We start from the raw sequence: 144,179 nt of genomic DNA on the forward strand, positions 1-144,179 counted from the left end.
TGTTAGAACACTGAGCCTGATTCCATTTCAGCCAGATACTTTATATTCTGCTCAAATTCAGTCCGTCTCAGATATTTACTGAGAATAACATTAAATTAACACCAGGTTGGGGGTGAAGGGTTTAGCCTTACTGACCCATACAATAACTGGTCTTGAGAACACTAGGAACACTGTTGATTCTGTACCCCTTATACTCACTGAAAGAAACCAACATTTCCAGGGAAGTCAAGACCAATTTGTCTTGCCCGATGCTTAGAACAAGGAATTACAAAAGGACAGTTTAGAATATACTCCACCTTCCTGGGTCATGTGTTGCTGTCATCAAAGAAAAAATTATTTTTTTCCTCTTTTGGAGGAGAGGGGGTGAACAGGTGGTGGTTGTTTACCTGAATACAGAATAGACTAGTATGAATAAAATAGAATGAAAAGATGGTTGAGAAAATACATAAATAGAAAAGTCTGAGCTGGAAGTTTCTGGTCCCTTTCTTTCTGGTCAGCCCGTACTTTGGTCCTAATGTATATGGCAGTGTCCCAAAATGCTTAGTCTACATGCATCAGGATTATGTGCATGTTCCATCTAGAGCACTTAGAGCAAAATTTTTCTTCAAAGAATTTTACCTTTAGGTTGAAAAGAAATATGTTCCTTGTAACATGGTATAGAAAAATATTCCACAAATGGGACTTCCCTGGTGGTGCAGTGGTTACAAATCCACCTGCCAATGCAGGGGACACGGGTTCGAGCCCTGGTCCAGAAAGATCCCACATGCTGCGGAACAACTAAGGTCGTGCACCACAACTACTGAGCCTGCGCTCTAGAGCCCACGAGCCACAACTACTGAGCCCAGGTGCCACAACTACTGAAGCCCATGCGCCTAGAGCCCGTGCTCCACAACAAGAGAAGCCACCGCAGTGAGAAGTCCGCACATCACAAGGAAGAGTAGCCCCCGCTCGCCACAACTAGAGAAAGCCTGCGCACAGCAACAAAGACCCAATGCAGCCAAAAATAAATATATAAAATAAATTTATTTAAAAAAAATTCCACAAAATAAATCTGATCATCAGTGGAATAAAATTTCTGTGCTGCTTATTATATGCCAAGGGCTATTCTAAGTACTGTAAACAAAGGTAAACAAATACAACCTTTGGACCAGAAACCAGGTTCTTCAAACGACACTTGAAAACCTGAGATCCTTTAGGTATCCCATAAAATGTGTTTCTTTAACCCAAATTTCACAAAAAGGCAAAAATAATCATATTCAATCTGAGTAATTTAACCATGAGAAAAGTGCCCAACACAGAGAAGGTTATACCTAAATATTTGTTGAGTGAATAAAAGACACAGGAGATGAACTGCTACAGCTGGCCAAGACTAGAGCAAGAATAATGATCAGAAATGTACAGGTTAAAGAATTTCTCTAGTCAAAAAAAAAAAAAAAAAAAAAGCTAGATATTTTTAAATGTCTGAATGTTTGTTTCGCGGGGTTAGAAGGCAACATAAGGAGAAGTGGTTCAGTACCTTGGATAGCTCCAGGAAGGCACAGTTTTCTCAAGTCCCAGATCTACTTAGTTGCTGGTGTCTTCCAGCTGGAATTTCCTTGTTAAAGGGCTCTGTCATTTTTAAGCCAGATTCATGCCCCATAAAAACAGAGTAGACTCCTCAACCCCATCCTCACCCCGAAACACATGGAACAAATACGCACACAGAGAAGTCTAGCCTGTTCGTTAAAAAGAGTATCTTCTGTCCTGACCAGGGAATAAACCTGTCACTTTAGAAAACTGATCCAGGAAGTCTTACCTCTTGCTGTGTGACAGCTGATCCTGAGACGGCTCACTGCCCAGATCTAGCGTAAGGGTTTGCCCACGGGATCGATAAAGTAGCTATCTTCTAGTTGAAATAAAACGTATTACCAAACCATAATTCAGTGTTATAAACTCAAATCAATAAATCTCCTTCTGAAGAAGACTCTACCGGAAGCATAGTACCTTTCCCTAACATTCACATAAGTGAAGCAACTTACCCATGAGCTATGACTACAAAGTCATGGTAATGATTATAAAGTAACAAGAACTGTAAAGTAAAATGACACCATTTCATATCTCAAAACTATACAGAGCTGAAGTAAAATACTGACAAACAAAAAAGAGCCTCGTCTTTACTATTCTACTTATTTTGCTTACCTACTGAGTTCCTAAATCTTTGCTTGTTACTATACTGTAGCAGTCATCTTACGGTTGGACATTTATTTGCACAGTTTCTCCCATACTAGATTGCAAATTTCTTGATAGGAGGGATCATGTATCATTCACCATGGCCAATGGTATCCTGGACACAGTAAATGTTCAATAACTGTTTATTGAATTAAACTGAGTTGAAGTAACTCATCTCTGGTTTATGAAACTTCTGTTTTCATAGCGATACGAGTGGGAGCTATCCCAGGACACAATCATGTCACCGTAGAGAAAAAGGAAGAGTTGTTGGTTCTTACAGTAAACGTAACAAAGAGATTTGGGGCATCTGGAAATATTTACCCCATAAAGAATCCTATGAGAGAAAGTAATACAAACCATACCTTCCTTTCTGCTGGGAAATCACAGAAGATTCTATTTATGTTGTATTTTTAAATCCCCAAAGACTGTATTATGAGGGAGAGGAATATAAAAACAATTGAACCCTTGAGGAAAACACAGGTCAAAAGAGATTCCTTTTAAAGAAAGAAAAAGGAGGCAGGGAAGAAAACAAAGGGGGAGAGGAGGAGGGAGGGAGGGAAGGAGAAAGGACGAAAAGAAAGATGACGCTGTTAAAAGTGGTGCTGGAGAGTAATGAAAGTTACGTCTAGACAGATGGTGAGAAGGTTAGGAAAAGCAGCACCACCCAAAAACTGTACAAGTAGAAGATAAGCTTATTCTTGTTGGTCCGTGGATTATATTACACGGAATAGAGGAATGGTGGGTATGTATGTTGGTTCGTTTGTTTGAAGATTACTTGTTGGGCAAATGCTTCCAGGAAATGCTTTGGGAGAGTTCACTTAGATATCTTGCAACAGACGCTCAACTTCAATAATCTCAAAAACTGCCCAAGTTTTCCAAGGTAAATCCACACATTGTATGCTCAGTCTCACCAAATTCATGTACGCTGTCAATTTTTATTCTTACGTAAAATTTATCTTACATGAAATTATCAAGTGTTTTAAATAGTTATTAAGAGTTTGGAGCACTCATGTTAGAAAATTAAGTGTTACCAAGTGAGGCTCCTTTTTTTTTTTTTTTTTTTTTTTTTGAGGCCCCTTTTTAATTCAGGACGTTTTCCATTTTACTGGGAATCAATTCTGTCTGGTGTTTCTAATCCAGCATGTTAAAAATTCATCCTACAAGGCCTCTGATCTTGTTTAAACACTAAAATTTCACAGTACAGATCCAAATTTCCATAAAAGTGACTCTGCTAGTTTCATTGTCCCCTCCATCTGCAAAGAATAGATTTTTCTTGTCTACCTCAAGAACACCTAATCCTTACATTTTAAGAAACAGTACTTGAGTGCTTTTACTGCCAAAAGTCTCATTGTAATATAGCTAGAATATTCCCCTGTGAGTACTAGTTAGTGCTATTGCTTGTTCACACATGCTTTTTTAATTTCAAATATGATTAGTTATAGGCAAGTCACTGAATATTTAAATTTGGTACAGATAGGTTTTCAAACTACCTGTGAACAGAAGCCTGTAAATTAGAGGGAGTGTGGGAATATGAAATCTGAGCAGAGCTGTTTAAAATCTGGCTGTTGTACGTTATGCTCCCTTCTTGACCTGTGACACCTGCTTTCTGCAGAACCAGAAGTCTGTGTCTCCTGTGGCTTAGGTTTTAGACCGGGGTGAGGGTTGTAACAGCCTCACCATAATGTTTGGCATGTTCCAGACTCCCCTGTGGTTGAGAATATGCATAAGTTGAGACGGAGCTGGGAACAGCAGAATCTTCAAAGCCGAGAGAGAAGTCCAGAGACCACAGGGAGACCTCAATGCCCATTACAGGCTTAAAGAAACTAAAAATAAAACTCTAGAATAGTATTGACTTGCTAAAACCCAAAATGAACATAAGTATTAAATTTTTACTAAACTGTAAATCAAACCTTAACAAAAACCTAAGTCATCAGTTTAAAAGGAAACCAAACTGTTGTAATTCTAAACCCAGAGGCAGTAGTGCGGTGTGAGATAAAATGCGTGAGACCAAAAATTGGCAAGTTCTGGATTCTTTTTCCTATTCTGTTTCTTCTGAAATGTACCACCGAGCATATCACTTAACCCTCCTAGACCCTGGATTTCCATTTTTTCATCTGTAAAACAAAGAATCTGGACTAGAAAAGAACTAAACTTGCTTCCAGAAATAAACAGGCATTTCATTCCATTTGAACTCAAATCTGACTTGCACTTGAACAGTTCTAAAAAGAGAGAACACTTTGTGTCTTTTATAAATGTGTTATAAGTTTCCGAAGTTAAACTCTAGTTCCTTATGAGGGTAATATGCATTTTTCTTTCAAAACAATTCCAGATGATGGGAGTGAGGACAAAGGCCTGAATAAGTGAAAATATATATATATGAATCTATGTGTGGGTATATGTATCTCCAGTTCCAGAGTATAGTCTCATTTTCTTCCAAAATCCTGCAAAGTTATAGAAAGTAGAGCATAAGGGCCAACATAGCGGCTCCTGGCTTGAGGTATGTCTCCTTCACCACTCCTCTGAGTAAACCAAGGAGCCAGAACATGTCAGCAGCAAGAGAAAGCTTCCTGCAACATCATACAAGAAAAGGCCCATATCAGAGTCTAAAACTAGGCTGCCAAGAATTGCACTTAAGTTGTCGGAACCACAAAGGACAAGGTATCTGCCGCTCCTCTCCTACTGTATTCCATGGTCTTATAATGAGGGACAAAACTACAGCCAGCCTGTACTCAGAGCTGTGGTCCTGCCCTGGCAGCTTGAAATCCTAGTCAGACAGGCCACATGATGCTAATGTAGAAGTCTAAAACATTTAGCAGCGTCAGAAATGAAAAACAGCTCAAGAAAACCCAATGAGGGTCCAAGCACTGAGAATGATGTATTTCCTAATGACCAAATCCAAGTTTGGTCCACTGAGACACAGGCCGTCTCTTAGAGTGAAATACCTTAGACAACATTAATATTGCGAGTGATGGTTGTTAAAAAGCAAGGCAGAAGAAATATTCAAGGTTTAATCTCAAGGAACATGTGTAAACCATAGCTTTGAGAGGAGGTGGCAAACATATAGGTGACTTCCCCGTTCTGTTTATATAGCAAACAGTCCTCATCAATAACATTAGTCTTTTCTATAGTACCTGGCTCTCAGTTCCACAGTCTTTCTCAACAGCCAGGTCTTACTAATCAACCTGAATTGGCATGAGAAAGAAAACCTATTTACCCCTTTTCCTATAGGAGAAAAGAGCCCTGTGTGTGGAGAACTGTGAAGCCGTGTTAGTCCTTTGGGCTTCACCATTAACCAGTTAGACAAGTCACTTTGTAATTCAAGGCCTCTCCACCCTTAAGAATGAAATTTCGAGCAGGGGTGGACTATCTCTAAGTTTCCTTTGTGTGTTCAAGCCTCATATACTTATAATCTTAAGCGACGGGGAGTATCTATGACGACCGAAAAAAGCATGACTATCCCATAACGCAAAGAAATAAAGTTACTCATTGAAGTTATCAATTATCGTTATTTTTTTTCCTCCTGAAGAGCTGCAGATACTAATTATAAGATTCTTTGTCCAACAGTGGTTATTTAAGCCAGGAAATATATTCTAAGCCAACTCCTTCACAGATGAGGAATTAGATTTTCAGAAAGGTTAACTGATTTGCAAAACGTCATGCCAGTAAATCTGAATACCCAGATTATGATTATCAACACCAAGGTTATTAGCACAATTATTAGTTTTTGTGGCGTTTACAGAGTGATTTCCAAACTGCAAACCCAAATCTATTGACAAGCCAGTACCTTTCCTCCATCATGGTCTCGTTTGTGGTGATTTCTTTGTACCTGAATACATTTAAGGTGCCTACATTCTTTCGATTCCTTCTGATTCCTTTTGATTCCTTATTCATTGAGCACATTGTACTCATCCATTCATACCTGCAATTTGCCAGTTTCCCAATTTAGCATCTCTGAAATATTTACTAGTGGGGAGTATACTTCTTTACCGCATCATAACTATGCTAAATAAGACCTTACCTGACACAAGCCCTGTGGAACCCAAAGGGCAACCATTTACTGCTACCTTTTTGTCTATTGTCTTTTACCTGCATGTAGTTGCTGTTTATGCTTCCTTGAGAGGAAATTATTTAACTCCCTAAAAAATCATCATGATACGGCATAAAATGATCTTAATACGTCACTGTGTCTGTTGTCTAAGCTTGAATCCAATTTTCAAGTGCTTTATGTTGATTTGATTAGCAAGAAGAGGCATTTCAGGTTGTACATGAAATAAATGAACATAAATTCACCAAGTGACCATATTCCCGTGGGAGCAAAAGGAGGCATGGTATTTAGCATAAATGAGTGTAAGTGGTGAGTTAGATAAGCAGTCAGGAGACCCGAATTCCATCCTCAACTTTCACACTAAAGGTACAAACTTGCACAACTTTCCTCACTTCCTTGAGCCCCAACCAAAAGTGAGGGAGTTCAACTCGCTTTTCTAAGATTAGATTCATATCTATCATTTTATGACTACCATGGGCAGCCCCGAATACCCCCTCCTCTGCATGTACGGCAGCTCTTCTGGGCAGTTATCTAATACTTCACGTGGCAGCGTACACCAGCCACTGCGCTGTGCTTCGCCAGGATGGCCCACCGCCAGACCGGCAGGCCACAGCCTCCGGCCCTATGACGAATCCCAAGCATCCCAGGGCAGCAGTCAGTAGCAGCCTGCTTCAACAACACCTAAGAAAACAAAACTTCTCATCTTCACCTTCAGTCTTTACTACACGCGACAAATTTAAGACCTTAATGGCTACTTTTTCCTCCAGTGTAAAGTGCCAGGCCAGCTGGCTCTAGAATACTTCATAAAGCATGCAAAAAGCCCCAATTCCATAGGCATGTATCACTGCACTAAGAAGGGACCTTGGAGAGTTTTAATATTAAAAACTGAGACCCAGAGAATGGAGATGTTAGGACTAGAAGCAAGCGTTCTTGATTCCAAGCCGGTGTGCTCCCAAGGGGAATTTATCAAAGTACAGAGAGAATTCACAACTTCTTACTTCAGTGGATTTTGGTGGGTGTTTCTGTAACACATCATGCAATCTAGTGTTTTCTTTACATTCATGGTGAAAATTTTAGAAGTCTCCACATCTTGATTGTTATAGTGAAGCAGTACAGTAATGAGACAAAGGATTTGTTCTAGAGCTAAAATCACGTCTCCTTCACTTATATTTGGCCAAGTTAACTTCTTTGCACTTCTTTTCGTCGTATGAAAAATGGCATTTAAAATGCTTTCAAATTATTTTTGGAAGTTAAAGACAGATAGCTAATGTAGCATTAGTAGTGCTGTGCCTTCACACATTCCTTAATGGATTCAAAAGACATATGTTGTCTGAGAGTCACAACAAATCTTACAAATTAAAGTTATCTCTTCAACGTGGCCTGATACCCCAGTTGGTCCTTGGGCTAACATCCTAAGATGCACTAGTGATCTTGAGGACATTTCCTGCAATGGTCCTGACTGATACTGTTCTTTGTTTCCAGGACTCTTAGAACCACGCTGCATGGAAATATGACTGGGGATTTGAGAAGATACTTTGTTTTTTAAAAACAAGTTTAGGGGCTTCCCTGGTGGCGCAGTGGTTGAGAATCTGCCTGCCAATGCAGGGGACACGGGTTCGAGCCCTGGTCTGAGAAGATCCCACATGCCGCGGAGCGACTAGGCCCATGAGCCACAACTACTGAGCCTGCGCGTCTGGAGCCTGTGCTCCGCAACAAGAGAGGCCGCGACAGTGAGAGGCCCGCGCACCGCGAGGAAGAGTGGCCCCCGCTTGCCACAACTGGAGAAAGCCCTCGCACAGAAACGAAGACCCAACACAGCCATAAATAAATTAATTAATTAATTAATTTTAAAAAAATTAACTATAAAAAAAATAAAAGTAAAAAAAAAAGTTTAAATAAACCTAAGTAATGGAAATAAAAGAAAGTTCTTATTTTTTTTTTTAATCTCAAGATGGTACAGGAGAGGCTTCAAATGTACCACTTCCTGGTAATGTAGAAATAATTTCTGAGACCATTAATCTCAACACAGCAATTTAAACCGACACACGTGTGCATGCATTGTAAAAACAAATATCAGCTGCAAGAAGTACTATTCAATGTAGGATTGGACTATTTTTCAAATGTGTCTTAAAGCCCCGCCTCTACAGGAAGCTTTTCCCAGTTTAAACGTACTCGACTGTCCCCAGCTTTTAGTCCACAACAGGAAGCAAGCTGCATCTATCACATTTGCAGAGGTATTTTCATTTGCAAAGTTGCAACATTATGGAGCTAAAAGGAACCTTTAAGACCACCCATTGCAAACTTTTCATTTTAGAGAGGAGAAACTGGAGCCTGCGAGGTTATATAGTTTTTTTTTGCTAAAAATAGAAAAGCAAAAAAGAAGCTGAGACTAGGCTAGAACAGAATGCACATCACTAGGTAGGTAATCTGGCCCAGTGCTCTTCCCAGGAGTCATGGGATCCATGAGATCCGACTTTACACTATACAGCAGGCAGAGTTAGTTAGCAAGACTCAGGCTCGGAACAAATCACTCTGCCTTTGCCTACACCTATTCTAAATGAATTCCTCATATCTGTCAAGGATTTGTCTTACTTTCGTAAAATTAGAGTAGCTTTTTAAATGTTTCTTTCTTTCACGACTTTTTAAAAAACATTGTTCAATTGCACTCTGTCCCAAGGGTTCGTAAGTGCTAAAAAACAATCGTTTCAGACAGATTATACATTGTTCTTCTCTTCTCCATTGCTAAAGATATTCGTAAAGCATGCTTTTCCCAATAGCTTGGGCTCTAATTTCTATAAGTAGTCTACCTAACCAAGATCCACAGAAGGAAAAATGTGTGATAGCTCTATGTCACCCTGATAAGATATTGACAGTTTTGTTTCCACCTACAGATCCCTGAAAATGTTCTCCTAGGAACTAGCCCAACTATTAAAAGGGTACCACGGAAAAATCAGTTTAGGGGTATTGGGGTCAAGCCAGGGAAGAGGACCAGTATTTTTGTTGCTGTGTCAAACCAGAGAAGTAAAATTCTCATTTCAGATCAGTGTGGAATAACCCTGGAATTAGGTCATGATGCTGGCATTGGAGAAACAGTTTCCTCAGTGGAATCTCTTAAAAGATCCATAGAAATATGCTTTTGATGCACTTTGAGCTTATAATTATTGTCAAAACAAAGTTAAGTAACGGCTGATGGTAGGTTCTACATGCATTAATCACACATAAACAATGTAAAGTCTTCTTTACAAATTCTAGGCAAGCTAAATAGTTGTAAAATAAACATTTAAAGTACTTCAAGGAACCTTACAGGAATTCCATTATCTTGTTGTCATTGTTGTTTTTAAAGCTATAACTCATGATTTATCATTCTTTAATACTGCATATAGTAAGTTTCAACCCCTAGTCAATGAATCCTGTATTTTGGTCAATAAGCAACTATTCTGAGAGCACTGCTTAGATTCTGCACATAAAAACTAGTATTCCATATATACTAGAGTGAAATACACTTAATAATGATAATGATGATGATAATACAAACTAATGTTTACAGAAGGCTTACTAGAAATCAGACGTATGTATGACTTATTTCATGTAACAACCCCATTTTACAGGTAAGAAACTGAGGTTAAAAAGAGGTTACATAACTCGCTCAAGATTACACAACAAGAAAGTAGCAGATCCAAGCTGTCCTTTCAAGTCCACGTGATTCCAAAATGCCTGTTCTTAAACTACTACTCCATATTTCCCACAATTTAATCTTCCACCAATGACTTCTGTGAAAATATTACTGTAATTCATCATCAAGGACAATCATCATCATTGTGGAGATCTTCAGAATCACTGGATGTAGGGGAGTAGGAATGGTGGACTGATAAATAAACCAAGGGTTGTGGCATCATGTTTTCACAAAGATAACATATCTGTAATAAAAATATGGGAGAAAATTCTGCTCAAGAATAGCATTTCATAGTGAAAACACTGTAGATTCAAAATCTTAATACAACACAAAATAGCATGCCTGGCATCTTCCTAGACGACTAGATATATATTAAATGAAGAGGGCTTTCAGCATCAGCTGAGCCATCTGAGCCATTTTTCAAAGTAGAATCATCCATTGAATCTGACTCAAAATAATGAATACAGTCTCACACTGATTCTCTCTTTTGTTACCTTCCCGAATCTAAATTATAGTTGTGAGGAGCATGTGAGCAGATATGGCAAAAAGTGAAACAAACAAGTCTAAGAGAAAAATCACAAATTAATCAACTGCAGTTGGAGTTACATATATTTTCAATTAAGTGTACATTTATTGTACAGTTTGATGCTATTGCCTATTAATGTTAGGTTTCTATTGAAAACCTTGCTTTCTAAAAGCAAGAGGTAAAAAATAATCTAAACACTCAACAATGGGGGTCGGTAAAAAAATACAGAACATCCATATCTTAATGTAGCCATTAAAAATCATACTAAAATAATACGATGGAAAATTTTCAAATAATACAAACAACAAAACTGTTAAAAATTATATGATCCAAATTCTGCATGTGTGCCAAAAGGCACCAGAAAAATGTCTTAATGTGTATAGCTCAAAATGTTAATGGAGGTCTCATCTACTGGTAGGAGGATGTTTCCCTGTCTCTCTCTCCCCCTACCCCCTTGCTTTCGTCATTTCTTCCTTTTACCAATTTTCATAGTCTACAACTATGCTGTAAGTATATTTTACTCGGTTAGTAAACTATATTAATGCAGGATAGAAGAGTACGAGTTTTGCAGTCTATCTGGATCTAAAAACTGACTATCACTAACTTGGTAAGTTACTTAAAATCTCTAAGTTTCACTTAGGAGGAGGATATGTTTCCACATAGCAGATCCATTGTGAGAATTACATGAATTAACATATGTAAAGTGATTAAAAGAATGCCTGGCACAAGATCGGGACTCAGAACATGCTAGCTATTGCAGTTGCTACTGCTGCTGCTTATTTTATTACTGGAGAATATTCAGCCAACCAATGGCTCCGCTGTAAAAACACAAGACATTCATATTTTAATCAAGATACAATGTTATTAAAAACATATGACTTCCCAGATGAGAGCAGTACATATGTAACACTAGTATATCTGCCAAACATTGAGTTTAAATGGACTATTCTGTGGTTACGAAAATAAATTTGACAATTCTTAGCAATATTAGAATTTTTAAAATGAGTATTGTTACTTATCTGTTTTTCCTCTTCCATCATATATCTATAGATGACCCTTTGTGGACTTCTCTAGGTCCACTTTTCACTCATTCTTTTCTTAGACACAACAAGATGATTTGGGGATTAGGTAAGCAGTTACAGGACAACAGAAATCTGACACCAGGCATGTGGTACATGCAAAGTCCATACAACCCAATAATGTCTACAAGCAAAGGGATAAGAACTTTACCAGGACCAAGATAATCAACATTTGAAGGTCTACCATCACCTCAACAGGAAGTCTAAGCCTAGGTCACTTATTTGGCATCAGTAAGGGTGATCAAACCCATCTTCGAAAATGCAATGGACTTCTTTCCTGGTGTGATAAGAAAACATTCACATCATAATTTTTTTTTCCTTACTACTAGAATAGAAGCCTCTGTGATACTAAACTTCCCTTCATCAAGCCAGGGCCTAACCCAAACATATGTAGTTAGAGCATATACTTTTCCTTGATTATGTCTCTTAAGCAAAAATAAAACAATTCCTTTCAGAAAGTAAGGAGCAAGCCTTACTCATTTGTCTCCCTCCTCCTGCCTCAACCCCAAACTCCCAATCATCATGGATGTTCCCTGGCATACAGCAGGCTCTTTTAGGTTAATATTTTCTGAATGAATGAAGCCTTCTGATTTCTCAAAATATGCAGAAATATAAGAACATGCAAACATGTGCTTCATAGTGATAAACCTTGAAGTGGTATTTCTTCCCATCTGAAATATTAGCTCCTGACCTAGTCCTAAAAGAATGACTGGAGTGAGAGGTGAGGTGGCCCTGAAGCAGGAGACAGATGGCCCCCAGGCTGAACAGCTGGAGTCTGTCCCCTCTGGACAGATACTCCAAGATGAAGAAGAGGAGGAGCTGAATCCTGCCCAGATAAGAAACCACCCATTTCTCATTCTCAAGGTCAAGGACACCTTCCTGACTTGTCACATACGCAGAAAGGCTCCTTGGAGGTCAAAAAGGGAGTGATGTCAACCTAGCCATAGGCCTCTTCGCTGGAATCCATCTTGGCTAAGAGATGCACGTGCGCACATTAGAGGACCCTGGGACAAACCAAATAATGGACACAGAACCAGGCAAAGCAAGATGACTGGCCAAAGGAAACCCAGAAGAAACACCCCATATAAGTGATTTAAACTACTACGAGCACGTGACTCTCTGAGTCTGCCCATGTGTCTATCCACAAGTACTCCTTTTCCTCCTAATAAACACTTTACTTGTTTTACTACTTTCCATGTCTTTGTAGGAATTCATTTCTACAAAGCCAGCGAGCCAAGGGCCTTGTCACCGCCACTGGTCCCTGGTGGTCTAGTGTCTGGGATTCAGCACTCTCACTGCCGCGGCATGACTTCAATCTCTGGCCAGGGAACCGAAATCCTGCTTCAAGCCGCTACAGGCCGAGGCCACCCGAGATCAGCCTGACCAGGTCTCACAGTTTGTGGCCAAGCAGGAAACTACCCAGAGGTGTCCAGGTCTGCACTCTGTGTACCTTGCAATTCTACTTCCCAAAATAGAATTCTTAAGGTCATTTCTTCAAATATGTGATTAACTGGATTAATCCAGTTAATTAATCCAGTTAATTAATATGCAAACTGGATTTTTTTATGTTTAAGTTAGATTAAAATACGTAACTCAAGATTGTTTTAACCACACACAGAAAGTAATTTTCAATTTAATGATGTCAATGAATTTAAACCAAATGAAATGATAGGGATTTGAAAACAAATTTGAAAAGAATAAGGCACATCACAAATATTGCTGATCTCTTTCAAACTCAGTTTTGCATTTGAGAAACTGTATCTTAATGAACAGTCAGTAGAGGCAATCAGTTCTAATATACAGTTGACCCTCGAGCAACCCGGCAGTTAGTCCATGTATAATTCACAGCCGGCCCTGTATCCAGGGGTCCTCCACATCCAGGGATTCCATCAACCACAGACTCTGTAGTACTATAGTATTTACTACTGGAAGATATCCTTGTATAAATGAACCCGCATACTTCAAACCCATGTTGTTCAAGGATCAACTGTAGTACCTCCTTTAATCTCCATGACACTAAAACAACACAGCTGTCTTCTGAACTCTCTATCTGCTCCTTCTCCATCTGCTTCACAAGTTGGCCTTTCTTTTCTGAACCTGGACTTGGGCATGGCACAGGGGGGTCTTCACGGTTCCATGTTCAGTCTTCTGTCCTGTACGTTGACATCTCTTGCTCAGCAAACATCCATCCTCTGGCCAATACTTCAACTGTCAATCCTTGGAAGGCAACTCCCATATCCAGACCTGGAGCCCTGTGTGGACTCCTGAGCTACAATCCCTCATCTCCATTTGCCCACCGTACGTTCACTTGAATGTCCTACCATCACTCTCAACTTAAAAATGCTGAACACCAAATGCCCCACATTTGCTCCATCACCTTTTTAATACAGCTTTCACCATTTTCATTAGGCTCAAAAAGTCCCTGATAAACCTTCTTGTGAACTTAACACAGTGCCATTTTGGAACCTGAATGAACGGAATCCCTGTTTTCAATAAGGAATGAGCAGTCAAAGGAGATACGAGTGAGGGGAAAATGCAATAAAGACAAAGATAGCTTACATTTATCTGACTTTCGCAATCTTGGGGGCTTCCTTGTGGAAGGAAGATGATGACTGCCCAACCACTTTGAACATCTGCCTACGTTTCGGAATTTTCACACATTGTGAATTTCACACAGCAGTTGAAGCCAGAAACTTCAGAGACTACCTTACTCCCGGGCACCAAACCAGGGAGAACCAGTTTTTTGGCTGGAGCATTTAGGGAAGCATTTGGTTATTCAGTTTTGGGAGGCAGATCCCTGGCATGACAGGTGCTGGGAAGCCATATGATCAGAGACAAGTCCTGGGTGTGGCTGTGTAGCCCCAGAAACAGGTTCTCCAGCAACTATCCCAGAGACTCTGGAGGCTAATACCTGTTGATACACTCTTTTGCTTGTTAAACTAGCCTGTGCATATTCTGTTATTTGCAACTAAAAGCCCTGTACAAGACACACATTAAAGTATTGAAATTCCACTAATTCTCAGAAGCACAAATTGAATATTAGGGAAAAGTGGTCCTTTTCTAAAACAACTGCATTTATACTCATCCTAATCCATTTTTGCACACCATAGTATTTTTGCCGTGCTACAAAGCCAGACAAAATCCTCACTTCCATGAAATGGTCATGATTCAGGGCTGAAGCTCATGTAAGTAAAACTTTTACCATAATTTCTTTAACAAAGAATATTTAATGTTTCTTCTGAAAATAATTTAGAATAGGTAATTGGCTGACAGTAAGTTTATAAAAATCTGTATTTTCTTTACTCATGAGAGTAAATTAAACCAAGAAGCCTTAAAATGTAGTCTGCCAAATAGATATCCCAAAGTCATCAGTCATCAGTGTGTTATAGTTCTGAGTACAGCTTAACAGTTAAGAGCAAGAGTTCTGGAATCAGAATATTCAAATCTGAATCCCAATTCTACCATTCAGTAATTCTGTCACCTTGAACAAGATAAATCACATATCTACACATCAGTTTCTTTATCTGCAAAACAAAAATAATTATAACACTTACTTCAAATAAGTTTTGTCAGTATTTCTTATACAGAAAATACATGGAAAGTGCTTAACACACTGGCTAGCATATATTAAGCACTCTCGGTTATTCACTATGATTATTAGTAGCATTATTAGCCGCTATGATGGCAACGATGTCATCACAATGCAAGGGTGTCTAGAATTGAACACATTTGACTAAGCACTGCTCTAGATGTTTATTTTGTAGAGCTATTTAATAGCTCAGTTCTTCCAAATGACTTCTCTTGTTCTTTCAGGGGATTATTACTTCTGAAACTAAATTGCCCACACTCCTCGGCTGAAAAGAGTACACCTGGGGGTAAGTTGGTTGACTGAAAAGCTATGTAGCTCTTGATGGGCTATTGTTTGCTTTCTATCAGAAAACAGCTTTTCTACACCAGTGCCCCTTCGAGGGTCTTCTGGCCTCAGATTAGGACAGGGAGCTACTGCAGTGGCATTTGTAGAGGGCCTCCGAGTTTCCAAACACTCACTTCTAGCCAATGTTTCCAGCTGGGGTCCATTTCCAGTGGCTAGGGAAAAACAAATATTTACCTTGGCATTGTTGGGTTCCAAGCATTTTGCAAATGATTTCACCTAATACTTCCCTGGGAAAATTATCATCTCTGGTAAATGTTAACTTAAAAAGTTGTTTGTTCAGTTAAAAAAAAGGGGGGGGGCAGTAAAAACACAATCTTGCAAAGTATTTGCAAACCTTCGTGTTGATTTTGTCACCATCACAGCAACGTGGTCATAACGGGTTCGGGATTGATATGTAAAGTTTAACACCAGCCAGAAATGATGGTTGTTCCCCTTGTTTGGAGTTGTCATCCCTTTGAGGAACTGATGAATGTTCTCTACTGTTTCCGCAGGAAAAGAAATCCCCATGTACCTATATGTACGTCTGCATACAGATCAACTATGTGTGGTTAACATCTTAAAGCTCTATAAATGAATGCCCAATAAATTCTCTGTTTATTGGCAGCCTATTAGTCAGAAATCTCTAAAAACAAGCACTTAGGTTTTTGCTAGAACAATACTGGCTCATAATAATGACCTTGGCTTTATGAACCCCTTGAAGCCCACGTACAGATGCTTCAGAGCCTTGTTACTCAAAGCACAATCCTTGCACCAGCAACAACAGCATCACATGGGAGCAAGCCTGTTAGATATGCAGAACCCCAGACCCCAACCCAGACCTGCTGAGTCAGGATTTGCATTTTAATAAGATACCTGGTTGATTCATATGCACACCAAATTTCGTGATGCACTTCTTTGAGTTCATGAACAATTGCTTAAGAACCTCTGATCTCCAAGATGCTTCCAATGCTTGAGTCACAAGGTAAGGGGAGTTCTAATGCTGTCTTCTAGAAGGCCCCAATGCAACATATATGAACAAATACAAATGAAGTGCTAATCATTTATTCATTTTTCAACAAATATTGATTGGGTATCCATTGTGGGCCAGGCATTGCTTTAGTCACGAAGCTCTATCCTCATTCTACAGGGAAAATACACATAATGAAGAAACATGGAAGTAAATAGGTAATCTGTCAGATGGTAATTAGTGCAACGAGGTAAAATAGGGGAGGCTGAAGGCTATAGGAAATGCTGGTGGGATGCCGTTTCTTAAAAATAGGGTGGCCAGGGAAGCCTCGTGGATAAGATGGCATCTGAGCAAAGACCTAAAAGAAGTGAGGGAGTGAGATCTATACTATTGGAAGGAAGAGCTTCCCAGCAGGAAGCTATTTGGTGCATCCAAAGATCAAGAAGAAGCCCAGCTTCCCCAGAGTAAAAAGGTTAGAGGGAGAAGGTGAGATCAGGGAGGTAGGATGAGGGTGGTCATGAAAGTTCTAATAATCACTGAGCACAAGTACCAGTTGCTGTAAAAACATTAGGAAAGAGACCACAGTGCTACAAATCTGGTTGGGTTCAGTGGAGGAGAGGACCGCCCCCTCTCTTCCACTCAGTTGGGCAAAGTCTCTCCTAGAGAAGGTGGGGTTTCAAAGGCTGTTTGAAATACGACTTACTCCCATCAGAAAGCAATTTATTCTTCTTTCCCTTTTTTTGGAATTTAGGCTTAAAATATAGTTGCTAAGTACGTCTGGCAAAAACCAGATTTTGTTTCAGAGGGTCTGGCACATACTTGGCAGGGAACACACTCAACTGGAATTAAATAATAATCTCATGACTGGCTATAATTCAGAACCGTATCTTGGCTACCTTTTTAGTCTTATGTTCATAATTATTCTTGACCACATTTCAACAGTACTCTAGCCATCTTGTCTGAACATCTGTTTCAGGAACTCTTCTGCCTTTGGCCAATGTGTACTCTCATTGCAGACAGCATGCCAGATGACCAGTGCCATCTCCTTAATACTGTACATCCACATCCTGTGTTTCTGAGTCTGTGCCAAGTTCCCGCTGGGAGACACAAGGTTTTGGTAACAAGGGACATGCGCTCCTCTCATTGCCACGTGTAAACCGTATGAAAGAAATAATGACTCTATTGCAAAAGAAGTCACGCCAGCAACTGTAAAGATCAGCCCAGCCTACAAATAATGGCTATCAATTTGTACAACCTTTGTACATGGGATAATCTAATCCATGTTAATCTCTCTCCGTTATGGCAATGAAGATGCTACAATCACTCCACACACAGAAAAGATTCACTCAAATTAATGTTCCTTGTCAGCTCTATCTTAAAATATTTCCTCTTCTTCATCCAGAATGGAGAATGAATAAATCTGTCTATGCTGAATAAGCCTCCCAAGGATTCTCCATCTAATCCAGCCAAAATGAAACAAGTCAAAAAAAGGCTAAATAAAAACAAGGATAATAAATGGATGCCATTATTCACTTACAGATATGTATAATCCACTTTAAGAAAATTAATTTGTAAGAAGAAAAACTGTAGGATTATTATTCACAGAAAGTTCCCTTTTCCCACTCAATTATTCGTACAATAGTGAAGCCAGATAGGAGCAACGGAGGTCATCATTTACACATGAGAAAATGGTGGGTAGAGGAGGCAAAAAGGCCTTGCTCAAAGATGCACTACTCTGTGGTGGCAGAGAAAATACCAGAATCAAGGTCCTTCATCTCCCAGACAGCCCACCACACCCCACTCCCCCGACCACACACACACCAGGACTGTCTACAGGGTTACAGTACAGAGACGCCCCTAACTTACTCTAATATTTGTTTACATATCATTAACTACTTGGGAGGGCAGGGTAAGGAACTATGAAATTCAGAGTTAAAATGGCAGGAACCACTGCTAATTGAAAATCAATCAGAAATGAAGTTTAAAACATCTCTGAAATTCTAATGCAAGTCAATGGGAAAATTGGATTCAATTTTTAAAAATTTAACCCTCATAACTCTCAGGAACATGTCCACTGTACCCACAAAAGGCACCCTTAGAATGTCAGTGAATAATTCCAAGAAACCACCCACTCCAACCGTTCCATACTTGACCAAGCTTAATTTTGCAGGTGGTTGCTGATACAGAGAATGGAAAATGTTACCACTCAAAATCCAACTTTGTAAAACCTTAAAACTTTTACAAAGACAACTGGCACAAAAACTGGCTTCACAACCACAACTGAAATAGTATGAAGGAACCGAGAGTGCCAAGAAGAAATAAACAAGCTAGCTAACCCAAATTCGTTTTTCTATGTGCAAACTTGGGTTCAACGAGTTTTGTCAACCAATAAATTATTTCTCAAGATGTGTCTGCACAAAGTACACGACAGGACCTCCATAACAAGATAACCATTTAAAAATCCCATCGATGGATCCCAGTAAATCCTCTGTTTATAATGACCCATTATCAGAACACTTTTTTAACTAGCATGACTGTGCTTTCCCAGGACATAGCAATGACCCTAGGATATTACAAGATTCCCAGGTGTCTACTTTTGTCTTTATCACTCTGGTGCTGGTGCATTTTCTTGGGTTCTGGTTGTTCATATCGGTATCCTCTCCAAAAAAAGATATATATATAGAGAGAGAGAGAGAGCACGCACTAGCAAGAATACTTTGTTCCCTGATGACCACACACAACACATTCCCTTTTCAGTGATCTGCTTGGTAGAATCTTACGTATGTTGAAAGATCCGTTCACAAACACAGCCCTCTCATTTTACAGACTAGAAAACTGAGATGTTTAATGACTTGCCCAAAGGCTATTACAGCTTATTCATGCAAATCCAGGCCAGAAACTCAGGTCTCCTGGCTCCTTATCAGCTGCTGTTTCCACTATGTCAAGCTACCTCTTCTGTGAGTCATCCCCCACTGCAGGGTAGAATCTTACTTTATCCTCCAAATCCAATTCAAATGGCCTACATTTTAACTCACCCGTAATTGCTAAATTGGACCAGAAGTTTAAAAGCAACTGCTTTTTCGATTACAGTGGAAATTTTGGCTCAATAACTATAAATGTCTTACAAGGTTGTACAAAATGCCAGCCTTTCCAGAATGATGTGTTTTGGGTTTGTTTTTTGTTTGTTTGTTTGTTTGTTTTACCGTTCTGGGCTATCTCTGAACAAGCATTTCCACTGTTGTTTGATACAGGGGAAAGCCTGCAGTCTAGCAGGAGAATGCTTCACCAGTTCAAGACTTTTGACTCTCATCTCAAACCTACGGCTTATTTAGGATTTTCAGGTAATGCCAGCACCCAGTAACAACCAATGTTTATTGAGTGGGGACCCCAAGCCGTCCTCACAGGATGTCCAAGGATGGCTTGGGGTCCTTAAAGGATGGACCCCAAGCCATCCTTTGCACACAGAGCATCTCATTTAATCTTCATCACAACCCTGAGAGGTGGCTACAGTGAACCCCACTCAACAGATGAGCAATCTGCAAAGATCAGAGGGTAGATAGAAAAGTCAACACTGGATTTTCTCTGCTTTGCTAAAATGTTCCTGAAGAGTATCAACAAGAAATAGCCCCCATTTTTCAGCAGAGCATGCATTCTTCAGGCCCTGTCCTTTTCCAGGATCTAAAGCAAAAACAGTAAGTGGAAGATAATGATAAAGCTAAGAAGCAGAATACTTCAGTTACCTATGTCTGCTAAATCAACCTCCAACCCAAAGAGCTAGAATCTTGTTTCCTCAGCCCCAGCTATTCCAAAGCACAGCAAAGCAACTTCTGCACATTCTGTTTTTAGGATAGTGAAACTAGGCCTTCTGCATACTCCCCAGAAAGCAATCGTTTCCCCACGGAAAAATGAAGTTCGTAATAGTAGTGCTCAGGGCTGTTGAGAGGATTAAATCGGTTACTGCAAGTAAAGCCCTTGAACGATGCCACATAGTAAATTCTCTGCAAATATCAGCTACTACTCTCATTACTATCCCTATCTTTAGAAAACTGACCAGTCAGGCAGCAACGCATTTCTTTATCTTGGGATGATCATTCAGCTTAATAGCAATTATTTAGCCGTGACGAGGTGTAGAGATCTACAACAGGAAGTGAGGAAGCAGTAGTAAAGGGGGAAACAGATCCACTCCTAGTCCTGCAGGGCAACTCACTTGAGGGAAAGAAGACAGCAGCAGATGAGAGCGAGAACAACGAGTAACGCACATTTCCATGCACGGTTATGTCTAGTGAATGGTGTGCTGGTGGTGACCAGAGAGAGACCAAGCGACTTCACAGAGACAGCAGGATCCCCCTGGGCCAGAGGAGGGCTGTGCCCTCAGAGACAGCAAGGGCGACAGCACTGCAGACAAACAGAGGGGCAGTGCAAAGACTCAGCGGTGGTGCTGGACGATGCAAGAAGAGCGCGTGCATTTCTGGGAACACGAATAAGTACTTTGTGAACCACAAAAGTGCTGAAGTTTTAGATGTTATGACTTCCACCATGCATGGCTCTGACAAAGTTTTAACCAATCCAGCATTCACAACCCTTCATAGGACCAAGGCCTGCATGAATCTCTCTCCTGGAGTTTCACCCCTTGGAGCAACAGGGCCTGGATGTTTGGGGATACAGGCTGGTGGGGCCTCACCTCCATCACAAGGCACCTGGGATCCAGACTACCTGAGCTGGGGCTCTGCTCTACCATCGACGGACTCTGTGACCTTGGGCGTCTACCCTCTGGGTCTCAGGGTTTCCTCATCTGTAAGACGGAGCTAATAATAGCTATTTTCCTAATAGGGTTGTTGTGACGACTCAATAAATTAACAGATGAACAGTTCTTGGAAGGGTACCCGGCACCTCATAAGTATTATATTAGTGTTTACATCATCTTAATGACTATTATATGTATGCTGTTCTGTCTTGCTCTAGCTCTGATTATTTTGCCTGAGACCAGACATCCAGTGGGCAAACCTTTAATACTGCATCCACCTGGCAGGACTCCAGGGATTTAGAAGTGGTTTCATAACAGAAATGAAACAGAAGTGGGGTATTGGGCTTTGACCTAAAAAAAATGGGCCTGACCAGAACAAGGGGAGGAGGGAGACAGCTTCTTCGTTTCTTCCCATGCTCTAATGTTCACTCAAGCAGGGAAGCTAGTATTTTTTTTTCCCCATCCTTCCCAGCACAGAGGCCTCGGCATCCAAATGCAAGTAGTGCACACTTGGTGGCCTCCCACAGAAGCCACAGAACCCACAGGACTCTTCTCAGATTGCAGACAAGATCCCCCAGGTGGGAATTAGGAGGCATAAGGACATCTGTTGTTCCATTTATCCATTTTTCATTTTGCATGGACACAGCCCAGTGGTTCTCAAACTCACGGCCTACAACCCTCCAAGGGCTTCAGCCAGCCCCTGGAGCTCCACATCACCCTGTCACAAAAAGATAAAACCAATAAGGAAAAAAAAAAAAAAAGAACCCCTGAGTTTCTAGTCCATTTTACAGGCAGTGCCCACAAACAGCTGTGTGGAGTCAGACCGAGGGAATGTTTGTGGGTCGCCCACTCTGTGGCAGGCTTTATCTACTGCTTCTTTTAGTTCTAATAACCTAGGGAAAAGCTGGCATCGGACACATTTTAAAACACGCAGACTAAAGCTTAGCAAGTTGAAGAGAGATGCTTCGTATTCCAATAAATGGCAACTTGATAAGGTTTAGACTTGACATCAGGCATATCTGACCCTCAATGTAACTCCTTTCTCGGTTCGCTCATTTAAACAAATACTCATCACAAACCTACTCTGGGTCAGATGTCATTATAGGCATGGGGATACAGCAAGAAAAGGACCATGTCTCTGATCTCAAGGAGTTTATGTTCTAGAAAGGAAGAAAGGAAATAAACCAAGAAATATAACATGATCCCAGGTGACTACGAGTCAGGAAGAAAAATAAAGCACGATTGGGGATAGAGAGTGACTAGAGTGAGGGACCAGGGAAGGCCTCTCTGGGGAGTAGCATTTGAGAAGATGCTTAAAGGAAGTGAGAGAGTCAGTCAGGTAAAGCTCTGTGGGAAAGGGGTGTGGCCAGCAGAGGTACCAGCAAGTGCAAAGGCCCTGAGACATGTCCAAAGAAAAGTAAGAAAGCCAGTACGATTAGAATGAATCAAGAAAAGGAGACAGTAGTAGGTAGGACATGACTTCGAAGAGGCTGATGCAGGCCCGATCACACTGAGCTCTGCTAGGCCATGGGAAGGCTGCATTTGTATTGCATCTGATTGTAAGAGAAAAACCAATGGAGGGTTTTGCAATGAGAATTATATTTTTGAAGAAATTATATTTTTAGAAGATCATTCTGGCTGCTTTGCGGAGAGCTGACTATAGGGGGACAAGAGTCAATGCAGGGTGCTAGTCAGGAAGCCAATTCAGTAGTTTTGATGCGAGATTCTGACGGAAAGCACTAGGTTTGTAGCTGGACTCCTGCTGTATTTTGAAGGTGTCCTTCCTGCTATGGCATCAGGGTAGTCCTTAAGGAATTCTTTCGGGAGAATTCTTCTGAAACGCAGTTTGAGGAATGTTGACACCAAGACTCCTGAGACACTTTCAGTCTGTCACAGCCGTGACTTAAACACAATGTCATCACCCATGTGACAGTGTATCAAGCATGTAATCTACCAGCAGGACAGCAGTGAACATTAAGCCACACTGACAATGTCACTTTAACCTTTTTAAAAGGTGAAATGGCTCACTTTCCTTTTAGTCATCCATCAGCCAATTCCAGTTTTACCTTGCTACACAAATAGGTTCTGAAATTCTCAACTTTTAAAAGAGTCATAGGCTTCCCGCATTTCTGCATCATAGCAGTCAGCTCAGCCTGAACAAGGACACTGAGAGATGGACATATCACCTACGCAATCTGTGCCTTCTCTCAGACAAAACACTTTTTGAAGTACCCAAGTGCTGTCGTTACTACCTTTTTGCATATGAGAAGATTAAATTTTAAAGAGATTAAAAATATGTGGTTGAACAGCATCATCAGACTTACAATTTTGTGCTGCAAACCACAGGTGGCTTCTCGGTGCACCTGGAATGGACAGTGATATGACCCCCACATCTTGTCTAGAATCTCCCTTTGTCATCACAAAACTCCAGTCGGCTACATAGGCTTTTGTATTCACCTGATATTGGTGATGAGAAAGCAGAAAGCATCCTCATGATCGTGTAGGGAGTTAGAGGCAAATAAAGTACCGAATTCCAGATCTTCTGGTAAGAAGGGCTCGTTTGCTCAGACCAACCTAATTTCCAACCTGACACCTAGTTTCCCAGAGGATCAGAAAAACCCAAAGCAATTTTATTCCTTAAAAAAAAGTTACTATAAGAAAATAGAGGGACTTCCCTGGTGGCAAAGTGGTTAAGAATCTGCCTGCCAATGCAGGGGACACGGTTTCAAGCCCTGGTCCGGGAAGATCCCACATGCCGCGGAGCAACTAAGCCCGCGAGCCACAACTACTGAGGCCGTGTGCCACAACTACTGAAGCCCACGCACCTAGAGCCCATGCTCCGCAACAACAGAAGTCACCGCAGTGAGAAGCCCCCTCTCGCTGCAACTAGAGAAAACCCACGCACAGCAACGAAGACCCAACGCAGCCAACAATAAAAATAAATAAATAAAAGAAAATAGATACTATTAGCAGATGCAACAGTGGTTGAGAAAAACTCGAGAAACAATCCTGGGTTAACTCCTCAAACCCATGTTAAACTTGTCCCCAGAGGTAGACATATGTCCCTTCCATGAGTCAAATGCAATACAGGTCAAGCCCTTACTATGTAGAGTCCTGATGATGAAGAAATGGAGGAGGTGACTTTCCATGAGAGGCTAGATGAACAAACATAAACACATATCAGGAGCTCAAATGCGGAGGTGTAGAAACATGAACAGAAATACCTGAATCTTTACAGAAAACTTCTTAGGGAAGATAAAAGTTCAGCAGTTTTGAAAGAGGAAGGAGAAGATGGAAAATAGCTTTTCCCCATGTGAAGAGAAAGTAACCCAAGAAGAGTGAATTGTGGGTACCAAGACTCACAAACGGGGTTAACAACTCTATGTACTCAAGAAATTACATCAAATAATGAATCTGGAATTCATTACTTGATTGGAACATGATCTGGAAACCATGTGCTACAATCAAGAATAATTGCTTTGGGGCTTCCATGGTGGCGCAGTGGTTGAGAATCTGCCTGCCGATGCAGGGGACACGGGTTCGAGCCCTGGTCTGGGAAGATCCCACATGCCGTGGACCAACTAGGCCCGTGAGCCACAACTACTGAGCCTGCGCATCTGGAGCCTGTGCTCCGCAACAAGAGAGGCCGCGATAGTGAGAGGCCCGCGCACCGCGAGGAAGAGTGGCCCCCGCTTGCCGCAACTAGAGAAAGCCCTCGCACAGAAACGAAGACCCAACACAGCCAAAAATAAATAAATTAATTAATTAATTTAAAAAAAAAAAAAGAATAATTGCTTTGGGTTAACTATTTTGGACAGACTTGAGATGGGTACCATCCAATGTTAATACCCATAAATAAGCAGAGGAACTACTGAAACACACTAGCACCTGAATCAACGGAAATGTTCACACCCATTTTTGCACCGAGCTTGCATTTTTTCTGTCCAATACAGTGAGAAAGGAACCTTGGTGGAGGAAGGTCAAGTATAGGAGAAAGTCTAAGTGAGAAGCAAGAGGTTTGTTATCCACCCTCTGATACAAAGGGCTCTGGCAGCACCTAATAAAAGAAGTCAAAAACTGTAGCCATGGACCATTCTTTTAAGAACTTTGTGAGTTTTTTTTAGAATTTGGACATTCCTCCTATATTATAATGATAATTGCCTGTCTACTTCCCTAGAATTATTAGCATATTCTTGACATATACAAAAATGCGGGACCTTCCCTGGTGGTCCAATGGTTAAGACTCTGCGCTCCCAACGCAGAGAACCCGGGTTTGATCCCTGGGGTCAGGGCACTAGTTCCCGCATGCCGCAACAAAAGATCCCGCGTGCCACGCACGACAAAGACCTGGCGCAGCCAAACAAATAAATAAACAAAAATATTTTTAAAAAATGAATTGATATACATATTTTATTCAGCTAAAAACGAATCATCCTAGTGCTTATCCCACATGGAGTTAAGTCCTAAAAAAATACTGTCAGAATTCATATAATTGGGGAAAACAGTAAAAATGTAAACTCAGTAATTACAATTGGACAAAAAAGAAAACAAACCCCAATGTCCTTCAAGGAGTAAATGGATAAACTGTGTTATATGCATACAATACTTCAACAACTGAAACACACAACTTAGCATAATACCCTGAGATCCATCTAAGTGGAAAAAAGCCAATCTCAAATGGTTGCAAAGGTGTTATTCTATTTACGTAATATTCTTGAAATGACACAGTTTTAGTGACGGAGCTTCGTGGTTGATACGATTATAAAGCAGTAGCAGGAGGGAGTTTCTTTGGCATAACGGAAGAGCTCTGTATCCTGAACGTGGTGATGGTTAATGGGATAAAGTTCCACAGAACTATACACCCCTCCAAAGAAAAGAGTACCTGTAAAATCTAAAACTCTCTAGTTTAATTAATAGTATTTTATCAATGTCAGTTTCCTGGTTTTGACCACGGTGGTACGGTTCTGTAATTTGTTTTCACTGAGGGAAGCTGGGTAAAGGGTACATGGGAATGTTCTGGCATTTTTACAACACCTGAGTCAAAAATTATTTCAAAAAAACTTTTTTAAGTTTTCAAAAAATATAACCTCATTGATCCCCTTTCCTCAGGTCATTCCAGTATCACCTCCAAAAGTTGCAGAAATTTGACTTTTACCCAGATAAGTAACAGAACAGGAAGAATATTTTTGCTACAGATATTTTGAATTCAGGGTTGTTTTTTTTTTACTAGACTTCTAACTATAAATAATTTCCTACTGAGAGCTGTTTTAGCTAACAAATCTTTTTTGTGTGGACCTTTCTAACTTAAGGCACAGAGAGGCATCATGTAAAAGAGGCAACAAAATGTCCCCTGGAGTGCCAGGGACCTTACATGCACAAGCCCGACTTCCCTGCGAAGCCTCAAGGGCTGTTCTCTATTCCCAAGATGATTTCTCATGTTCCACTTTATTTTTAACCTTAACGCTCTAGAATACAGCCTGCCTTCCTCTCCTTTAAACAGATGCCAACAGCTTTTTCTTGGGGATTCTCTCTCCCCATCGCTCCTTAATGTGTCTGAATAAGGCACATCTCTGGAGCTTTGATGCCCTGGAAAGGAACATACCAGAGCTCTTCCCTAAGGGTTCGCTGCCTCTCACTAAAGATAAGTTATAAGGATACCAAGTACTTATAAATTTTTCAGTATGGTTGTCCTTGGCCTATTTTCTTATTTCCCTTTCTAAATAGCCATAAAACATTGATGCCTCTGAACTTTTTAATGGTGATCCCCATCCTCAGCTTTGTCATAGGAAAATCCGGTTATAAATCAGTTCACCACTGGTGCCCTTAGTAAGTAGTTTACAAATGAGGAGACCCCCACCTCTGTGCACCCCTACTTTGAGGGGCACTCGTCCTCAACATTGATGCCTCCTTTCCCTTAGCCTTCAATATGAGCTTTTGGCATATTCGATGACTTCTATTTCCTTAGCGCCTACTCTTGACTCTTTGCCTGATGCTGCCTTCCTTTTTTCTGACCCCAATGAAAAATCCTATCTCAGTGTGGGCAGCTATGGTGCTAACAGTTGACAAGCCGAAGAAAGTGGACAAGCTGTGGCAGAGACCTGGAAGCCATGCCCTCTTAAAGTGGCCTTCTGTTAATTCAGAACACGCGGCCGCATGGTTGATAAAAAACAGGTGATCATGCCACTCACTACCAAATGTAAAACAGATAGCTAGTGGGAAGCAGCCGCATAGCACAGGGAGATCAGCTCCATGCTTTGTGACCAGCTAGACGGGTGGGATAGGGAGGGTGGGAGGGAGGGAGCCGCAATAGGGAAGAGATATGGGAACATATGTATATGTATAACTGATTCACTTTGTTATAAAGCAGAAACTAACACACCATTGTAAAGCAATTATACTCCAATAAAGATGTTAAAAACAAAAACAAAAAAAACAGGTGATCAGCTTTAGCTAGAGCTGTCTGACAATGGGATAGGTGTCCTTGCAAGACCTTGAACTCTTTGCTTACGGAAAAGTTCAAGTTCAAGAAGTTAGACAGTATAGCTTTCTCCAGTGTCATTATAAACTGAACTCTCAGCTATGGACGGAGGCTTGACTGGACTTCCTCTAGGAATCATTCTACTCAGTTATAGGTGTAAGTTTATCTCTAAATCTAAATTTTTGATATTTCTTCCATATTACTTTCCAATTTGAGTTTGTTTTCCTTCTTTTGAAATTGAAGACCAGATCCTAACTACTAGACTGAATGCCTACTATCACATGGCCACCAAAAAACAGCGATTCAATCAAATGATTATCAACTCAAAACCATTCTGATGCTTCGCACATAACAGACACTCCATAAACATCTTGTGAAAAAATGTTGCGTGACTATACATTTCATACATCAAAAACTATTCCTGTAAGAAGAGCACGGCAACCATGGTAGAAAGGAAAAATTTCTGTAAATGAGTTTTAAGTACAATGACAGGTTTTTTCTGAACCAAAAACTGAGGCATGTACTGTAATAATGGAATGAAACATTTAAATTGAGATCACGCAAAAACTCAGGAATTATGGTTGCTGTTATTATAATATATTGTGTGTACTGCACACTGTGCTATGTATTATAATAGTATAACAAGAGCCATAAATATATATATACACACATACACATCCATAAGCTTAATTATATTCATTTAATTATATTAATATAATGAAATAAAATTTAATTAGTAATATTAATTACATAAACGTATATATTATGCATACATACACAGTTATATTTATACATATACACATATACATAACAATTATAGTAATATAATTACATAAACTTAATTGTATTTCAATATAACTACTACTGATTTATATATATAATCTCTGATGTAACTGATTTATATATCAATACATGCAACTCTGACTTACATATATACATATATACATAAAACATAAAATCTCAAGGTTCACATTACCAAGAACTTGCTTGTGAGTACACAATTCAGTTTCACAAGATCTGCTGATCTTTATAATCTCAGAAAACAAACTGGAAACATTTCTGAACATTATGGCCTTATCAGAAAAACCTTTTTGTCCTAGATCTCAACACTTCCACTGAAGAAATGGTTACCATTGGTTCCCAACCTTGATTGCATAATAGAATTACCTGGGAAGCTTAAACAAACTGATGCCTGGGTTCCACTCCCCAGAAATTCTCATTTCATTGGTCTGTGGTTTATTCTTTTTGTTTTTGGCTATAGTTTGAAAACCCACAGAATATGACTTCATCGCACAGCTTCAGAGATTATCAAATTTTGACAGTCTTGTTTCATCAAAGCCCCTGCTTTTGTTTTTTGCCTGGAGTATTTCTTTTTAACATTTTTATTGGAGTATAATTGCTTTACAATGGTGTGTTAGTTTCTGCTTTATAACAAAGTGAATCAGTTATACATATACATATATCCCCCATATCTCTTCCCTCTTGCGTCTCCCTCCCTATCCCACCCCTTCTAGCTGGTCACAGAGCACCGAGCTGATCTCCCTGTGCTATGCAGCTGCTTCCCACTAGCTATCTATTTTACATTTGGTAGTGTATATATGTCCATGCCACTCTCTCACTTTGTCTCAGCTTACCCTTCCCCCTCCCCGTGTCCTCAAGTCCATTCTCTAGTAGGTCTGCGTCTTTATTCCGGTCTTGCCCCTATTGCCTGGAGTATTTTAAAGACAATCCCACACATCATGTTAATTCATCCCCAAGTACTTCTGTTTGCAATTCTGATTTTTTTTTATATAACCACCAGGCTTAACAAAACTTTAAAGGCTTAAAAATTTTAAAAGCTCCTTAATATGATGTAATATCTATTCCCTATTCAAACTTCCCCAAATTGTTTCTAAGATATATTTTTAAATTTAGTCTGCTTGAATTATCATCAAAAAAGATTTACATGTTGCTTTTGGTTATCACTTGATTTTCTTTATTCTACAATAGTCCCTTCCTTTCCACCCCCATACCATAATTTAATCAATAATTCAGGGCATATTTCCTGTCTAGTTATGTCCTGTGGTGTCGTTTAACGTGTACCTCTATCCTCAGTTTTCCTTGAAAACCACCAGAAGCTCAATGAGATTCAGGTGCGATTTTTCGGGCATGCATGTTTCATTGAGCTGGTTACTTCCTGTTGTGACAGCGTGAGACTCACAATGTCTGATAGGTCCACTAGGTGGTGCTATTAAGACCAACCTCTTGGTTCAGGGTTTCCAGCCTGAACCTTCTGTTACAAAGTCCTCCATCAACAGTTCACCTAATGGTTTTAGCCAGTGATGATCACTGCCTAGGTTGAGGTGTTATTTTAAAAGTATCAGTCCTCAATACCAGCATCATCAGAAGCTCTCCAGGTGATCCTACCGTGTGGCCAGGGTTGAAAACCACTGGTTTTCACCTGAAAATGGCACCCTTGGAGAAATAATTTAGCTATCAGAAATGGGAAAAGCCACTTTAGGTACATGGAGCTGTGCACACCAGAATGAATATAGTCATTTAATTGTTTTTGCATTGGGAAAAAAAGGGTCACTCTTGCAGAAGAACTAATGTGTGTCCGAAACTCAATGGTACGGAATACACACAATCTGATGTGTAGGTGTCTGCCGGGCCTGCCCTGCCCTTCTACAGCTGATCCACACATAACATTCCTGCTGCCGCCCAAGCCTGATCCTTGATCAGCTCTACCCCAGTGGGAGAATTTAACAAAATGAAAAACTGTCCCTGTCTCTTACCCCTCATACCTTCCAGTGATTAGAACGTCAAAGAAAGTCACTCCACAGGAATGTACTTGCTCAACTCCCAGAGAAGTATTTCATCTTACTGTGGAGCTTTCTTAGAAGATCCCTCTGAGACCAGATCAACTTAAATAAAATGTAGTTTGTTCCCTACTGCCATCTTGCCCCTCCCCTCTTCCCTCTCCCCACTGGTAACCACTAGTTTGTTCTCCTTATCTGTGGGATTATATGAAATCATGTGTGTCAAACTGTTGAAAGTTGCAAGGCACTATAGAATTTTTTTTTAACGAAAATTAAAAGAGAAAAAATGTACTTTGAAAACCAACAATGTTGGTCACAAAAAAAAAAGTGACAGGCTTAAGAATGTGTCTTCCACATCTTCTCTCTTTCTGGAACCCAAAATCACTTAATCACTGCTCCTCCTCCCTCATCCCCAAGGCCAATCTCCCGGGACCCATCCTACTCCTTTCTCTAATGAAATTCATATTCTCTATACCTCATTCTTCATCATCTCTACAGTGTTCATCTGTTTGCCTGATCAAATGTATCAACTTACTAAACCGATCTGCTAATCCATGCACATGGGAAAGCTGTAAAGGGCCACTTCAGGGCAGGGTAACAACATGCATTTTAAGACAACCTTCCACAAACTAGAGCACTGTATTTGCTGACAAACGCCTTAGTGTTTTAGTTAGACAGCACAGTACAAGGGAAAATATTCTGAGATCATGATCTCTGAGTTTAATTCATTGTCTCTACCAGTTATTTTATTTGTGAAAGACATGATACCTCTCTGAGCCTCAATTTTCTCTCTTATTAAATAGCACATTTGGTTGAGACACAATTTAACTCTAAACTGTTATAATTTGATGAATGGTCAGTCCAAACCAGAGAGATGACTGCTATTACAGAAGGTCATGTAAGATGTATTTTCTTTAATAAGAATATGAGACACAGTACTCATAATGAGATGAGCTGCCACATCAGGTATTAAAGACACTTTCAAAAAAAAAACCTCAAGGGGCTTCCCTGGTGGCGCAGTGGTTGAGAATCTGCCTGCTAATGCAGGGGACACGGGTTCGAGCCCTGGTCTGGGAAGATCCCACATGCCGCAGAGCAACTAGGCCCGTGAGCCACAACTACTGAGCCTGCGCGTCTGGAGCCTGTGCTCCGCAACAAGAGAGGCCGCGACAGTGAGAGGCCTGCGCACAGCGATGAAGAGTGGCCCCCGCTTGCCACAACTAGAGAAAGCCCTCGCACAGAAACAAAGACCCAACACAGCCAAAAATAAATTAATTAATTAATTTAAAAAAAACCCTCAAAAGAAACGACTAGTAATTAAAAACTTATATAAATTATTTAAATATTCATAGGTGAAAGGACATGACGTCTGGGAATACTTTAAAATTTTTCAACAAAAAATATTATGAATGAGAGAATAGATGAAACAAAATTAGCAAAGTACCAAAAACTGTTAAAAGAGGATGGTGAATACTAATTTTTTCTAATTTTTGCATATTTGAAATATTTTATAATATGAAGTTTAAAAATCTCATACGATTGTAGCGATCTCCATCAGTCTAACTGTGGAATATATCCCATGGTTAGACACTGAAGCACAGTCCTCCATCTGGAGCTACTGAAGGTAGCTGGAGTCCAGAGGAAGTAAAACAGAAAGTCTATAGATAACTATGTGGATTCCAGGATATTCCATAAATGTTGAGTCTTCTCATGCCAGCGTCCTTCTCTTCACTGAGATACTATCTGTGCTCAGGAAAGGAGCTAATTCTACTGAAGAACACAAGTTCACTATCATTACCAGACAAGATCATCAAGGCTCTAAGTAAGAAGGAGAAATTGCACTTCAGTTTCCCAAAATGCAATATCTTGAAGAGTATTCTAACCCTCAAGGACTCCCATGAGAAAGCATAACAGGAAAAAAAGAAAAAGAAAAAGAAAGCATAATATGAGAATCTACGGTTAATATGTGTTGGGTCAGATTTTCCAGAAGTTTAAACTGCTCCCTAAGGACTCAGCACCAGTGGATCACTTATTCACTCTTTTGTCCCGTGAACAATGTTCAGCAAGTCACCACTGCAGTGGGCTAACACTCCAGTGTTAATGCTAATGGAAAATGCTCCAATCACTATCCAGAGTGCTTAAACGGTAAAGTAATTCAGCTGGTCACCATAGCAACTCAAGAGAAGGTGGATATTTTTCTACTCACCTGAAGGGCTTGGTAAACAAAATTATTCTAAACCGTGTGTTAACTGCAGGTCTGCTTCACTATAAGCACAGATATGCTCTTTTCAAGACTATAAATAAGCTAAATTAATACCTTATGCATGAGCAAAGTCAGCTACCTAAAGTGGTTATTAAAGTGAGTAATTTTGCAAGGTGCATTCATTTCAAGCACGGAAATTCCCACCAGCTTATTGAGATGAAGACATCAGATGGGGTAAAGAAGTAACTGTTTTTGCCTCCTCAGTTGCTTTCAATTTCTGATGCAGTGGGTTATCTGATGTGATAGAAATGTATTCCAGGAAGATACACTCCAGCCCTGCCATATCTTAAATATGATAGGGAAGATAAGGGTGGACCTCTGTTTTGTTTCAGTTGTTGTTATTGTTGTATTATTTTTTAATAAGAATTGGGGAATTTGGCCCACGTTGGACAAATATAGAAAATTTCTAAGTACAATAATTTGTATTTCAGCTTACACCACTTACTTATGAAGATTCCTTAAAGGCTTTCTTTTATTGCCACTTACCTTCATGAAATTGCACAAACATGAAGAATATAGGATATATCCAAAGTGGGGGAATGTTCAATGTTTTTTGTTAAACCAAGAGCATAAGTGAACAGAAATACAACACTGGGGCATTAAAAAAAAGCACAGAAAATCCGAAATTCCCATGGTACAAAAGCACAGGATTCTGGTTTCCTCAAAATGGGTGCTTGGTACCTAAACAATCCGCCACAAATTTTAACAAACTAATCAACAAAAAGTATTCACTGTTCGTTCTCGTAAAAGAAATCAACTAACTTTGATCAAATATTCTGTTCCTGGACTCTCTAAACCAAGCCAAAGCCTGCTATGAAGGCTACTGAAAATTTTTCTTTTCTCCATCTTAAGTCCAACTTAGAGCAAGCCCCTGAAATAAAAAGAAAGACCTGCTACTTTCTCCCTTTAGGATACAAATCTAATAAGTGTTTGAAAACATTTATGGAACAGTCCTTCTTGGTCCATGGAAACGAGAAATAAAACTTCCTGGTAGGATGTAAGTGCTCCATTGGGTATCAGATGACTGTTTAGAGCAAAGTATGATGCTTTCGCCAAAGGGAAGTAAGCACATATGAGATGTTATGTTCTACTCCAAGGTACAAAATGATAACAAGTGGTAATTTAATAACCAGTAATCCTCCCTTCAAATAAGAATTTATCTGAATTATTTAGTTAACTGAAAAACAAACTCAACTTGAGAAAGTCTAGAGTATTGCTCAAGGTAGAAAAATCATTAAAGGTAAACACAGAATTACTTGGGTTAATATGAAAAGCCTTTAGCAGGTTTCCATACTACTATTCCTTTCCCTCTGTTTTGCTTCTAGAATAAAGTTTCTCAGCATGGAGTGAGGGCAGCTACAAAGGGCTGCTGTGCCTCAGAGCGTGCTCCCAATTTAGTGTGGATCCAGCTTGTGGATGCAACAGGTAAACGGTCACAAAAACATAAGCCACATTGCCAAAATGCTGGGTTTCGGGAAAGTGATTTTTCCTAACTAAAATGAGGTCATAATATAAGAATGGCTTCCAGGATGCTCGCAAAACGTTCTACTTTTATTAATAGCATATACAAGTAAGAGCAATACCTGATCTTATAAAGGGAAATATTTTACTATTTCATCACTAAGTATGATGTCAGCCATAGATTTTCTTTTATAGATTCTCTTTATCAAATGAGGAACTTCCTTTATATTTCAGGTATGCTGAGAGATTTAATCATGAACCTATATTACAGTTTTTTCAAAAGTTTTTCAGTATCTCCTGAGGTGATAATATGATCTTTCTCCTCTGTTCTGTCAAATATGATAGACTGCACTGACTGATTTTCAGATATTGAACCAACCTTTCATTCCTTGGTAAAGACATGTTATTCTTTATACATATTGTTGGGTTCAATTCTCTAAAGTTTTATTAAGAATTGTTGTACCCATGCTCATAAGGTTACTGGTTTCTAATTTTATTTTCTTATATTGTCCTTTTCACTTCTTGGTATCAGGTAATACTAGCTTCATAAAATAAGTTGGGAAGTGTTCCCTCCTGTTATTTCCTTAAAGAAATTAAGATTGGTATCATTTTCTTTCTTAAAATTTTAGAGAATTAACTAGTGAAGTTATCTGGCCCAAGAATTTTCTCTGGGACAAAGTTTTGATAATAACTACAATATGTGATATCATCACTTCTATCCAGTATTGTAATTAGAAGTTCTAGCCAGAGCAATTAGCCAAGATAAAAAGTAAAGGCATTAAAAATTGTCAAAGAAGAAACAAAACTGTCTTTATTCACAAAGGATATAATTGTATACAAAGAAATTCCTAAGAAATGTACAAGGACCAACTAGCTCTAAATAAAATGAGATATATATTTATGGGTTGGAAAACTCAGTATTGTAAAGATATTAATTTTGCCTAAATTTGTCTAAAGAATCAAAGTGATTCCATCAAAATGTCAGCAGGCTTTGTGAAAACCTAATAAACTGATGTTAAAATTTATATGGGGATTTAAAGGACCTGAAATTGCTAAAACATCTTGAAAAAGAACAACAAGGTTGGAGAACTTAAACTATTTGATTTCTTGATTTAATTAAGAGTGTAGTATTGGCATAAGCATAGACAAATAAACCACAAAATAGAGATCCAGAAATAGACTACTGCTTACATGGACATTTGAATTTTTACAAAGACACAAACGCAATTCATTGGGTAGAGAATCAGGGACTTCCCTGGTGGCACAGTGGTTAAGAATCCACCTGCCAATGCAGGGGACACAGGTTCCAGCCCTGGTCCAGGAAGATCCCACACGCTGCGGAGCACCTAAGCCAGTGAGCCACAACTACTGAGCCCGCGTGCCATAACTACTGAAGCCTGCGCACCTAGAGCCCGTGCTCTGCAACAAGAGAAGCCACTGCAATGAGAAGCCCACACACCACAACAAAGAGCAGCCCCCGCTTGCTGCAACTAGAGAACGCCCACATGCAGCAATGAAGACCCAACACAGCCAAAAATAAATAAATAAATATTTTTAAAAAATGGGTAGAGAAACATTTTCACTAAACTAAATGTGCTTAGTGGACATCTGCATGGAGAAAAATTAATCTTGACCCATACCTCATAATATACATGAAAATTAACTAAAGACGTATTGCAAACCTAAATGTATGTTAAAACTTTAAAGATCCAAGAAGAAAACGTAGGAGATTATGTTCATAAACTCGGGGTAGGCAAAGACTTCTTAGACAGAATGCAAAAAGCACTACCCATAAAAGAAAATATTGATAAAATGGCATTCATCAATATTTAAAACTTCTGCTCTTCAATCAACAACCTTTAAGAAACTGAAAGGGCAAGCTACATTCTGGGAGAATATATTTGCAACACATATATTAGACTCACATCCACAGCACATAAAGAACTATGAATTAATAACAAGAAGACACACTAACAGAAAGTGCATGAAAGACCTGAATAGACACTTCATAAAAGAAGATATGAGTGGCCAATAAGCAGAGACAACGATGCTCAACATCATTAGGCATCAGAGAAATGCAAATTAAAACCACTATGAGTTACTACCACATCCCCTCTACTAAAAAGACTAATCGTATCAAATCATTGGCTAGGATACAGAACAGCTGGAACTCTCATTCACTGGGAAAGGGATATTGCAAAATGGTACAACCAGTGTAGAAAACTGGACACTTCTGATAAAGTTAAATATGCACATGGCTTAAGATCCAGCAATCCCATTCCTAAGTACTGTCCCAAGAGAAATTACAACAGAGGTTGACCAAAACAATTGAATATGAATGTTCACAGCATCTTCATTCATAATATTCCCAAACTGGAAACAACCCAATATCCATTGTGTGACACATCCATACTGTAGAACACAAAGAGAAATGAACCACTCATACACGCAACAATTTAGACTAATCTCAAGAGCATTATGTTGAGCTCAAGAATCTAGGCACAGGGGCTTCCCTGGTGGCACAGTGGTTGAGAATCTGCCTGCCAATGCAGGGGACACGGGTTCGAGCCCTGGTCTGGGAAGATCCCACATGCCGCGGAGCAACTAGGCCCGTGAGCCACAACTACTGAGCCTGCGCGTCTGGAGCCTGTGCTCCGCAACGAGAGAGGCCACGATAATGAGAGGTCCGCGCACCGTGATGAAGAGTGGCCCCCACTTGCAGCAACTAGAGAAAGCCCTCGCACAGAAACGAAGACCCAAAACAGCCATAAATAAATAAATAATTAAAATTTAAAAAAAAGAATCTAGGCACAAAACAGTACCTACTCTACGATTCCATTTATGTGAAATTCAAGACTAGGCAACACTAAGCGACAGTGACACGGATCAGTGGTTGCATCTAAGTGGGATACGAGGAAGAAGTGTGAGGGGCCGGAGGAATTTTCTGGAGTGATGGAATTGGTCTGTATCTTAATGGAGGGTGTGTTCACAAGTGTATACATCCGTCAAAACTTACTGAATAACTGTATTTTATTGTATGTAAATTATACCTGTAAATTATAGTGTCAAAAGAGCATGTGTTGGTAATATCTGATACTATCTCTTTTCTCCCCTAATTGACTCCCTCTTTCTCCCATACAGAGTCCTCCTACAGGACACAAACTGAGGGAAGGATGACTTAAAGTTTCTTCAATCCCTCTCTTCATGCAGAATTCCAAATTTGCTTTCTTGAGTCTTGCTATGGTATTTTTCTAGGCTGCTCATAGGAAATCCAGCGAAATTGTATATTATTCTCTTTTTTAAAATCATCCTCAGCATAAATGATCATTTTCGTTGTGAATGTAGCACAGTGGAATATAAGACAAATGTCCTGATTTAGCGGAGTTGTTTTTCTAGCCAATGTGACAAAACCTAAATTATTTGAAACAATAAGAGAATTGGGACTAAGATTTGTGAAAACCAAGAGTAACTCTGAACTGAATGATGAAAATACATTTCCACCCTCCTCCTATACCAGACTTAAAAGAGAGCTGCCAAAGAGAAGCTTAAGCAGTTTTTTTTTTTTCACTCTCCTTATCTTTAACTACCTTTTGGTAAAAAATACTAGCAAAACAGGCAGAAAGCACGTGAAAAAAGCAAGAGCAAATTTCCATTACTGAGACAGCCCGAAAATGATACCAAACCTAAAACATCTCAAGATATGTATGTCTCAGAGACATAGCTTTGTTCATTCCTTTTCTCTAAAAGAAGCACTACAAAAATCCAAATGATGCTTCATAACTTTGAAAATGCATGAGAACGGTGATATTTAATGGTGATCACACCTTTAGAATATGCCTGGCCCCCCTTCAAAGGTTCAGCAAATGCATTACTGAGATCCTGGCCCTACTGCAACCTCAGTGTTTGCTTACAGAAGATTGCGAAGATGATGAAACGGAACTATATTTACAAGCAAAGCCAAAAGAAAGCAGGGAGGCTGAGTGGGCTCCTCAAATCTATTAGGCATGACAGTTCTTCCCTCAGAAACTCTTAAGTATATGGGCATAAGCCAAATAGGTAACACATTTTTTTTAACATCTTTATTGGAGTATAATTGCTTTACAATGGTTAGTTTCTGCTTTATAACAAAGTGAATCAGTTATACATATACATATGTTCCCATATCTCTTCCCTCTTGCATCTCCCTCCCTCCCACCCTCCCTATCCCACCCCTCTAGGTGATCACAAAGCACAGAGCTGATCTCCCTGTGCCATGCGGCTGCTTCCCACTAGCTATCTATTTTACCTTTGGTAGTGTATATATGTCCATGCCACTCTCTCACTTTGTCACCTCTTACCCTTCCCCCTCCCCATATCCTCAAGTCCATTCTCTAGTAGGTCTGTGTCTTTATTCCCGTCTTGCCACTAGGTTCTTCATGACCTTTTTTTCCCCTCAGATTCCATATATATGTGTTAGCATACTGTATTTGTTTTTCTCTTTCTGACTTACTTCACTCTGTATGACAGATGTGGCACATATATACAATGGAATATTACTCAGCCATAAAAAGAAACGAAATTGAGTTATTTGTAGTGAGGTAGATGGAGTTAGAGTCTGTCATTTTGTTATTTTTGAAGCCGTAAGATTTTTGATTAATCCTCTGTTTCTAATAGATGCAAAGGGGAAATAAAATAGACCCTAAGGTAATGCAGAAGGGCCCAGATGTAGAGATGCTGTAAGGACAATGGACACTGATATTCTTTCATCTCAGTCTGGAAGGAGGCATGGTTGTCCTCAGGGAGTTTACTACCGCTCCCCGCACACGTATAGCTCGAAGCCCTCTACGCGGGTGGCCAGTGTCCATCAGTAACACGACTGGCACTCCTGGGTCAATAAGATCAGCTTGGGGAAAACAGGTGTGCCCAGGAGCTTGCTCGCTTCAATGGCCTCTTCCCTCTTTTTTCAGCACATTTCTGCCTTCCCTGCTTCCTCCTTCTCCTTTCCTGTTAAGAGACCTGCTTTCTACTCATCACCTGGGAAGACTCTCAATTTCACCAAGATACTGGGATACGGTCTTATGTGTGTGTCTTCAAAGATACTTGTATTTCTCGAGGACAATCAATAGTACGTTTGTAATGAATAAATGATATTAAAGACTGACACTCTTCGTATGAAATGTGAGACATGAACTGAGGCTTCAATTGCCTCATCAACATTGTAAACCTGGGCAAAGGCAGGGAGATGAAAATATTATGCCAGCAAGGAGCTTGAAGACTGTGCTATATAAACGATCATTTGCATGGATTTAGATTCTTAGCTATCCAAACAGAGGGCTATTTACAAATAAAGTGGTGATGTAAATAATTTAAGCTTTCCTCTTGAGTTGGCTTTGTCCTAACAGGTCTTTTTTTTTCTCCTCTTGGCCTTCCAAACCACCATGCATAGCCTTGATCCTAGAGGAAAATGTTCTCTTAGCATCAAATAAACAACTGAGATGACTCTTTTGGAACAAATGCATCAGGAATTGAGGAGCTAATGGTGATGATCTCTTCACATTTCAGGACTAGAGTTGGTAAGGTTGGGCAGGAGTAAGGTAGGAATTCCCTCTCTCTCTGAACAGCAGACTCCCCTGGGAGAAAGTGAATTCTCACCTCTGCAATGCAATGGAACCCCATGCCCCACATTCGGTATTTGGCCAGCTTTTCAAATGGACAGCCAGGTATATTGGCTAATTATACATAAACCCATAGGAAGCAGAGCAAAGGCTCATTAAGTCCCAGGCAAGGTTAAATAAAGTACTTCCTGAAAACAGTGAGGTTCAAGAAACATTATTCACCTGCTCGAAGAGTTTAACATGTAAGCGCAATCTGAACACTTGCCAGTCATTCATACAAGTAAGAGCAGCTACAATTCAGAATGAGTGACGTGTAAGTGGATGGATACAGCACAGCGAAGAGACTGTGGATCTGAATTCACGCTCAAACACCAGCTAGATGACCTTTAGCAAGTACGCTTCTCAGTGTCCAGTTTCTCAGCTATAATATATCTTCTTAGAGGGTGATGTGAGGTGATTAGCAGAAAGCTATATGGTGGGATGTCAAGACTGGGATTGCAGGTATAGACATCTTTATAAAAATCGGGGCTGCAGCTCAGGGCAGTTAAGAAAATCTATGGTTTAGATAAGGCCACGCAGGTCAGTCCTCCCTGCTGAGACTTTGGAGGAAGTGAGCTAATAACTAGCCTTTAGTTGGTCGAATTCCCAGAGCAGCCCAAATCTGTCCAGGGCAGGAGCCGGCGAAGTAGTTACAGGGAGTGAGGATGACCAGGCAGAGCATAAGGGCAGGAAGGACAGAACCAACCGGCAGCGCCTGCTGGCTTCACAGTGAGAGCTGACGCTCTAGGAAGGAGCCTCACCTTCTACCTAAACACCTTGTATGTGGACGGGGGGAAACCAAGTCAGTCAGCCCCGTATCGGCACAACAGCAGGTGTTCAACAAAGATAGTTAGAACCATTTTTAGGCAACTTTCCACTAAAAGGGCTACTTTTTTAAAAAATTTATTAATTAATTTATTTTTGGCTGGGTTGGGTCTTCGTTGCTGCACGCAGGCTTCTCATTACAGTGGCTTCTCTTTGCTGAGGAGCATGGGCTCTAGGCGCGCAGGTTTCAGTAGTTGTGGCTCGCGGGCTCTAGAGCGCAGGCTCAGTAGTTGTGGCTCATAGGCTTAGTTGCTCCGCGGCACGTGGGATCTTCCCGAGTCAGGGCTGGAACCCGTGTCCCCTGCATTGGCAGGCGGATTCTTAACCACTGCGCCACCAGGGAAGTCCCTAAAAGGGCTACTTTTATAACGACATTGCGCCTTCATTTTCCCAATCGAATAGATAAGAGCAACTTGTCCCTACAATTTTAGTACTTGTTACAGAGGCCCCTGAGAGCCTGTATGTGGAGTGGCTTCAGCCACTTGGAAGGAATGGATCAGAACACGGGCATACCTCAGAGATACCGCCACTTGGGTTCCAGACCATCGAAATAAAGTGAACACCACCATAAAATGAGACACGCATTTTTTGGTTTCCCAGTGCATATAAAAGTTATGCTTACACTATGCTGTAGTCTCTTAAGTATGCAAGACCATTGTCTTAAAAAAACAATGGATGTACCGTAATTAAAAAATACTTCATTGCTAAAATATGGTAACCATCATCTGAGCCTTCAGCAAGTAATGATCTTTTTGCCGGTGGGAGGGTCCTGCCTCAATGTCGATGGCTCCTGACTGATCAGGGAGGTGACTGATGAAGGCCGTGACAATTTCTTAAATAGACAGCGATGAAGTTTGTCCCACTGATTGACTCTTCCTTCCACAAACAACTTCTCCGGAGCAGGCAGTGCTGTTTTACAGCATTTTACCCACAGTAGAACTTCTTTCAAAATTGGAGTCAGTCCTCTCAAACCCTGCCACTAATTTTAATTAAGTTTTTTAAATATTCTAGATCCTTTGTTGTCATTTCCACAATCTTCATACAATCTTCACCAGAAGTTGATTCTATCTGAAGAAACTACTTTCCTTGCTCATCCATATGAAGCAACTCTTCATCCATTCAAGTTTTATTGAGAGATTGCAGCAATTCAGTCACATCTTCAGGCTCCACTTCCAATTCTAGTTCTCTTGCTATTTCCACCACATCTGTAGTTACTTCCTCCTCTGAAGCCTTGAACCCCTCAAAGTCATCCATGAGTGTTAGAATCAACTTTTTCCAGACTCAGTTTAACGTTGCTATTTGACCTCTTCCCATGAATCATGAATGTTCTTAATGGCATCTAGAATGGTTAATCTTTTCCAGGTTTTCAACTGACTTTGCCAAGATCCATCAGAAGAATCACTATCTATGGCGGCTATAGCCTTACAAAATGTATTTCTTAAATAATTAATGACTTTAAAGTCAAAATCACTCTTTGATCCACAGGCTACAGAGTAGATGTTATGTTACCAGGCATAAAAACAACATTAATGTCACTGTACATCTCCAGAGCTCATGGGTGACCAAGTGTACTGTCAATGAGCAATAATATTTTGAAAGGAGTCTTTTTTTCTGAGCAGTAGGTCTCAACAGTGGGCTTAAAATATTCAATAAACCATGTTGTAGAGATGTGATCCAGGCTTTGTTGTTCCATTTACATAGCACAAGCCAAGTAGACTTAGCATCATTCTTAAGGGCCCTAGGATTTTCAGAATGGTAAACGAGCACTGGCTTCAACTTCAAGTCACCAGCTGCATTAGTCCCTAACAAGAGAGTCAGCCTGTCCTTTGAAGCCAGACACTGGCTTCTCCTCTCTAGCTATGAAAGTCCTATTTGGCATCTCCTTCCAATATAAGACTGTTTCATCTACATTGCAAATCTGATGTTTAGTGTAGCCACCTTCATTAATTAGCTTAGCTAGATGTTCTAGATGACTTGCTGCAGCGTCTACATCAGCATTTGCTGCTTCACCTTGCACTTTTTATGTTGCGAAGATGGCTTCTTTCCTTAAACCTCAAGAACCAATCTCTGCCAGCTTCAGACTTCTCTTCTGCAGTCTCCTCACCTCTCTCAACCTTCACAGAATTGAAGAGCGTTAGGATCTTGCTCTGGATTAGGTTTTGGCTTAAAGAAGTGTTGTGGCTGGTTTGATCTTCTATCCAGACTACTCGAACTTTCTCCACATCAACAATAAGGCTGTTTTGCTTTCTTGTCATTTGTGTGTTCACCAGAGTATCACTTTTAATTTCCTTCAAGAATTTTTTTCTTTGTATTCACAACTTGGCTAACTATTTGGCACAAGAGGCCAGGCTTTTGGCCTGTCTCAGCTTTCTATCTCAGCTTTCTACATGCCTTCCTCATTAAGCTTAATTATATCTAGCTTTTGATTTACAGTGAGATGGGACTCTTCCTTTGCCTTCAACACTTAGAGGCCATTTTAAGATTTTCTACTGGCTTAATTTCAGTATTGTTGTGTCTCAGGGAATAGGGAGGGCCTAGGAGAGGGAGAGAAATGGGGGAACGGCCACCTGGTGGAAGTCAGAACACACGCAATATTTGTCGATTAAAGTTTGCTATCTTATATGTGCGTGGTTCATGCCTCAAAACAACTACAATAGTAACAGCAAAGATCACTGATCACAGATCACCATAACAAATATAATAATAATGAAAAGGTTTGAAATAGTGCAAGAATCACAAAAATGTGACAGAGACACAAAGTGAGCCAACACTGTTGGAAAAATGGTGCAGACAGACTTGCCTGATGCAGGATTGTCACAAACCTTCAGAATGTAAAAAAAACCCCAGTATCTTTAAGCACAATAAAGCAAAGCGTGATACAACAAGGTCTGCCTGTATAAGGGTTATCTTTCCAGGGATTAGGAGTGAGAACGTATCATGTGTCAACAGCATCCACAGTGATACCACAAGACTTCATCCTCAGAACCTTCCAGCACAAGGTAAAAGTATGTCATTAGCAGCAGTAGCAGGTTAACATCACTCAAAGAAATTTTAAGCCCTCTCAACTGCCTATTTTCACATTAGGAATGTTGCCTCTGCTACTTACAATAAGGCAGATGTTCATAGCATACTATAGATTTAACATCATTAAGTTGGTAGAGACAAAATAAAATAGGTACCGGAGGGATGTGTTTCATTTTAACCTCTCTTTGAAACAAGTATTCTCCAACCTTTGACATCACCAGAACCATGTGATGTATTAATAATTTAGATCCTAAGAATAACTAATAGGTGTTGATATTGCTGCAAAATCCTAAGGATAAAACCTTGAGACAGGGAGGTCAGAAGAGCAAACACAATTTTTTTAAAAATCCTGATGTACTAGAAAAAGTAGAGATAGAATAGTTTTTGAGTCTTTCTTTGCCTCTATTATATTTATGATAGTGATTGGCTCGATTTGGCAGTATAGATAATTAAAACGGCAGGGCCTGTCCAAGTGAGTACTGCAGTCTCCGCTGATATTTTATTGCATGATTCAGTTAATTTAATAACAGAAGACAAATCATGGCTCCTTAACTGACTCAAGTTACTTTTTTAAAAGAAGTAATTACATCTCAGAATTCCCCAGGCTCTCCTCTCGACAGTCCTGCAAGTTTCCCTCTAACTTTTTATAACCTTACAATCGAGACCAAAGATTTAACTTCAAAATAGCTGAGTACATATCAGGGGGGATAAGTGATATACTTCCTCACCTCTAGGGAGGTGATGGGCCTTCCAACAGCCCATGAAAATTCACAAAGTTTGTAAAAAAAAAAAAATATATATATATATATATATACTAAATCTACTTTTGAAAGTGGCTTGTTTATAAAAGAAAAATATCTGCATCAAGGAAGTAAAAAGAGCACTGAGATATAACATTTCCAATCCTAGGCTGTCACCACTGCCTGGGATCTTACAGATCTTCCCGTCAATTTCTCATCAGATACTCACCTTGGAAAATTTCCGAGATGAAGAGGATGAGGTTGAATAAATAAATTGCTCAGAGTCACAGAGCAAGTTAGTGACAAAGCCAATAAAATACAGTTCATGTGCCCACCAAATCAGCAGAGTGGCTTTCAATATTGTCCATTCTAATAATAATAACTATAATCATTTGATAAGGTGTTTACTGTTCTTTGCAAAGCCCTTAACATGTATTACGTCTTTACCCTCATAAGAATCTGTAAATAAAAATTATCGTGTCCTTAAAAACTCTAGAACTGAACTCCTGCTGCTCCAACTCTTCTAATCTGCTCCCTCGGCTTCTCCCAACCGCAGTCGCACCAGCATTCACTCGATGGCTCAAGCCAAAAACCCTGAAACCACCCTCGACTGACCTCTTCCTCTCATAGCCATGCTCAATCCACCAGCAAATCCCACCAGCTCTACCTTCAAAACAGACAAGGGAAAAGTGGTCAGATTTGAGATCTAAGTCCAAGGGACCAAATTCTCTAGCCTGCACTACACACATCTGGCATAGAGTAGATGTTGAATACACATCGGCCTCATGTTGACTGCACAGTCTCCTTGTTGGTCCCATCCTCCAGCCCTTCCATTCCTGCCTGCTTTCCAGTCTACCCTCTGCAGGGCCATCTGATCTGGAGTCCAGTGAAAGTGTGACAAAGAAGTCATGTCACCTCTTCACTCTAAAGTTCCCAATGCGTTCTCATCACATGTAGAATAAAATGTAAAACCTAATAACCTCACTCAACTCAGCGCCAGTCACTGGCCTTGCTCTTCTTCAAGCATCCGCAAGCATTCTCTTGCCTTCACTGTCTCTTCTCTCTGCCCAGAACATTCCTCCCTTCCTTCCTTCATCTTTCCTCCAGCCCTGACCTCCTGACCTACACTAACTGTCTCTCTCTCCTTCCATTCAAAGCTGAAAAGTTGTCTGCTCTTCTCTATATTCTTCACCTACCCTTATTCTTCAATCCCTTCCCATCTAGCTTCCACGCCTGAACTGACTCTTGCCAGGATGACACGTAACTTCCGGTTACTAAAAACCAATACGAATGTTTTCTTCCCCATCTCAGTTAATCTGTCACAGCATTTGACACCACTTAGCCCTCCCTGTATTTTGAAACATCAATCTCCTTGCCTTCTCCAAAGCACTCATCTTCTCGTTTCCCTCCTATCTGGTCCTTCGGTTCCTCCTTGTAGGCTCACTCTCCTAAATGTAGTTATTCATGTCACAGCTCTTCACCCTAGGTGTTCCCATCATGCCCATCCCCAAATGTGCACACCTAGATTTCTCTTCTGGAGTCCAGAGTCATACATATCCAACTGCCTTTGCACATTTCTAAGTTCCGTAGGTGGTAAATACATGTCAAAAATCAAGTACATGATCCATACCCCTAATCCAGCACTAATAAAAAACAAATGAACCAATTTTTAAGAGTCAGGTCTTCTTGGATGTTCCCCATCTCTATAAATGGCACCACTATCCATCTTATTATGCCAGGCAGAGCTCCGTGTCACCTTAAAACCCTCCTCTTCCTCACCTCCTCCTATCCTTCTATCAATGAATTCTATTAATTCTACCCTCATCCCCAAGCTATCTATGGATCTCCATCTTTACCTGAACCACCCCATCTAAACTACCACTGCATTTCACCCAGATGACTGAACTAAGTCTAATCTGTTTCAACTGGTTCGCCACACTACAACTATAATCTTGTACTGAAAAAGCACATCTGTTCACATTAAAGCCCTTGATGAAAGCTTCTCAGTAGCTTTCCATTACTTTTAGGTTGAAGCAAAATTCCTTCAAAGGGTCAGAAGAGCACTACCTGGTCTGGGTAGGGACTCACCATCCTCAGCCTCAGCTTATGTGGTCCTGACTGCTGCACTCCCTCCGTCATTCAGCCATTCTTCTCCTATTTTTCAGTTCCCTCCTACTGCAGATTCTTGGCAAATGCTGCTCCCTCCCCATCTTTACTGAAGTAACTCACACCATCTTTTAATTAATATCCCAGTGACCAATTCATTAAAGAATTGGTCACTGGGGGCTTCCCTGGTGGCGCAGTGGTTAAGAATCCTCCTGCCAATACAGGACACATGGGTTCGATCCCTGGTCCAGGAAGATCCCACACGTCACGGAGCAACTAAGCCCATGCGCCACAGCTACTGAGCCTGCGAGCCACAACTACTGAGCCCACCTGCCACAACTACTGAAGCCCGCACATGTACAGCCTGTGCTCCGCAACAAGAGAAGCCACCGCAATGAGAAGCCCATGTACTGCACCGCAATGAAGACCCGACACAGCTAAAAATAAATAAATAAAATAAATTTATTAAAAAAAAAAAGAATTGGTCACTGGGATATTCTTCCTTCACTCTTCCAACCCCCCATCTGGGATTTGTGGCTAATTACTTAATTTAAAATTTTACACACTTTTTTTTTCAAGTGTAACATTTATAGAGAACCAACTGGCTCAGGGTTGTAAAGAGGATTAAATTAAACTGTTTCTAAAATGTCTTGTCTATAGTTAGCATTGGACAAATACTATTTCCTTCTCTCTTGCAATTCTCCCTACCCCCATGATTGTATACAACCTGTAATACTGCTGCTGTAAACTATTCTTTGGGAATTGAAATAAAAAGAGAATGACCCTTTCTTTCCACCTCTATAAGAAAACAATTTGATTAGTAATTGGGAGGCCATAATTCTTCCATGAATTCTACTTCTGAATTATTATGCCAGTTTCTAGTAGAATTCATAAATTCCAGTGACCTGAGGTTCATATATTCAAATTGCTCCAAGAGGTATTGTCAAGTTATGTAAGCACTCAGGGAACAAGAGAAGGAGAGAACAGAAATACCACTAAACTAGAAGAAAGCTAGGAGAGGTCAAATCCCCACCTGCAAATATCACTGCATGATCAAGAAAAAACACACACTATTAGGCAATGCTCATTTAGTAGAGTAGCATTCATTTTGGCATAAAAATTTAGAGAGTCACTTGTGGTTTGTTGTGACAAGACCTGATCTATACAGCAGTTCATTCTTAATAAAACACCATTCTGAGTTTATTTACAGGTGAGGCCACCATCAGCATTCTAAGGATCTTAGGTTTCTCTACTGATCACTTCTACTTTTAAATGTACTTGAGGTTTATAATTTATTTTCTCATCATTTACTTCTTATATTTCACCTCTCTTTTACACATCAGCATCCTAGACAGAAAAGTAAAGAGTGTGGGTGTACATAACAGCGCTTGACATAAGATTTAGACGTTCAATCCTGCATTTGCGTATTTGTACTGCAAAAACATTCACACGCATGTGTGGTATCCTGTGATATAAAAATAATAATTGTTCCATTGAGAGCATGGTCTTCTTGCTTTCCCACAGAGCTCTCTCTGCTAGCACAGCCCGGTGTGGAAAAAATTCACCCGAGGTTAATCCAGGGGACACTGAGGATTGGATTAGGAAAATGGCTCCCCACTCCTACTAATTACCTGCTTTCTCCTTTTCCTGTAATCAGTTGATGTTCACGAGATGGAATGTCATGCTCTGGGGAGCTCTATTTGAAATCAAAGTAACCAGGGTCCTCTTCTACTCTCTGGATGGAAATTGTCTTTCAGGAAAGAAAACAGCTTCTCCTGGTGGAAGGTGGTAGTGAGAGAATGCAATCATCCATCCCATCTTCCAGAAAGAGACGAGCAGAAGTGAAGTGGAGAGGCTAAATGTCCCTAGGAGTAACCCCATTGAAAGCTCATTTATGTAGTGTTCATGTATTATGCAGAGGCATGAAAGTCAGGTCACTGCTGACTTGGCCTCCAAAAACGAACAGATTAAGAAATGTTGCTTGCAAAAGAATATAAGCAACCCCTAATTTGCAAGCACTAAATTATATCGGATATCTATTTATAATCCCCACCATGCATGCAGATGTATATTGCCTACACTTATCTTTGCCCTAAATCTTTTCTCCTTTTTCCAGCACCAGAGTCCTTGCTTTCACTGTGAAAAACAAAATAGAAAAACAAAACATGAACTTGTAAATAGAAAGTTCAAATTTTTAAAAAAAATTTTAAAGGATAAAAGTTGTGCAAAGCAAGAAAAGCTTAGTGGGCTCTCTCTAAGAACTCCATTGCAGGTGTTCTTTTTCAAATGACCACCCTCTATACTTCCTTAATCTTTTGCTTCATTTTCTTGTACTGCCTGGCATCCTACTAATTAAAGATATACTGGGAATGGCAAGTATCATTTTTGAAAATGGCGACACACCTAAGAGGATCAAGAATAAATCAGGCAATTTATTATGAATCAAGCTTGTTTTTAATTGAACATCACCTATTTTCTGGGTTATAAAACCAATACATTAGAAAACGGAGAAAACTATAATCACTTTAGAATCCCACCATCCCAATCTATATACATTTAATATTTGAGGTGTTTATTTCCTATTTTATATGCATTAGTTTCTAGGGGTGATATCAATGCTTTTATCTTGAATTTCCTCCTTAACATTTAAACTTATGCATTTTCCCCTATCATTAAGAGTCTTCATAAACATAGCTTTAATGGTTACATAACGCCCCATTGCATGCGTTTAGCATAGTTTACTTAACCATTCATCCAGTGTTGCACATTTAGGCTGTTTCCAATTTTTTATTATTGAAAAGAAAGCTGTGATTAACATCTTTATGCAAAAATCTTTGCATTTCAGAATATTGTTTTAGGATGGATTCTAGGAGGAATTACAGGGTCAGGAGGAGGGTTAGATGGCTTTCATTTTAACATGTACTTGAGGTAGGCTCACTGAAAGCTTGGGACTCTCTTAGGGACTGGACAGGCTAGAAGTACTGAAAATGGGGCAAAAAATAGCATGATAGTGAAAAAGAGGAGTGCCCAAATGTGAGAGAGAAAGGTGAAAAGATGCCAAAGATATACTTCACCTATTACACAAGTTTGCCTTGGGCTGGTCCCTGCATAAGATAAAAGGGCCTTTATTCTGTTTTCTCTTCATACAATCTCCTGCTTCCAGGATCTAGGTCTTGGGCTAAAAATGTGACTGCTCAAGGTCAGCTACAATATTACAAGTTAAAAAATAAAAATTTGTGTTGGCTTGTGTGGTTATACGCATTCCAAATTCAGAAGAAGGAACTAGAAACTAACTTAAGGAGACAATATGTGAAATGGTTAAAGGCACAGATTGCAGAGAGGGAGCGCACGGATGGGTTCAAACACTGGCTCCGTGACCTTAAACAAGATAGTAAGCTTCCCTATCCCTCAATTTCCTCACCTATGAAATGGGTACAATTAACAGTACTCAGAGTTGTTGTGAGGATTAAATGAGTTAATGATATCAAGTGTTTAGAATAGTGCCTGGCACACACTAGTGTGTGTAACAGCATTATAAAAATAGTTGTTATTATTATAAAGTTTGGAAAACAAGAAAAGCTGAGAGCAACCTTTTTAGAATGCAAAGAATGTTAAAAGAGAATGAACCAGAAGAGTAGGAAAGCAATTTCATTTCTTACAATAGTGTTAAATATGGTGGAAGGGTAGACTATTTTATGTGAGGTTTTGCAAAGAACAATAAAAATAGGGTGAAAGTTGACCTTGCCAAGTACTGCAGGGACATGACATTAAAGTCAGGACAATAAATTCAACAAAAAAGACTAGGTGATCTTTGTCTTGATTACCCACCAAAGTCAGTCATCTTTAGGCCTAAGAATATACCTGTAGTCAACATAGTAACTATACACCAGCAGCTGATAAGCCTGGGATATATCTGAACCCTAAATATCCAGACAACCTCGTGTCAAGAGTCCACATGTATTTGAAACAAGTTTATATTTCTGGGTTCCTCTTAAACAAAATAACCAGATATTCCAATGAGGCCAGTAATAATCCAGTTTACAGCTTGTGAAATGGAACCTGTAATTAAAGGTAATCAACATGGCCAAGATCACCCCCCAGAAATGCAGGCAAGGCGAAAAATCTCTCTGTGACTGCCGAGGCATCTCTATCTGGCAGAGGTATCTAAACTTCAGAGAAAAAAAAGAGTGGAAAAGATAGGAGAGAAGATTGTGTTTACACAGAACAGGTATCCTCAGGAAATGCTGGTTGATGGGGGGAAGACACTCTTGCTTGAACTAATCAAGGAACTGGAAAAGAATTTTCATCTCCAAACATGGCACGCCCCCCGAGACTGTGTGGTCCCTTACTCATCTGATGAGAGTGGTATAGTGCGCAGAGCAAGGACACAGACCCAGGTAGTGCTTGTCTGAAATCCACAGCATGGTGACAGCACTTTCCTCATTTCATCAGTCCTACTCGTCCAAGAGAATCATCTTAACCTAGTTCTTCTGATAAAACACCTGGAGGGGTAACGTCTCTCTACTTTGCATCACTCTCAACATTGAGCAGTGACTTGCATATGGCAGACACTCAATAAGAACTAACTGAACACTGCCTCTAATTCTGAACTCTTTGGTCTGCTTGACTAATTCCATCCCATTCATTCATTTTAATACATTTAATGAAGAAAATCAGGTTGCTCACCTATTCTCAGTGAAAAGCAAAAGCACAGCAGGTATGCCCAGGCTTTAGCCATTTCGGTGTTTTTCCCATGAAAGTGTGTACTGATTGCTTCTGGTTGGTGAACATGCATTTAAACATTATCCTAGGGCTGTTTTTGTACTCCCCAAACCAAAAAAGAAATCTCCTGCAGGATCTAACCAAGTTTACGCTGATTTGTCAAAGCACATAGAACACAGAATTTCAACTAAAATGATTACTGTCCAGAGAGGCGGCACACAGTACTCTTCTGTGATCACATTTCCAGACTAGCTATCTGTTGTAACTCCTGATGCTACATCAGTTGACGGAAATTTACCCTTCAAATAGTCTCCAGGTCCCAGGATGGTTTAATATCCCTCTCTCTCTTCTTTTGACTTCTTTTCCTTTATCTGGTAGTAGTAGTAGCAGTAATAATAACAAAGATACCATTTACTAAGTACCTACCATACGCTAAGTAAATACATGAGATCATTCCTGTGCACAGGCGGCATGAGATAAAGGTATTACCACAGAGTCTCAAATGATACATGAAGAAATGGAGACTCAGTAAGATCGATTCTCCAAAGGATCTCAACTAGTAAACAACAGAGCCAAGACTCCAGCCTGGACTCAAATTCAAGACCATGATGTTTCCATCATGTTAAAGAGTGTCACATTTTTGGTAAATCAGTCTGTTCTACTATCAGCTCAGGCTGAGCTTAGGAAATAGAAGAATGTCTCCTCTAAGTCCAACTATTACCTAAACGTGTCCAATATAATGGTTTATATAGGTTTGTAATTATATTTGCAAATCACATCACCCACAACTGAACTACGGAGTTTCATACCCTGCCACCGCCCCTCCTACATCCTGCCCTTCAGCATGCTAAGTATTTAAAGCACTTTGATTTCATCAGGTTTCCCCAAATCAAAGATGCTGGCTCAGGCTCTTCCCTGTATTGGGGGTAAAATCATGTCCATTGGTCTATTCATCCAGCTTTGCTCAATCACCAGCTGTTCAGAAACTTCCAAACATCTCTAACAGTCATCACATAAAATCATGATTGTATATTTAGCTTCTTCTTTCTCTTAAAAATAAACTACTCGGAGGTAGAGTTTTCTTATCTTCATTATTTCCTCCCTAATTTCTGGAAAAGTCTGATAAGTAATAACTGCAGATAACATTTATTCAATTCATCAAAAAATCAAGTTAGTTATGCTATAATCTGTTCCTCTTCTAACTGTAAAACCTCAAATTTATCTTTCAAACAATATGTTGTTTCAGGTTTCTTATTTTTAGAACTTAGAAAATTCCAGAGTATTTGCTAAGCCATGACATCACAGAGCCAGAAAGGGAGCCTGATTTAGAACACTACTCAATAAATAAAAGCACCTCAGTTCAGAATTTTTTGCTTTTATCTTTTGTCTTACAAAGGAAAGACCACGTAAAATACCAAAAAGACTGCTTAGATATTCACAGTGTGGAATGATAAAGTTGTGCAAAGCAAGGACCCAGTTCTGATATGTGTGAGTTTAGGTTAACACAGGACAACTGTGAGGACCACCTTACACAATATTCAAAATCCACGGGCTTGGAAGGGGTCCATGTAAGTGCGAGGCCCTGAAGTTAAATTTTATTAACTTCATGGTATGCGCTCACCTCTGGGGACAAAAGGAACAAAGATAAGTCCCCAGGAAATGGAGCTGACAGGAGCAAGCTGAAAGTAAACCTCTCTGCTATGCGGTTGGCTGCAGGATAGGGCTGTGCCCCTGTGATCCACTACACTAGTGAAGAGAGAAAAACCAGGAGAAGCCAAGAGATTAAGAATAGGCGGTCAGGATATTTTAGAGGAAGAAATAAATTCCACAAAATGTCTACGAAAGTGACTGGCCCAGTGTTTTACAAAGAAAAGACATCCAATTGTTTCTTGCCCCTACCCACAGACATTGGACTGGAGATGGAGGGTCTCCTCATTAGTTCTAGAACAGGGTCAGGACAAGGAACACAGAGCTGGCTGCACATTCTTCACGTCTGGGATGGAGCTCTGGGCAGACTCAATACCAACGGCGTTAAACAGCATCTGACGATACCTGCACAGGTGTATTATTCCACACTTGAATATCTGGCCTTTCTAGCCAGAGTCAGACCCATCAACACAAACCTGGGGTTAGCTACCACGAAATACCCACAGCTTAAAGGAATCTTGGCAAAATCTTTTAACAATTTCTAAAACGTAGCCTGTCTCCTCTATTGAGTTCACATGTTCACATTGTAAAGACCTAAGGGTTTGAGGCTATGTACGTAGCAGTCTTCTTTCCTATGCCTGCACTCCAAAACAAAGCCTTTTCCCAAGGCAGTTTTACAAAGCTTACATTGTTCCTATGAAAGCTTAAAGTTTAGAAATCATGTCAAGAATAATTCTCAGTGCTTTTGCTAACAATTTTATTATTCTGGGAAGATGAAAATCTACATAGTTTTTGTGTTGTACGTACAGAAAGTGCCTGCTGGGGGTTTAAATCAAGATTTCTCAACATGTTCAAGACGCAGACCCCTTAAATTCCCCCCATATTTACCCTATAAATTGTTATTTACAATAAAATGTATTTATTAAGCAATAAGTTTTCCTAGATGCACACATACACATGTAGCAAACAATAAATAGATAGGAAAAAACTACCACTTACAGCTTATATCACAATAATGACTAGTCTCCACACGCTAAGTTCCTATAATTTCAGCCGAACCCAAAGAAACTTGGCACCTAAGCTTGCTGTGATATTATTATTATTAACAACAACAGCAGCAGCAACTACTATGTAGCTCTTACTATGTGCAGGACTTAATGCATCATTAATTTAACTCTAGGACAGACGGCAGTCACACAATAGGCACAATTTGGGGCACTAGGAATACACAGCGTGGAACCAAGGAGAACAATCACACAGGAGACCCCACCCTCCAGCACGATATTATTATTATTATATAGTATTCCTGCCATGCACCAGTGAATGCCGTATGTCTCCCACTCTTCCCTTTTCCAAATGGGCATTTTTATTATAGTCACCCCATCCCTCTTTCCCCATTGTATATTGACGATGGGAGAAGATGTGGGAGGGAAACAGCTTCTTTTTAATTCAGAAGTTGCAAGATTATAAGGAGCCACATCCAATACTAATGGGGAGGACTGCCCATTACCTAGAGACACCGCTCCTATAGCTCAATGTCCTGATGGGATTTTGGATGGTCTCCCTTGGTGAATGGGTTCTATGTATAAGAGGAAGGAGTATATTGATATCTAAATAGATGATTTAACTAGATGGATAAAAGGCAGCAGGGACTGACGGGCTAGCTATTCATAAATGCTATCTCTTTCTCTTTTGCACACACAGCTAGGTGACCCTTGCCAGCCTCATTACCACTTAGGAGGGGCCATGGTACTGAGTTCTGGCCAATGGCACTAGGATAAAGTATAAGCCTTGCCCACGGGAATCTTCCACATAAGCAATGCCTCATGTTCTTTCTCCTCTCAGAGACCTGAAGCCACATGAAGATGGCAGACCCACCAGATGCAAGGCTCCAGGACACCTGAAATACCGCTTGATGATGAATGAGCTGCTGCCCATAGATATTCTCATCTTTCCCCTTGCTTGAGCATCTTACATCTCCTGTGTTACTCTACTAACACCAGGGAAAGGGCAGTACCTGTTACTGTAGCTAGCACTCACTTAACTAATACAAGGTATGACAGGGGAAGGTTCATCACACTGTAGAAAGAGAAGGAGAACCTAACCCAACATTAATAGGGAAGAAAGCATTTTCCATAGAAGGTGATACCTTTTACAGTGAAATTCCTCAAAAGAGCGGTCTACACTTGCTGGCTCCACATCATTCCCACTTTCCTCTTTTTATGTATTCTTTGGGGTTTTTTTTGCTTTATTTATTCAGCTTTCTGTCACCATGCTTACAAAATAATATATTGAAATTTATGTATAACTTAAAGAACAATCATGTTTCTACCATCATCAAATACGTTTCTACCATCACTCGGACTAAGAAATGGAAGCATCCAAGTATATGGGAAGATACCTAGCATGGCTGTCCCCAATCATATCCCCTTCCCTCCCTCCATGATTCTGAATCTGTTCTGACCATGATTCTGAATCTGTTTTAACCACTCTCTTGATATTCTCTTAAGTTTTACCACATGACTGCGTGCACGCACATTTGTTTTTTCCAGTTTTGTTTTTGTTTTTTGCATGACAATCATTCTAGGAACATTCTTGTACATGTTTCCTAGTGTACATATGCAGGAATTTCTCTACATATATATATATATATGTGTGTGTGTGTGTGTGTGTGTATATATATATATATATATATATATATATATATAGTATTACAAATCTGTAAACAGGTATATCTTCAAATTGTATAGCTTATGCCGAATTATCTCCAAAATGGATATATACTCCCAAAGCAGTGTTGCTTCTCACCCTGTCAAAATTATCATAATTTTATACTTCGGCTAATACTGAGTGAAGTAATACCTCAGGAAGGTTTTTTTTTTTCATCTTCCTGATTACTAACATTGAATTTTCCATGTTTATTGGCCAGTAGAATACATTTCCTGAACAATGTCGTAATCATTTTTGCATTTTGCTACTATGTTACACTTTGTTATTGATTTTTAGAAGTTCCTTTTTCATTCTGGATAGTAATCCTTTAGAGGTTAAATGTACTCCACATTTCTCCTTTTTCTTGTGGCTATCTTCTCAGTTGCTTTGAGTCTTTTCATTAAAAAAACTTAATAAACTTTATGTATTCAAAGGACGCCCTCTTCTTCTTTATGATTTACACTTTCGATACCTCGTTTCTCATTTCTGACCACACACACAAAAAAAGTGTCCATTCAGTGCTAAGCAGTCTTTCAGGTGTTTAAGAGAGAGCAACAAATAAAATAGACGAATTCTGACAGTCTAGTAGGGGAATCTAGAAACTACTAAGAAGAATCTATGACTTGTATACATAGAGAAGAAGGCTGCAGGTTCGTTCAGGGGCAAGGAGAGCAGACAGTGAGGACAAGGAGACGGTGGTAGCAGAAAGTGGAGGGTTTCAAGCATGGTAGGGGATGTCTTTTCTTAAGAAAGTGACCTCCGAACAGAGTTCTGATGGAATTGAGAAAGGGACCAAGTGGAAATCTGAGTCAACAACTTTCCAGGCCTACGGAGGAGAAAATGCAAAGCCCCTAAAGTGGGAGCATGCCTAGTGTGTTCTAGCAAAAGTAAATAGTACAGTTGGAGAAAAGTAGGCAAGGAAAGAGTAGGAAATTCCCCCAAACCTGACCCTCCCCCAGGCTTCCCCTGTCTGTAGAGGGAAAGTCTCCTCCTCCAGGTGGACAAGCCAAAATCTTTGAAGTCATCCTTGAAGCCTTTCTCTCACATCCTCCATCAACTGAAATCTGACCATTTTTCAATCCCTCCACTGCCATCACTGTAGCCCAAGTCCACATCAGGCAACTGAACTTGTGCAACAGCTTTCTCACTGGTCTCCCTATTTCCATGTTTGTCCCCCTAGTGTCTATTCCTCCCATAACAGCCTCAGTGTTGTTTAATTATACACTCAAAACACTTCACATCTCACTCAGAGTAACGTCCAGGTTCTTACCTTGACCTTCAAGATCTTCTACCAGACCTGGTGCTCATCAGTCCCCTGACCTCACCTACCATTCTCCCCATTACACTCACTAACCTCAGGGCCTTTGCTCGGCCTTTCCTTCCCTCCCTTCCTTCCCTCCCCCCTCCCTCTCTCACACACTCATATACACACACATTCCAAGTTACCCTCATGGAGAAAGAACAGTTATTTGCAAATTGACAACCATAGGAATTTTTTTTGTCAGCAATGAAAAAGGCCCCTGGTAATTTAAGCATTGTCTTTTCTTTCTCGTCTTTTTTTTTCTATTTAAAAATAGTAAGAATTATAGCAAACATCACTGAACCCACCTTTTAGCTCTGGTCTGAGTATCAACCAAGCAATTTTCCAATTATTGTAACACAAGACCACGGAAGTCTTACTTGATAAATCCCTATAGAAAGTCAAACCAGGATACTGTCCGCTACAGATGGAATTAAAATTGGCACTCCAAAATAAAATAAAATATATAAAACCAAAAATAACCTTAAGGCATATACTTTTCATAAAACTAAAGCATCTCAAGTACTTCCTTACTTCTCTCTTCAGTCCTGTGTGTGGGTTTGGTCTGCTCATCTAAACACCTTGATGGCTCAGTTAGTTAAGTTGGTTTGCATTGCCTAATACATAAAAGAATCGAGAGAACAGAAAACAAAACACTTAACAGGAAAGAGTCTCATTCTTTTCCCCCACATGGCAAATGATTTTAGCTGCAACAGCCTTAAACATTTATAGCTAGCTAAATATTTTATGAGATGCTACTAAAAAGGTTCCATCCATTTCTTAAGAATGATAGCCCGGTCACAGAGAGTCTCTTAGAAAGCCAGTGTCCAAGTCTTTGCATTCTGAATTGGAATTTTCATCGAAATGTTAAGGAAAGCTGAGTAACGACTCTGCCCTACCCAATCCCAAGTCTTTTATTCAAAATACTAGTTAGTTTCTCTTCTATCTTATAAAAGAACAAAATAGCTATAAAAAATAAAGTGCAAATTGAAAGAGAAAACACTCTCATGCAAGTGGCAATATTAGCATCGAAGAAGAGAAATTCTTATTCTTGGTAAACAGTGTACAATATTAACATTTAGATATTATGCTCCCCCAAATGTCATTGCCCCATTTTCCTACTATTCTAGGTCTGCATGAAATTATAAAATGGCTTTCTTGTACAATCTCCACAATGTTTTAGCACACAGCAGCATAGTAACATTATTAATATTTATGAACCCCAGAGAAATCAGTACAGCTTGGTTTTCAGAAAGGCCACCCTGCCTAGCCTTCCACCATCAAAAAAGTAATAAAATTACCTCTGAACAGCTTAGTGAAAGAACCTGAAAGAAAATATATGTAGATCAGAACAAGGGGAGGGAAACTGAAGCATAAAATATAAAGAAACGCCAGACCAAGAAGAACACATTAATCAGAATCACCTTTCAAAATTAGTGTTGCATTACAAACTCCAATGTGAGACAACGTGTTATGAATGAAAACACCTGGGTGGCCAAATAATTGGTTTGTAGGATGAAGAGTGACCGTGACAAATTCTACTGCCTTAGCAGACCTGGCTTTGTCCATTATTTGTAGAGAAAGGCTAAACGTAATTTCATGGAAGCAGAAAACTACTAGTAAAATTGGGAAGACTAACTTCTTTGCATATATGTTGAAAGGTATTAAACACAAACACACACACACACACACACACACACAGTTAGGGGTTAAGATGTGTCCCCAAAAGAGAAGTTGAGGTCCTAACCCCTAGGACCTCAGAATGTGACCTGACCTTATTTGGAAATGGGGTCATTGCAGATGTAATTAGTTAAGATGAGGTCATACTGAAGGACGCTGGATCCTTAATCCAATATAACTAAATTTCTTATAAAAAGAGCGGAATTTAAACACAGAGACAGAGACACACAGGGAGAACACCATGTGAGGATGAGGGCAGAGATTGGAGGGATGCATCTACAAGCCAAGGAACGCCAAGACTTGATGGCCACGACCAGAAGCTCGGGAGAGGGGAGCAAGGACTCCATCCAGAGTCTCAGAGGGAGCAGAGCCCTGATGACACCTTGATTTCAGATTCTAGCCTCCGGAACTGTGAAAGAATAAATTTTGGTTGTTTTAAGCCACCCAGTTTGTAGTCGTTTGTTACAGCAGCCTGAGAAGGTGAATACAGTTGACCCTTGAGCAATGTGGGTTTGAACTGCGAGGGTACACTTATATGCAGATTTTTTTTTTTTTTTTTTCCAGTAAATACATGCTACGGTCCTACAGGGACCACAGTTGTTGAACTCCTGGATTTGGAACCGCATATACAGAGGGCCAACTGTCAAGTAACACACAGATTTTTGACTGCACGTTGCAGCGGTGGGGAGTGGGCCTCACCTCTAGTCCCCCTATTGTTCAAGCATCAATTGTACGCGTGCGCACACACACACATGCATGCGCGCGCGCGCACGCACACACACACACACACACACACACACACACACACACACACACACACACACACACACACACACACACACACACACACACCAGGGAAAGACCTGGAAGGAGAGGCCTAGTAATAGGCATTTGTACATTATCATAGTTCAAAAATAAACCTAGCTATCTATGTCTGTGAGTCTGTTTCTGTTTTGTGAACAAGTTCATCTGTATCATTTTTTAGATTCCACATATAAGAGATATTACATGATATTTGTCTTTGTCTGACTTACTTCACTTAGTATGATCATCTCTAGGCCCATCCATGTTACTGCAAATGGCATGATTTCATTCTTTTTATGGCTGAGTGATATTCCATTGTATATATGTACACATCTTCTTTATCTACTCCTCTGTTGATGGACATTTAGGTTGCTTCCATGTCTTGGCTGTTGTGAATAGTGCTGCTATGAACATTGGGGTGCATGTATCTTTTACTCACAGACATAGAAAACAAACTCATGGTTATCAAAGGGAAAAGGTGGGGGGGATGGATAAATCAGGAATGTGGGAGTAACATGTACACGCTACTATATATAAAATAAACAACAAGGACCTACTGTATAGCACAGGGAACTATACTCAATATTTTGTAATAAACTATATGGGAAAAGAATCTGAAAAAGAATATATATATGATATATACATATAACTGAATCACTTTGCTGTATACCTGAAACTAACACAACATTGTAAATCAACTATACTTCAATAAAAAAAATTTTTTTAATTTAAAAATTTAAGAAATATAGAAACAAAAAAACCTAGTTTAAAAAAAAAATCAATGCATACTTTGGAGTAGTAAGTTATGGCTGGCTGAAATACCTTGAGTTTTAACATGAATATAAGTACAGCAAGGTATCATACACACATTAAATAGTGATAGATGCTTGGCTATTTAAGGAACCATGTTGGCTTGAAAATGAAGTCCAGCTCTTCCCCTTAAACTGCACAAGGAATAAAGCACCACAAAGACCTGATTCCCTCACCACCTCAGTTACTCTCATAAGAGGCCATTCAGTAATGAGATCAATTTCCTACACAAATATTTTCATCCCTCATTGCCATTATGAGATCTTTGGTTATAGACCTCATCCTCTTCCATCCCGATTCTGCAACAGCCTCTCTACTCATTTCCCCCCTTTCATATCCATCCTGCTCCCCACCACAGGGCAGTTACTCTCTAATTTAAAGCTAGGCAAGGCCCATATTTGCACACAGCTGTATTTCCTAAACTGTGTCCCATGGAACACTACTTCAGTGGGATGTTTATATATAGAAAGTTGAATAATATTCTTAAGTCAAAGAGGATTGAGAAATTCTAGCTTAAAAAAAAAAGTTCTTTACTGAAAGACTCAGTGTCTCTAATATACTAACATCTGTGGCAAATTTCCCAGGGCAAAGGATAATGAACAGTGTTTTCCAAACAATGAACCATGGAACCCTTTTAAATCAACTCTCAGGGGACTAGATTTCATAGAACAGACTTGAAGGGAGTATTTCCCCAAGGCATTAGAAGGTAATCTACAAATTGACTTAAATCACACAATCTTAATACCCAAGTTATTTACATTATTCTAAAAGAATGATTTAACATCAAAATTCTGATTGTTGTCCTATTATGTGATCTAGCCAAGAGAAAGAGACATTTTTATCATATATGGAAGATAATCTATCCCAAGAGAGACATGCTAGATAAGCCAGTAGTGCCAAGGATTCTGTCCCGGAAGTCGTTTATTCATTCATTTATCGTTCATTAGGCAAATATTTATTGTGTCCCTAGTAAATGTCAGGCCCCGCCCTCAGCTCTAGAAGTGCAATGGAGAGCACGGGAGACATAGTTCAACCTCTAGAGAGCACAGTCAGGTGGGTAATGCAGGCAAGTTAAAACAAAAAGAAATTACAATATAAGTACAATAATTGAGGAAAACAGGGTCCTATGTAATCACATAAGAGGAGGCACCTAACAGTCTTGTGTTAAGAGAAAATTCCTAGGAGAAGTGGCATCTGCACTGAGCTTGGAAGGATGAATGGGAAGGAACCAAGAAAAAAGTTGGGGAAAGTATCAAATCCCCTTTGCCCCATCCCACTTCCAAGCTCATAGAGACCCTAAAACTGGGATAAAAGCAAATTATACCTGCAGTTTCAAGTCTAATCAATTTATTATCTTTTCTAGAAGACTGCGAGGATTCTTTGGAACAGACCTAGCTTAGAGGGAAAGCGTTTTATAATCAATCAGTAATATGTGCCACAGGAGAAGGCAGAACCAAAACCATGTATTTATCCAACCTAAGTGTTTTCCATGTTATTCACAATGAGTCTAAGAGGTAAGGCTCTAAACCTAACCAAAACTAGGATTAGGGATTGTGTAACAGGGTGATATCGTGGGACAGGATTTAGTGTACGTATGACAAAGGGTGACTGCTGCCCATCTACCTGAGTCGTATTAATGAGAAATGGCCTGGTATTAAAAAATATACAACAAATATGTAAAGGGGATTACAAGTGTTTACTTCACATAGCGTATTGTTTTAAAACAAGAGGAGCCTTTGAAATTATCTAATTCAATCTACTATACTCAAGGAATCTGAGACTAGGCAAGTTAAGCACCCGCAAAGGGAAACATATCTAGGTAGCAGCAGATCTACACGGGAACTAAGCTTTCTTGGCTGCCTGTTCAAGGTTTGGTCTACTACCCCGTGACAGAAAATTAAAGATGAATCCTTTCAAAATATCATGAAGCAGCTACTACGTGGCAGTCACATAGTAGGTACTGGGGATATATTTAGGTATCGGGGATCAAAATCTCTCTACTAAGAAGGAGCTTAACAGGAGAGAGCAAGACGGGAAGTTGGGACTGCCGAGTGTGCCGCACCGGATTCTAGTTCATGAAGGGTAGTCAAGCCTTGCTGAGAAGGTGGCATTTGAACAGCAACCTACAGAAAGCAAGGGACTAAGCCACGCAGCTACGCAAAGGAAGCTCACTGCTGGCACAGGAAGCAACTAGCACAAGAGCCTTGAGGTACCTCAGGAAAGGCAAGGAGGTCCCGGTGTCTGGAGCAGAGTGAGCTGGGAAGAGTGGAAGGAAACGAGGCCAGAGGGTAACAAGAGACCAGATGATAAAGGGCATTATCGGTCATTCTAAGAACCTTGGGAATTGACACTGAGTGAGGTCGGCAGTCATTAGAAGGTTCAAGTAGGAGTTACATGATTTGACTGTGGTTTGAAAAGGCCAGTCTGGCTAATGAGTGTAGTGTGTAAAGGTGCATAAAGATCAGATATGAGGTTATTGTAGTAATTCGGGCAAAAGTTGGCGGGTGGTAGCAATTAAGGTGGTAAGAAGTAGTAAGAAATTCTGGAACTATCCAGCTAATTGGTTGTGAACTGGATGTGAGGTGTGAGAGAAGGAGACAAGTAGAAATGACCCCAAAGTTCTGATTCTGACCTATTGGGGAACTGGAGGTGCCATTTTGGGGGTTGAAGGATACTGGGTGGGAGACCAGTTCCTGCAAAATGCTAAGAAGTTACAGAAGTTAAAAAGATGATCATCTATACATGTTTGCAAATGGACAGATTTACATCATTTAATTGTAACTACAGGTTGTATTGCAAAGAACAAAAAGCAATCAACAGAAACAAAGCACCGGACATGGGCACGGGGAAGGGTGAGCTGGGACGAAGTGAGAGAGTGGCATGGACATATATATACTACCAAATGTAAAACAGATAGCTAGTGGGAAGCAGCTGCATAGCACAGGGAGATCAGCTCCGTGCTTTGTGACCACCTAGAGGGGTGGGATAGGGAGGGTGGGAGGGAGACACAAGAGGGAGGAGATATGGGGATGTATGTATATGCATAGCTGATTCACTTTGTTACAAAGCAGAAGCTAACACACCATTAAAAATAAAAAAAAGCACAAAGCATGATTATCTTGTTTCAACGGCTACAAAATACTGCACTGAGGTCCCATTTAGAGATGAAAGTATAACTCTCTTTGTTAACTGTTCACATGTGTAATCATATTGTCCAGATATAAAAATAGGAATGTATATTACTTCAAATTCTGACCATTTAATATCAAGAGAAGTCAGTGGGTTTTGTTGTTCTTGTTGTTATAAAGGTAAAGCGCTAATTTAAGTTTCAGTTGGCATAGTAAGTATAGCTTTCACCACCACTACATATGCCTCTCAAATAAATCTTTCTTTAGACTCCAAACCTGCAGACATACAATTTGTCATAAACCACTGTGGAGTCGAAAAACGTGTTTTAGGAGCAAGCAGCGGGTGTGTGGAGCATAGGGGTGGACAGAGCACATTGAATACTGTGAGTTTAAAGTCTATCTAAACCCTGTTGTCCTTCTACACCATTCTCAGTCCCTAGAAGTTGACTTGAAAAATTCCTCCACTAGAGTTTAGTAATAGGTTGGTTCAGTGCACTGTCTACAGAAGGCCATTACCAACTTGCTCAAGAAGCATTTAGCCTGTGTCCAAGTGTCCAGCACTGCATACATATGTGGTGGAGCTCTCCAGACCTCTGCCAACATCACACATCAGCTAACATTCATTGGATCCTTAGACAGAGCGATAATAAGGTTGGCCAGAAGCAGGAAAAAGGGAGAGTAATACAAAGAAATGGAAACCAGTGGATCAGGGAGGCTTACAATGAAAGAACAGAAGGGGAGGGTGTGTGTATCTAAGGCAGGATTCTTTCCTACATTGCAAGGTCAGTTCTGGTGCAGCACCTGTCAACGGACAATTTATCAGCCTCTATGATCCCAATGAAAGTGAGTAAATTTGCAGTAATAATCAGAGAAAACTGGACTGAATAGCATTCTGAATATGTGATCACTTTTTTAGCAGGTAAAGTTTTAGACTGAAGAAGACTCTATTAATTCCTAAGATTTATAATGCAGTTTAAAAACAGCGCTTCCATTTTTTAAAGAAATAACATCTATTATCTATTCTATAATCAAATCCTTTAAAATATAATATCAAAATGATTTCCTATAGGTCAGTCCTATGATTAAAAAAAACTTAAAGAGTTAAAATAATGGCAAAGATATTCACTATATCTCAAATGACCAAGGGAGGGTAGGATACTGACTCACTACTACCAGTAATCAATTCATTCTGTGACAGAATATAAGCTATGCTTCAGTATTTTAATTTTAAAATCTCTTGCTCCAGGAGCCAATCATCACATGTATGCTGAAATCCCTTTTCTCTTTCCTGCTGTCACTGAACACCTTTTCCTTTTGACATCTAGCTTCTGGGGAGTAACAGAATTTTCTTGTTTGAATTCTTCAAAAATGCTTAAATCCAAATAAGCCTACTCAATTTGGTCCGACAAGTCAGTCAACTGTTCGTGAGCTCCAGCACAAAATGGTAACCCCCAAGAGAAATTTCCATCTTTTTTCCATTTTATCTAAAATGATGGTTAAACGTGGGACACAGGTAGGGTTGGGGAAAGGTTAGAGAAACAGGAAATGATAGGTTCTCATTGTGTAAGAGGATCTTGAAGGTCACCTACCCCACATCCAATGACGCAAACAACTGATTCTGTAGCCTCTGCAGGAATGTATGTCTGAACAAGAAATTCATATCTGCCAAAGGCAGCCTGTTCTCTCTCAGGGGAGCTCTTATTATTTACAGGAGGGCTGACAGTGGGGTCAGGTGGGTTCACTCCTAGAAGCAGGACACAGGGACGAGTATGACAGGGTGGCAACTGGATTTGCCATGTACCAGACAAAGGCTTCACATCCATCTGTTGGCCATTAACTCTGCCCAAGAGAATAACCGTGCTTATCTAGAGATGGGAGGGGGAAGGAAGTGAGCAAGCGCTGCAACTCTTCAAAATCTTCCCAAGTGTCAGGAATCAAATGGTAAGTTAAGTCCAGTTTTCAGAGGCACATCTAGTTCACACCCAAAACCACAGTCTCGGGGCAAGAGCGTGGCCAGATTTCAAAAGTACACGTTCTCAGGATGCATCAGTCTTGTTCAAGGTTAGACGGGGCAGTGTTTCTACCTGCAGTCACTGGAATTCATAAAGATTCTTAGAGGATTTAAAGAAGTAGATTAAATAGAGGCAACTGATGTACCTATTCTCCATTCGTGTAGATTTCCAGAATCTGGGATGGTTGTTAGAACACAGGGTAACTAGGATAACTGGCCCAAGATCTGAGGTGCTGAAGCTGTATTATACCTACAGATTTGCCTCTGCCAATCTGATTAAATTTCAAGGAGTGAAGTATCTAAACCAGACTTAGAAGCAGGGGTTATATTAAAAACTGGCATGGCAAGGGTATCGGCCAATCACAGCAGGGTCAGCTGTGAACAACCAGTGTCCTGAAGCGAACGCACTGGACTTCGTCCTGGAGAGGAGTGAGAAAGGGCTCATGTGTGATTTTCTCTCCAACTGCCTCACCCTGCCCTCATCACCAAGGACAGTGCACTGGTTTTATGTAGGAAAACTTTCGATAACTTAAAAGTACTAGGAAGAAAACAACTGTTTTTACATGTGGTCTCTGTGTTTAGAGAAAAAGGCATGAAGAGCACGAGGAGCTAAATTACTGAGCAGCCACCGTGTGCCAGATGTCTGACTAAATCACACTGACTTCACAACAGTCCTACAATGGAGATGCCAGGTCATAAATGCGATGAAATTCCAGTTCAGACCTTCATTTTATCTACGGTTGCAACTGCATTTCAATTAAGAGCCTGAAAAGTTTCAAACTGCATTTTAGGTCAGAATTTCCATAAACATGTTTATGCTTTTCTCTCACTGGAAAATATGATGTTTATTTACTCTATGTAAATTAACTGCATTATGTTTTGCTTATTTTTCAAACTATACTCTTGAAAAATACTGTTGAAATTTTAAAATTATTTTAATATATTTAAAAAGTAGAGATCCTGTATGATTCAAATATTAATTTGTGTTTATGATTTGTATATTTACATCTCCCTGGGCATATGCTGTGCATATAAAAAATATATATCACACTTTTGGTTTTGGAAAATATATGTATTATGTAATTTTGTATCCTTTTTCATTTTACTTTATGGCATGGATTTTCCTATGTCATCAGTCTTTGAAAACACAATTTTAATAGCTTCACAGTATCTTCATGAGTTATTAAATCGTCATTGTTTAACCACTGCTCTTCAGTTGGACTGGTGGAATTTTCCTGGAAGTTTGGTATAAGAATAATGGTAAAACAAACAAACAAAAAAGAATAATGTTTCAGTAAACATCCTTTGAATATATGTCTTTGCTTTTATCTCTGGTATATTTTTAGGTATGATTTCTATATGAAATTTAGGTTTCATTTGCTAGACCACAATGTATGTAACATTAAAGTTTCATCATACATAGTCAGTTTACAGATATTTCTTTTGTCTGTTACATATTTAAAATATATTTTCCAGGTTTGTCACTTCACTTTTAAATTTATAATGACTTTTAAATATTACTACAAATTAAAACGTGTTACTAAATGTGCCTTAGCGAAGATTGTTTCATTGTTTCTTCATGTTTTTGTACAAATATTTCAAATTTTTCTTTTTTTTGGTATCTGGATTTCATGCTTGCTTTAAGAATCTTTCCTCTTTGCAAGTTTATAAAAAAAGTCTATATTTTCTTCTGAACTTTTATAGTTTTATTATGTGAATTTTTAATCCACCCACATTTTGTTTATCTTGGAAGATAGGAATCTAACTTTATTTCTAGCCAAATTTATAGCAAATTGCCTCAAGCCCATCTATTGACCGATCATTCCCCACTGATTTGAGATACCAGATTTATCAAATTCTAAATATACATATATGTGTATATAAATGCATATAAGTACAATCATCTATTACTACCTCGTCTATAATTATCATATAATTATCTAATGAGTCTCTCACAGTCTCAGAGACACAGTGAGTGGCCCTCATTAGACTTTCCAACTGTCATTACTGTCCCCAGTTTATCAAATGACAAAGACACATGGGTCCAAACTCTGATGTACTCCAGGCATTTGTCTGGAAGTACAGGGAGCATAAACTTCATTTCACTACCCCTCGACAATTATCAGAATCTTAAAGAAATGATAATTACTGGTATTTGCCTAAAGTCCATGGAGATCTCCATTCCTGGATAATCTGAAATCCAGTTTTGGATTAATCAGACCACAGGAATGTTGTTCCTGGACTGATTGCTTTTTCCTTCCAGTTAAATTGTTTCGACTGTACTTGCTCTCTGGCCTGAAATCATCTGACTACTCAAGAGATACTAAAAGATACGGCTTTTAAGACTTCCCGTTGCACCTTATACTCTATAGGGTCTCTTTCTGATAAAGGGAAAATACTCTGGCCTCACTTAGAGAAAGAATTAGGCTCCTCCAGGGTTAACTGGCTCGATTTTGCTTTAATACTGTGAACACTGAAATAACTATATTTTTCTCTTAGAGTTGGATATCAGAATATTTAGATACATTTGTGGCCCTTCAACAAATGAACAGAAACACGAACACTTTTTGTACTAACTTCACTACAAGCTCTTTCTTCATTTTCAAAACCTTACTTTCTGTTTGTCCTGATTTCCTTTTTATGGAATTTATTAGCATAGAGTTATTAGCATAAATTTCCTATTTATGCTAATCTTCTTACATGGTATGTATCAATATTATGGTAAAGTGCCTTAAATATACTTTAGAAAATGATGGGGCATAAATAAATACAAAAAAAAATCTCTAAGAAAAAACCTTTTTTTTCTGGACCTCAATGATCAGAAGTGAGGATTGGAAAAGACCAAATTTTCCAATCCTGTCTAAACTAGAGACCAGCAAAAAAAGCCTCCTTACATTCAGTGGTACATTTAGAGAAAAAAATCTGGCTCTAGGCACTTTTAAAAATTACCGGTTATTTTCTAAAGGTAAATTTTTGTGATGCTATTTTGTCTGATATCATCATGTCTTCTCTTTCCAAATTACACTCTTGTCTGTAAGTATTTGCCAAAGCAAATAAGACCTATATGTGAATGTGTATAATACATGTTACTTTCCAAAGGTAAAAAACATAATATACTTATTTTTAACATGACCTTCTTACAAAGCAGCAAAAAAATGGAAAAAGAACTTTGTTTCAAAATTTTAAATTCCTGCTTTCTATCCTAGTATTTACTCATGTCAGTGCTGTTATTCCCAACATTTACCTAAAATAGATGCTCAGCGCCAACTGCTTCAACACCATTCAGCATATGTATTTAAGTGTATAAATAAGTATATACACACAATTAAACCTTTACCACTTTACCAATGTTCCTTTTTTAAATGAAAACTTTATTACCTCAAAATAAATGCCCCAGAACCAGATGAACCCTAAAACCTCCTCCAATTCTGAGTCTCCATGGAATTTAGAAGTAAAACAAAATATTACCATCTCTCCTAGTTCCCTCTTGCTCACCAACAAATCCCAGTACGTTTTCTGAGACCTTGGAATATGCTAACAGGTTTTTAAGTAACTCATTTCTTTGTGACCCTAGGGTTCTACGAATTAAGGATCATAAATAAAATTCACTCACTGGAACTTCTGAAAAATTAGTCTAAAACAGTACACTGAGGTACTGGTGGTCCAGCAGTTAAGACTCCACGCTCCCAATGCAGGGGGCCCAGGTTCCATCCCTGGTCAGGCAACTAGATTCCACATGCCGCAACTAAAAGATCCCACGTGCCGCAACTAAGACCTGGCTCAGCCAAACAAATAAATTAAACAAATAAACATTTACCAAAAAAAGTACATTGACATTTACCTTTTAACTTTTTGATAACTTGGTGAGCAAGCCTAAAGACTGTGACTCATAACAGTAATTTTTATGAGGCATAAATGTAAATGGCCTAAGTTATAAACTTAGCTAGCATGAAGCAGTGAATCCCTTAACTAATTACAATAACGAATCCCCCAGTTTTCTCACACTGATGCACTTTTTTTTTTTGCTTGTCATCATATTCATATAATACTGCAGAAGTTCCCTGAAAATTACTAAAACTTGGGACAAAAGTGAAAAGCAAATATGATGTGATCAAAGAAATTAATATTTGGGGGTAGAAAGTAGGAATACTAATGACTTATAGGCTCCTCCAGGGTGTCAAGAATAATAGATGTTTTGGTTATACTTTGACGCATTTCATAGAGGAAAATATATGCTGTAATTGTAGTCATTCATTTGGAAGACTTGAGAGGGGAGCAGTACCTATCCATTGTCTCTTTTATTTGGCACTTCATACTTAGGGTTTAATTATCAGTAACTGGTTTGACTGTAGGAGAGCAGAGTATGATTTTTAAAGACTCTGGTTGCCTCATCACAGTATGATAAGAAATTAGAGGAAACATCTGTGAAGGGAAAGAAATCTAAATTGACTCAGATTTGGAAGCTGTCATCTACCAAATAAAAATAAGCAGCATGAATAGAACTTTTTTTGTGAACTAATGCTTTTTTAAAAATCTTTCAACTGGCACATACATAATTGCTATTTGAGCAATTATGCCTTAATTGTTTCTTTACATCTGCTTGCAACTAGGTGGTAAACTTGAAGGTAGGGAATATGTATTGGGTTGAACAAAATGTTCATCCGGTTAGTGAATACATTGTTCAATAAATTCTTGGAGAAAATGAAAAACGTTTTATTTTTACTTAAAACTGAACAAACTTTTTGGCCAAGCCAATATCTCTGTTTTTATTTCGAGTACTCGACACTCAGTACATGTTTCAGAAATAGATAAATGCTTGTTGCCTGCCCTGCAGTCCAAACACTTGTTCCCAGTAAGCCCTTAGACAAACGTTTTCCAATCATAAGTACCATCTGTTGTAGTGGATGCTGTCCTGTGCTGTCCGGAAACACCTCTGGGACTAAAATGCTCAGACTTTTGGCTACCGGGAGTGTTGACCATTGGTGATGCATAACTAGACCCTCTCTGGGAACTACTCTCAGTTGAGGACAGCTGCCTCACTCACGTTCCCACCCCCCATCCCTGGGGCAGCCTGCATCCAATGTTTGGTCGACGCAAAGGTACAAAGTCCTACTTTGCCTCATTTCAGGACAATTCGCACAGGCCACCTCAGCTCCAGGGCTCCTTAGGATCTATTGCAACTGCTCTGAAGTTCAGCTTTTCCTCCTCTCCAAGCACACTTCTCCCTCCCACTGGTATTATTCCCTAGAGAACTGCCCAATAAGCCTCCTACATAATACTATCTGCCTCAAATTCTGTGTCCTGGAACTTAAAAGACACCAGGGAAGGTTTATAAAAAATACAGATTTCCAAACCTCATTCTAGATCTACTAAAATCAAAAAGTTTTAAAACACGTAAATTTTTTAGTTTCGTAAGTTATATGTCAAAAGTTGTCCTTAAAATTTTTCTATTCCCAACAAAATAGCAGCCAGTACTTCTGCTTCTGATGAACTTTTAGGTCTCAAGACTAGTTGCTGTCTGGTTGTTGACCTTTTTAAAAAATCCATGTCTTCTGACACTTCTCAGCTAATGGCTTCTTTTAGTATCTCTCATCTAAACTGGGTACTTAAAAGTTTGTTATTTCTTGTATTTACTTAGGCAGACATCTATTAATAGGTGATTACAAAGCTGTGCCCTCCAATTTGTATGAACCAGACCTTTTTTTAAAGCAAATAATTCATCAGAAGCATTAGAAATGGAATTCAGGCTAGACAAACAGTGTTCTGTGACCTACCATGAAGGAGGATGCAGATTGCATTAAAGATTTAAATATTTAGTAATCCCTAAACCCTGTTTCAGACTTTGCCACTATTATCTTTCATATAAAGGCAATCAAATAGGTGTGATCATCAACGTTGCCATTTAGTGATTCTCCGTAGTAGTTGGTTCCCCTCTTTAAAAAAAAAGTTAGGGTGACCACGCTTTTCATCTGTCTGATAAGACATTTTATAAAACCATTCTGTGATGGAAATCTCTTCATTTCAAGTGTAATAACTGTATAAAGCACAAAGTCCAAGGGCACACTTTTGAAGATTGCAAAAATTCTTTAAAAGTAAACTTACTGGGCGAACAGTTGCAAACAAAAATATTATAATGAGCACACTTTTTTCCTTTAGCTGTTTTGATTTCAATAAGCTTTCCCTCCTTAGTCCCTTTCTATAATTTAAAGATTGGCTCTAGCATAGAACTAGCCAAAGATGAGCCTTTTCTCTTGAGGCTGGGAGTTTGTATGCCAAGTTCAGTCTGCTGTTCCTGGAAGAGTGCTGAGACGTTAGAACTTTGAAAAATGTGTTTCTGAACAGAAATGCCGACACCAGGTATCTGTACCAATTCGACTCTGTGAGTTGTGTAGGTGCAGTGTGCTACTTCCCCTGCATTACACATTCTGCCCAACTGTTATTTGCAGGCAAATAACACAGAAAATCATTTCTCCTATGTGAGTATTCTCCTATTTACCTGGGAATGTATGAAAAAACAAAACAAAACAAAAAACATGTTCCCATGTCTTCCATCTAAATGTCAATCATCCAAATGGCTTAATAAAGGCAGTCCCCCAAAACCACCACCATACCCTGATCCTTCCAAATTTGGAGCTGTTTTAGAGCTGGGCAATCACCTGGAGAAAGACTGGCAAACGGCAAACCCTGGGCCAAATCAACATGTTTTTATACAGCCTGCAGGTTAAGAGTGGTTTTTTGATTTTAAATGTAAATATAAATGGTTGGGAATCAAAAGAAGAATATTTCATGTCATATAAGTATTACATAAAATTCCATTTGTGTGTCCATAAAGTTGTATTAGAATACAGTCACACTAATTTGTTTGTGTGCTGTCTAGGGCTGCTTTCACACTGCAATGGCAGAGTTGAGTAATGGCGGCAGAGAACTCTGTCTTACAAAGCATGAAATATTTACTATCTGGCTCTTTACAGAAAACGTTTTCCAACCAGTGACCTAGAGCATCGCAATTTACAAGGCATATGCATCAAATTTAATCCTGTGAAGTGGAGGGTATTGTGTCTATTCCACAGAAAAAAAAAAAAAAAAGACTTTTCCAAGGTCATATAACCAGTATGAAGTAGAGTTACTCACATTCTTTCACTCCGTCAAAAAGTTTTTCTACAAATAAGTGTTGTAAGTGTTTAGTAACACTAATTAGTATTTGGTTTGTAAAAACGCTGTCATCCATTCATTTCAATACTGCAATCAAAAGTGATTTGCTTAAAACCTAGCACTTAAGAGTATTTTGGATGGTGAAGGGCCAAGATCAAACTCTTGGAAAGCACGTTTTGCCTAACAATATTAACCAACAGACTTGTCACTCAAAGGACAAATGGAAGTTTCTCCCTTCAGCTCCTCAGATACTATAAGGCTGTGGAGAATCCTGAACACGTCACCTTTCTCCCGGACGCCTTAATATTTCTCATGCAGATACAGCCCATCTTTCTGACAAGGTCAAACTCTTCTGAAATTGAGTTACTACAGCAATTTTATACGTTTGCTCTCAACATGCCATTGGCCTTGGCCTGAAGATATTACTCAAGCAGAAAAAACAAAGTTTCATCTTTTCCACTAAGTTTTCTCTCAACATTTTACACTTGAGTAGCTACAGAATTTATATGTTTAACCTTTATACCATTCCTCTATTTATATATATCAAGAGAGGATATATAATGATTATCAATTCATTTATTAAATGTGCTATAAATACAAGGAGTAGGTAAAGTTCTACTAAATATAATGACCCAGCAAATACTCGACTACAACCCAGGAAAAATGAGATTTAGCCCCTGCTTGACCAATAACTATGTGACTTTGGGAAAGTCCTTGAATCTTCCTAGGTTTGTTTCCTCAACTATATGGGCTATTCTTGTTTAAAATTGTCTCTACTTCTTAATATTTGATGAATGTTCATTGTATCCAAGTCTGTTTCGTCATCTCTAACTTAGAGATGAGACCTATGATACAGGTGGTTAATTAAAGTGAGAAAATGCACTTAAAGGACATGCACAGTGCTCCAATGAGGACGGTAATAGGGTTGTGTATGTAGATTGTTTCACCTGTGAAAAGCAGTTGAAGAAGAGAGGCTAGAGAGAGGAACCACACACAGAGTGAAAATGATGGTTCTTCTTTTTAAAGTTACACAAATCCATGGCAAACATTCTCTTGGTACCCAAGATTATTCTCACCCTGCTTCCATGAGGCAAGTAAGACCCAAGTCCTTGCCAGGGATACTCTCTCTCCTTCACTTCTCCTTGGCTAACACAGACCAAGAGGGTGAACTGTGGTCCTTTCAGGCTCAGAGTAATGAGAAAGGCACTCAGATGCACAACCGCTCTTCACAGTGAAAGATCCCAGCAGCGTGAAAGCTTAAAATATAAAATACACTCTCTTTCTATTACACCTTATTTTATAAACAAGGTGTTTCTAAGCAGTTTCACTAAAACAAGCCCTGCCTTGAGACTGAAATTTATAATCTCAAAGAGCATCAACATAAAGGTAATTTTATAATCTCAAAGGTAATCAATATAAGATTTCTCAATCATTGTGAATATTTTCATATTTCCATAGTTTTTTTAAAAAGAGCTTAACTACTGTTGAAATTTTTTCAACACTATGACTTTATATATCACAGTCGTCAAATTAGTTTACATTTAAATTGATCGATCACCCCTCCCCCCCACCCCATAGAGGGCTTAGAGCCATCACACTAACCTTTAAAAAGTTAACATTTCTTAACCAACAATAAAAAGAATAGGGATATACAGCAGAACCACCTGATATTTGAGCCAAGAGCTCTCTGGATCTTTTCTAATCTCTTTCCGTGAGGTCATGTAGTGATGGGTTACATCTTTTACTCTGTGTGTCTGGTTATTTTTCTGAATAATAGGAGCAACAAAATCCTATGTTCTTGGTAATATTCTAAGAATCAACATTTAAGGTTACAATTGCTTAAATTTGATACTCTCATCAAGATTTAAATGTAATTCAATGAGGCCAAGGCTTGAAAATACAGAAACTACTTCAGAACAATTAGAATATTTTTTCGGCTCATTTATCCATAATAGGCATTTGCAAGCAATACCACCATAGATTCTAGAGATGCTATGCCCACTATCAAGGGATAGTAAACTATTTCTAGAGGATGCTGAGTGCTGGGAAGGAGATGTGCCCATGTCTATGGGGTACAGATGAGAGGCATTCAAATTCAGCATTAGGGAGGTGACAATAATACCCAGGGTCGAAGAGCCAGTTGGAAATTAGTTATGTGAAGAGGCAGGGAGTAAAGAGAAACTTCAGGAGAGAGTAAGTGCACATGGAGAAGCACAGTGCTACACCCAGTCTAGGGCACTAAAACTAGTTAGTTGTGGTCTGACTATGCAGTATTTTGGGAAAGTGGCCAGAGTTGAAAATGCCAGGTCATGAAGAGCCATGGATGTCACACTAATGAGCTTGAACTTCAGCCCCGAAAGCTCTGGGAACCCAGGGGAGGGTTTTAAGCAGGAGAATGACTAATCAGCTTTGACATTAAGGAAGATGTAAAGAAAAGTGTGAAAAGATAGAGGGGTGAGTGGTGAAGGGGCAGAAACTTGAGGAAGGTGGACAACTTAGGAGTCTATTGCAGTAATGCAGATAATACTGTGAGTTCATGCAGGAGGAACTGTGGTGAGAAGGAAAGGGATGCAACAAGGAACGTTTAGTAAGATTTGGAGCTGTATCAGAAACAGACGGTGAGTGAGTGAAAATTTACAACAACTCCTGGATTTATGATCATTATAAAGGGAAGCATAGAAGATACATCATTGATGACATTATTTTTTTTAATTAATTAATTAATTTATTTTTTTTTTTTTGGCTGCGTTGGGTCTTTGTTGCTGCACGTGGGATTTCTCTAGTTGCAGCGAGCGGGGGCTACTCTTTGTTGTGGTACCTGGACTTCTCACTGCAGTGGTTTCTCTTGTTGTGGAGCACGGGCTCTAGGTGCATGGGCTTCAGGAGTTGTGGCACGTGGGCTTCAGGAGTTGTGGCTCATGGGCTCTAGAGCGCAGGCTCAGTAGTTGTGGCGCACAGGCTTAGTTGCTCCGCGGCATGTGGGATCTTCCCAGACCAGGGCTCGAACCCGTGTCCCCTGCATTGGCAGGTGGATTCTCAATCACTGCGCCACCAGGGAAGTCCGATGACATTATTTTTGACATTTATGACATATAAAGAATTTCACTTATAGGAAAGATTTGCTGAAATTAACTTTCAAAAGAAGTTCTGCAGGGCTTCCCTGGTGGCGCAGTGGTTGAGAATCTGCCTGCCAATGCAGGGGACACGGGTTCGAGCCCTGGTCTGGGAAGATCCCACATGCCACGGAGCAACTAGGCCCGTGAGCCACAATTACTGAGCCTGCGCGTCTGGAGTCTGTGCTCTGAAACAAGAGAGGCCGCGATAATGAGAGGCCTGCGCACCGCGATGAAGAGTGGCCCCCACTTGCCACAACTAGAGAAAGCCCTCACACAGAAACGAAGACCCAACACAGCCATAAATAAATAAATAAATAAAAATTAAAAACTTTAAAAAAAAAAAAAAAAAGAAGTTCTGCAGAGCAAGAATATTAGGCAATAAACACAGAAAGGACAGGGAGAGATGGAATTAAGACAAATTTTCACACATGCCCAAACAGAACAAACAGCATCAGGGGTTGTCGTAAAAGTGAGAAAAAAAGTAAGAAGGGAAATTCAGTGCTTGAATTTCAATGTTCCAACCAAAATAAAGAGGAGTGAAGAAAGGTCTAATACAGCTCCTGGAAAGAAAGACGTGAAATCTGCCAGAAGGAGAGGGTCAAGGGAACAGCATGACTTCATAAGAGGTGGTACTCTCACACAAGAGAATATTGCAAAGGATAAAAGAAAAAGGTGATAATTTTAAAAAATTACTTAATAGAAACCACCAGGATTTGACTACTTAAATGCACGTCTAAGGAGGAGGGCAGATAATTTAGGAATTACGCCTATATTTAGATCTAAAAGCTAGCAAAATGAAAAATGTTAACATGACTTTGTCAAAAGCAGCAGCCACTGTTCACACACGCATCACAGTATCCCGTGGAAAGAATAGCTTAGATCTAATGCTTTTAGGATAATAATCAAATTTGTAATTAGAAGACATTTTTATTCTCATACAAGTATGCAGAAACAAAGCCAGAAACCATTTTTCAAGGAAAAAAAAATTGGCAAAGTTTCCTGAACAGAAGCCCTACTTACACCAAATCTGCTACCGTTGGGTGCCAGACATCCACAGCAGGCACAGACGGTGGGGCTCCTATTGCCTGCTTCACAGATTGCTGTCTGGTTGCCATTTCTCATCATATGTGATTTGGTGGAGCAGAGAAAAGCCCCTGGCTTTCCCCTATCGGTCCTGCAGCCATAGCTCCATCCATCAACATAAACCTAACTGCCCACAAAGATTATCCCCAAGTATTGTCTCTGTTTACCCAGAAAGCATTCCTTTACTCCTATGCAAAGTTCAAGGAATAATTTAATTTACAAATTGTCGAGAAGCACAGACTAAGAGTGATGAGAAAACAAGCATCCTTAGCTGTCATCCTTGCATCTAACTTCCCTAAACTCTGCATCTCTCCTTCCTTCCTTGATATCCACCCTCCTTTCACTTCTTGAATTGAGGTAGAAGCCATTTTCATAGCACTGCCTTTATTTAAAAAAAAAAAAAAAAGAAAAAGGAGGAGGGGTTGGTAAAGGAGGTCATCAATTAATCATCCACACACCCACTCAAACATTTATACCAGGTACCAACTGTGTGTCAGGCATCCACCGTCACTAGCAATTGAAGAATTAGGCATGTTTGAAGGCTAGTAGGAGCATCTAATATGGAAAAACAGTTATAGCTTTAAAATACAGTTTTATAGATGCTATAATAGAAACATAAACAAGTGTTAAAGAAAAATCCAGAAGGAAAAAAGTAGAAATGTTGGTCTTTTGCTAAACATGTATTTTTTAAAAGCCCTTTCTTCTGTCACACTCACACAGAAACAAAGACATCTCAGATGGCCTTTTCATAATGCAATGTCTACCATCCCCACAACTTTTAATTTTGCACAAGATTTGAGTAAAGCGAAGCCAATACTGAGACCCTTTTTCTCCCACTAAATCAGGCTAAAAATCAGAACCTAAAAAATACTGCATTCACTTAAAAATCATAACCCCAGAGACTGGACATTCATATACACACCATACGGCAGTCTCTGCAGATAAATTTCCATTTATTCTCATCTTGACAAATGTCATGCAGGACTACGGTTCATCTTCAAGTGTTCATGCCCAAGAAGAAGGTGTGCCTTCTTCTATATCAATACTTACTTAAAATAAACCTCAATTTACCTTAAAATAGGAAAACGTAGTGAAAGCACTATAAAATGGACCGTTCTAAAAAGAAATTGTGGCAATTTCATACGTTCAAAAATCAGTATTTGGGAGTTCTAAGATATTAGAATTGACCAACAAAACATCACTCTCTCTCACCCCTAACTTCAAGACTTCATTATTTCTTTTCCATATCTCAATCCTGAGAACTTCTTTGGCAGTTACGAACATCTAAATGATAAAACAGATGGAAACACAGTTGTAGACCAAAAAAAGTAGAACTAGCAGTTACCTTCTATACCTAGTTTAATTTTCTGAGTACAGTTGGCCCTTGAACAACATGGGTTTGAACTGCATGGGAACACTTATATGCAGATTTTTTTTTTTTTTTCAATAAATACATGCTACAGTCTTACATGACTCTCAGGTTGATTGAAACCGTGGCTGCAGAACCACAGATACAGAGGAACCATATACAAGGAGGGCAAACCGTAAAGTTACAGGCAGATTTTTCAGCTGAGCATGTGTTGGGGACAGGGGAGGCCCTAACCCCAGCACTGTTCAAGGGTTAACTATTTCTCTCCTCACTCAAAATGATCCTTCAAAGTAAATGACAGTAAGATTAAAGAAGGTAAACAACCTGGTTTTAAGACACGAGAGACATTTTTATCTCCCCGATAGGAAAAGATCTAACATGTCAACCAAATAAGAATATTTAAAGAATATATGTCTGAAACACAGTCGCAGTAGACAGATACCTTTGACCAACTTTCAGATTTAGAGGGGAACATGGACCAGTAAAAATGAAATAGCCACCTACCAGATACTCAGAGGAAACAAACCAAACCAGGTTATCGACTGGTATGATAGATGTTTTAGCCAGATCACATTCACATACATATTTTTAAGACAACCGTGTGGGCATTAACCAAGGGCATTAGGTACCACTGATAGGAATATCCAAATGATATTCACACACACACACACACAAACGTGGCATTTTTTCCCCTAACAACTAGTGCTTTCTAAACTTAGTGCAGGATGTAACAAGAATCTACAACGAAAACAAATACTTTCAGTCCTCATATGCAAGTGTGTATGTGTGTATATAGAAACGAATATATACATGTAAAACACTAAAAAACTACGTATATCTAAGAAAATCTCACTGTAGAAATACGTTTCCTTGTTAGAGATAGTTTTGCTTTGGCTATTTCTCACTGACTCTCTTTTTCTTAATCTAACCATTCCAGAATATTCTGAATGTACATCACTTCAATAGGAAAAGTTTCAATTCTTGAAATTTAATGGCTCTCTATAAAAAGGGTTCCAGTTGGATATTTCTTAAGTTTGTTTCTTCACTGGCTTGATCTGTGAATGTCAAGATATAAAAACAATTAAACCACTGTGTACAAAGACTTTATCACAGAAAAAGGAGAGTTGGGAACAGAGCACAAATCCTGCTGCAAATATTCTGGGTTGACCTGGGAGAGCACAGTATATGTGGAGGGGAGTTTTCTGCTGTAAAGCATGAAGCAGCTTGGGCCTCTTACGGCTCTGGGTGACTGTGGGTGTATTAAAGGATTAGCGTAAGAAGCGTGCCTGACGCGGATGAAACCACATTTCCCGCACCAGACACTCCAGCTGCGCACACTATTTGAAGCAGGTACTGAGGAAAAGACAGGCTGGAGAATTCTCATTCCTAAAACATACATTGTTTTTCCATACCAAATGATAAAAAAAAGTAAATGCAAACACGATTTCAGATAAGAAACGCAGAACTAGAAGTTCCCTTCTCTAACAAGTTTAATTTTCTGAGTATTTCACTGTTTACAAAAAATTGATTCTGTGCAAATATCCATTAGACTAAAGAATGTAAACGATGTTGTTTTTAAGACACTGGAGAAATTTTTGCTTCTCTGATAGAAAAAGATTTAACATGTTAACAAACTGGAATGTAGAAAGATGTCTAAACGCACACACATATACACGCACACACACACACACACACACACACACACACGCAAGCAACTCAAAGAAGCATTCATCAGAGCATTGAGCACAGTAACCATGGAAATCTGTTTCCAAAGTTGTAATTCCCAGATAGCTAGTGGGAAGCAGCTGCATAGCACAGGGAGATCAGCTTGGTGCTTTGTGACCACCTAGAGGGGTGGGAGAGGGAGGGAGATGCAAGAGGGAAGAGATATGGGGGATATATGTATATGTATAGCTGATTCACTTTGTTATAAAGCAGAAACTAACACACTATTGTAAAGCAATTATACTCCAATAAAGATGTTAAAAAAAAAACAACAACAAAGTAGTAATTCCCAACCATGACAATTTAGGGTATTCCCGGGTATCTCAAGGATTACTATAAAAATATCATCACCGCCACCAACAACAAAAATGTCATTTAATTTTCATTATGCTGTGCTACAGCACTTTGTGGAGGGGGAGGGACAGCATTAAAATGATGAAAAAAGGCATCACAAAAAAATTAATTGTTCTAAACTTTCAAAGATTATAAACCACATATTTTAGGGGAATAAAGATAAAGTTATGGATTCTTTTCAAACAGCATTGGATGGAGTGGCTTGTTCTCACGGAGGTGAATGTGTCCAAGGAACACAAAGGATGTTGCTACTTTGTAAGATTAGAGCAGGGATACGCAAAGCGGAAGGCGCTGAGCACGGGTGCCCTTCATACGTGACCTCCTGTAAGGTTTTTCTTTCCTCCCAGGCCCCCATGTTAACCCACTCCCATATCCACCCTAGAAAGTAAACAAAATACAAAGGCAAACGATCCACCACCACCCAAGGGGATTAGTGAGCGGTTCTCAAAGTAGCTATCTAGCACTGACATGTGCCCTAAGGAGAATCTCTCCTGGAAATCCAGGCTTGGCACACACTCCTGTCACTGGGGTTTGAGTATTTCTGAAATCATCTATCAGGCGATGAAGATATAACTGAAAGTATTCATGCAGATTTCATCCGTGCTGACTACATCAGGTCACAGGGAAGCTTCCACTAGCTTTGGGAAAAATAAATTGCACATATTTTCTGAGAAAATTACAACTATCTATCTGTCAATTATCCCCCAAAGTTTTAAGAAAAAGTACAATTCTAAATATCTATGACTTTGAAACTATATTTACATAAAATAACTCAGATGTCAGCTAGAACCTACCTATCATTTAAGATCTAGAAAAGACCTCAAGGATTACCTCGAACCTCTCAGCGCATGCCTTATACTAGTTCACAGTAAACACTTCCCATCCTGTCATACTGAACAACTTAAATCTTTTGCAGGGATTACTATTTTCAGGTCTCTCACATTTCATCCAAATGGTTTACCAAGCTTTTTTCCCAAAAACATGGTTCCTTCCCCAAAAGTAATTACGGTGCCAGTTGGTTACAATAATGGTTTTTTAAATCTTGACAAAAATAATTAAATTTATAGAAAAAAGTTAAGAAATTACACTTATGAATTTAAATACAAGGCTATTATATGCCTTAATTATTTCCTTGATTCAATTATATTAAAATTGTTTCAGAGATTTATATTAGATTATTGTTACTTACACTTCTGTTAGGAAGCTGCTGCATACTTTTACAAAGAACTTGACAAGAGTCCAAGTGACCAACTGAACTCTGAATAGTTAGACTTTCTCTTAACCTAATCACAGATCATTTATCTCAATTAGATTGATTCACCTTTTCTTTTTTTTTAAGCACTAGTCAATCTCTGGCCTAGATCTGTGTACATGCACTTTTCTCCGTGAAGTCTCACCTTGTTTCTGTAGCTAACATTACATATTTTATAGGCCTTTACTCTGTAATTTTATCATACTTAATAAATTCAGCAAATATTTGTGATTCAAGATTTTATCATGGTCTTAATATTAAGCTTTATATTAAATGAGTCTCCTGAATTAATTCTTATATATTTATCCTTACATAAACATAGCAGGGGGGCTTCCCTGGTGGCGCAGTGGTTGAGAATCTGCCTGCCAATGCAGGGGACTCGGGTTCGAGCCCTGGTCTGGGAGGACCCCGCATGCCGTGGAGCAACTAGGCCCGTGAGCCACAACTACTGAGCCTGCGCGTCTGCAGCCTGTGCTCTGCAACGAGAGGCCGCGACAGTGAGAGGCCCACGCACCGCGATGAAGAGTGGCCCCCACTCGCCGCAACTAGAGAAAGCCCTCGCACAGAAACGAAGATCCAACACAGCCAAAAATTAAAAAATTAATAAATTGAAAAAAAAAAAAAAAAGGTGACCACTTTAAAAAAAAAAAAAAAAAACCAGGAACACTTTGTTTTTGTTTCTGTTGTAAGGGAGATGTCACCTGTAAAAGGAAAATGCAGAGACAAAAATATTCCAAAAAAAAATATTTTTACTTATAAAACTTAAAAGTTTTTAAGGATCCTTAACAAAAGGACGTAGCAGGTATTTAAAAAAAAACAAAACCCTACAAGGCTACCAAGGTTATAAATATTCTGTTCATGGTGGAACCACTGGTTTCCTCTTTGGTTCATCATATCTGCAAGGAACACCACGTATCTGCGACTGTAGTTTTGCAAAATTCATCAAATGAGTTGTTTCCATTAGAAAGTTAGTGACATAAGAAAGAGCTCAACATTTTCTTAATTTGGGGAACAAAGTGGTTTGGTAGATATAGATAAAATTTATGTATGTCTAATCTATCTCAGGATGCAAAGTGATTCTTATTTCCTAACTGTGGTACAGGAAAAGCTTAGTCACAATGACAACACACCAAAAGACCATTAACTCACACAGAAGTCTATGTGAAGCATTATATGGTCACACAGTAACTGAACAATCCTTAAATACAGAAAACAACAAAAATGATAAACAGATAACAATCAGCAAAATTCAAAGGGAAAAAGGGGAAAAGGTATGAATATGCTCCTCCACACACACCATTCTAAACCCTGGCTAATTTTACACCCTACAAGGATGCACATCTCAATTTGAATTTACATATGTGGCCATCAATTTTAAAAAGCTAAAATGAACAATATCAACAAATAAAACGTCAGTTTTCATCTTTTGGCATGAAGATGGCAGCAGAAGAGAGAGGATTCCACTTCCTGGATATTACATAAAAGTAACAGGATAAAAAAATTAAAACAAACTATTTTCAGCAAACTTGGAAGGATATAACCTGCACATTTCACAAACTCGTATAAGCTGCCAAAGCAACTAAGATTGGATGGAAATATTAGAGAAATAATTGTAAAGAAACTCAGAAGAGTAAAATGGCCCTTCAATGACAGATTTCCAAAGATAGCAGCAGAAATATTCTTTCAACTTGTGTGGTACCCTGAAGTGCTAAAACTATACTTTTCATAGCTGAACAGTACTGTCAATAGAATAGAGGTCTCAGAAATGGTAATAAAAGAGAAAATCACCTTAGGGTAAACAAATCTATGGAAGACAAGGGACATAAGAGCTAAGAAATAAAGAAGTAGAATAAAATTAAGTGGAAATAAAGACTTGAAAAGAATTAGAGAGTAGAAGACAGATAAAGTATATAGATACCATGAACATATTTGGAGTGCTTAAAAAGAAAAAGCAGTGGAACAGAAAGCTAATTTAAAGATACAAGTTTTTTAAATTTCCTTGAAATAAAAGAAAACCTTATGAATATGGAAAGGTACACTGTGGGCCAGGAAAAACCCAGGATAGACAACCCAGAGAGACTGCCTCACCATGCTATTGAACTTTAAATGATAAACAAAGAATCATTAAGACAGCCCAGCAAAAAAAACACATTATTTTTTAGTGGAAAATTCAGATTTGCCAGTTGCATTCAATGCCATAAAATAGTATAGCAACATCTACAAGATGCTCAAAAAAATATTTCAACTTGTCCTTCAAGAATAAAAGCAACAATGTACAGCATGGTAACTATAGTTATTAATACTGTATCACAGACTTGAAATTTGTGGAGAGTAAATCACACACACACAAAATGGTAACTATGTAAGGTGATGGATGTGTTAGTAACTTGATTGTGATAATCATTTCATATCTTTCTTAAAGACAGTGACTAGACAGACTTCAGCCAATAAAATGACTTGGGAAAACCATGGAAAAAAAAAGATTTGAGGATTGAAATGAACTAAAAAAGAAAGTTAATATATTATCTGCTCTGACAAGTAGAAATGGTACAATTAATAAAAATGAAAGGGGAAAAGAAATTTAAAAGTTGAAAAAGTTTACTGATTGCCTTACAGTCATACCTGGAAATCAAGTAATATCATTAAAGCAAACCAAAACAATAAATGGAAGTATAAATATATTTTACATAAGGTAAGCACAAAGTAAACACAAAGACAATTTTATTGGCGAGAAAGGAGAGAAAACGAGGAAGATACTCATGCTTATCACTGAACTTAGTAGAAAACTGATACACTTTAAAGAAAAGGAAATCTAAGGGAATAACATAAAAGCACAATTTTAAAGATAAACACTGGAATAAATATGGAATTTTCCTGAATCAGAAAAAGTGTATACTTAAAAGACACAAGCAACATAATGAAAGACTAAGTACAAAAGCAACCTAAGTGTCCATCAACAAATGAGTGGATAAGGAAGATGTGGTATATATATATATATATATATATATATATATATATATATATATATATATATATACACACCATGGAATACTACTCAGCCACAAAAAAGAATGAAATTTTGCCATTTGCAGCAACATGGATGGACTTGGAGGGCATTATGCTAAGTGAAATAAATCAGAGAAAGACAAATACTGTATTACATCACTTACATGTGGAATCTAAAAAATACAACAAACCAGTGACTATAACAAAAAAGAAGCAGACTCACAGATATAGAGAACAAATTAGTGGTTACCAGTGGGGGGGGGGGGGAGGGGCAATATGGGGGGGGAGTGGGAGGTACAAACTGTTGGGTGTAAGACAGGCTTAAGGATGTACTGTACAACATGGGGAATAAAGCCAATACTTTGTAACAACTGTAAATGGAAAGTAACATTTAAAAATTGTATAAAATTTAAAAAAAAAATCAAAATTAAAGAAATAGCATTCACAAAAAGGTTATTAAAGAACAAAATAAAGCAAATATGAAAACATAATATTTAACATGACAGCACTTAGAACAAATATATCTACTATATCAATATCAATAGGTTTAACTTGTTAAAAGAGATTTTAAGATTGAATCAGAAAGTGAAACCTAGTTCAATGTTTAAAAGAACACCTAACACAAAGTGATTCACAAGTTACAATTAAAATGTAGGCAAAGATATACCAGCCAAATGGAAACCAAAAAAATGTAGATAGTGTTGATCGTCCTATCAACCAAGGTATAATTCAAGTCCAAAATGATGTCAAGAAATTGTGTAACTCTACACAATGCAATTCACAATTTTAACTATACATAGCAAAACATTCATGAAACTGAAATTACAGGAAAAGACAGAAATACACTAGTTATAGGAGACTAGTTCTCTTCTCTCAAGTGAGAAAACAGTATCAGATCTGTACTGCAAAATGATCACCAAATAGGTCTAGCTAACATCCATCACCACACAGTTATATTTTTTTCTTGCGATGAGAAGTTTTAACATCTACTCTTAGCAACTTTCAAACAAACAACACAGCGTTATTAACTACAGTCACCATGCTGTACGTTACATCCCCAGGAGGACTTATTTACCTTATAACTGAAAGTTTGTACCTCTTAACCCCCTTCATCCATTTCACCCACTCCCCACCCCCGCAAACACCAATCTGTTCTCTGTATCTATGAGTTTGGGTTTATTGTGGGGTTTTTTTTGGGGGGGGGGATTCATGGTTTTTTTAGATTCTACATATAAATGAGATCATTGACTTTCTGTCTTTGCGGGGATGGAGATTGTTAAGGGAACTGGGGATATAGGATTTAGTATATATTCATTTACTCTTTCAGATTTTTGAAACGTGTCCAAGTATTACCTATGCAAAACACTCAAGCTTAAAGGTAAAAATTTAATTTTAATTTATTGCTCTTGTTCTAAGGAACTGGAAATAATGTAAGAAATTATAAATTGAATTTAGCCTCTAAGATGTTCCTGAACCCAGTCATCAGACATGCAGCGAGCAATTGCCTTTCTTTTGTACACTGTTCTTTGGCACTCATAAAAATGTTTTAAGTTTGTTTTTATTTGGTCATTTGACTACCCCCTCATTAAGTAGGGATCACAGAAGTATGGGGTTTTCTTCCTGAAAGCATAGAAGATTAGTACACATAGAATTAGCAAATGGAAACATGGGTGGTAAGTATTTTTATTGTTCACAAGGTAGGTCAAAACTCCTATCTCCCTAATTATCACTCCTTGGTAAAGACTAATTGGGAAGAAAGCCAAGAATACAAATGGAGAATAAAGAGAAAGTAATTCTCTCTGCAGAGAAACAGTGGAGCTTGATAGCTTTTCAATGATTTTATTCATCAAAATAGAATCATCTTGTCACATTAATTTTCTACAATTTACTTTCATAAAGCATGGAACACAGGCTCTCTCCACAAAATTACTGTTTTCCAACTTTCATCACATCTCCTGTCCTTCAGTGGCAAGATGGGGTAAGGAGTGTGGCGGGGCAAGAGAAGAGGGAGCAAAAGAGACATTTTCAGAGTTGAGACACCCTTTGGAAAACTGCTCTCCTCTTATAGCTATGTGCTCTATGAAATGTGTGGAATTTTATTTTAACACACTTAAGGCTTTATCTTAAAACAATGAATCAGAAATATGTATCTACTTATGGTTTATTAGGGATAAGTAACTAGAGTCATAATTAAGATATGGAATCATATTAATTTTTCTAACCAATCAAAAAGAGTCATGAATGTTAACAGTAAGCTTTCAAGTTTGATCCTAACTTGGGTTACAAGGCCGATACATCAACATTTGAGTAGGTTTCGCTTGGTAGTAGCAATTCACTCTTGCCACACCCTTACCATTCAAATAACAGTAATGTTCCACTTATTTGGAGAGTATTCAATAATATTCTGTACTATCCAGATCATAGATAAGAATTCAGAAGTAAGCAAATAATAAAGGTATCCAAGCACAAAAAAACAGTACCACCAACTCATGCATTTAATTCATAAGCTGTTTCTTTAGATGTTATTCAAAGTCTGTTTTTTCTTAAATTAAAATTTGGGGGAAGTTTTACCAACCTACAACAAATTTTAAAATTATGGGCTTCCCTGGTGGCGCAGTGGTTAAGAATCCACCTGCCAAATGCAGGGGACACGGGTTCGAGCCCTGGTCTGGGAAGATCCTACATGCCACGGAGCAACTAAGCCCATGCGCCACAACTACTGAGCCTGCGCTCTAGAGCCCACGAGCCACAACTACTGAGCCCGTGTGCCCCAGCTACTGAAGCCCGCATTCCTAGAGCCTGTGCTCTGCAACAAGAGAAGCCACCACAATGAGAAGCCCTGCTCGCTGCAACTAGAGAAAGCCCATGAACAGCAATGAAGACCCAACACAGACAAAAATAAATAAATAAAATAAATTTGTAAGAAATTATATCAGAGACGAAAGTACTTCTATTTAGAGACAGATTCAGCAGTAAGGATACTGACAGCAACAGAGAAAAAACAAAACAAAAAAACATTAAAAATTAGAGAGTACAAAACAATGAGAAAGACACAGCCCAGGTTCATTTAATACAGGGACAACTAGTCCTTAATACCTTACCTGTCTAGTAGAAATCACTACAATGCAACTTATTTTTACTGTGTATAATGTCACTCTAATTTATCTGGAAAGGATTAAATTGTGTTCAGCATTTTCTTTTTAAGAAGCATGAACTCGTTAAATTTAAAAGTTTTTTAGTTAAAATGTTTATAACATAGAATCCTAAAATAGTTTTCTCCTGATAGTCTGCCTTCCTCTATATGTACAAGCAGTCATATGTGAGGATCTGACTGGACCTGTTTAGAAAGAAAAGGCGACTTAGCCCAAGAAGTTACTTTGCATGAACCTGAGATGAGGTGGAAGAAGGAAAATCACTGGACTGACTGAAGCAGAGGAGTGATGATTAGGGATCAATGAAAATAGAACAGTAAACTGAGGGCCATGAATCCTCGCACAGCAAACAGGAGTAAGTGAAAGTTTTCGGGAAAATAGTTATGTGGGATGCATATACAGTCAACTAACCTTTGGCAATGGTGCCCAAAACACAAAATGGGGAAAGGATAGTCTAGTCAATAACTGGTGTTAGGAAAATTGATACCCACATGCGAAAGAATACCATAGACAAAAATTAACTTGAAATGGATTAAGGACTTAAATGTAAGACCTGAAACCATAAAACTTCTAGAAGAAAACATAGGTGGTAAGCTATTTGACATAGGTCTTAGCCATATCTTTCTGGATTTGACACCAAAAGCACAGGCAATAAAAGCAAAAATAAACAAGTAGAACTATGTCAAACTAAAAAGTTTCTGCACAGCAAAGGAAACAAACAACATAATGAAAAGGCCACCTATAGAATGTGAGAAAACATTTGCAAACTACCTATCAGATAAAGGATTAATATCCAAAGCATGCAAAGAACTCATATGCCTCAATAGCAAAATAAAAAAAAAAAAATCCAATTAAAAAGTGGGCAGAGGACCTGAATAGACAGTTCCCCAAAGAAGACATACAAATGACCAACGGATATATGAAAAGGTGCTCAACATCACTAATCATCAGGGAAATGCAAATCAAAACCACAATGAGATATGACCCCACTACCTATTATAATGTTTATTATGAAAAAAGACAAGAGATAACAAATCTTGGTGAGGATATGAATAAAGGGAACCCTTGTACACTGTTGGTGAGAATGTGAATTGGTGCAGTCACTATGGAAAACAGTATGGCGGTTACTCAAAAAGTTAAACATAGAACTACCGAATCATCCAGCAATCCCACTTCTGGGTACATATCCAAAGGAAAGGAAATCAGTATCCCAAAGAGATATCTGCATTCCCATGTTCACTGCAGCATTATTGACAATAGCCAAGATAAGGAAACCTGTGTCCATCAATGAATGAATAAAGAATATGTGGTATATATATTCAATGGAATATTATTTAGCCATAAAAAAGAAGGAAATCCTGTCATTTGTGACAACATGAATGAACTTGGAGGGCATTACGTTAAATGGAAAAAGTCAGACTGAGAAAGACAAAAGCTATATGGTATCATTTATATGTGCAATCTTAAAAAAAAAAAATTGGACTAATAGAAACAGAATAGAAGGGTCCTTGCCAGGGTCTGGGAGATGAGGGAAACAGGAAAACGTTGGTCAAACGTACAAACTTTCAGTTTTAAGAAGAATATGAATAAGTTCTGGGGATCCAATGTACAACATGGTTACAGTAGTTAATAATACTGTCTTGTATACTTGAAATTTGCTGAAATAGACTTTAAGCATTCTCACCACCAAAAAAAAAAAAAAAACAACAAGGGTATGGGGGTAGAGGGGAACTATGTGAGGTGATGAAAATGTTAATTAACTTCATCAGGACCAGTATTTCCCAATGTCTAGGTGTATCAAATCAGTTTGTACACTTTAAGTATATACAATTTTATTTGTCAATTATAACTCAAGAAAGCTGGGAAAATAAGAACTAAATAAATACTTAGTAAATGAAAAAAAGTTGTGAGGTAGGTGTTTAGGAAATATTAATTAGGAAACACTGTACAGACAGGACTAGAGCAGACAGGTACTGCAAAACAAGGAAGTAATCTCTCTCTTCTTCTATGGCAATAAACTAAGAGTACCCATGCCTGACAGCAATTCATCAGCAATGTCCCAAAATTCAGATTCCCAAGAGAAAGAACAAATGAATAGGAGAGAAGAGATGCTACCTATATCCTCAGCCCATAGCTTTATCTGTTTTCAGTCTACAAACCAGTTTCTTACAGTCCCCTGGGAATAGGAACATGAAACTGCAGGAGGATAATGGTTGCTTTAACATCTCTCTCTAAGCTCATCAACAATGTGCTAATAGTTCATACATTTAAGCCAGACACTCGTAACTCACTTTCAGTGGTGCAATTGTCTAATAACTTGTTTGAAACTTTAAAAAATCTTCAGTGTTCCATAAAAATGGAAGCCTTTTCAGAGTAATTGAAACCAGTAATGCAAAACAAATGTATTTCCTTGATAAATTTAGTTTTAAGTAAGCTTTAATTTATATGCTAAATTTTTTAATTTAGTTCCAGTTTTGGCAGAGACATGTTTATTTTAATTGTTGGCCTTCAAAACTCTAGCTTAGGAATAAGCATCTGCTTCTTTTCAATTTTCCGCATAAACTGGGTAAATTTCTTCAAGTTGCAAATGAGGGGTGAACATACAATGTATTGCTTCTGGAAAGGTTACAAAATTGCAGCACTTTTTGTGAATCCTTTATGAGAGATCTTACAGCATTACCCTTAAATCTTAACTAGGGTTCTTATATGTACTTATATTTAAGCTGTTTTCAAAGAACATAATACATTAGCATCTAGACCTTGTGCCCAAATATCCCTCTTTGGAGCACCTGTCGAATACTCTAATAAATTTTGAACTCCTCTCATTGCTTTATAGAGATTCACAAAACACATGGATCCATTCTCTAAGATGAAAAACCTCCCAGAGGAAAAGCACAAACACAGCCTCAGCCCACCTATATTGGAGACCCTGTAAGCAATCTGACAAATAATAACATACAGTGCGTATTTCTCCAGCTATAGCCTTTGGAGGAAATCAATAAAACTTTCAGGAAATTAAAGTTAGAGCTCTTGAAACATTGTAGGAGGTAACATTCATCCTTTGTAAATACCTTAAGAAAACTGACTTCTGAGACAATCCAATCCCTATTATAAAATATTCTTCCTTCACCAGTAATGGCAACACTGGTAAAGGCACTGCTAAGCATGTTTGCGCCCATCTGAACCAAGCAGGCATAGAAACTAAGTAACAACGCCCACTGGCTATTAATATGATTGAAACTATCTGTGAATTGGGACTCAGTAGATATTAAGACGTAAAACCCCTGAAAATCTACAAGAGCATTTTCTTCTGGGCTGTTTTATTTCATCGGTTTCTTTTTCAGTCTACCTTTTAAGGTATTACCCAGTCGCCATGTTATGTATGGTGTCTAGCCATGATACTGATGTTCATGATTCCATGAAGTGGCGTCTTTGCTTTACAAAGTATCAGGGTTATAACAGAGAGAGTGGTGAAGGACTAAGAAACATACTTTAATAGAGACAGTTAACTTGCTGGACACCAACATCCAGTCAGGAGCCTCAAGTGAAATCTCTGCCCAAAGGTTTCAATTGCTAAATATCAAGGGAATAATACCAAGGCCCAATCACAGAGTAGCAAATACCAGAGGCCTGGGAAAATCCCAAGAGAATAGCTTCAATGGCAGCAATTCTCAAATGTTCAAGGTACACAAGAATCACCTGGTGAATGTGTAAAAACAGTTTCTGAGGCCGATCCTCTGAGATTTTAATTCAGCAGGTCAGGCGAGGTCCATGAATTTATAGTTCTAACACGGCTGGCGGAACCAGAGCTGCTGCTCTGAGGAACACACTTTGAGAACCACTGCCCCACCACTATTAAATCAGAGTCGGCAGTCTTGGAAAATGCAAGGTGATTTGCATGTTCATTCAAGTTTGAGAATCACTGCTTTAGGAAATGAGGCAACAGGTTTGTTTGGTTTTTTCCTTCCTCCTGTGATATCAGGATAGGGAGATGGTGAAAAGAGATGTTTTCAAAAGAAAGTAAGTGCTTAAATCACACTCTTTGTCATGAAACAAACCTATCTGGCCACCTTGCTCACCTTCCTCAATGAAGCATCACTCACTCCTTCCTTTATCCACCTCTCCATCCTCACTGTACCTTACCTAGGGCTCACGAGGAGACAGAGGTTCCACGTGAACTTCAGATCTGCATGTTATAGATTTCCCGGGAAAATCTAGAATTCACATAATTTTTTTTCTAGTCAATAAAAATTATACTGGCATTAAACAAAGAATCAAGTTTGAATTACATAGGTTTATAAAACTTTTCATGTAAATAACTTCACAAGAAATTCACAGAAAAATATTTTTTCAGACTGATTGGCAACAGGGCCACGACAAGAGCAAGAAATGTCAACAGAGTGGCCTCCTGTGGTCACCCATGTCTCAGAGATGGAGGAAGGAAAGATAGCCCCTTGACTGATTTGCACTGTATGTAATTTTACATTACATGCAATTACGTGGACTAAACCAAGTGTAACACAGAAGACTAAACATGCTATCATTCCATGTGATGAGCCTCTACAAAGAGGAAAAAAAAACAGAAGATGTGAAAAAACCCACTTTATTTCTACTTAAATTTTGTACCTATATGAGATGATGAATGGTCACTAAACTTACTGTGATAATCATTTCATGATGTATGTAAGTCAAAGCACTACGCTATATACCTTAAACTTTTACAGTGCTGTATGTCAATTATATCTCAGTAAAACCGGAAGGAAAAAAGAAAGTGGAAGATGTGAATATATCAAGCCTCGGCAATGGGAAAGGCCTAAGTCCACGTGACTAATTACACCTCCTTCTTGCTGATTCATGCTATTGTAGATTCAGCAGCTCCAGCAGCGAAACAGCTTATCTGTTAATAAGCTACAGAAAGAAGAGCCCCAAGTCCCATCACACACTGCAGAAATGTGATTGGAACTGGCAAACATCTCCCAATCCACCACAATAACCCCTTGCCTCGCTTACCTGAAACTTTCACACATACCACTTCTCCCCAATTATTTCCATAATCAGTGAGCCTATTGCTGATCTAAAACCTGACACATACATGAGTAGATTCCAGGTCTGTTAAGTACCAGGAGCAAAGGAGGACACAGAAAAACACCGCATTTAGTCTCATTTTCTCTGAGAAATCCAGTGCACTGCAACACAGCACTGGACTGAGAACACGGAACCAAGGTTCTAACACCAGTTTTTCTACCAGATACCTTGAAGCAAGTCACTTGACCTCTTTCATTTCATTTCTTTTGAAATTAGACTACATTATCATTCAGATACTTCCATATCTAGGAGTCTGTGATTATGCTGGGTATCCATGCTATTAGAAAGCCAAAGAAACAGCTACTCAGAAGCACATGGAAAATAACCATCTTGGATGAGACTTAGGAGCTGCAGTGGCACTAGCTCCGCACAAGGCATCCTAATCCCAGGTCAGAACTCGGTACTGCAGGCTGCCCAGAAACTGGGGCATATAATAAGGTTTATTCATATGAGCATCCTTCCTAACTTGTTCAACCAGAAGTCTTTCATGAATACCACCCAGATGCTGAAATTAGGATCGCCATCCTTAGGTATCAGGGATTAAAGTATGATCCAAAGAGTTCAAGTTGCCTCCAAAATGTCTGCAACTGCATGGAAGTTGAAGGCCTCACTCACCTCATTCCCACCACATCCTGCAAATGCTTTTCTTAGAAGGAAATCAGAAACTCCCTTTTTTGAAGACAGACGGGTAATTCATGTACAACCATCTATGAGACTGCCTGCATGGGGCCTCCTTGTTTGAAGACTACAGAGATTTTAAATTAAAAGAACCATCTATGTCAACTCTGTCTAGATGATGTGTTCAAAGGGAAGACTCAAAGCAGCAAATTAGAGGGAACTTTTCGTTTACTTCTTTCTAAAAAGCCAAATAAACCCTCTAGGAATGGTTAGCTGTCATTTGCTTTCTCAGCACCCACTTTTCCTTCTTCTGGCTGCAGTCACAATTTTTATTTGCAAACCATGACTACCACTCTCAGTGGACCCATGTCTTCAGTCCCAGGGTCCCTTTTCCTCTAAGAATTTTATGATCTGCATGAATCACTTTGCATAGATAACTAAAATTGATCATTAAAATCTGAAATTTAAAAAAAAAAAAAAAAAAGCATGAAACACCCTGTTCTTATTCTGCTTCAAGGATACTCCTACTGAGCTCATGGAGCTGAAAGCTGCAAAAACTTGAAGGATCCTCCTCTTAGGTTGAAAGACTAGGACATGAAGTACCCAAGTACGCCACACAGAGTTCAAGAAAAGGGATACAGCCAGATCTTCCATCTAAGTATCAGGAAGAAATTGGAGGTAGGGAAAAGAATTGGGGTAGCTCAGCAGTAGCCTTTTTCTTAATGTCAGAACCCTGATTTTTATTCCGAAATAAGACTATAAAACAACATTTCCCAGACATTCTCGCATGGAGGTGTAATCATGTGACTGTGTCTGGGCCAATGACCTGCAAGAACAAGTGTTATGCTGGCTTCCAAAAGGCTCTGGAAAAAGTCCAACTTAATGAAATGAAAATGTCTGATTAGACCTTGACTTGTCCTGACAACTCTGGTCACAGGGAAAGCAGTCTTATTAACTCATCATGTCATTTCGGTCAACTATTAATGCAAGGAGTATCATGAGGAAGAAAGAACTGCTTGCAAATGTACAAAATAAGCAACAAATACCCCTGTCAACAGTATTAATTTATCAATCACACATTACAGGTTATATCACAGTAGTTACAGTGATGGAGGCCACTGGGTCCTCACCAACAAAAAGACTGGTTCTTCCACTTTTAGGACACTTATTTAGAGCAGGGGTCCCCAACCCCCCAGGAACCTGGCCGCACAGCAAGAGGTGAGTGGCGGGGAGCGAGCGAAGCTTCATCTGCCGCTTCCCATCACTCACATTACCACCTGAACCATACCCCCAACGCCCCGTCCGTGGAAAACTGTCTTCCACGAAACTGGTCCCTGGTGCCAAAAAGGTTAGGGACTGCTGATCTAGAGGACTACAGGGCACTCAGCGTTTATCAGGAGTCTGTGCTTTCATAGAATCTACTCTTCAGTAAGTCTACAAATCTTTTATGCTTGGCCCTAAAAGCCAAAATCAGGGTTGTACTTTATTATAATCAAGGTGTTTAGGAATTTCTGGTGAAAATAAAAGTTTACACTCATATTAAAAGTGAATAAATGTCTCTGAATCTACCTTTCATCTTTGGTTAATACGTTTCTTGCTAAACAAACCAAATTCGTAAAGGAAAAGACAGGTTACCTCATAACACTTTCTTTTCAACTAAAGCAGTAAAGACCCACAGTAACACTGCATTTTTTTACTTCCCAATTCTATACATCAGGCTTCTCACAGAAACTTTCACTTCAGCCAGTGGAATACCTTGCAGGAGGCAGGCACTCAAGAAATATTTGTTAAGGTGACTTGAACATAGTAACACATTAGGTGAACATTATAGGAAGTTAGCCTAAGGGCTCGTCACTGAGAAGAAAACAGCTTTTTACCATGTTCTTTATTGCCAAGTGAAAGGATATACATATATAGCCTTGTTCGCTCAAAATGTACCCTCTCCACATCACTGACATCCTGTAAATGGCCATAAATCACAACTGGTCCTTGTCATGAGAAAAACTGTGTGTCAACTTGAGTTTGTCTGCCTTAAAAGACAGGTGCAAGGGTAAAATCAAACATATTTAAGTGCTTGGGAAAGAAACACTGCTCTACAGAAGCAAGGGACTATTAGGGGCAGGAATTATAAACATATACACCTTTTATCGCAATAGACTCCAGACAGGAAATCAGGATGAGACTGGTCTATCCTGGCATTCATTTCATAGAGTTTAGTTTTGTCTGATGAATATTTAAACCCAAAGCACTGCAGTGGTAGTGCCAATATATGTCATATTTTCGGCTGCATCTCCTTTCTGGACTAGGAGCGCCCCTAACTATTCATAAGCCTTAAAATCCTAATTATTGGGGAGACCAGCGGCAGACTGGAGTGACACGAAATTAAGGTTGACTTTTAAGAAAACAGGCACATGTCTTGTACTGCTCTATTAGATACGCTTTGGCATTTTGCAGAGCCCAAATGAATTACAGAAGAGACACAGGTACTGTTAATACATCACATGCCTTCTAAAAATTCTGGAAGACGTGGGGAGTCCCACATCATTTCTTTGGGACTAGAGACGTTGCCAAGGACTAAAACTGATGATGCCTAGAAGGAGAACTCTCCAAAACTAACTCCTCTGCTTTGCTGACCCAAAGGAAGCCAAAGGAAAGAGACTCTCTCGCTCCAAGTAACTCCCTAAACTAACAATGTTTAGAAAAAACAAGTATTTTCAAGATGGTTCAGAGCTGGAGGATAGAAGGCAGAGAGGAGAAACTGACTTGGATTTGATTATGGGGTCACGAGAAAGGATCAGAAATGTTCATTTTTAGTTATTACTGAAGTTTTTATAAAATCCCAAGACATTCATTAGAACTTTACTAATTAAGACACATAACCCACACACAACTAGACTACAAATACTTATAATACATGTTGTTTTTTGAGAAAGAAATCTCAACTACCAAAGGTTCCCCATCTGCAGGATTTCAAAGGCAGTAATAGGAGCAATGGTCTCCAATGACTCAATTTGGAAAGAAAAATCTCTCACACAACCCACCCATTAGACAAGATGACATATACATCTACTTCAGGACACCTTACGTTTTGGATGAATAGCCTTGAATTTACTTCACAGCCAATAGCTTGCCAGAGAAAACTTAGAGCTGGATCCTATTACTTAATACACTAAATCCACAGCTCAAAGTCCATCTCACTGGATAATTGAATATAACTAGCGATGGGAATTAAAACTGCGGATGCTAGCAGCCCTGATTTCACTGTTATTATTTGTACTGTGTGAAATGATTTTCATATTGGCAAGTATGGGATCTCTGAAACTGTGCACTCTTCCTATCTACCATGGTACATACGATTATTTGCCCATGCACGCTCTGAGGGGCAATGTGGTACAATGAAAGGAGCCCTGAGCTTGAGTCAAAACCAGTTCTAGTGCCAGCTCTGCCACTATCCGGCTGAAGACCTTGGACCACACTTTAGGTCTAAGTTTACTCATTAATTGATTTAATAACCATGATTTGATCACAGACCTAAAAGAACACAACATTGCTCAGCTGTAAAGGGGGGGAAACTAGACCTAGTTTATAGAACTGGTGTTAGATTTAAATGAGATAATGGGTGTACCTTGCATCCAAGACACACTGGTGCTAGTCTTCTCCTACCGCAACTATCAGGCACTGTGTTCAGTCTAAAACACCATTGCAAGGAGCACACTGGAAGCCCTCATCTCGTTTGTCATCACTGGGTAAAGCCTCTTGCCTCTTAGTCGGTAAAATCCATGAAGGCCAGGATTTTCTTCTTTCTAATACACAGACACATCCTCTGAACCTGCATGTGCCTCAGCACCTAGTAAGCACTTAATAACTGTTGAATGAATAAATTCTCTTTTGTTCCTTAAAATAACTCTGGATCAACTAATATTTTTACCATTTTACAGTGAGGAGGCTGAATAATGAGAGAAACTGTCTATCAAATCAGGTGATAAGTCCTTTTCAATTCCACAATGCTATCTATAGTTTTTATATTTTCCAATAGTTCATCATTATATAATTCTTCCTAAATAATTGCTACTTACTCACATTTATTGGTTATTGCTTAAATAATAGCAAGAGTCTCAAACTATAAAATCTACCCCTATCTTTAAGGAAAATAAAATATTTGAACTATAAAAAAAATCAAATCATTTGTTTATAAGAAAACTTTATTCTCACATCTACACACAAACTATCTAATGAGGTTATTATTCTTAAGAAACTCTTCCAAGTAATTTTCCCAACCTAAACTTCCATATACTTTTCCCCAAATAAGAAGCGAAATAAACAATCAGTCAAGAGTGATATTAAAAACATGGGGGCAACCCTGTCACTAAAACATTTCTTCAACAAAATTTGGATTCTTTCACTTTAAGAGCAGCAAGATCATCTTTTTTACTATCTTTCAGAAGATAACTATAGCTTCCCTAGTCTGGGGCCCTAAATGAGAAAGACCTGGGTTAGATGCAGCCAATGTCACAGGGTCTCGTGGCTCTGAATCAGTATTTTCACACACTCCCAATCATAAATGCCCCAGAGACCTCCTATCCCCAAAACTGACACTGCTGTATCTCAAGTTCAGGTTTACAGAATGATGGCCTCCTCCAAGACCTTCCTTATAAAACGTATTCCCAAATTTGCCATCTCACCTCACGCTTCCTTCTCCAAAAGCAGCCTACTCTTTACCACTTATAAGTCTTCTCCTCTAAAGGACTGAATGTATATTGGGGCACTCAGCAGATATTACACTCTACTCCATCAAAAGGATCTCATAAATTTGTTTTAATTTAGTAATTAACATTCCTCTAGACTTGCAGAAGTGTTGAGGGCAAAGTCATAACGCTTTTAATGGCGAAATCAAAATGTAAGCCCAGGTCAGACTTCACATCTAATGCTGTTGCTGGTAGACCCAGTGATTTTGAGACCGAGCAAGATGACTTTATAATTAAGGCATCACCACTGCTGTGCAGGGAATTTCTCTTTCATTACACCTCAGCTCCCTCCCACCTCAAAACGCTGCGTACAGTTCTAACGTACTGTGAAACCACAGTAACTTATGACAGAGCAGCCATCATGATGACCTGTAAGTCATCAAGATACATATCAACCACTGGCTATGTTATTAATACTTGAAGTATCAAATTTGCTAAGGAAGCAAAAAGGAGCTTCATTCTTCCTCAAGGGGAATCAGAAACCAGTACGTTCAAGAGAGGATTTCCATAGGAAAACCGCCCCTGCCTCAGACAGCACCTAAAATCAACATGTTTATGGGCAAACACAGTATCAGAAAAACATGCTGTGAGTCTTAGAAACAGCATATGCCTCATTTCATAGGGGCTGCTATGGTGCTAGGCATTGTTTTTTTTCTGTTTTTTTTACTGCATTTCAGAGAAATAACCGTAAAATGAAGGTCTATAACCAGCATATAACACAATAAACAACAGCATCAACTTCTGCACCCTTTTTGTGAATGGTTTCCCTATGCTTTAATTGAAAATGTAAATTTTAATATGCTTTGTGTTTTCTCTCAAAATAGTTTGGGACCAATTCTATTCTAAGACTTCTGTATTTACCATCTCCATCCAAGGTCCAAAGATTACAGAATTTACAAATGAAGGACACCCCCTACACACACACACACACACACACACACACACACACACACACACACACGTCAGTAATAGAGGAGCTATGACAACAAAATTCCTGAATGACAGAAAGAAACACAGAGGAGAGTGGCTGGAAACAGCAATGGTGGTCACCACAAGCTCTGTCCTAGAGTTCAGCTCAGGTCTTTCTGAAAGCCTGGATCAAAAATTCACAAAAACAAGAAGCAGTAACACAGTTCACATAACTTTCCTGAGTTTAAATATATAATAGATCTGGGTAACTGTCCAACCTAGGTTGTATCTTCGGGGAATCTCAAACTCTCAAAAAAACCAAGGTTTCTGGCTCAAGAAAAGGCTTAAAGTTAGAGATGAGCATTGTTAAATCACTGGTTCCTATTCACATTTCAACCCTTGAAATAACGTTTCACTACTTGTCTCAGTCACCAGCGACTCCAATCTGTCTTGAGAAAGCTCACACGCCTCCCTGGACTCAGCCATCTCCTTCTCACCGACAGGTCAGGTCCAATACAACCAAAGCTTAATTCACTTTAAAAGATATGTGAACTATTATTCAAGGACAGTAGCTGTCTGTTCACAGAAGCTTCATCCACATCAAGGCAGCTGAGTTTGTGAGCTTGATTTTTGTATTCTTCTTTCATTCTGTCAAAGTTCAAGTTTACAGATATTTTTACTCTCAGTCTATTCTTTAATAAATGTCCCTCTCAGTGTAAGACAGGACTCAGAGTTTCAATGACATAACTGTATATTTTCCCAAGAAAATTGTTTATGTACCTTTCCACAAATGTTTTAACTTTTTCACCTAGAATATAAAATCCTTGAAGAAAATGTCTGTCTTCTATAGTTTAGCAAGATACATGCTCAACACAATTTCCAAATCACCTTTAGTACCAATTTTAACCATGAAGAACACTGAAAATTCTACTGTAAGTTATCAAATATATGGAAGCAAATATATAAATGAAATTCTTCTGTAATTTAGTACAAAGAATAGAGATACAAATATAGGATAATTTCTCAAATGAGTTTCAACTACTTAATTTGCTACTTTAAAGCATATTCACAAACAATAGAAATAATCAATCTGAAGAACTGGATTCATCTCTATACACAAGGGACATTTTTATACAGTTTCTCGAAGAATTAGCCACACAAGCACAATAGGTACCATAAAGATTAAAAGAAAGTAACTGCATTACAAATACTTCAGTTTATTAAAAGGAACGGTTCTTATTTTATATGTATACACATATATTTTTATAGAAAAGAACACATCTATTTTTATTCTAATTTCCATGACTCACTCCCCACCCATTCACTGATGAGATAGATAACAGTTGATCCTATTTTTCACCTTTTAATTTATTCTACCTGGAGAAATAAAATTCATCACTGTCCTATGTTATTTTCCCTCCCCTTCGGACATTTATCCACTAAATAAACATCTACTACCCACTGCTGTTAAGCAGTGTGCTGGGTCCTGGGGCTCCATCCCAGTCTCCTCCGCTGGTTTCCCCTATTTGCCCCAATTTCTAAGCGCTGAAGTGTCCCAGGACTCAGCCCTGTCTCATTCTCAAGTCAGTCTACACCTGGCTCACTTGGTGGTCTCAGCTAGTCTCCTGGTCTAATTAGCATCTATCCTATGCTGACCACCCCCATATTTATATATACTGCAGACCTCTTTCCTGGGCTCCAGTTTCACACATGGAATCACCAACTCATCCTCTGCCATTAGATGTTTTACAGATCTCGAACGTTTAACAAGCCCAACTAACTCCAGATCTTCTCCACCAAACCTCCTTTCAAAGGATGAAGTTGATGACAACTTCGTCCTTCTAGTTAGTTAGGCTGAAATCCTTGAAATCATCCTGACACCTCTTTCTGTCATACCCCACATCCAAGCTCTCAACAAACCTCTCTTGGAAGGCTGGCCAAGGAGACACTGTGACGTAAGCTTCTGCCCAATCCTGACGCCTCTGCCTCCCTCCCACTATGTTGTTCCCAAGGGCACATGCTTACAAGTATTCTACACACTAAACCCTGTCTGAGTCTACTTCCCAAATGATCCAAATGCTTCAAGTCTTCACTACAAACATCCATTACAATATTGTGCATAGAATAGCTTATCCCTACTAGAAATAAAACAAAGGATGATTTTAGCTGATCTATGTGTAGAATCATAGAGTTATAGATTCAGAGATTAAGGATATTTCTTGTCTTCTTTACAAGGACACTGAATGCCTCATGCTGCCTTACTACTCTTTTTGTTTATCCTTAATGCAGCAATGAAAGGCTTTAAATAAATCTTATCCATTCAAGTCCAACTGGTATTTTTTCTTTCTCTTCCCTGAGGAGCATCTTTTTTCTATACTATCACTTCTCTATTACTTCAGTTATTCATTGCATTTAGTTGTTTATCTTTTTTCAGAAATATTCCTTTATAACAAGAAAGTGCTAAAAACCTCATTTCACAAGTAGGTATGAAAAAGAAATATCTTGAACACCTTTCCTAAAAAGAAATCTAAAGGTAGGTAATTTAGTACATAAGCCTTTAGGAAAGCATTAGAAGAAAGTAAGACAAAGTCAAATATTAACAATTTACTGAACATAAATTCTCACTACACAAAAAAGTATCTTTTCTTCTAACTTCAAAATATTAATAGGGCAGCACAGCAAAATATCAAGTGTCAGATGCAGCTAGACTCCAAAATGTTATGTTTTTATTTTAGAAGAATGTTTTTTATTATTGCTGAAACGAGAACTTCAGAAGAAAAACTACCATCAGTTTCTTAACATATAATTTATTTGTAAAAGTCAACCAAAACAATCTGAATTCAATCATCAGCTCAGGAAGCAGATTCCATGACATTTTTTTCCCCTAAATGCTAAATGACACAGGCAGCGATAAAATATGCAGAGAAAGAACCATGTCACAGAAGATGTGACAATTTTGATAAATGATGATAAATTGTGATGTAGAATAGCAGTTTGTAACCTGCTGTTTTCAAAAACATGTATTTTAATGATGATTTTTGCCAAACATCATTTTAGAGAGATATTTTGTAATAAAACCATTGACACACAAAATTGGTACCTTATTATAAATTAGAACAGAAATGTATTTAAGTTTTCAGCAAACTTGTAATTTTGCTTTGAATGAGAATGCATTTTAGATCCAGTCAGTTCCTTACAATGTTAAACAGTTATCATCTGACCCAGAAATCCCACTCCTAGGTATAAAACAGAAATTAAAACATACTTTCACAGAAAAACTTGTACATGAATGTTCATACATGCAACATTATTCATAAAAGACAAGAAGTGCAAACAACCCAAATGTCCATCAAGTGACATATCATATCAATAGAACAGAATATTATTCAGCAGTAAGAAGGAATAAAGTACTGATACATGCTACAATATGGATGAACCTTGAAAATATTATATTAAGGAAGCCAGTCACAAGAGGCTACATATCATTATGTTTATATGAAATATAAATTCTATTTATATGAAATGCCCAGAATAGGCAAATCCATAGAAATAAGATGTAGATAAGTGGTTGCCTAGGGTTGAGAGTGTAGAGGCAATGGAGAATAATTGCTAATGGATATAGGGTTGCTTTTTGGGGTAATGAAATGTTCTAGAATTGTGCACGGTGATGGCTGCACAACTCTCTGGCTATACACAACCTCTGAATTGTACACTTTAAGTGGGTGAACTGTATGTGAACTATATCTCAAAAAAGCTATTTAAAATGCCAGTTAAAAAGGCCAGTCATGGGCTTTCCTGGTGGCGCAGTGGTAAAGAATCCACTTGCCAATGCAGGGAACACGGGTTCGAGCCCTGGTCCAGGAAGATCTCACATGCTGCGGAGCAACTAAGCCCACGAGCCACAGCTACTGAGCCCACGTGCCACAACTACTGAAGCCCGCGCGTCTAGAGCCCACGCACCGCAATGAAGAGTAGTCCCCGCTCACCGCAACTAGAGAAAGCCCACACACAGCAACAAAGACCCAACGCAGCCAAAAATAAATAAATAAATAAATTTACTTTTTAACAAAAGGGCCGGTCATGTTGTAGCTGTTTATAACTTGTATAGACTTTTCAAAGTCTAAATCCCTAATTATCAAAATATGTTTCTTACTGTCCACAAATCTCATTTCATTTCCTTACATAAAACCATCTGCCTATTCCACTATAAATACTACAAGTAGTGAAAGGAAGAAAGTGCTTCTAAAATTAAATCATGTTTTCAAAACAGATTTCTCCTTAATATATTTAACTTTAATGATTCGCATGTGAATTATCCACACTTTCCATTAGCTATGGTTAAATTTTCAATCTCAGATAAGTATCCCCCAATACAAAAGCACATTAACAGGCCATTCCTCTCCCAACACAAGCTGTGTGGACTAAATTTTTAACGTATTAGCTTGAATTTTAAAAGGCAAAATTAAGGAGGCAGATCTGTAAGAAAAGCAAGCATATGAAGTCTCAGAATTTTAGAATGGAAAATATTTTCAAGATTGATCCTCTTCAGGACTACTGAAACTTTAATATCTAAGAACTAACCCCAGGAATTTTGTGATATTCTCATATCACCTTACTTTTTAAATTTTTATTGGAGTATAGTTGATTTACAATGTTGTGTTACTTTCTGCTATACATACCTTACTATTTTGCCTTATTATTTATATTTACATTAAGTTGATTCCTTTCCTTTTTTTTTTTTTTAACTTAGCAATGTATGACACAACATCAGTGAACTTATGGGTTTGGTAAGCTATTTGTACTAGTCTAACAAACATTACAATAAATAAAATTTTAAATGGTGATGTGTCTATCACTTAAAAACGTCTTGCACATGATCAGTACTACATATACCACACTTTGGGAATCACTCATCTAGTTTTATCTTCTAATTTTATGGGTGAGAAAGTTGAACTTCCTGGTGACTCTCAAAAGTCTGTGCACATCAGAATCTCCTGGAGGGTTTGTGTTAAAATAGAGATTGCTGGGCTCTTCCCCAAGAGCATAGGTCTGGGGTAAGGTCTGAGAATTTACGTTTCTAACAAATATCCAAGTGGTACTAATGCTGCTGGCCCAGGGACCGCCCTTCAAAAACCACTGACCAAAACCTACTAACCCCAAATTAGAGTCAGACCAGAATTTAAACTAGAAGCCAATCTTCTCTTAGATGCTCTTATAATTATATGCTCTATCAAACATGTTTAATGTTGCTGAATTTTATTCACGTTTCACTTAATTTTATTCTTTTCAATAAAGGTGATTATTAAATGCTAAATATCAGGTTTATACATTTTTAATATTTAAGAGTTGTTATAAAATAGTGATTAATAAAAGTTTAAGGAAAAGAACATTACAATCACCTTTGAGGACCCTGAATCCCTTTTCTTGTTCACATACCCTCTGTTAGTCCTTTGAGATAAACATTATCTTCAAGTTTGTGTCTTATCATTCACTTGCTTTTCTTGTTAATTTTCTCATAGCTGTACCTCTAAATAATATATTGTTTAGGTTGTATGTTCTGAGCTTTATACTATATCTTTCTATGCTAATTGCTTTTTTACTCAATATGATGTTTTTGAGATGTAGTCCTCGGTTTCTATCAGTAGTTCATTGCTTTCATGGCGGGATAGTATTTCATCTACAAGAAAACAGCTCTAAAACTGTTGACTTTTTTTTTTAATTTTGAAAAAAATCAGAGGTAAAAAAGAAGTTGCAAAAATAGTACAGAGAAGTCCTATGCATGCTTCATCCAGTTTCCTCCAATGGTTACATCTTACCTAACTATATTACAGTATCAAAACCAGCAAACTGGTTTTGGGACAATGCTTGTGTATAGTTTTATGCCATTTTATTATATAGGCAACTCTCAATTTTTAAGATCATTCTATTGATATTAATGAATATCTGAGTTACTTCCTTTGTTCCCCCCCACCAATTAAAGATAATGCTCCTACCTATTAGAAAAATGAAAATCCAAACACTGACAGCCCCAAATACTTGCAAGAATGTGAAATAATAGGAACGCTCATTCATTGCTGGTGGGAATGCAAAATAGTACAGCCATTCTGGAAGAGAGTTTGGCAGTGTCTTAAAAAACTAAACATACTCTTACTATACGATCCAGCAATCGGACTCCTTGGTATTTACACAAAGGAGTTGAAAAATTATGTCCACATAAAAAACCTGGACACAGATGTTTCACAGCAGCTTTATTCATAATTGCCAAAACCTGTAAGCCACCAAGATGCCCTTCGGTAGATGAATGGATAAACAAACTGGTGCATCCAGATAATGGAATATTATTCAGCACTAAAAAGAAATAAGCCATCAACCCATGAAAAGATATGCAAGAACTTTACATGCTTATTACTAAGTGAAAGAAGCCAATCTGAAAGGCTACATACTCTTTGATTCCAACTAAGTGATACCATAATGGTGGATAATGTCATTAGTCAAAACCCATAGAACATCGAACACCAAGCGTGAATCCTAATGTAAACTATGGACTTTGGGTGCTAATGAAGTGTAAATGTAGATTCATCAATTGTAACAAATATACTTCTCTGGTGAGTAGTTGATAATGGTGGAGGCTATACATATGTGGGAACAGGGAAATCTCTGTACCTTTCACTCAATTTTGTTGTGAACATAAAACTGCTCTAAAAAAATAAAGTCTACAAACTTTAAGCTATAAGATGAATAAGTTCTGAGGCTCTAATGTACAGCGTGGTGACTAGCTGATAACACTGCAATGTATAACTAAAATTTGCTAAGAGAATAGAACTTAAAGGTTGACCCCAAAACATATACATATATATTTATATAGTCCTCTTTACCATAAATGTACGGCTGTGCTCCTGGCTTCTCTAATCTCTTCCAATCAACTGTTTTAATTTCTGCTCAGTACCATGCTGTCTTAATTGGTAGAGTTTTATAATAGCGAGTCTTAATATCTAGTAGGTCAAAAATCCCCATTCACTCTTCCATTTGCTGTTAAGAATCAGCTTGCATGTTCTATGTGGGGGAGGGAGGTGAAGGAAATTCATTTTAGTTTCATAAAATCTCTAAAACAATTTGGGGAGAATCACATCTTCTGTAGATTGAAATTTTCTATTGAAATAAGATTTATTTCTCCATTCCTTTAGTTTTTCTTAAGTGTCTTTGTTTTATAATTTTCTCCATATAGTTGTTGCCTATTTTTGCTAGAGTTATTCCTAGGTACTTTATAATAGTGATAATATTATAAATGGTATCTCATTGCCTTTTCTAAATAGTTGTAGCAGAGTACAGAAATGCAATTGATTTTGTATATTGATTTTGTTTGCAGTATACTTGCTAACCACTTTTATTCATTCTAATACTTCATCTGTAAATTCTTTTGGTTTTTCTACAGGGACAAGATATCCTCAATGACTAGTGATAGCAGTTTCTTCTTCTCCAATGCTAAGAATTCTTCTTTTTCTTCCTGTATAAGACTTCCTATATAATGCTGCAAAGAAGGATTATCTTATCTTGTTGGTGAAAGGTGTCTTATCTTGTTTCCAATATTAAAAAAGAATGTTTTCAATGTTTCACCATTAAATATCACATCTGCTGAATATTTATACCTTCTAATCATAGTCTGTTGATTCTGTATCATGAATAGATACTGAATGTTATGGAATGCATTTTCTACATCTCCTGAGATTAAATTTTTTTTAATCAAGAATTCATTGGGGGACGGATGGATTGAGAGTTTGGGGTTAGCAGACGCAAACTATTATATATAGGATGGATAAACAACAAGGTCCTACTATACAGCACAGGGAACTAAATTCAATATCCTGTGATAAACCATAATGGAAAAGTATGAGAAAGAATGCATATATATGTAACTGAGTCACTTTGCTGTACAGCAGAAATTAACATTGTAAATCCACTGTACTTCAATAAAAAACTTACTCTGCACCCATAATGTGTCACACTGTTCTAGACAGTAGAGGTAAAGCAGTGACCAAACAGATGAAAACACTTGCCCTCAGGGAGTTTACCTTGTATTAAAGGAGAACAAACACAATGAATAAATAAAATGCATAGTTTGTTACATATTGATCAATACAAAAGACAAAAATGAAGTAGAGGGGGAACAGGTAGTGTGGGGAAGGAGGTCTGCAACTTCAAATGCAGTGGTAGGAATGGGTGTCATTGAGAAAATGACGTTTGGCAAGAGCCTGCAAGCAGAAACAAGAGCATAGCTTGTATGCAGTAAGCACTGCAAGGCAATATGAAGTTCTATTACAAATTCTGTGAAGGGAAAGTGAATTTCTGAGTAGGTTCACTGGAAAATATAAATGTTAACATACTATTTTAGTTGCTTATTCCCTATCACAAGCAATGAAGCTTAAAAATCTTACATCAACTATTAAGTAAATTAAAAAAACAGCTGAAACCATTATAACTACCAGTAGTACCAAAGTAGCATTCTTGTTAAAAGTATGAAAATAGGGCTTCCCTGGTGGCGCAGTGGTTGAGAATCTGCCTGCCAATGCAGGGGACACGGGTTCGAGCCCTGGTCTGGGAAGATCCCACATGCCACGGAGCAACTGGGCCTGTGAGCCACAACTACTGAGCCTGCGCATCTGGAGCCTGTGCTCCGCAACAAGAGAGGCCGCGATAGTGAGAGGCCCACGCACCGCGATGAAGAGCAGCCCCCGCTTGCCACAACTAGAGAAAGCCCTCGCACAGAAACGAAGACCCAACACAGCCATAAATAAATAAATAAATAAATTTAAAAATGGTCCACATCAAGAATGCAATTTAAAAAAAAAAAAGTATGAAAATAACCATTTAATATAGAATATAGAAAGATAACAAAAATTATTCTGTTGTTCAAAGTAAATTATTATAAAATTTCAACTTGGGTCACAGAAGCCTATCAAAAAAATAAGTATGGGAAAAGCATAAATGGGAAAAACAAATATTCACAAGTACAAGACCTAAAACTCATTGTAAGTACTCCCCATAAGTCATCTGACCCAATCCAGGGCTAACACTCTAAAGAAACATGAAAACAAAAAGACAATCACTCAGAGACCAGATGACAGAAAGAGGAAAGGAATCGTTTCAAAGATGTGTTACAGAAAGTTCAAGTACAAAATTTTCAAATTAATATTGAGAATGCAAAAGGAAAAAAGACCCAGCAAGTCTAACTAGCAATGAAATAAATAAGCAAAGACAAAAAGAGAAGTACATCTAAAAACACAAAGATTGACCAAAAGAGAATAAGGAAACTCCTAGATCAAAAGGTCACAGAGGTGTCCTACCCAACATTAGCTCATGGGATAATGATAGGTGTTTATGGGGGTGGGGGAATGAATAGGTCAAAGTTAATCTATTAGATTCTTTATGCAGTACATCTCAGAATCTTTCAAAATGCCACTGTGAATTATGAATCACTAACCTGCTTTGGGGGTAGGGTACGGGGGGCACAGAGTAAGTACGTATAAGAATGTAGTCTTTCCCATGCCAGCTGACCAGGGAACCCTTTATTTTGGCCAAAAACAAAAGCCTGTGAGAAAAATGCTGTCCTAAAGGATGGTAAGACAGATGAAATTCATAAATCACTTTGAAGAGTTAAAGGAATGCTAAAAAAAAAAAAAAATTTAAGGACTTTCTGGTTGTTGGGTTTTTTTCTTTTATTATTGGTAGAAAGCCAGCCAAGAATCAGTTGGACTTACAAACATGAGTACATGGATGAATAAAAGATAGAAAAGAGAATAAATCAAAATTCTGATATATTTTACTGAAGAGGATATTTGGATACAAATGTTGTTATGAAGCAGTCCAACTATGCTAAAGTAAAGAAAGAAAAATGCAAGGGTTGTACTCGTCCTAACTGACAAAAGTGAAATAAATCACCAGGATGGAATGGTATCCAACCAGAGTTCTGGATGCTCTTGAGGACGACTACGAATCTGTAGGCAAAGTTAGATAGAATCATCCAAATAGCCCAAAATTCGGCTCCTACAAAGGCTCTGGAGAGAACCCAATAAAATAAGATTCATTGTGGATTTGTTGGAAGTATAGGGTAGGTTGATGGAATTTTTAATTAAGAATAGACTCAGACACTGAAATAAAAATAACCTAATAGAAGAAACACCATAAAGTTATAGAATCTATAGATATCTGTATTAATTCTATATCTATAGGTAGATTCTGTATCTATAAAGAGAGATAGATATAAAACACCTGAAACTTTTTGAAGTGGTAAATAAACTGAGGCAGGAAATAATGTTTAGACTTTTGACACATCTTAGACAACATTCTTCAACAAAGGCTTAAAATATTAAATCACTATCAAAAGAAATATTCTGCCCCAGATAGGAAAGTGGCTTGGTGGCAGAAAACAAAAGGAAGAAATAAGCAAAATTTCAAATATAGTTTATCTCGGGATTTTAGTGTGAAAACTAGTCTCATTTGTATAATATTGAAAAATGGAGCACATGGCAAATGTTCAGGTTTAGAAATGAGCAGTGAAACGCCAAGCGCCAGAGATAACCGATGGAGAGTTATTTATTTATTTAGTACAGTCCTGGCAATGACAAGGGTCATAGCCAGTATGATCCACGACATTCAAGGAAGCTCTCCACGTGCCAAACACCACCTGAGTCACTGTATGTGCATTACTTTGTTTAGTCTTCACAACTTCCTACAGAAGTAATTGCCATTTTATTCCATGAGTTTACAAGCTAGACAGTAAAGGCTCAGAGAGGAAAGTAACTTCCCCAAAGATCACTAAGGTAAGTAGGTGACAGTAATAGTAGCTACTAAATGATAGAGCTAAAATTTGAAACCTGGCAACTGACCCCAGAATCCTTACCTACTTTGGGGGTAGGGTATGAGGGGCACAGCGTAAGTACGCATAAGAATGTAGTCTTTCCCATGCCAGCTGACCACGGAACCCTTTATTTTAGCCAAAAACAACAGAAAAATGCTGTCCTAAAGGGTGGTAAGTCAGATGAAATTCATAAATCACTTTGAAAGGTTAAAGGAATGCTAAAAAAAAAAAAAAAATTAACTACTGCACCAATGGTTCTCAAACTTGAGCATGCATCAGAATCACCTGGAAGGTGTGTCAAAGACAGACTGCTGGGCCCCATCCCCTCGAGTTTCTGACTAAGCAGATTTTGTGGGTTCCGAATTTCTATTTCTAACTAACTGATGTTTCTGCTCAAGGGCCCACACTTGGAGAACTATGGTCCTAAGCCACAGGTGGTGAAACAAAGAAAGCAAGAGATCACGATAAGAATGGTCTCGGGAAAAGGAGAAAACCTAGGTGAAGAAAGTTGGCGTGGAATTAAGGAAAGGAGGGGTGAATCATCCAGTAAATGGGGTCAAGCTAAAATCACATGGAAATTTTCTTGGGCCTTTTGCTCCCTGGGTGGGCAAAGAGTCTTCCTGGGACCTCAAACAGCCTAAAACTATTCAAACCAGCTTCGGGCACAGTATAAATTTAATGGCAAAAGGATGTCCCCACGTTCAGGATCTCTGTACTCTGGCTACCACCACAAACCTTACCCACTGACAATGCCTAGAACTCCTTTAACAGGAAACAAAACGTTTTACTTTGTAGCAAGAAATAAAAGCTTGAGAAGGAAACAAGTCCTAAAAAGTGAATATATCGCTGTCTACAGATTTCTTTCAAAATGTAAATGACTGCTTATAGATTAACCATAGGTCTAATATAACATGGCATGTCTAATATTCTTAAAATTACAAAAATTCAGTTTTATTACTTTGGAGAGGAAGCATGATGCTACATGAAAGGCATCAAATTTGGTGTTAGAAATCCTATATCTGGGGATAAATGACTTCTGACAAGTCTTTTTTTGTTTGTTTCTTTGTTTATATTTTATTTTTGGCTGCGTTGGGTCATCGTTGCTGTGCGTGGACTTTCTCTAGTTGCGGCGAGCGGGGGCTACTCTTCGTTGCGGTGCACGGGCTTCTCATTGCAGTGGCTTCTCTTGTTGCAGAGCACAGGCTCTAGGCACGTGGGCTCAGTAGTTGTGGTTCGCGGGCTCTAGAGCGCAGGCTCAGTAGTTGTGGCGCATGGGCTCAGTTGCTCCGCGGCATGTGGGATCTTCCCGGACCAGGGCTCGAACCCGTGTCTCCTGCATTGGCAGGCGATTCCTAACCACTATACCACCAGGGAAGTCCAGACATTTTCTTCATACATAAAAAAGGAGCAGTAGGGACTTCCCTGGTGGCGCAGTAGTTAGGAATCGCCTGCCAATGCAGGAGACAAGGGTTCGAGCCCTGGTCCAGGAAGATCCCACATGCCGCGGAGCAACTGAGCCCATGCGCCACAACTACTGAGCCTGCGTGCCACAACTACAGAAGCCCGCGCACCTAGAGCCCGTGCTCCGCAACAAAAGAAGCCAGCGCAATGAGAAGCCCGCGCACCGCAAGAAGAGTAGCCCCCGCCCGCCTCAACTAGAGAAAGCCCACGCGCAGCAACGACCCAACGCAGCCAAAAATAAATAAATATAAAATTAATTTATTTTTTAAAAAAAGGAGCAGTAATTCCCCACAGAGATGTGAGGATCAAAAGGGATCATATTTGTGAAAGCATTTGGTCAATTATAACTCACTTTTTCAATTATAAGGTGTTAGGACTACTTCGGGGAGTAACATGTTTTATACAAGCTGCTACTAGATGTGCACTGTATTCAAGTTTATGGTGCATATCAATGTCCAGTGTCATTTATACACAAGAGGTGCCTTCTAGGCTCAAGAGACAAAAGTTCCAAGTGATAATCAGGCATTCATGAAGCTGGGATTTGATAACGTTTCTCCCAGTCTAAACGCAGTGGGAAAAATCTAGAACTGAAAGTGGACACAAACTACTTAGTATTTTAGGAAAGCAGCAGAGACACAACAGGACTGGGGAGAAGTATCAAGTCTATCAGAAGCTCTCAGGGACGCCTGGTGTCTACCTACAGAGGCTGCAACCAGCATATTCTTAGGACAAAACCCTAAGGTAGTGGGTGGTTTTTTTGTTTGGTTTTTTGTTGCCTGAGAGTGAGCTACTGTCCCGATATCTCACTCTAAACGCTATAAAAGGAGAAGGGCTGTGTTCCTCCAGCTGTGGCACCTCAGGGTAGGGTCCTCTACCTAAGGCTCTGAAAAAGTAAGGAGGGCACAGTGCTACCTCATAGTACAAAAAGGTAAATTAGAGACCTATGTTCTCCCTCCTCTGCTGCTGGCAGGCGCTAAGATGAGGAAAAGATGCTAAGAAGGCCATGGCATGGGGACGGATGAGTCCAGTCTGGCTGCGGCACCTTCACGACCTTAGGAAAACTGTTGGCAAGCTTTCATTGGAGTAGGTTCAGGCCACAACGTGAATATTCATCTTTAATCTGTTTAAACAAGGCACTAAACAGTAGGTGTCACTGGTCACTTCCTATTGAACAAAGCCTACACGATTTTAGGTAAGCATCAAGACACTGACGTTGGGTTAGGCGAAGATTTCTTAGCTATGACACCAAAAAGTATAGTGATAAAAGAAAAAAATAAGCTGCGCTTCATTCAGATAAAAAATAATGCATTTCAAAAGACACCATTAAAAAAGTAAAGACATGCCATGAACTAGGAAAAAATATTTGAAAATCATATATCCAATAAAGGACTTGTATCCAATAATAACAAGTGTTGGCAAGGATATGGAGAAACTGGAACCCTCATGCATTGCTGGTGGAATGGTCAAATTTGAAACTGCTACTTTGAAACACTGATTCATCATATGACCCAGGTAATTACCCCTAGGTAACCACCCAAGTGAAATTAAAACTACATGCACACATCAGCCAGAGCAGCGAAAACGTGGAAACAAACCAAATGTCCATTAACTGGTGGATGGATAAATAAAGTGTAGTACATCCATACTATAGAATATTCTGTGGCAATATGATACATGCTACTGCATAACCTCAAAAACATTACGCTAAGTAAAAGAAGCTAGACACAAAAGACCACATACTGTATGATCCCATTTATATGAAATGTCTAGAAAAGGCAAATCTATAGAGGTAAGAAGTAAATTATCGGTTGAATGGGTCTGGGGGTGGGAATGAGAGTGATTCCAAATAGGCACAAGGTTTCTTTTGGAGGGTGATGGAAATGTTCAAAAATTAGATTACATGATAGGTGCATACAACTCTATAAATTCACAGATTTTACTAAAAACCACTGAATTGTATATACTTCAAAAGAGTCTATTGTATGGCATGTGAATTATACATCAATAAAACTGTTTAAAAAATAAAGAAATTTAAAAGAGAAGTCAGGGACAGCCCTGACCCCAAATCTCACTATGAAATGTTAACATATTTACACAGAAATCTGCCACTTACCCTGATGTCACCCTTCCAGAAACTTGACTCTTAGGATGACAAAGAACACGGACAAAGAGTAAGAGACCTCCAAACAGGGTCTAAGATAGCCATGGCTCATTTATGCACTTTAGACTACAGGAGAAAATGGAAGTCCTCCCCTCGCCCCTACCCAGCCTGAGATGAAAACTTAATGACTCATAGGTACAAATGCAGGGCACCTAATTTTCAGCTCGATTATCTGGTTTTCCTCAACAGCTACATTAACTAAGTGACAGTTAATACTGAGGATGGGATCAGAAGCAAACTATCAAAGCACAGGCCTCTGGGTCTGGTCAGCCCCTTACAACTTCACACCACTGAGGGCAGGGCAGCAACGGTACGCTGGTGGCCAAAAATGGTTATGACATCTGTTATCTGAGGCTGGAAAGAGAATCAGTTTCTCAAAATGAGGTCATCAAAATGGCCATGGGTGCATATTTATGATATAGGTTCTCTTGCCTCACTCAAACCAACTGAATCAGAACCTCCAACAATGATACCTAAGAATCTGCATTTTTAACAAGCCCCCTCGATGATTCTTATGTTTTAAATTTTACTGTGCACAAGAGCCCTTTACTTAGAGAATATTAGAGATGGAAGGAACCTTGATGATCATCTAACCCAAACCTCATATACTGTAGATGAAAACACTGGGGACCAATGATGTAACATGATTTTCAAAGATCAAATATTTCTTTAAATTCTTTAAAAAAATAAAATAAAACTATGTCTCTAGTCCGAAAAATTGTCAAGAATACTACTGACAAAAGAGAATAGTACCTTGGAAATATTTTCTTCAAAGATTGATGAAGATAACATGCTTAATCATTTAAAGGGATATGTTTCTGCTCTCAGGAAAATTAATCCAGAGCACCTCATTACCTGAAGCTGCCAACTAAATGAGTCATCGTAACAGTTAAATTATTTTTTCCTTGTTGGTATGTTCAGTTTAATTATTGCCTTTTTTCCCCAAACCTACCTCCCTTGAGAAAATGCATAGGTGATTTGACCCAAAACACCAACATTCTTACAGATCACAAGCATTAAGTCATCATTTCCTCTGAAGCCACATGTCCAGGGCTGCAAGTCATATTTTTATATTAATGCAGCCTGAATTCTCCTGTGCGTGGGTCCTAAATCATGAGCTAGCAGCTCTTGCACAGAACCTTGGAAATCCAAGTGCTTAAACCAGTCCAGATTGTTACCTGACAGATGTCTTTTATCCATAGCCTTTATCACAACCACAGCTTCAGTGAAACTCTCTGCGTTCCATGTCTGTTGAATAATTTTGTCACTTTTTAAAATGGGATGAATAATGCAAATCAATAGCAGAACACTCTAGATCTTGGAATATTGATCTAATGGTTTGTCTACTACTAGGCTGGCGTCTGATGCTTTCTCACGGTAGAAATAGGAAGAGAAAATCTGCCAGCATCAATGATCTATGGTTCTTGCTGAGGTAGAAAACATTCCCAGTACTACCCTACCCAGTTTTGGTGAATGATGCTGTGCTGAAACTTAACAGGAAGGAAAAAAACACCTTGACAGGAGACATTTCCCAAACTGACAACTGAAAAGAATTTAAGACAAGAAAATCCAAATAGATCGGAAATGTAATTACAGTAAGACCTCTTAATAATAGTGACATTCAATGCATTCTTGCATGTAACATTTTGACAGTCAATCTTTTTTCTCCCTCCTTCTCTTTCATCTCCATACTGCTATCATTTTTTTTTTTTTTATTTCTGATAGATTGTGAGAGACCTAACATATGTCTGAGAACACTTCTATTTTCTGCTATTGAGAACTGTTCCTCAAGTCAGGAAGCCATAGCCTGGTACACATCTCTTTGCTAGTGACACTGGTTTTATCCTCTGGTAAAATGAAAGGTAGGCTGTTAACACCTCCATCTCATGAAATTCTTACTTCTCTTCCACAAAAAAGTCAGCAGCTTTTTGTTTCCTTTGCTCCTCTCATGATGCCATCACTGCATTCTAAGAATTTTTCACAAAACTTCTAAATTAAGTTACCGAAGTCATTCGTTTTAAGTCTACTAGCTAGAAAAAAAGCTTGACTTGTGTTTGCTTCTACTCTGCCTTCAGTGGAGAAAGACTTAAGCTAAGAACGAACCTAAGAGTGAATCGCAAAATACATACACATACATCCTTCAGAAACTAATCTAGCAAATTGCTGCTAAAATAATCGTGCTCATAATGATTCTCTTCTCCCCAGTAAGAGTGCCAGGTATGTAAAAGTCCAATTTCCCTACCTGACTTTTTGGACAATTGCATGTATGAAGAAGCAGGTGCTTAAAAAACAAACAAACAAACAAAAATTAAAAAGTCTTTGATCTCTTATTTTTCCCTGGTAACCTGTCACCTCTTCTCACTGCAGGAAAGATCAGTGAGCTTCCACAACACTGTCTATCCCCAGGAAGTCACATAAAAAGTTCAAAGGCAAGGGTTGTAGTAGAAAATACACTTCAAAACTCAAGTTAAAATGAAAGAAAGTTAAGACCCTGGTGCCCATGTTTGTTGTTTTTTTTTTTTTGAATTTTAGAATTTTATTTTTTTATACAGCAGGTTCTTATTAGTCATCAATTTTATACACATCAGTGTATACATGTCAATCCCAATCTCCCAATTCATCACACCACCACCCCTCCCCCTCCACTTCCCCCCTTGGTGTCCATACGTTTGTTCTCTACATCTGTGTCTCTATTTCTGCCCTGCAAACCAGTTCATCTGTACCATTTTCCTAGGTTCCACATATATGCGTTAATATACAATATTTGTTTTTCTCTTTCTGACTTCTTCACTCTGTATGACAGTCTCTAGATCTACCCACGTCTCTACAAATGACCCAATTTCATTCCTTTTTATGGCTGAGTAATATTCCATTGTATATATGTTTTTTCTGGCACTGTCCTCACTGTCCCCTCATCCCATGCCACGCCCAATACCACCACCTACCAGGACCAGGGAGATTCTAACTCAACACCAAGTAACAAAAAGTAACTTGGGTTAAGCTTGGTAAACATTCATAGGAAACCACACCTGGGGAGCTCTTGATCTGCCCATCTCAACGAAAAGGTACATTTTCTATCTGATAAATAAATAGAATGATAGTTCTAAGCTTGTTCAATAGAACATTTCTGCCAATAATCACATTTCCTGTTAGTCACCTTTTGATATCTTCCTGATTTCAGGCACATGTATGTTGTAACTGGATGAAATGCCTATTTTAAAACGAGGTAATGGCAATGCAAGATTCACTAATGATTTTTGACGGAAGGGATAAAGCCTGGTTCGGGCAGGGTAAGAAGAATGAAAAGGCCTGCAGCCTAGGAGCTCAGGAGGACTGGACAGGGATTTGATGGAATCGGCCAGTGAACAAAAACAATGGCTGAGAAAGCAATCAGAACAGAGCAATACTGACTTCAGTAAGTAAGGACTCAGTGCTGGAGGGATTGCTTTTAGTCAATTTTTTGTCCTAAAAAAACATGAAAAAAATTGTTCAATGACTTGTAGAGCTTTAAGGCAAAATGCTGAAGGCTGGCTGAGGGAGGGTGGTAGGAAGAAATAAAGATGAACTAGATGCACAGAAATGTCTTTGTCCTGAATTTCTCTAATAGATACCTAAAATGTTCCTTTCTATAATGCATGTGTTACGCCAAGACCCCTCATTCCTGGAGTAGCTTTGTTATACACAGTACAGCCAAACTGTTATATAAGCTGATGACATCGTTCATTCATTCACAATTACTGAACTCCTACTGTATGCCACACACGACATCAGGGTCTGTGTACATAAAGTTGCATGAAACAAATACTTTTCACAGTAGCTCAGTGTTCACACACCTACTCTGGAGGTGAAGCATTGAGACAAAAGATAAAAGGGCTTTAGGGGTGCATGCCGGAAGGCCAGGCCTCCACACCTACCCACCTCTTTCTCCAGCACTTCATTCCAAATATCCAGGCTACAATTTCCTAATCATCTATTTTGGGTTGAGGACACAATACTTTCTGATCCACTGAATTACACAATCAACTGATATTAGACTCATGCTTCTAACTAGCACTCTTGGTCCACTGTCCATTCGGACACAGGAAGAAGGCAGTCTGAGACAAAGAAGTGCCTCTCTCCCTGACTACTTATCCTAAAAACATGTCTGGGGAGCTATAAGGAAGGCCTGGGAGCTTCAGGGATTTCTGTGACTAGGGCATTCCTCCCCAAAAAGCAAAACCACATCAATTAACCCACTTCATTTCAGCCACTGAGCAGACATACAGTTGAAATAACTTTTAGTTACTGCCAATTTGGGATCTAAAGAAACCAATGATCCAAGAATAAGAGGTTCCACAACCCATTATCCAATTCTACTCCATTCCTTTTAATTCTGGAAAGTATAAACTCTGGTAGCTTTGTAACGTTCTCACGACTTGGTTATAGAGAAATGTCAAAATCCACCCATCCATTATCTAAGTCTCAGCTCCATATTACAACTTTGAAATGTGATCATTCTCTCAATGGAAGAATCAGAAATTAATTTGATGTGTATTGATTTTTTTAAAATTTTCAACCTCCTCCTTTTTCCCTTCCAAAAACATCTTTATTGCTGAACCAATATCCCAGAAATAGACACAGGATCCAGACTCCCTCACAGTCTGTCTCTGGTAAGGAAATAGCTATAAACTATAAATAAGAGCAGTGATTTCCAATCTTCTGAAATGTGCTGTATCTTATCGCTGCTTAATTTCAGGTTACACTCCGGTTCTGCTTTTCTACTTTTCCGTTAGAGTGACCTGAGACCTTAGTGCCAGGCACAAAGCACTGTTCTCATTGTTCTGATAGAGTCTAGGGTCCCTAAGACAGCAGACAACGCTGTGAACTCCCAGCCCTTCCCAGGACCTCTCCAGCCTCACCTCTCACCTCTTCCACATTTACACTCTGCTCTCCAGGCAGACCAAATCACGGTGCAGTTCCTCTCCTGGATCTGTGCCTCGTACGGTTACAAATGCTGGACCCCTCCTGACTTGGCATCATAGTAATGAACTCACCAAGCTGTCTACCTGTCCGTCTCCCCCAACTAGACTGGAACTACCAAGGATGGGGAGCATCGCCTACTTGTCAACCGTGCTGGCATCTACTAGCTCAGTGCCTTGTTAAAATAATGAAGTGATGAGTGAGCCCTCCCAAGGGTGGGTCAGAAGTTCCACCCTCGAGTACCTTATTGGCTTGCATACAAGATTGGGAGCTCCTCAAATGTAGGGATGGGGTCTTTCCTCACATCACAACTCCTGATCTTGTTTCCAGAACACTGTTGAATAAATATTTGTTAGATAGGTAGGTAGGTAAGTAGGTAGGTAGCTAGCCACGTGGGTGGGTGGATGGATGGATAGAGTGTGTGCGTCTCTGGGGGAGAGAAGAACAACACTAAGCACCTGTCAATGAATAGTGAAGGCGACGTTAAATGGGATGAATGTCTTCTCGAGCACTAGGTTAGAATAAGTTGACCCTAGAGCCAAACAGCCTCACCTTTCCACTTGGACTCTCTAAGCCTCAGTTTTTTCATTTGCCAGTGGGGTTAATGATAGTCCCAAACCCCACAGGGCTGTTGTGAGGATTAAATGAGCTTTAGAGGACTGCTTGATGCACCTTAAGCGCGAAAATCTTGTAAACCAGGAAAACGTGTGTGACTGCCACTTACGGTTTCGAATCTGAAACCTCCTAGTCCTGCCAGAAATGACACATGTGGTAATTTCCTCTCAAAAGCCTGTTAGAAGACACCATTCTGAATGAATCACTGAGGCATGGAATTCAATTCCATCTAGTCACCTCGGTATTTAATCAGTTATTTTCCCAGGAAAAGAGACCAAGGTAAATGTCATAAAAATCAACTTACAGAATCTTCTAGCAGTTCCCAAACCCATACTCACATCGTGGTAATTTGCCCATAAGCCAACCACCAAAGAAACTGAATGTGAAGGAAACAATCTAGTGAGTGTTCTGCCAGAGAAGGAAATTACTGGCCTTTTTTTCTTTTCCTTTTTTTTCTTCAGAATAAAAAAATGAGCATTTCAAGGATTACCATATTAAAAGGACCACACCAGGAGAATTTCTTTTTTTCCCCAGCCACCTATTTTTCAGAGAAGTTCTATTCTACAACATTTAGACCACCTCCCCACTGTCCTCCAATCCAAGTCAAGGTAGGAACTGCTGAGGCCTCCGACACTTTCCTGGAAATGCAAATTAGAGAGGGAAACAGATTTTTTTTTTTTTAATGCGAAGCTCCTAGCCTGAAGAAAGACAGTACCTCCCACGTGTATCCACCTCCTCCTTCTCTCAATCCTGGCCTCTCACATCCAAAAGGCTTTTAACATTTTCCTTAAAGCAGCCCAGGAATCTGCCCAATAGCTTGTTACTACTGGGCCCAATTTGTCCCCAAGTTTGCAATTAATGCAGTAATTAAAGCCCTTCTGAAGGGCTCCAGAGCCTCCAGAAGAGGCTCTCTTTCTATAGAAACACAATAGGAGGCACATTTAAAAACTATATTTCCATTGCCAACAACGTGGCAGCGTTCCCAAATAGCAACAAGACGGTAAGAAAATTACCTGGGGGATGGGGGTCCCTAAGGGGGCACTAACGGCGGGACAGAAACTCCTCTCAGCGTCATCCACGCTCTGATGATGCTCCTGCAGCACAGAGAACTCATGTGAAGATGGAGCAAATCAGCAGAATTAAACAGCTGGGGGCCCTGGGTCACATCACACCTCTTCATTAACGCATCCAGGATGCCGGCAGTGTAACACAACAAAACCACAAGAATTAAACTTTACAAAAGAAAGAAAACCCATGCTTTTCTATGTTGACTGAGAACTTAAAAGATTTAATAAAGATCGACCATAGTAATCACTGATTTTCAAACACAGGCTGGGACTAAGAGTCCTGGGTGCAAAGCGTTAGCTTTCCGGCTCCAGACCATGTCACCCTACAGAATGGCATAAAGGCAAGCTGGTGTTGGAAGAGGCCCTGGGTTTAAAATCCAGCTCTGACTTTGACTATATTCACGGATGAGGACGTTTGGGTCACATATTTATACTTTCTGAGCCTGTGTTTCCTTCTTATAAAATGGGGGTAACAGAGCTTTCTTGCAGAACTGTTGGAAGGCTCAGGACCACTGCAGATACAGAAAGTGCCCAACCATTCACGTCTGTTCCTCTCTGTGTGTTACCAAGTTTCTTTGCTTAACCAAACTTTCGTCGGGCTCCTGAACCTTCTCCTAGGTCCATCTGTGCAGTTCTTTGTAAAACCTAGTTTTAGCACGAACCCTTCTAAGTCAGTTTAACAAGAACTCTCCTCCCCTTGGTATCTGATTGGCTCTGTATCCTCCACTCCACCCCCAGCTGATGTCTGATCACCCTGGCCTGTCTTCAGCAAGAATCCTTTTTGGTCATTTTAGCCAGAATCCCTATCACCCCATGATTCCTCTTAGTAATTTCCCATCCACTGCCTCCACCCTGCTACTTGCTTGGCCATAAATCCGCACTCACCACTTGCCCATGCTGTATTCAGAACTGAGTCCAGTTCAATACTGAGGTCTCTTTTCCCTGCTGCAACAAAATCTGTTTTTACCGCTTTAACTACTGCCCAGCTCTGGTTTCTCTTTGACTGCCGCCCCCTGCCATGTATGGTCCACCACCAACCTAACCACCCTCAAGAAAGCTTATTCTGACCCTTCCAGGTAAAAATGAGCTCCAGCTCCTCTGAATACTTCTATCATTTATCCGTGACTTGATCATCTGACGTTTTGCCAAAAATAACCTCGTAGTGTAGTTATTTTCCAAGGCCCAGATACTTCCCAATGAGACTATAAACACACTGGTCATCAACCATACTTTCTTTATCCACCCCAGTCCCAAGCAGAGTCTCTGACCTTGATTAATTCCTAATCTAGTAAGTTTTGCCAGTTGATTGTGGTGTGTTCTTTTTCCCTCTCCTGAAGAAGTTAGCAACTGCCATGCCTGAATTTGCAATTCAACCACCATTTCCCTCTCCATGTGCTTGCGTCCTCCTTTGGGGTCTCTCGACTTGGCACAAAGAATCTACTGAGACAGTTCATTTTTTTCTCACTATAATATTAACTTGAATTAAAATATAATGTATACTAACTGCTGTTTTAGAGGTTAAAGACGAAAGTTCCAGAAGACTATTGCAGGAAGAAATCTTAATGAACTGGTAAAACAATCCCTCCACCTGGCTCTGGAAAACTTCCCAGCCAACTTCTTAACAAGCTTTCACTATCCATTATACCTTCTCTCTCTCATATTTTCCACCTTTCCCCACCCTGGACGTGTGTTCCCAGGGATGGCTGGAGGACGTCCCTACACACAGTTAATTCCTTCACCACTCATTTAAATCATCTCTTTTTCAAAGGAACCCAACAAATCTTAGAGTGGAAAAGTATCGTGAGTTAATTGATTGCTTCTTCCCCATAAGGGAATTCCCAGGAGTGGGAGGCCTCGACTGCAGGGGGATTACTGCTGCTTCTCTCTGTGGGAGAAGGAAGCAAGGGGGCTCTGAGCAATGAGGGTGGTCAGGGAGAAGTTAGGTCAAAAACGATAAATGTCTACCACACTGCAAAAGAGTAGAGCATTTTCTCCCTGCTTCTCTTTTCTTTCAGCCGATAATCCTGATAATTATTTTACAGGGAAAGGTCACATTCTCCTAATCAGACTTTGAGTTGTGAATGAAATAAAGTTGAAAACATCTACCTGTTCTCTTTGCTTTCTGGTTTTCTTCCCATCATCTCAACCTGCAGCTCACTCCTCTGATTTCCATCTCCAAAAATAGAAAAGAAGGGGAAGATTGGGAGGAGAAAGCCACCCACCAGAGGAAGCAGAGCTGTACTTTGGAGAGTCCCTCACCTACTCAAAGTGTGGTACAACCTACACACCTGCCCAAAAATTACACACATCTGTGCCCTCTGCCCCATGAAAGCCCTGCTCCTAACTAGACAAGGTGCCACATGAAAGTATTTCACATTTGGAGGAAAAAAAAAAAAAGTGCAATAAGTCATGCTTTAAAACACTCTACTAGGTGCTGCTGGAGACCCACAGATGTGTAACCTTCAATCTCCCACCTGCAACCTAACCAGGAAAATAAGCACATAGACACCATCATCCAGAGCTAACTGTATAATGGGTACCAAACAAATAGTAATGGTAATAATACTGGATCCTCTTTGCACTGTGTTATCGGCTTGAAGGTGGGGGGAAGGGTACTGATTCTGTGTCCTGCCCTTCACACCTCCCTTCCTCTCTGGGGTTCCCTGCTGAGGGGCATGAACACAATAATTGGCATCATTTTTACAGATAGGTGGACAAGTTTAATTTTTTTGCTGACTTCCAAATCCAGAACTCCTTTGGTAAACAGTGTCTGCGTACAAAGCTTAGCCACAGAGTCTCCCTGAAGTTTCCTACTTTCTCCAGTCCAATCTATCCTGGGACTGTGGAGCACGCCCACAGCCCTGCAGCAAACCAACCTCACTGAGCGCTGACACAGACCCCCGAGCATTGCGCTGGGGTTCTGGGAGGGTCCTACCCACGCTGTGCGCAGGGAAGGCCGGGGGGCCTGCCACGCATAACAGGCAAGGAGTCCTCCAGCCGTCCATGGGAACACAAGCCCTTTCACACTTGGCCACAGACAGGGAAACATGCCCCAAAAGGACACAGGGCCCCATGAAGGACAGCCTGAATCAATCATCCGACCAACTCCTCCTAACATGGGAGGAACTTGTGAGGAGGATGGTGGGAAGAGGAACCCAAAGGATTCCTTTATTTTCTCTTCCCCCTTCCCAGTGACGAATTCTGGATATGTTTCATTCCTCTGACCTACAAGTGTTTCTATCGTTCTCGAATTCATTCCATCCCAGTAATGATAACGAAGTCTAACTAAGGAAGACTCACAGTTATCTCATGCCATTAGACATGTAGGAAACAGACACGCAGAGATGCTCCACCAGCCCCTACTACAAAGTTAGCTGGACGAGGCCCTAAAGGATGGAGAACCTGACTTTTTTTCATTTATTTATTTACTCATTCATTTATTCATCACTGCACCTATATCACATCACCTGGACCCAGCACATTAAAGCAATCTGCAGACCAAATGAGACCTAGAAATGGATAAACAGGAACCCAGGAATGCAGGGCAGCAGGTGGAACCGATAGGCATTGAAAATGCAAAGGTTGCAACATTTGTCTTGTCTTTTGAAACAAGGCTGGAAACCACAAGGCCTAAGCCCGTGACAGCCTTTTCATGGCATTTTCAGGAGCCCTTCATTCACAGAGACGAATGCATTGTTTTGAAGGACAGCTCATTTTCAGTTAGCTGCGCAATATCAACCTATACAGGTTTTTAAAATTAAGGTGAAAAGTGTTCAAATGCCACAGAGCTCCTGAGCTTGTGAAAATCTGGAAACCTCTCCCATGACCACAAATGACCTGCCCCCATCCACCAACTGCCCAACTTAATTTGATGGCTTCATTTACCCTGGGAGTGCCAGCCCACGTCCTGTGTTGGAAAAGTCATTTGCTCTCGGAAGGTATTCTCTGGTCATTCCCTCTTCTCCTTAAAGACCATCGTGTGGTCAGAAAAAGACAAGAACTCAGGTTAAACCCCAAGATGACCTTTTTTCCTTCTGATTCACAAACTACTTTGGGAAAAGATGGCCTTTCCGAGACCGCTGAGCTGACAGATTGTAAAATACGAATCTGCACCATAAGGGTAAGGTCCTTATTCAGCAATGTATCCGAGTGTTTGGCTCATAATAAGTGCTCAAAGCATATTTACTGGGGGAAAAAAATGACAATGAATATGGAGATTGTAAGCAGTGCTCTGAATACTCTGTGGGCTTTTAACACTTTGTTGAGGATTTAAAACAGTGGACATCCTTAGGACACTGCTTAGTAAAGGTCAGATCATATCATTGAATTAATGACTGTGTAAAGTCATATGCTATAAACTATCAATAGTTATCAATGATCCAGGGGTGAACATGCTGCTTGGTTGGTTGATTAGCTGGAGAAGCATTTGTTTCATCCCTACATATCTACAAAGTGTTACAAATGCATTTGAAACGAATGGCATGAAAGACCCACACTTCCTTAAAATATTGCCAACTACAGGCTCTGCAGACGTAAGTTTGCCCTCACACTACAGCAACTACCTTAGGTAGCACCTGCTGTGTTATGAGGTTAAAAATTTAGAAATTAATGCAATGTTGCTTATATTCCATTTCCAAGATTCTGGTTCACTAATTCACTTAAGGCCAAGACCAGAACCAGGTAAGCTGAAGAACCTTCATTAAGATAAATAAAAGTCGGCCAGACCTCTGGGAGTGGACAGGAAATTCCTTCAATCTGCTAAGAAATGTCTGGGAGCTAAACAGATTACCATGGCATTGTAAAAGGATTTCTCAAATCAACAGCTCTGAGAGTTTATTCCTTTTAAGTGTAAGTAGGCAAATATCCTGTCCAGCAAATAAACATACAAATGAAGAAAAGAACCAAATCACAGAAACTGGGGAAATAGTAAATCATCATCATAATAGCATTACAACAAGAAGAAGAATTGTAATTATTTTCCATCTTCTAATCCAGAAGCAATAACATGTCAGATAAATTTACAATATACTTAGGTACTGCAATAGTTTTAATGGGTGGTCGCTATTAAACGTTAGTAATAAAAAATGTAAAAGCAATTAAGAATGAGACCAGAGGCATGAACTTCAAAGAATGATGGCCAAACAATATCATCGCAAATAACTATGTTACTACAGACTCCCAACAGGATATGAAAAAAACCTTACCTCAAGATAAAAACAAAGGCATGTTTTCTGATAATAGCATTGAAGCCAGGGTATTATTCTATTTTCTCCTACTAAAACAGAAATCACATTTCTTCCAAGGAAGAGTGTTGATATACATTTTTTTCATTCCCCCCCCCCAAAAAAAAACATAGTAATAACTTCTCCCCCATTTGGTGAGGTTCTTTTGTGAGAGTTTTATTATCTCTAGTGGCAGGTGGGCCTGTGTTTGTTGTACAGAAGTTATCCAAGGAAGGGGCAAATGTCTAGTATTAATTGATACACTCCCTGTTCTAATTATTTTTCCAACTCAAGATACACATATGCAACATGCTTCTACAAACAGTTTTTAACACACTCTGAAAACATAAAATGAAACAATCCCATTTACCCAAAGAGTGTTATCTTAATGAATATGCTCTCTAAAGGTTGCTTGTTTGTTTTGTTTTTTTGGTTTGCCCCAGCAGAGGTGCTTTATCCTTCCTGGGAGAAGTTCATAGATCTAAACACTTGTGACACATTTGTGACACGTTACGCCTGTATTCTGGTTAAGTGTACACCTATCTTTTCCCCTCAGCTGGATTATAAATTCCTCACATTTCTCCATATCCCACTTAACAACTGTACCACGCCAGGAGCAGTGAGTGATCAATAAATAAGTATTTGTGGAATTGGGGAGGGCAGGGAATACATACTATTGCTTTCATTATTTACATTTTAATGGTCCTCACATACAGTGCCTTTCATTTTTTCCTAAGAGCCAAGTAGAGAAAACCTGCATTTAGTATACAAGGAAACTTTCTAACAAGACTGATTTGGTTCTGCATGCCAGCTTCACCACTCATTTAGCTGTGTGTCTTGGGCAAATACCATAACTGCACTGGGAGAGTTTCATTTGTAAAATGGGTATAATGATGGCAACCTCTGGATTATTACCAGGATGTAGTGAGATAACAAACAGGAAGGGCTTAGCGCAGAACGAGCACACCAAATTAGCTCAAATCATTCGTAGTGAGAAGATAGAAAGCAGCATTATGTCCACTCTTTGTAGTTACCAAGGTTGGTTTTCGTCTTGCTCAATTCCCTAAGATATTCTAAATGCAAAACAATCCACTCTCGGCCTGGTTGCACAGAGCCCACCGCAAGGTGGGAGCTCTTCCCCAAGCCCAGAGCCTACAATGGCTGAGCAGCCATCGTGCACTCCAGTTGGGCAAGCGGAGTCTGGCAGGTTGATCTTTCTCTACGTGTTGGAAGCTTCCCTCAGTCATTCTTGGATTAAGGCCATTGCAATTCCCCTCCCCAAGGGCACCTGCCCCAATCAGGGTTCAGTGTGAGGGGGTCTCCACTCTCCTCCCCGGGGAGTCTCGGACACACTCTCTCAACCCCCTTTCCACCATCTCGTCTGCCCGCATGGTACCCGCTGCTCTTCTGAGAGCATCCTTACTTGGTGTCCCATTATTACTCATTCTTGGTGCCAGTCCCGGAGTTCATTTGGGTAGGGCATGTTATCATTTAACTCTTCTAGGAAAGATTTTCTTTTTTCCCCTTCACGCTCAGTGTCTTTCACCTGCCACCATCTACAGCATCCTGCAGAAAGAACCCTCGCTGCAGAGCCAGCACGGCTGAGCCTGGACACCCGCTCCTCTGTGACCAAGCAGCTTCCCAAACATGGTTCACACGGAGGGAGGCTGCCTCGAGAAGCAGTGCAGCTCAGCCCTCAGAGAGCATCAAACACCCGGAGAGCGGTAGGTCTGGGGCGGACTCCGCAATCTGCGGTGTTAATGAGCGCCAGGCTGGTCCAGGCTGCTGACCCACACATCACCCTTGGAGGAACACTGTTAAAGAACCTTTGGTGTCACAGATTAAAAAACAGGAACTCGTGAAGGGAATGGAGAGCACAGCACTCAAGCAGGTGATGCTCACCTTTACTTCTGCCTCCACTGCTGCTTCCTGCCGTGTCCCCAGCCACACTGCATCCTCCCTGCCGCCATGCAGGCTCCACGGTGACCACCCCTCACTCTCCCAATTAGCATAAACAGGGCACTCACTATGACCTAGGTGCTCGAACTACACTATCACAGCCCACACTCCCTCGTCTCTAAGAGAGACACATTATTTGCATCGTGCATCAAGTTTAGAACCATCAAGGAATGTTCCCAAGGTCACAAGTGACGGAGGTAGGTCCAGGCAGCAAGGCCTGACCCTTAAGCTGGGTGCTAAGTCCACTCCCACCTCCAGATCGTCCCTTCTGGACCCCATCAGGTCTCATTTCCTTCCCAGAGAAATACTAATGTCCATGTGTGGTGTCTGCCCATTCAGACACGCGCTTGTTAGCACAGACCTTTTAGAGGAACGATATCAACTCGTAACAGGATAACCTGGCTTGTTCGTTGCAATCTGTTGAAGACGCGGTTTTGTCCAAATGGATCTGACTTCAACACCCTCAAAATGCCTCCAGGTCTCCCCACCCAATCACCCATCTGGACACTCTCTGAAGATAAATAGGAAAGTGTCCACTAGCAAACGTGGATGCTCCCCACGACAAAGAGGGCAAGATGGCCTCGCTCAGAGGATGGTGTCACTAGAATTCTCCCCGGCTGCACTGCTCCGATCCTCGTCATGGTTCTAACAGAGGAAATCAAGTGAACCGAATGCAAAAAGATGTTCTGCCTCCCAGCAGCTGCCTGACCTTTAAAGTTCCGTAAACCTCTTTGAATCTTGGGTTAAAATTGGAAGACAGTGATATACCTCGCAAGATGGTGTTCAGGAATAAAGGAGGTAAAATATGTAAAGAATGTTCGGCACATAGAGAAACTCAGTAAATTCTAATTCTCTCTTTTCTTACCCAGCTTCTGATTTTCCAGAAAATCCTCAACTTTACGCATTGAAAACACCTTAGGGACCCAGAGTCCAAGGACTCCCAGATCACCTGAGGAGAGTCCCCAAAACGCAGAGTCTCAGGACAAAACCCTGGACCAAATGAATTATTAGCTCCAGGAGTTAAGCCCAGGGATCTGTATACTCTAATGTACAAACCCTGCTTGCAAACCACCTGTTTGTCCAAGATCAGAACATGTGGTCCAAAAACCCATCTGTGGTTCTATGGGGTGAATTAGACCAAGGGGCCTGCTGCTGAGGTCAAAGGTTTCAGAACTGTTCTTCTTATTTTTGGGGGGATTTCCTTTTCATCCCTTCCTCCATTTCTTTTGATTTATAAATGTACAGTTTTCATAAATCTGATTCTTAGCTTACGTACACTGTATTAAAATTAGGCAAACCCAATGTAAAAAAAAAAATCCTTGCACGAAAACACTATTATTGCACAGAAAGTAAACAAATGAAAACAGAAAATTCAAAACCATTCTTCCTATGGTAGCTCCAAGTCCTCATGCATATACAGGTATGAATGCATCAATTCAGCAGCTGACTAGACAATAAAAAGACTGTATATAGACGGGCAGGAGAAACGCATTCAGTTACCGTCAGAATAATAACTTTGCATTTCTTGACTGGCGCTCGTTAAAATGCCCAGAGCTTCAGATAAAGGTAGCTCTAATGCATGGTCTGAGGACTTTTAGACTCAAATATTTTTAATTAGATTGATAGATGTCATTTCTCAAGTCCTTACGTGACGAAGCATTAAATTCCCACGGGACCCAGGTACTTACTAGAGAGACAGTAGTTAGTTCTCAAGTCAGCATGTCAAGAAATATTTGAACCATTATCTGTCACTGAAGTGGCTTATATGTACGTAGAAAAGAACTCTTAGCCAAAGGGAAAAACACTAATAAAAGGGTGACCTTCAGCAACACTTTAGTTACACTATATGTAACAATTTGATGATTTTTTTTAAAATCATATCTTTATACAAACTACCCATTAGATCCTTCAAGTAGAGTCGCTCTTCCCAACCCCATGTCAAAAAAAGGTTGCGTTTTTATATATTTATTCATTTATTTTTGGCTGCATCGGGTCTTTGTTGCTGCACGTGGGCTTTCTCTAGTTGACACGAGCAGGGGTACCACTTCCTTGTGGTACGCAGGCTTCTCATTGCAGTGGCTTCTCTTGTTGCGGAGCACGGGCTCTAGGCGTGCGGGCTTCAGGAGATGTAGCACACAGACTCAGTAGTTGTGGCTCACGGGCTCTAGAGCGCAGGCTCAGTAGTTGTGGTGCTCGGGCTTAGTTGCTCCGCGGCATGTGGGATCTTCCCGGACCAGGGCTCGAACCCGTGTCCCCTGCATTGGCAGGCGGATTCTTAACCACTGCACCACCAGGGAAGTCCTGGTTGCGTTTTTAAAATGGCTTCCTGCTACCTAGGTTCAAATAAATTAAAATATTGCTAAAAGCCAGTCTTGATAATCCAGAAGCTGGCCATGAGTACTTCAACCCACCCCTGTCTGGAGTCCACCCCTGGCACTTGGCCAGAACTCTTTACAAAGCCTCCATGCTGTTAACAAACTATGTGCACTTTAAAATGCAAAAAATGGTACAAATGAACTTATTTACAAAACAAAAATAGTCACAGATGTAGAAAACAAACTTACGGTTACCATGGGGGAAAGCGGGGGCAGGGGAGATAAATTGGGAGATTGGGATTGACAAATACGCACTACTATATATAAAATAGATAATTAATAAGGACCTACTGTATAGCACAAGGAACTCTACTCAGTACTCTGTGATGACCTAGATAGGAAAAGAATCTAAAAAAGAGTGGATATATGTATATGTATAACTGATTCACTTTGCTGTACACCTGAAACTAAAAACATTGTAAATCAACTATACTCCAATAAATTTTAAAAATAAAAAATAATAAAATGCAAAGCGTTTGGCAGCAGTCAGCACTCAGGAAGTGCTGCTTTGGGCAGGCTCTCCCTTCCCCACCTTCCGACATGATTTTTCTAGGGACACAGCTGACCGCTTCTTCCATCCTGATTCCTTGCTAAGTCTTCCTTTTCCTTCTCTGGTTGCTCCTTCCCTGTCACCTCTGTCCCCTCCTCTGCCTCACCATTAAAGGTTGCTGTCCTTCATGCTTCATCTTCTACTCACCTTTCCTCACCCTTTACCCACTTTCCCTCAAGCAACTGTATCTACTCCCTGGGGACAGAAATAACCACGTCCTTGTCCAAAACTCCAATGTTCCTAAATCCAACTCAGACTACTTTTTCTGAGTTCCAGCCATCCAAGTGCCGACTTGGCGTTTCCATTTGCACGGATCACAAACACAGGAAGCTTCACCTCCTTCTGCAGCATTCCCCATCCCCTTCCTGACGCGCACCCAAGGGCTCGAGCCAGACACCCAGGAGCCAGCCCCCACAGCCCCCTTCACTAGCAACCCCCCGTCATAACCAAGCTGAAGAGATGCCTCCAAAACCATCTCGAATCCTCTTGCTTCTCTTCTTCCCTCCTGCTCCCGCTCTAGAGCGAGCCCACATCCTCACCCCACTCGGAGCCCCGAGTTCCCTGCAGGCACCCAACATCCCTTTCTGTCCGTTCTCTGCACAACCGCCAGTTGTGACATTTTCAAAATGGAAATTTTATAACTGATGTACTTAAAAACCCTACAGTGGTTTCCCAGGCTTTTACGACAAAGTCCAGAACCCTAAAAATTCCAAAATAATCTGATTTTTCTCCTTACCTCTCAGACCTCAGTCTTGCCTCCTTTGCACTGACAGCCCTCTCTGCTGTTCCTCTTCCCTGCATCAGGAATGGAAATGTCCTTCTCTCTTCCTTTCTCCTCTTCCTCTTCCCACTCCCATCAGAAATGTCTCTTTCTCAAGGAGACTTTCTGATATCTTTCAAACTAAGTTAGAGTCTTCTGTTCTATGTTCTCATGATACCTTGTACTTTTTCCCCTATAAAAACTTAGCACAATTATACATATATCTACAATAATATATATCACAATCCTTTACGTAACTGTTCATTCTACCCTATTAGCTCGGAAAGAGCCATGCCTAATTTCTTCATCACCAGGATTCCAGAAAGCAGTAGAAAGACTAGCAAATAATGGATGCCCAATAAGTATCTGTTGAAGCAGTAAATTAGAAAAGTGCACTCACTGCTTCTCTTTTTCTATCACCTACACTGTTAAGCGATCTCATGATTCTCGTAATTTATTTAAGCAACATCCTCAGAATGGTCCCTACAATCTCTCTCACAGATCTGGAGTGCCTAAATCTAAGAGGAAAGGAATAGGATTTGGGGGGCTACACAAATTCATTGAAGAAGTGGTAAATTAACGACAAATTTCTAATCCATTTTAATGAATGAACAGATACGTCCTTGACTGACATGCAGGTAGGACACTGACTTAAGCTGTCCTGGAACCCAGGGACCTCGCGGAGCCAAATGGCCCATGATGAGGATGAGGTTGAAGAAGAATACCACACATATATGATTAGTCTCTATCCTTTACACATAATTTTTTTTAGTTTTGTTTTTTGGTCCCACCATGTGCCATGTGGGGTCTTCGTTCCCCGACCAGGGACCGAACCCACACGCCCTGATGTGGAAGCACGGAGTCTTCACCACTGGACCACCAGGGACATCCCTACACATAATTCTTCAGTATCCTCTGGGGCTTCCCTGGAGGCGCAGTGGTTGAGAATCTGCCTGCCAACGCAGGGGACATGGGTTCGAGCCCTGGTCTGGGAGGATCCCACATGCCGCAGAGCAACTGGGCCCGTGAGCCACAACTACTGAGCCTGCGCGTCTGGAGCCTGTGCTCCGCAACAAGAGAGGCCGCGATAGTGAGAGGCCCGCGCACCGCGATGAAGAGTGGCCCCCGCTTGCCACAACTAGAGAAAGCCCTCGCACAGAAACGAAGACCCAACACAGCCAAAAATAAGTAAGTATCCTCTTTATATTCTCAATATTTAATAAAAATTTTTAAGAGAGCATAACAATAACGTGCATGATGTAGATGCACAGAAGACTAATTATTTTACACAGCTTCACAACCACGCATTTATTGTCTCCATTCACCTGTTACGAGTTGGTTCCTTTTCCTCCTGGGCTGCACAAAGGAAGCACTGGCATACAACCAGCGCATCATAAAATTGCCAACAATTCTTACTAACAGGAAGTAGGTGGATAATATTGGCAACTTAATCATTTTCATGGACTTTTCAATAGTATTTTAAAAAGAAATATTACTGAGTACATAATGACAGTTATTTAGCAAGTTCCTGGAAATACAACTATGAAAAACGTTAATAAAAGTGATTTAAAATGGTGGAACGATTACTCATCAATACAGTTAATACACTGGGCAGGTTGAACCTAACAATTTTGCTTTTTACAGGCAGTTTGACCAGCCATTTTTAATTTATCCTACTAAGTAATGTGATCATGAAACCCAATTAAGTCAGCAGTGATAAAGCCTGAGAGTATTTCTCCACAGCCCCTATATCAAAATGATTTGTTAAACACAGAGCTTTAAAAGGCATCCTCAACATGCCAGGGAAAGGCAGTGACTGTGGCCTGACCCTCTGCATTTCCAGTGGTAGCAGATGAAATCAGACATAGTGGGCATCACACCTTAAAGTGTTAGCGCAAAACCTTAAAGATTTAGTGAAGTCAGACAGACAGAGAAAGAAATATTGTATGATATCACTTATATGCAGAATCTTAAAAAAAAATGATACAAATGAACTTATTTACAAAACAGAAACGGACTCACAGACTTAGAGAACTTATGGTTACCAGGTGGGAAGAGTCGGGGGGAGGGATAGTTAGGGAGTTGGGGACTGACATGTACACGCTGCTATAAAGGAAAAAAATAAAATAAAATGGATAACCAACAAAGACCTACTGTATAGCGCAGGGAACTCTGCTCAGTATTACGTAAAACCTGAATGGGAAAAGAAGTTGAAAAAGAATAGATACATGTATATGTATAACTGAATCACATTACTGGCCACCCAAAACACAGCACTGTTAATCAACTATACTCCAATATAAAATAAAATGTTAAAAAAAAAAGATTTAATGCAAAACCAACCTGCAAAATGCAAAGTTGAGCACAAGAAAGAGCACGTAGTTCATATGGTATTTATCTACCGTAAACATGAGTGGCTGTTATGTCTGCTCTGCATGTAACTATTCGGCTCACCCACTGCAGTGAGGCAGCAAAAGGCAAATCTGTCTCCTTTCCAAAGGACAGCTGAGCCATTAAGAACGAAATGACCATTGCAAATTGGAACCCTGCCTATTTCAACCAATTTGGTTGGAAGTGAGGTTCAGCTATGCCTCAGGTGTCAGCCCCAGTCTCTTTCAGAGGAAAGGAAAGACTAGAATATCTTGTGTCTGTCTACTCACTGGCAGAAATAAACTACTGAATTTGCACTGTAATATATTTGGGGTACCACTTGTTACAGCAGTTAGCCTACCCTAACTAGTACATCTATTATGAGAAAGGCAATGTTCAAAAGGGACAAATTCCCTTAAGTAAGATTCAGTCTTTGTCAGTATTTCTATTAAAAACAGCATGTATTCATTTTCCTTATTAAAAGAAATATACAATCACTACAGAAATTTTAGAAATACACATGAAATTCCTAACATCAATAATTCTAATGCCTCACTGATAACATTTTGTTATATAGCTCTCCAGGCTTTTATTTCTCTTTAGACTGACAGATGGATATAAATAGATAGATCATAGTAAAAGCAATTATACACAGTCTGCATTATAATATTTTTTCACTTGACAATATACTATGAATGTATCTGTAAGTCATTATACTTTCTTCTACAACAAGATTCTTAAAGACAACACAATCCATTACATAGCCATACAGTTTTACGTAACCATCCTCCCACTGAAGGACATAGTCTGGAACAACGGGTAGCAAAGGTACAGAAAGTAGATAGAGAAGCAGACCATTATGGGGAAGAATGAACAGTAGGTGTAAATGTAAAGATCCCTCCAGCCACTTGGCACGTGGGGAGCCATGCCATCAGTGTAGCATGGGGTTCCAGGTAGGAGAAGAAATTGGATAAAAACACGTGGATAAAAGGTGAATGCCTTCTAAGCCATTCTAAGGAGTTCAGATTTTATCCTGATGGCAGCTGAAGAGGTTTAAGCAAGGGTATAGTACCATCTTTTCTGCTTCAGAAAGATCATTAGCAATAGTTCAGAGAATGAATTTAAGATGAGGAGAATCCCTGAGCAAAGATAAGAGGCTATTACAGTAAGGCTGAGAACTGCTACAGAAACAGTGGAGTTGGGGTAGAAGGGAGGGGTCTGAGATGTGTTAAGGAGGTAGAATCGATAAGATCTGGTCACCAAATGGCTATGGGGCAGAAGGAGAGGTTTCCGGTTGGGCTAACTAGGAAGACACTGATGCTACCATATGGTGAGGGGTTAACTAAGCTCTTATGAGCACTTACTACTCTATGTGGCATAGAATAAGCTGTCACTCCAGGAAGCCGCTGGCAGTAACAACAGTGACTGTAATAGGAGTAGTGATAGCAGTTTCATCATTAGTATCCAGGTGTCCATATGGACTGGCACAGGACGTGATGAGATCCTGTTTAATATGTTTACCATGAAGTGTCTGTAGGACATGTGGGTGGGTTATCTGGTAAGTGCTTGAATATACTGATCTGGAGCCAGAAAATAGGGTCTGGGCTAGAGATATGGACCTAGGAGCCATGGTTTATAAGCACCATTAGATCTGCTGGAATAGCTGAACTCACCAGAGGCAAAGGAAGGAGCAAAACAAAACTAGACACAATACAGTTGAGTCGTGCCCGGCCCGTGTGGCACTGCCAACGCCTCTTCATGCAGTGATTTAAAAAGATCAAATTATTTCTCATTTGACAACTTGTTTCTGTATTGCCCCTTCTACTCACAAAAGGACTAAAATATATCATCTTCTTGCCCCAACCATAAATATCATAAGCTGAGAAAGAAGGTCTTTTAACCCAATTCTGCATGAAGGTGGGAACTCTCTCCCTACCATCAACAGAACTGGTGCCATCCGGCTGGAAACCAAGATTTCCCTACTCTCTGTGCTGGTCTCATCCATTTCCACGACAGCACTGATTATTAAAACCCAAAACAGTGTCAGATTTACACTGTTAAAATAAATAAAAATTCATAGTAAAGCACTTTGAATCTTCTTTGTCATTTTATAAAACAAATGACTGAACTTCTTGCTTTAAAAGTTTACAGTTGTAAATTAATAATCATACTTTATAGCTTCAAAGACAGTATCTGCTTCTTGAAAAGACAATGCTCGTGAACACAAATAACTCTTTTTGGCAGTGTAATAAAATGACACAAAAGGCAAGGGAGGTGAAAAGCTTTGGAGGAAAGGGGAGATACTTTTTCACTCTCCTTAAGCTGTCACTCCTCTTTCGGAGTGTCCAAAAGTTTCACAATTGTTTTTCCATGACTGTTCTCCACAGAACAAGACTAAAATGAGAAGAGAGGAAGAGAAAAGCTCCACGGGCAGCAGCAGAAGGGGTTTGCATGTTGGGTCATTTCTGAGATGACGACCAGATGCAGTTTGAATGGACCATGGAAAGCTCTTTACTTCCACCTTCTCATGCTGCATATTAGGGAATGGAGGCCCAAAGAGGTAAAGTTACTCACCCCAAACCAGCCAGGTACTAAACTACAAAGCTAGAAGTGGAAAGGAGTTCTCCTGACTCTAAGGCTGGGGCACTTTTCACTTGTGAATAAGCTGAGGACACCCCAAGTGTCTGGCTGCAAGGATACTGTGGTCTCCCACGTGAGGCAAGACATTCACAGCTAGAAAAACTGTGAAACACATCCGTTCTTAAAAAACAAAGATAACATAAGGGAAATTTGAAATGCACCACGTATAAAGTATGGAGTAAAACATACTTTATACGGTGCTCTGTATTCAAAGGCTAGAGTGAGTATTTCTGGCAGGATCGTTATTAGGACTGTCATGGAAGCAGTAGGATACAGCTGTCCCTTGAAGGACACATAGAATTTCCGTGGACAGAAATGAGGGAAGAAGCAGACCCAGGCAGAGCAAGCGGCATATGGAAAAACGAGAGGATGAGGAAAGTACATGGCCTGTTCATGGAGCAGACTGGATAAAATCGTTCACATAGTACAAGTGACAAAGATTAGGCTTGGTTTGGATTAACGAGGACCTGAATGTCGGGGTCGAGAGGTAACTATGATGCATCCATTGGAAGTTGGAGCAGAAAAAGAGGTCTAATAAAAGTAGTATTTTAGAATGATTCCTCCTCCAGTGCAGGGTCTAACGAAAGTCAGTTTGGAGCAATGGACAGAATAGAGGCAGGGAAATTATAAAAAAGGAAACTTAATGAATAAATCAAATCAATTACAAGATGCTGATACTAATCCAAGTATGATAAGGTGTCTCTCTGGACCATGTTGATAGCAATATGAATAGGAGTACAACATTCTTATGGTGACTAAAGGCTAAGTTTAATCTTTAAACCTTTTACTGGTTTTTATTAAGCTATGATCTATTGTAATTTTGTTATCTGGTGGCTTCAGATTCAGGAGCCTAAATGCTGGGTAAATTAAGAGTTGAATAGATGAACACCTCTGTTTCTGAGAACTTTTGTTTATTAATGACAGTGTAATTAGGAGCACTAACTTTGAATAGAAAACAACAATACAAAAACTGCTCACCACCACTTCACACCCAGCAGGATGCCTATCATCAAACCAATAGAAAATAATACACATTGGCGGGAATGTGAAGAAATTGGAACCCTTGTGCATTGCTGGTGCGAATGTAAAATGGTACAGCTACTGTGGAAAACACCATGGCAGTTCTTCCAAAAATTAAACATAAAATTACCATATGATCCAGCAATTCCACTTCTGGATACGTATCCAGAAGAACTGAAAGCAGGGTCTCGAACAGATATTTGGACATCCACGTTCACAGAAGCATTACTGACAATAGCCAAAAGGTAGAAACAACCCAACTGTCCACTGACAGATAAACAATGTGGTACACACATGCAATGGAATATTATTCAGCCTTCAAACGGAATGAAATTCTGACACATGCTACAACATAGATGAGTCTTAAAGACATTATGCCAAGGGAAATAAGCCAGTAACAAAAAGGCAAATACTGTGTGGTTCCACTAAAATGAGGTAAAATATAGTCAAATTATGGAGACAAATTAGACTGGTAGTTGCCAGGGGCTGGAGAAGAGGGAATAGGGAATTATTAATTGGTTTGGAGTTTCAGTTTGGGAAGATGAAAAACTTTTGGAGATCGATGGTGGTGATGGTGGCCTGTGAATGTGAATGCTTAATGCCACTGAACTGCAACTTAGAAATAATTTAAATGGTGAATTTTATGTTATTACAACTTCGGGGAAAAACACACTCACCAGAATAATCCTGTGGTCCAAAAATGCTTGACATTTTAATAAAATTCCCACCGCAATGAAAGAAAAGTTGCCACGGTTTCTGAGGAAAAGATGTGCGCCATCTCAGTGGATGGGAATGAGGACCTTGGAGGAAAGAGTATCTCAGAGGTGTCCAGACTTGCAAAGAAATAGGGCGCCAGGGAAATTTCAAAGCTGTGGTCCTTGTGCGCTGATGGCACGACAACGAGCTCTGAGCAGAACATCTCCGTGCAGGTGGCCACCAAAGAGCCTTCACTGTCAGAACCACCGCCCGAGGGCAAAGGCTAATGGCAAATTTTACCTGAAACCACGACAGCTGCCCTCCTCCTCCTCGGTAGACAGAACCTCCGCTCCAGGTCTGCACTGAGCTGCAGCCAGGATGCTCCCTGTGGTAGAAGAAAATGCCGCCACTGCATCTGCTGCTTCACGGATGACACGTCGCCCGTGGGTCTCCAGGGCCAGCCAAGAAAATGGAGGAAAAGGACCTCATTGTTCACCAGAGCCCAAATGGATAGGCGCCGTCCCACCTAACATTCTAGCCAAGAGCTGACAGGATGTTCACGACAAAGGAAAGAAAGAGTGAAAAGTAAGTCACCCAAACTCTTCTCTTATTACTTCTCAGGAATACAAGCAGTCTTTTCCGTCTTCAGTTACAAGAACTGAACTTACAGGGCTGACGTGGTGAAACACCTATGGGGGAGATCAGGGAGAACATAGAATTTCTGAGAGCTGAGATCTAGTACCCAAAATAAAATTGGTTGGGATGATTTGGTAATGGGTCTGCTCAAAACAGTGGCAGGGATTCACTGACGATCGAAAACCCCTTCTGTGCTTGGAAGTGTTTACAACACAGGGAATTCTGTTCCCCAGCTGGGGCTATAGAGTACACAGAATACGGAATATTAAAATCCAGGAAGAAGTTATGAAAAAACAAATTTTAGGAAATTAAATAACCTTTCTCGGAAGCCCAAAGGTTGATCCAGAGGAGGAAATGGTGTGCTGTTCTAAATGCTACTTCCTACAAAGAGGCTAGCTCACCAAATCGGAGACCTGAAGAGAAAGAATCAGAGGTTTTGCTTGTTTTCTCCAAAATTCAGCCTAGAACAGTGATTGCCACCATCCAACAACACCCTCCAACAAGCATCCGGGATGCTTCACTCATTTATTCATTTGATTATTCAACACGTATTTAACCCACACAGGTCAGGCAACATGTGTCTATCAAAGAGGAAAAAAGATACAAACTCAATGAGTGATAGTTATAACTCGGTGGTCTTAGTAAGCCCCTCAATTTTTTAGCTTCCTTTGCCTTCACAGCAATTCCCAGGCTAGAGACAAACATTTGGGACGACAGTATTACTGCTGTGGCTTTCCAAACGCAGCAAAGCAGAGAGGGCTTCACCTCTCTGATCATGACCCCTCCATGCCCCGGGCTCACGGGTGTGCCCACTACCAAGACCCTAGGGCCCACATCAGGCATGTCCCCTTGTGCTGGGCTCTGTTCAGCTCACACTTGCTGGCACAGTAGAGCGAAAGAAGTAATTCCCTCCTCTAGGTTCTGGGCCTGACCTCCTAACCCTGGCCCCCAGCTCCAGAAGCAGGCAGCACTCGGAGCTGTGCTCTTCTAGTTCCCAGCACACTGACTGGGGCAGATCTCCAAAGCCAGAGCCCTGGGCTTTGTATTAGGGAAGCCCCTGAAATAGAGATGCAATGCCGGTTACCATCTATGTCTTCATAGGAGGGACAAAGAGCCTATCAGGAACTGAAAGACACCTATTGTAAATTCACATCTTCTTTATTTTTGCACCATGCAGCTGGCAGCATCTCAGTGCCGTGAGCAGGGATTGAACCCAGGCCATGGCAGTGAAAGCCTAGAATCCTAAGCACTAGGCCACCAGGAAACTCCCAACATTCACATCTTGTGATCTAGGACTTCCATATTCTGACACACTCAGACCCACACAGCCGAATTCCAAGGTGTCAAGAGAAGACTTGTCAGTGTGGCCATGAGCAGGCATCAGTACATACTTGCTCTCTTGAAGACTCAGATCCACTCATGGGCCCCATCCTTTACCTAAAGCTTTACCCTGCAGTGTCCTCACAAAGGAAACAGAGATGAAGGGAAGACACAGCTGAAGCCTGAGTTAGGACCTGATAGCTCTGTCTCCCCTGTACCATCCAAGCTGTGAGTAAACTAAGTTTCTTTTTCTTTTTGTTTTTTTAGTTATTATAAAAAAAACAAACAAACAGGATATAAATATGGCTAGGTCCTAATGGGGAGAACCAAAGTTAGGATACAGTTTCTCAGGAAACTATTTTCCAAAGGGAAAAATATCCTGGTTCTCTGGAAGACTAAAAAAATAATGTCAATTACCACTTAGGCATCTCTTTCTAGGATGGCTGGGTGGCAAGTCTATGTTGGGGGGAACTATTTCCTAACTATCGGATCTATGCCAAGCAGAGATTCGTCAACCCATTTTAAGCTTTCAACTTCACCAAAATTTCTTTTTTTTAAATCTTCTTCTACCTGTGTGGATCATTTGCAGATGGAGAGTCAGGAGACAAGCCTTCAGAAACAGGCTTACCTCAAGCCCATCACAGCCCTAAACAATATGAAAAAACACAGTAATATGAAATACAGCCTCTCAACTAGCACTTAACTCAATAAGACTTAGGTCTGAATTCTGTACATTTGCAAATAATTCAACTTTAGATTTTAAAATGTGACAGGCTGTATCACTAATCAGCTGCTCAAGTATTAGAAAGTGACTGATATTTGGGAGAGTGGCTAGGTCATACATTCTTTCATAATGTTACTTTCATTTTAACTTAAATTTCATGATAACATAACAGCACAGAGTAAAATGTGCATGCACAAATTGAGAGCATTCATACATGTATGGAAAACTGTCTACAATAGCCATTTCTGTTATTTAAAAGTAAGGACATTAAAAATTCGTTCTCACTTTCTTATGAAAACTTTGATGAAAACATGTTACACTATTGTTTTTGGTAACAAATTGCATGAGTCCATAAGAGCCCTAATTTTTTTTTTATCTTTTGTTTTCTTTACAAATTTTATTATATACTTTCAATGACTAATAATTCATGAATCACTACCACTCTTTCTCATTATATACTTTGTTTTCATTATCATTCATTTATATAAGGCTAATCAAGATACCCATTCAATCAGAACTATCTATAGACATAATTTTTCCACATCATTTGAGCATATCAAAAACAACCAAACAAAAAACCTAAGTATTGCTAAGTACTGAGGGCAGATGAGAGTTTCAAGATCTTTGGACATCTGGCCAGTTCATCACTTGTCACTGAAATTTAAAAATAGGTTTTAAAAGATGTTACATTTATAATTAAGAGAAAAATAACAGGAAGAAAATGGGCATCGAAGCAAAGGAGATTTCCTGAACAATGAATAGATTGCATTTGACAAGGGCAGTAACCCACCCAATCATGTCTTTTGCTCTCATTTGCTGTAAGTATACAGGCCAGCGGAAGCACGGCCCATTGTTTTGACCCTCAGGGCTGTTTAAGCTTCCTGGTCTTACCTAATATATTAAGACATACGGTAAAACTTTCCCTAGATCCAGAGGATTTATAGATCTCCCACAACTGATGAGAACGATCCCCTAGTGCTTGTAATATATTCTGATTCAGATATTTAAATTCACCTTTTAAAATATTTTTATTCCAAAGAGTTGTTTTCCCAAATGACCCATCTCGGTTTCATTTTTTAACATAAATATATATAAATACATACACGGTTTCTCTACTCAACAGGAAGAAGTGTTCTATATACAGTATAGAATTGACAGTAAGATTTATACAGTTTAAAGAGAGCCATCACAAGCACTTGGGAAATTACATTTACACATGTATTTATGAAAGACAAGCAGTCAAGCTGTGTCTGTTCCTATTGCTATGCCCTTAATATAGCTTTTATTAAGAACAATTCTCTTCAATAGTTGGCTGGAAAATCCCTGCAGCATTTCTGTCATTTTCATAACACCATAAGGTCAGCACACTTTATTAAATAGTTATTGAGAACATGAGAAAAAGAAAGACATTGATCATAAATATTTGATAAACATGTTTGCATTATTATACATTCCAATATGATATACTGAATATTTAGATTGGCTTGTAAGAACACAAGTGATGTACAAATCTTGCATGGCCCAATTAGAGATGTTATTCAACGTCAGTATTTTGATTCCTTTTTGGGAATCAGTTACAGCCTAGTATAACTGCAATGCTTTGAAAACTAGAAGTGTAGTACATCAAACAATGATTTGTTTGAATAACGGCAATTTAATTGAACAAAATAATTGAAATTATTTTGCGTTCCAATAAATATAAAACCTAGAAATGTCTTAGCCTGTGTAGTGAGCAAGAGAGAAAGCAAAGACTGGGAAGAATTTAACTGTGAAGGAAGTGCAACTCACACAAACCTCAAACATAAAGCAAACAAGCTATGAGATTCTGTGTTGTCATCTAAAATACACTACACAGTTTTTGTTTCCAAAAGTCCATTGTTCAGAGAAAAGCTTCTTTTTATACAGACTCTACTCAGGAGTTTCTCTTAGATGGGGAGAGGGGGCGGGGAGGAGAGAAAAAGTAATTCAGGGAAGACTTCCATTAGCTCAACCCTAAGGCTAATCTGTTGCACGTGTAGTTTCTACACTAGTAAGCAACTTGTAGTAAACTACACTGCAGCTGAGCAAAGGAGAGCTGGAAACTGATCCCCTGGGTATGATATCACAAAATGACTTGCCTAGATCCCCTCTCCAGCCTAGCATCAGGGCTCAGGCAGGAACACAACCATTGCGCCCCCAGGGCAGCTTCGTGTGGTTAGATGAGAACCCTCTGCTCCATCACTCTCCCCGAAATCTCCTGACCAGAAGCACACAGAAGCAGCTCGACCACGACAAATCAGTCCCTATTCTCTCTGTACATTTTTTTTTTTTCCAATTTGTGTTCCTTTGCCTGGTAGGCTCTGAATGGCATTGTTAAACCAGACCACACAACTGGAAGAATTCACAAGTTTTCACACACATACACACTTTTACACCCCATATTCCAAGTATGGATTTACTGAGTTTCCATTATATAAAATAGCTTACACTATTTACTTATACCCTACAATGTCACAATAACTACTACGTTCGTAAAAATCCAAGAGAAACTTTGAGCACGATTTCAGTTAGTCTTTAGCTAAATCTGTTAAAGTTTCACGCGGTATCGTACTTTAAAGTACATAACCCTAAAATCACCAAACATACACAATAATTACACAAACCTGAAGCAGTAACTTCATGATTTCTTAATCAACTACATTACACGCAGGAGATTTCCAGTTCATTAAAAAAAAAACCCTGCTTTGTTTAGCATGCCACAACTTACAACTATGTATTTCCTTTGACTGAAAAACAAAAGGGCAAAACTACCTTTAGTGAAGCTTTTTCGGCTTAGAAGCACGAAAATAGTATTTCTCCAGACAACATGAATTTTCCATTATCCAAGCGTCCTCTGGACCCTTATAAGAAGTTTTCCCCTGAAAACTGACATCTCTTTCTAGTTAGAAGGCGTAACTAACGCCATGGCTTATCTAGCAACACCCCACCCCCCCATCCTAGGCACCACTGCCAACTACGATCCCCTTTATATTAACTTCCACCACGTGCAGTAGATGATCCACAACTCACATGGTTTGCGGTAAAACCAAAATCCTTCCTGAACTGCATACAATAAAACACGTGAAAATGGGATGACAGCGTGGCTTAAAATGTTTTGTTTCAGATTCTCTAACAGAATAACATATGATGCAGTACAATGGTGAGGAGCTTTTGTGTTTCCTAATAAGACAGCTCCCAGCAGAGAGTTTCCCATGTTTTACAGTGACATCTATCAGCCAGACCCGGGGAATCCCAACGTCACTCAGCTTTCTTCAGCACCACTGTTTGAGAACAGCTTCCGGCCACAGAGTGGTGCAATCTTAACAGGTCTCTGGCGCACAAAATGCATTGTGAAAATAAGGCAATGGAGGATAAGCAATGCTCTTCCCTGACATCAAAACCAAATCGTTAGGCATTAATTAACCGCAGGCTACAAGCATCAGAAATGCCAATCAGAAATTTAAATAACTGGCCATCACCTGATACGAATTGAAAAGAGCTGACACACTTTGCATCACAGGCAGCCTGAGCATGGCATGGTGCTGAGTTTTGTAAAAATTCAATTAACCCAGCCATCTATCAGACGGATACATCAAGACCAGGGGAAAATCTATTACACATGTTAGAATTTGTGATGTGTAATCATGTTAATTTTTGGTTTGAGAAGAAACCCCTCTATGTTTTAGTGATTACATGATCATCAGGAAATTACACAAATATTTAGAACCTAGAAATTACTTTATGAATGGCATAAACGTAATGCTACTTCAGAAATGTAATCAGATTATCAGCTGATTTCTCAGACCTGATAATACTAAGGAGACCTGGGAAGAACCCTCTGCAGTGGTAAAATCGGGAAAGGTCTTTGAAACACGACTGCTAAACTTATCTTCCGAAATTCTTAAGGGCCT

The 144,179-nt window shown here is 39.5% G+C and overlaps 1 long non-coding RNA gene across 14 annotated transcripts; it reads right to left on the reverse strand.

The window, feature by feature from the left end:
• Window positions 1-9,476: 9,476 nt before the first annotated feature.
• Window positions 9,477-81,963, reverse strand: LOC309651739. 14 transcript variants are annotated; one of them, XR_014258335.1, is made up of 7 exons: window positions 76,583-81,963; window positions 68,908-69,069; window positions 58,163-59,749; window positions 57,396-57,478; window positions 57,170-57,252; window positions 54,363-54,431; window positions 47,555-48,619 (listed from the first exon to the last, which is right to left on the reverse strand). It is a non-coding gene; the product is annotated as an uncharacterized lncRNA (long non-coding RNA). The 14 variants fall into 14 exon arrangements; XR_014258334.1 differs by lacking the exon at window positions 57,170-57,252; XR_014258339.1 differs by having other exon boundaries at window positions 57,396-59,749.
• Window positions 81,964-144,179: the final 62,216 nt, after the last annotated feature.

The sequence above is a fragment of the Balaenoptera physalus genome, assembly GCF_965194825.1.
Source record: "Balaenoptera physalus genome assembly, chromosome: 21".
NCBI classification, from domain to species: domain Eukaryota; kingdom Metazoa; phylum Chordata; class Mammalia; order Artiodactyla; family Balaenopteridae; genus Balaenoptera; species Balaenoptera physalus.